Source organism: Platalea leucorodia (assembly GCF_965183815.1).
Source record: "Platalea leucorodia genome assembly, chromosome: 7".
In the NCBI taxonomy this organism is placed as follows: domain Eukaryota; kingdom Metazoa; phylum Chordata; class Aves; order Pelecaniformes; family Threskiornithidae; genus Platalea; species Platalea leucorodia.
Genome location: NC_138829.1, coordinates 20,509,263 through 20,637,477, shown reverse-complemented (window position 1 = coordinate 20,637,477; position 128,215 = coordinate 20,509,263). Strand labels below are relative to the sequence as shown.

The window sequence follows — 128,215 nt, the reverse complement described above, 5'->3', positions numbered from 1 at the left end:
GTCAGGGTGGCGGGGTCCCCGCTGCAGCCCGGCCCCTCTGCTGCGCCCACCTGAGGGGGCACCCGGGCTGGCGAGCCCGCAGGCTGGCGAGGATCGGGGCGTCAGCCAGCCCCCCACCCCCACCCCCAGGGACACCTCCCACACGCACACACACTCTCTAGCCTCAGCCACCCCCAAAAATGAGCCCACCTCAGTTCAGCCCCGGGCACTAGAGGGGTAACAAAAGTCAGCCTTGGGGGGCGAGCCGCAGCGGCATGGCTGGGGCGAGGCTGGGGACCACCCCGGCTGAATGCAGCAGCAGCCTGGCTCGCCGAGGAGAGCCGGAGCAGGAAGAGAAGGAGGAGGCGGAGGAGGAGGAGGAGGGAGCCACCCTATAGCTTTGGAGGGAATTCACGGAGCCCCTCTCGGCACTGGCTTAAAAAGGGGGTGGGGAGAGGAAGCGAGGGGAAGAGGCTGCGAGTCCCTTTGTAAGAGGCGGTGGCGGGGTGCCCCAGGGAGGGGGCAGGCTCCGGCTGGTACTCACTGGGTATCCTTCCTGGAGGAGGATGCAGGCTTGTTTGGCGGAGTTTGCAGCCGGAGACACGCTCGACTAAGCTACGAGCAGCAGCAGCGGCGGCGGCAGCACATGGCAGGAGTACGGCAGCATCCAGAGCCTCTGCAGCGCAGGGGGAGGGGAAGGGCAAGGGATCGTCCCAGCCCCCGCAGGCTCTGGGGGACCAGGACCGGGCACCCCGAAAGCCAGGGGACTCCTGCTCCCCCTTCTGTCCCCGCTCCTCTCCGCGCTGTGGACAGGGACAGACACCTGGCGCCAAGGGAAAGGCTGGCACGGCAGGGCTGAAAGATGTGGCCAGGCTGCGGGGAGGGGGCAGGAGGGCTGGGAGGGAGGCTGGAGGCCTCTCGGAGCCCCCCGAAGCTCTCAGGGGGCGGCGGGGAAATGGAGGGCACTTGGCTTTACCTTGAGCAATTAACAGACACTGGCTGCTTTCCAAGTCTGCATTCTCCCTCCTCTCCCTCCTGCTCCAGGCTTTCCCTTAAACCCAAAACGGGCTGGTAACACCAGAAAGGTCTCCAGTTCCAGTTACAATACATGCCCCAGCTCCCCTCCCTTAGCCAGGAAAACAAAACCCCAGCCCCTCTGGGGGCCTGAAGGAAGACTGTGCGAGGTTAACCCTGTCCTGCCTCCTCTCTTCCACAGTGGCAATCAACTCCTTGTGTGAAGGGGATCGTTGGCTGGGGATGGTTCGGGGGAGAGATCCACACATTCACGTGGGCCATGGGTCAAAGACAGAATCACTCCTGAGGTCCACAGCCAGGACCTCCTCAATTTTCAGGAAACATGGCTGTGATCTGAACTTGGTGCCTGAGACAATTTGTCCCCTGCTTTTTGCCCCGTACTTCTTTTTGCTCAACCGCCTTCTCTGTCTTGCCTTTCTATCTGTTGTTCAGACGTTAGTTAACCTTGTAAGACGAAAGGGAAAAATTTGCCCTGGTGAAAAAAAAAGCAGTCTGAAATGTCTGACTCTCCCTCAGGAAACTCTTACTGTGGAGGCTGGCACACTCTTTTCATATCCGCATTCAGAAGCTAAATAAATGCACACATCCATGCTTCTCCCCAGTCTTTGTTCAACCCTAAAGAGGAAGGGGAAATCAATATTTGTGAATCCACATCTTCATTTGGTGGTGGTGTGCGAGGTCCTGTAAAGCCGTATGTAGTTTGAAGGAACTAGATGGAAGTAGTGCAGCAAGTTTTCTTGGGGGGAGGTGCTGGGTGTCTCTCCTTTCCCTAATCCAAGCACCCCTGTGGCTCTTGTTTTGTGCTGTACAGGAGGAGGCGGGAGAGGCTGCTCTAAGAGAGGACACGGTGAGAATGATAATGAGCCTGCTCAGTCAGACTTGAATTTGAGATGATTGCAATGATGACATCAGGAGCACAAGGTATTTCCTTTGCAAGCAACCACGACGCATTCTGAATAGGCTTCGGGATTCCTGTTGACATTACTTCTGCAAACTGAATGGAAACAAAAGTGAGGGTAGGCTTTGCTAATTATGCTGTGTGATCACTTGAATCATGACTGGGAAATCTTTTCATTATTCTAATAACCACAAAGGCTTCAAAGAAGGCTTCTGAAGCCCCCAAAAGATCACTTATCAAATATGTAGCAATAAAGAACTACTTATATATTTATACACAGAAATATATCATCTATATATGCCTGTATATAACTTTTCCTCAGCATTCAAAACAGTTTTCCAGTTTACTGGCATTTTCCTTGTACATTGCTGGGAAAAACTAACACAGACATATATTACTCAATTGTGATTTGGAGCTCATTCACCCTAACCCAAGCACTACTTTGTCTTTGTGCCATAACTATCAGCAGTTAACTGACGAGGTGGGTATTGTGCTACAGACACCTGTCCACTCAGATCTCACCTAAGATCACCAAACTCAAACAGGCTACTGAAAGGCCAAGGGCGTTAAATTCCTACTAACATGTGCAGGAAGCCTATAGTCTAGAGATGAAATCTTTGGGTAGTTCATTACCAGAAAGAGATCCTGATTGTTACTGCCTAAAGAAGAGGAATTTTCATGCGGCCATATGAACCCTTTATTATTAAACTGAACTTAGAGAGACATCTCACATTTGTTTGACTTACACTAACACTAAGTAGATAATAATGACGCGATCCATATTCCTGTTTCTTGTATCGTCTTAATGTTCCCATATTACCAAAAAGTGTCTGTAAGCTCTACATAAACAGTTGCTCTAGCTATATGGTTTAAAAACCTTGTGGCAAATCAATTGTGATCTGTCAGGTACATAAATTCATGACATCATGTAATTGTTTTGCAATTTTTTACCATGTTATGATCATGGAAATCTTGCTCAATTATTTCAATGCCTCAGACCTGCAGTTTTATCTAGGGGGCCAATTTATTCTCAAAGTAACTCATTTAAAATCAGTGGGGTTACTCCAGAGATGGATTTGGCACAATGAGCGCATCTTCCACTGACAGCACAGCTGTTGCATAGAAACATAACTATTATCTTATGCAAATAAAAGGCCTTTCACCCCTCAGTGATGTCAAATTCTCATGATAGGGAGAACTGGTGCCTTGAAGCTATAGTGTTTCAAGCTGTTACTCTGTCAACTTTTATAAGCTAAGTGGATTCAGCAATGTTTAATATTTAAATGAAAGACCACCAAGACAAAAACCTAAATATAGCATGATCAATCTACTTTAGTACCTGCATAAGAATTTTCAGGACTCAACTTTATATCAGTAGTTTATCAAACTGGTCTGTCTTTTCATTCAGGGCTCATTGTTCAGACTTAATGCCCTCAGAGTTGGTGTTAGTTGAGAATCAGCGCCTTACAGGACTGGGCCTGTGACAGTCACAACACAATAGACAAGAGGCTGTCTATTACAAGCAGTCTCATTGAAAGAAAAATAAAATGCTAAGTGCCCTTTTACTGTTCATTAGTAATATGCCATGAGTGATTTAGAAGCTGTTCTAATGTAACTCAAAGAAAGCCATAGCAGAATAGATGAATAAATAGTTCTTATGCCTACTTAAATCCAGTAAGCAGGAACAGAAAAATGCATCAATAGTAGATAGAAATAATCTGTAACTTGTATGTTCCATTTCTTGGATGAACTGAACAATGAGACATGGTTAAATGGAAGTCTAGACAGTCTTTGTGTCATCACTTTGCAATATGCCCATTTGTGTATATAACTATTCAGTTTATGGTTAACTATACGGTCATTTGAAATCTGGTATTTCTGATTGTGAAGATCATTCTTCATTCAGCTTATCACCACAGGACTGCTGTTATTTACACTAAGACCAACAAAGGCAGAGAATAACCCAAGTGAAGTGCATCCTATTCTATATATACTATTGACCCATCCTTCAGTAGTATGAATTTGGACAGGATCCAGTGCAGAATCCTTTTATAACTTCTGTATTCTCTAGGAAGCCTTCTGTCTAGGAAGACATTTAAAGCCTTCTCTCTAGGATAACCTGAAGATCTTTTTTTCAGATGGTTTTCAGAAGCTTTAGTGTAGTTAGGAATCAAGAAGTTAACTAAGAATCAGGACTACTATGTACTGTGCAAGGAAAAGCAACTTACTATTTTTAGTCTTCTACTGCATACAGTTTCTTAGCACTTTTTAAGTCATAGCATGCAGTGCTGTGTCTTCATCCATTCAGGGATGAATCCACAGAACAGAACATTTACTTATTGGCAGAAATGGTTTCAATGAGATCAGTGAGTCTACCTGAGGCAACTACACCTTTGCCAGGATGGTATCTTCTCACATCCAACCTGTTTGAGTTACCACAGCCTGTCTGCAGGTTTCTTTGGCCAGTGACACTAAACAGAATACACTATGGATCCTTCCTCTCATCTACTAACACATCATTCATATCCTCAGACCTACTTTAAGCATCCACCCTCTAAATGACAGAACAGGAGAAGGGGTACCTGGTTCATACTTTGCAATCATCTTCTTCATCCTCGGTTCTTTTCTGTAACCTTTCCTCATTACCCAGAATCTAGCTTTCAGACACCTGTTATATCAATCCCTTTGTGTGGCCAGCAAGGACTACAGTGGAGTAGTTACCTCACATTTTTATTGTATCTGAAAAAGTACAATACATGCACATTATTAGTGTAATAGTAGAATGTTAACTTTTTTTTTTTCAGTAAAAGATCTGCCATGTAAAAAAGTATTAACTCAAGCTGCATAGTATTGAGTCTCTGTCTGAACCCACTTACATCTGTTTCACATTAGTTTAATTTGACTTCAGTACAATTACTCCTGAATCATAGTCATGGGAGAATTACAATCTGGCTCTCAGTTTTTCCATGATGTCCCTGAAGAATCCTCATAAGATCAAAGGCTGATATCTGACAAAAATAGCAAGCCTGATTAATAAAAACAAGCCACCAAATTCATTTTATAGCAGTACTATTCTCTTCCCTCGCGTCATTTTTTTAAGATTTCTTAGTAGATAGGTACATGATGCTTTACCTTAGCAGGCTGATAACTTTCCTCTATATTAAACAGGAAATTTGGGGGTTAGCTTTCGGAGATACCTATGTCTCTCCGACAGTCGCAGCGCTAACGGAGGGGCGGGCAGAGGCAGGAGCCCGCCCGGCCCGCGGCGGCTGTCAGGACCCTGGACAGCGCCGAGCCGGCGGGCCGCCCGCCGCCTCCCGGCCCTCCCGCCGCCGCCGCTGCCGCCCGCGGCCGGCCCGGGCGGGCCCTGGGCGGGCCCCGGCGGCCCCGCACGGCAGGGACACGCGGCGCAGGAAGCGGCGGAGAGGGGCCTCCCTGGCATCAGCCTCCTGGCCCCGTGTGGGAGCTCGGCCTGCCAAGGCAATGCAGTGGCAATGCAGTGGCAATGCAGACTTCGTAAAAGAACGGAGCGGCAGGCACAGGGGAAGAGTAGCACGCAAAATATCCGGAGAGGAAAAATGAGGGGCAGCGGATGAAGGGCAGTCAATATCAGGAACATACTGACAGAAGTATGGGCAACGTGCTAGTGATGAGGTAAAAAGGGAACGGAAGAACCCCAAAGCCTGTGATACGAATGAAGGACTGGAGAATAGGTGGCCTTGACATGAAAAGAGTAAGGATAAATGGGTGGGACACAGACTCTAGCTTAAAAGCAGAATGGGGGATAAATGAGTGGAAGTGTTTAATGCACTACAGAAATATATTGAATCACACCTGCACATATAGGAGTCATTCAAGTAGTAGTATAAAATTGCACTACTTGAGTAGACCAAGGAAAATAGAGCCAAATAACATGGTTTTACGTGCATGCTTGTTGCTCCAATGCTTTTTTGTTTAATGCCTCCAGGTGTAAGAAATACACTTACAAAGCTTTGTACTTAGAACACGCAGGGATCTTGGGCAAGACTTCAGATTATTTTCTGTATTGCTGCATAGCCTGACTATTTCCTTCTTGATCTGCAGGCCTAGTAGCACTAATTCAGCTACATGGAAGAGTGCTTATCCTGTAGTCTGACCTGACTTCCCGCAGACATGACAGCAGCCTTATCAGCCCGCAGGGCAGGGTCAGGGGCCATGCACCCCAAAGACGTTAATGCTGGTCTCCGAAGCATTGTCTTACCACCCCTTTTACTGAAAACTTTCATCATTTCTTAGAATCAAGTATGCTACTAACTGCAGCTGTTCCTTTCACTGTTTTTCAATGCAGTATATCGGCTCAGCAGCCTATTAAATGCAGGGATTAATGCAGCTATAGAATAGTTAAAGTAGGGAGGAACAGTCTGCACAGACACCATTCACCGTGACCAGTCCTCCTATAGCTTTCAGTCGTGCCTATTTCTTTTCTACTCTGAACAGCAGGGGAAGAAAGAAGCTATCTGGAGCGTTTAAAGGGCTGACTACAACTCTTGCATTAATCATCATCACTTTTACAGTACTTTAGAGAAGAGCTTTACTACTTTCTAAATTAGGTAACATATTTCTCACATGGCTCGTGTAGTAAGAAGCTGTTCCCAAAATATGAAAGCAATGGTATTTAGCATGGAGCTGTGGAACAAGGAATGAGATGAGGCTTCCTATTCAGTTTCACTCCCAGCACCCTCCCCCACCTTCCCTCAATTTTGTAGCCCAGGGCACGTGTCTTTTCAGCCACACAGATGTAGAACTTTTGCAACCAGTAGCTTAGCCATTGTTTGAAAGGCTAACACTCTGATTTGCCTGGTTCTCTGTATCTGCACACCACTGGCACCTTCAGTGCTGGATCTCTTGGGAGAAAATGACTTTGAAATAAGATGATATTTCAAGCAAAATAGAATCAATAAATTATTATTCTGTTGTAGGAAGGGTGGGGCTATGTTCTGAGTGTAAATTAGAAAACATTAATATTAATTATAGGAACAGTGTGCCAGGCGTTGTAATAACAATTAGGAAAACAGCTCATGACTGCATGTCTTAATAAACTAGCAAGGGAAAAGCTGTTTTTGCATTTCTGAAGTTGCATACCCTAACAGTAGGTGCATCCCAATTTGAGTTTCTACGCACGCACATATATAGTCATGAACAAGAAACACAAACACAAACCCATGAGTGGAATCTAGTGGACTTGGTAAAAAAGAAAGCAATTAAAAGATTAGATTCATCCTTATATATAACATCACAGTTTAGGAAGTTTAGGTTGGATATTAGGAAAAACTTTTTCACCGAAAAGGTAGTCAGGCACTGGAACAGGCTGCCCAGGGAAAGGGTTGAGTCCCCATCCCTGGAGGTATTTAAAAGAAGGGTAGACGTGGTGCTTGAGGACATGGTTTAGTGGTGGACTTGGCAGTGCTAGGTAAATGGTTGGACTCGATGATCTTAAGGGTCTTTTCCAACCTTAACGATTCTATGATTCTATGATTCTATCACCTTCTACATCAACTACCCTGAAGAACATATTCTCCATTTCATTAACTGTTTCATAGTATTTTGTGGGAGAAGATATAGTGGAATTACAACAGTTTAGATGCAACATGGCAAGAGACTGCAGTGTTATTCACACATGGCATACTCTCAGCAAAGTGAGAAGCTCACTGTGAAACAACCCATAGGCAGTGGCTTCTCACAGTCAGCAGATCCGCTACAGCCTACAGACCAACAGGTGACATGCATTTCATTCTGCTACCCATGAAAAGAAATGTGTCACCATATATAATTATAGTAAGCTTCTGGACTATAGGTAGTCTGGGAATATAAAGGCAATGAAGAGATTATGTGAGTTGGGAATTGTGCTGAGATAATATATCTTTATGTTGAAGAATGGAAAAATGTAATGTACATTAACTTCCTAAGCTAACAGTTGCAGGGTGTCTACGAGCAGCTTCCTTTATCCATTTACATTTTGAATGCACACATTCTTTAAGCCTTTTATGGAGTAATTCAGGAATGCATCCTTACAGCTCTAAAACAGCTGCAGTTACTTCTGTGTGTAACACATAGAAAAGTCTTGGGATCTTCTGTTTAAAAGGAACAATATAAACCACTATATATCTTTTACATGTTTACATTGTATTTGTCTATAAAGATCCCATTTAGTAGTTCTAATCTCTAGTTCTGAGAGACTTAACATCGTTGTTGAACAGTCAGATCAAAATTACTTGTATTACAAAATGCATGTGCAACTCAGATAAGCACTCTGGGGGTTTTTTCTTTTTTTTTTTTTTTTTATTGTCACAAAGAAATAGTTACACAAGGCTGTCTATTAAGGGAAAGACCTCCCCCTCATTTAGAACACTTCTTTGAAATACTAAAGAGTATTGGGGATGGGTGACTGTTTTATTACAGCAGCTGTCAACCAAAGCTTTCAAAAGTGCCAAGTAATTTCCATCCCCAGCTGAAGACACCTTGAAAAAAACAGTTTTCAGACAATGCTGAGTATTCACTCTGAGAAAAAGATGCCCCTTGAAAACATCTCCAGTTGACCACTGAAGACTTCAGGAATCCAAACCAATTAGTCCTTATCCATAGTTATAAATGACTATAGCACAAGTTCCCAAAGGTATTTAGGCAAGCAACTCTGATTGAGTCAATGGCAGTTAGGCATTTAAATATCTTGTGGATCTCATTTTAAGCCCACACCACCAAATCCATCAGTACTGTAATCACACTCATGGAATTAAAGAAGAAAAGAATTTAGCCCAGAACTACGTTGGTAAGCATATTGAGTAAAGGAAGGCGACGGAATGAATGAAGGCTGTCACCATCATAATTAGCTATCTGCACAGACAGTGGTAAAAATGGACTCCATTGTAGAGTTCAGAAGTAGTGCAAAAGTGTACATTATGGTGCAAGTTTTCTGAATGCCAAGTTGGAACTCAGAGAAGCTATGGTTATAAAAATGTTGACAGAAATTTGACTCTACTATCATTAGATGCCGCTAAATATATAAACAGGCAGGGAAGTTTGCTATTACAAGTCCTTGCTAGATAGATCAATAACTTGCCTTTGCCAATGCCTGTACTTGATATTTCAAGGAGAAACATAACACAGTTAATACTATTTTCTTTAGCATCTTCCAGCTGAGTATCTGAAAACACTCTACTAGCAAAAGTGAATCATGGAAACCTTTTATAATAAATATTATTATGGCCATTTACAGATGAGGTAATTGGTATATAGAATGGTCTGGCATCTCATCTAATTTCATGAGAATCCTGAATACAGTGAAAAATGAAAATAAGATTTTCCAAAGCCCAATCAGAAAAAAGAGTAATTTTATGACATAAGAACCCAGAATGGTATACTGAAAAATACTGTTGTTAAAGAAATAATATGAGAATCAAGATACATACATATCTGTTACTATAATTTTGCTTGGTAAAAATAGAGTAAAAATCCAGCAGTTTATTCCATACAAAATCTTTGCATAAAACCACCCTCCCTCTCAATTACCACAAACATCTATAAATTATACATGCTGGCTATTTGGGTTATAAATCAGCATTTCACATTACTTTCTGGCAATATAGCATCATCCTTTAATTATAATAAATAGCTCATTCTTGATTTCGTAACAGTCCAAAAAGAATAAATCACAAAGGCTATTTAATTTTTCATTTTGTGTAATCACAGAAGTCTATACCTGTCAACTTCTTTTTTCTCACTCCCATAATTCTCTTTGTCTTTTTGATCTTCATTCCACTGTCTCGAGAAGCAGTGGCCAAAACTGAATGAAACACAGATATGTTCATTAAAGATCTATTGCAAATTTATTTAATTACAAAGCAAACTTTTTTTTGCCTTATCTTTCATGCTTTTCAACACCATAATGCATTTTGTTTCTCTCATAACTGGGTAAAGACATACACTGGAGGCAAACTACAGAAAAGCTGGGATCCTATTGTTTCCTCATTTCTTGTAGGAAATTCACTGAAGCACTGAAATCAGTACTCGCTTAAACTGTGACAAACTAAAACAAATGAGGTGACATTTCGTATTTGACTCTTCAACAGTTTTTTTCTGCTTCAGAGGTGTGGCATCTTCATGGCAGGACTTGGCTTGGTTCTGCTTCACTCTGATCAGGGATGGATGTTTAAACAAGTGCGTTTTTTTTCTTTGTTTATGCAACGAACACAAAACAAGTTTTGAGATACAATGCACAGGTGCTTTGTGCATGAAAATTCTCTAGGATTGTGGCTGTTTGTCATAAAATTTTCCAAAATGAATAATATTTCAGTTTTGGCTTTAGGAATGATGTCCTTAAAACAAACATCTATTTTTGGCCTACTTTATCGTCTACCATGACATTCATTATTCATTAATCAGGGGTTAGTAATAAAAGGCAGTCAACTTGCTTTTGTTAGTCGTTGTTTCTGATTCACGCATAGTGGTAGGAAGGAATCCAGCTGTTGCAAACATTGGATACAGAACAGTCTGGCAGCCCATAGCATCTTTAGAACTGGAGAGGCTGCCATGGGAACTGACAAAAGTAAACCAATATAGCTACAGGTTTCGTTATTCTGGAGAAACAAGTTTTCAGATCAGTAACGCTGCAGCAGCCACAACACAGCAAACATGAGCTAGTTACCAGTAATGTAATCCTCAAAACTTAACGTGATCAAAAAGAACTGGCCAGTGAAATCTTCCAATGAAAAAAAAATTATCAGTAACCAAAAAGAAAAAAAAGGCAGTCTAGCTCTACTTTCAGCAAATGAAACGACAATCATTTTTTCTTACACACAAAGAAAAAGCAGCAGAATTGACATGGCTGAACTACCCCCATCCCCATTTGTACTTTCTAAATCAAAGATTTTTGCTACTGTCTCAACTTTTAATAAAAGAACCAATTTTTCTTCAGTCACTTCCAAAGCAACAAGGAAAACATATCTCTATATCTGCAAATCTAAAGATAACAGTCTTACAGGGAGCCTTGTGCTCACATCCATTTTGTTTTGATCATGAGTGCTTTGTTTTATATGTGTCATCTTCTTTCTCAGATGTTTTATACCACTGAAAAAATTGGTAATGTTGTTAAGGCCAAGATCAACTGAGGATATTTAAAACTTACATTAAGCTTTAATCAGTCAAGTAACTTATGTGTTAAATTGCTATTTCCTCAATCCCTTGACTTAGAGATACAATTAACAAACACCATTAAGAATCAAATTACTACACCTCCAGTAAAGTGAATAGAAAGTCTGCTGAGGTGGAAAGAACCTGCGAATATTTTCTAACTTATGGTATTAATGTATAGTTTACTGGGTACTTACTGAAGAGCGTGTTGCCTTATGGTTATCAGGTGTCTTAGCCCTTCATGGACGAAGGCGAGGATACTGGTCTTAATCAGACAGAGCGAACTTATGAAGTTTCACAACACAATGAAGTTTCTCCAGAAATCCTTGCATAGTTCTGAGAAAACTGAAAAAAAGAAAAAGAGAATCATATGGGGGAGAGGAACATGACTAGCCATAATCAAGCTACCAAGCTCAAGGTGATACCAAATTCCAATTGGAATTTCCAACTGAAAAATTGTGAACATAGTATCTGTAATCTAGAAAGAAAGAAAATGATCCAGGTAGTTACAGGCCTGCTAGTTTGACCTCAACACTCTTCAAGGATATATTTTAAAGAAAGCAGAAACCAACGGCATGTGGAAGTAATTAGTAAATGCAATAAAACCTAATAGGTTTCATTAACCAAATAGAACCTGAGAGGCTGTTGAGATGCACTTAGCTAAAAGGGAGACAAAACAGGTTTTCTTGATAGGTAAACTACAAGGATTGGAGAGAGGTTACTGGTGATGATCCTGGAAGACCAGTCTTGGAAGACTTTTGGTACTTTCACAGTACATTTTGTAAAATAGCTAATTCTGTATATTTATAATGTATAGGATGTGGGAATGACAGAAATTGGAAGGTATTGCCAACACTGAGAAGGAACAGATTATAAATTGGAAAGTATTTATTAATATTGCATATTTGTGTGGTACAGATTAGAACATAATTTGTATTAGTAGCACCAAATGCAAAGGCATGCATTGGAGGACAAAGAAGAATTGTTATTGTGAACAGCAGATAACATAGGAGGAAAGAGACATGGGAATATTAACTGAACATGAAGTCTTGGAAAATAAAATGCATATGAATCAGGTAATCAGGTTCTAGCACAGACCTTACTAGAACATACGAAGAAAAACATGAGCTGGGGGAACGGGAATCCTAACTTCTGAAAAGTGAATAGAAGAGCATAAGACTAATACTGGTACAACATTAACCGAGTATACACTGATCATGAATTTAAAGGTTTCTAGTCATCTAAGGAATTGAATTTTTGAGCAAACTTTTAAAGAGGGCTGCAAGAATGAAAGCATACAACTTTGAAGACAGAGATTGAACAGCTTATGGAAGAGATTTATAAGATGATGATATCTGTCATTAAAAAAAAAATTGTAACACATAAGACTTCTCCCTATCCTAGTCCTATTTTCCTTTATTTCTACATTGTATAATTGATTTGCTTACTCAAGAGTAAATTCAACCCCTTCTGTCTTGTGTGGAATCGCTATACTCCATTACAGACACTCATGTTTAATATTAAAAATCACTGGCCCTACTGGTTTCTGTGACATTAGATTAGGGATAAATATTATTCTACGTTTAGGTCTCATCCATATCATGTAATCTGCAGTTTTGATATTTATTATTCAAAGGATAGATGTAGTTTCTGTTTCTATTGATGACAGAAAGTGCACAAAGACTCATCCCAAAAATGCAGGCAAGTCACTAACTCTAAGTGTCTCCATTTTTACTACCAACTATGAATCACATTAAGGTGATTTAGACTGCAACCTACTCAGGCACCTGAATTGGTCTACGCAAGGTCACACAAGTCACTGACAAAGCTATAAACAGACCCTGAGCATCTGACTCTTGGGCCTGTGAAACATCCATCAAACTGAAGTCCCTTTCTTTTCTGATACATGTAACATGTTAATGGGAAGGGAAAGAAAAAAAAAAAAGGTTTTATACCAAGTTTTAAAACAGTAAAATTCAGGTTCTGTCTAAAGCTGAACATGGATATCCCTGAAGTCTTATGGTGTCAGTAACAACACACAAATTTAGTAAGTGGCAGATGCTTTCCTTGGAATATAACTTAGCTGAAGGGAAGTCCTAGACAATGTAACAGAAAGTAGTTCTGGCAATACTTCCTCAGATTTTTTTTTTTAGTATTAATGAAATGATTCCACAGAAAAATTACTATTAGAGAATTTCATTGCAACAGTTAGACTTCACACACTCCATTTTGATTCCTGCCGTTTTCTTGCACATTGCTTTCTTTCACACATAGTTACAAATGGTTAGCGTGACTGAAAATGCTATTACTTATGAAACACGGCATGCAAGAGATTTTCTCAGTCTGTTTTCTTCATCCTCCAGTATGCATAAACACACAGGCAATGTCATTCCAGTACCTTTTTAAAGCAAAATAAAACCCCCAAACTCTTCCACTTGGGAATTTCAGCCTCTTTCTAGTAAAACTGTATTTCACATTCATACAGATATTGAAAATGTATCAAAGTGCTGTGGAAAATCACAGTATATCTGTATTGTCTTTTGTAGGCATTTCTAAAGCTGCCCTCGAGAATTCCTCTTCTTGACCTTGGCAAAGCTGAAGGAACTCTCTTCAGCACATAGGATCCCATTTGTTCAAGCATGTGCATGGATTAATACACTGCTAGGCAAGCCTGAGCACGCTGTAGTAGCTGTGTAGAAGGTGGATGGGCCACACAAAATGCCACACTGACATTCTTCTGTCTGCCTGCCAAGGGCTGGGTAGACATGGGCAATCCATCTCAGCCTAAGTAGGAATAGCTTCACTGCATTTAATGGAGTGGTATCATTTATATATGTATAATCTGAGTCCTAATTTTCTGATATTGACTGAAATATTAAAAATATGTTTTCATCCTGTTTCTCATTAATTACTATGAGTAAGCATTTCCATGTAGCACAATAGGTAAATCTATTAGAAAATAAAGCATTTCTTATGGTCTAGACAACTGAGTTATGACATTTACATAGTTTTTTCCCTTTAAAATTCCAATTACTCCATTAGTTACTGCAGTCTGCATTCTTTAATACCTAATAGTTCAAGTAGAGTAATGAGAAAAGAACAGCCCTCAGCAGTCAGCCCTAATAAAGGACACTATTTCACATACAAGCCTCCTGTCTGCAAACTTTCATGGGAACAGTAGATAAACAGAAAATGACACAGTGTAAGAATAAATATAAGCAGATCTTGAGTCACTCCATCTACTAGGTTTAACATTACAGCTGAGAATAACATCTTATACAATTTATAGAGGTTTCTTTCTTGCCACATTTAAAAATACCCTTTTATCACAGGGATAGATGCATTATAAGACTCTGTATAGATCTGAAGAGAAAGAATAGTTGTACAGAGTATGTCTGCACAGCAGCTGCCTGAAGGGGTTTTGGTAGTAGTTACTCATACTGCAGGGGAGACTTTTTCTTCTAAGCCGATAAATAGTATGGCGGTTTAACATTGTGTTCATAGAAGCCTTGTATCATTATATATTCCTATCGTTCCCCTCATCTTCCTTATCACATTCCCTCTTACTTTAAGTTAGCTCCCTTATTGCATTCTAAATTACAGGGTATTAAAAACTGCAGTTTTTAAGACATGGATGTTTCTGCATCATCTTTCTCATTGGAGCCCTAGCTTTACAAAAATATCTGACTACTGCTGCCATACAGACAATAACAAAACAACTAAATGTGTTGCCATGAAGAAAAGGAAAGAGTCTCCAGCCCAGCCAGAACACATAACTTTCTATCATTTAGAAAGTTGTAATGATATTTCAAGACTGTACATGATTTTAAATAACTCAAAGAGCCATATGACCAAAGAACATGCAGCAAACATGAGGCAAAAAACCACCTACCATTTCTCCTGGAGAAGTATGCTTTTTTTTAAAAAAAAAAAAAAAACAAACCCAACCTATTTCAGTAGTTATTAAGTCTTTTTTCCCCTCACACTAGCTGCATGAGAGCTACTCCAATTGTTCAACACAAGAATTTCCTAAGTAGGTAGCAAAAAAACCTACTCAGACAGCCTGTTTAAATGCATTTAGAAAGCACTACATCCTCTGATCTTCCAGGGAAACGTTTTTCTTTCCAGATAGCTGTAGAGGAATGGATTGCCAGGTTAATGGCCTGAGTGTGCTGGCTGGGGATTGCTGCAAGTCATCAGCAGCCTGCTGCGAGCGGCAGCAAGGGGCTTGGAACACTGGCACCCCGAGCCACAGGCGGGTGACAAACCCACACTGAGAAAGGGCACTGATGCCAAATAAAAAATCAAGTAAACCCAGGAGATTCATTTCCATCATAAATTACACAGCGTGACGAATTTAGGTCTTTTCTAGAATACTCCGTGAATATGGTGTGCAGATCTGCTTGTTGGGATGACTTCTGCCTGCATATGTAGGCTTACTTTGATAGACAGCTGTAAGGAACAGCAAGCATGAAAGAAAATCAATGGCTTGAAATAAGGAAAGACTCTCCAAAAAACTGCAGATTTGAATTTTCCAGTGAACATACAAACTCTTTTTTCCAAGAAAGCCAAATCCCACAAATGCAGAATTCTAACTTTATGAATAGATCCCTGTCCCAAGCGAGCAGGTAACTGTTTGAGGTCCTGCCAGACATGCAGTCTTTTTCATAGGAAACTTGTCCTGTCTCTGGGCTAAGTATGCAAAAGAAAGTGGACATCATATGGGGTATTTCCTTTTTTTGAAATCTTTTTCTCTAACGACTTTGTTTCTTCTGCAAAAATAAACACTACCCTGGGCTTTAAAATGTTTTTTTGTTGCTGAATACTACTAACTGTACATTTTCGCAGCAGTTAGGTATCTACATTGGATGATACACAGGGCAGAGGCAGTAAACAAGAAGGCAATAGTTCTGTAAGTTCATGTCAGGGTAGGGACAGATGCCCATCTACACTTGCAAATGTGACTCTCATAATACATTCCTGCTGCTTTCGTTCCCTCCCAGTGTAGGTGCGTTTTAAAACCATGTTCTGTTGTAATGCATTGCAAGGAAAAGGGGAAAATGCCCTGCTGAAAAAGACAGCGAACAACATTCAGTGCTGTGTTTCCTCTTTTCACATTGGGAAAGGACAAATCTTGCGGGTTTTGTCATGTTTTTTCTTCTTTGACAATGGTAGGCTCTCTGCAGCGATCTGTGTTATTTATTTCTGTACTTGTTTGCATGGATCAAAGTCCAGCACTGATTCATTTTTTGTTAAGGCTTATTTAGTACATGTTACAGGACTTAATGTGTTAACACATTGCTATACACCCGGGTTACTTTTTAATTACACTTAAAATATATATGCTCTCACAGACTAAAGGGAGACAAAGGCCAAAGTGTCAGACCAATTAGAAATACATAAAGCTTTGGTATGTGTTGCCACTGGAGGTCCAAAATTTCAGAGCCAGGACATCTCTAGGATGCTGTGGCTGCTGATTTGAGAGGGAACTAGTGGAAATCGCTACATTCCCTCAGCGTTGCCTAGAAACCAGGGGAAGAGTTGTGATATGTTTCTAAAAATGCTCACTTACATTTGGGTGTTTTAATTATCTACATGGTGGAAAAAAGTGTAGGAACAATAGGGAGGAGACTATGAGAAATCCATCATTTGGGTCAGACAGAACAGCCTACTTACTGCATGTTGGGTACCGCACACTGAGAATTCAGGAACCTGAAATTCAGAATTCAGATAATGAAACAAAAGAAGTATTTAAAAAGTATAAAAATATTACTATGAGTAGCTCATTTAAAAAAAAAAAAAAAAAAAGAAAACAGAGAGAAGTGTTTTCTGTAGCATGATCTCTGCAGCCAATAGAGAGTATTACAGCTAACGGTTAGGATACCACATAGACGTGAGAATCTCATGCACTTATATTGCCTCTAGTATCTTCACATACCTGAAATGGAAACTGTTGTAAGACTCTCTCTACCTCTACAATCTACAAATTTAACTATTTGGATTATATCAAAGTCTAAACTTCAGACCCTGAAACACAAGAATTATGGGAACTAATTTGCTGAAGCCCTTTCCCCAAATCTCTAATTTCACACACAATCAAAGATCTGCTTCAGAGAAAAAAAAAAAAAAATCAAAACCAAAACCCAAACAACCTGTTGGATTTGGGGCTTTCTGGATTTGTACGTTTTGCATGGAGGAGTGAGGAGAACAGGTATTCTCCATAACATTGCCCTCACATCCAAGAGACATAAGAGAAAATGACAAAATGCTATCAAATTACTTTGTTTTGACAAAAAGGTAAGGTGTTTGTGGCATCATGGTTGACAGTAGTTGAAATGTCATGGGAATGGATGCTTTATAAAAAAAGCAGTCAGAAAGACAGAGGACCACCAGAGGACAGACGACCAATGGGTTTCCAAGGCACACATTCCCTCTCCTGACCTCTCCCAGACAAATTCAACACCAACTACATTTATAGATGATTTTACAGAAAACAGAATTGGACTGCCAAAATGATCGCTACAACGTGAAGCACAAGAACTAAGGCCATATCCAAAGAGTACTTCATATATAGCTAATGGGAGTATCTAAAATTATAAGGGAAGTCACAGGCTGACCACCAATGGCTAGGGGTTAGCAAGACATTTCCGTTAACATTCAATAGTCAACGACTGAAAAGTTTTCTGAAGTATTTGGTAGAGTCTACACAAAGTACTGTAGGTACTGTAGGTAGGTAAACTACAGGTTTCATCTCGCATGAGTGTTTGTGTGACTGACTGGGAGCTTTGAATGAGGCAGAAATATGGAAGAAAAATTGTTTTAAAATACCACCCCCTTGATTTTGCTATGATTTTAAACTACATTAAAACTATTTTTCCTAGCATGTAAGGAAGGGTAGCAAATCACATAAAAAAAGACTTGTATTTAACCTATAATTAATAATCATTTCTAGATGGTGAAGAGGAATGTCCTTCCAGCTGGGACAACACGTAGCCATTTTTGAGGTGTCTGGCTACGGAGGTGACTGCAGTACCCCTGGCCGATCAGTGAGAAAAACCTTCACACAAAATGTACACACAAAGGGTTATCTTGCGAAAATCCTTGGAGATTTCACGTTAAGGAAAATAGCAACCTGCCTGACAAAAAGTAAATACGAGCCTATCGCTTCTTCAAAAAGGTAAAATCCAACACATCAGCATGAATACATTCAGTGATGGAATCAAATGCTGCTTTTCAAAAGTTTACTTTTGTGGTTCATTTCTAAGGTGCTGTTTATTTGGAAAGCTATAGAGAATTAATTTCTTCAGTGTAACGCACGGGGAGTGCTCTGGGCTCTCGATTTGTCATTCGCTCCTCTGAAATATGAGCAATTTGCCTTAAATCACTCCCTGGCATCCATTATTCTTTGACTTCCTGTCAAGTTACAAGAAAAACGCTTAAATAATTAGGGCACCTTTCACTGACGAGGCAAAACTTTCGCTTGGCTGCAAGGCACCGCTCGAAGAGACATCTTGGGGCCGAGTCCGAGGGGTGAGGGGGCACCCGCAGCGCCCCGTACCTCCTCCACCCCGCCAACCCGGGGCTGGGGCTGCGAGAGCGGCCCCCCGTCACGGCGAGGCCCGCAGGCCGCAGGCCTCCCCGCCCGGCGCCGCGCTCCCGTGGCCATGGCAACGCCGGCGGCGGCCGAGGCAGGCCGCGGCGGGCCGGGCCCAGCCCCCGCCCCGCCCGCCCGCGGCGGGGGACGAACCGCCGTTGCCGCCGAGCCGAGCGCCGGCCTGCGCCGCCCCTCCGGGCCCGGCCGGGAGCATGGGGCTGAGGATGGAGAGCGGCAGCAGGCGGAGCCAAGGTGCGGGGGGCTCGGTGGCGGCTCCGCGGCCGAGCGGGGGGCGCGGGAGGCGGCGGGGCGGGGGCTGCCTGCCTGCCTGCCTGCCGGCGGGGCGCGCTGCCGCCCGGGCTCCCCCGTCCCTGCCGGGCGAGGGGGTGCCGGGCCTGGCCCGTCTCCATCCCGGGGCTGGGGGCAGGCGGCGCCTCCCGCTTCCCCGCCGGCTTGTGAGGGCGGGCATGGCGGCGCCGCTGCGCGGGGGGCCGGGCAGGGAGCCTGCCCCGGGGCTGCGTGGCTCTGGCAGCCGGCGCTGAGGGGGGTTGGGGGCTTGCTCCTCTCACACTCGGCCGCCCTGTTTGTCACGCGTGGGGAGCTGAGCCCGGGGCCGGGCTGTGGGGCAGCGCTGCTGTGCCACCCCTGCGGCGGTGAAAATAGCCCGAGTACCGGCGCTTGCCCTGAGTGAGGGAGGCTTGACAGCTGGGGCCGGGAAAGGTTGCACGCATAACCCCGGGAAGGTTCTGCTCCTCCTAGAAACGCGGCCGTAAACTGTCCGGCTTACAGCCTTCAGCACAAGCGTGCATGTGTGTTGTAACGGCGTTTAGTGCTGCTGTGGCGAACGGTTCGGGCTGCCCGTATCCGCGCTTTGTTTTCGAGGCCTAAATTTCTGTGCCCTTTGGAGTCAACTTTTTTCATCTCCAAAGCTGGTATTCGTGGATTATAGTAGATTTTACCCTGTGTGTAGAACATCACTTACATGGCGTTTGGATGTAGGTCCAAGTTTTTTGGTTTAGTGGGATTTTAATGCAAGTGTAGTTGAAAAATAAAAGACTCAAAAGCTTTTGAAGGTCTTATAAAGTGATTCCTTACCCAGATTTAACCAGCCGTGGGCTGCTCTTGTGCTCTCTTCCTATGAATAATCTTAGGGGCATTTGTCATTCATGATAAAAACAGGCATAAATGATAAAAACGTGCAAAAATGTTTGCACAAGCCAACTCTGGCTCTTGGAAAATAGCTGAAATATTTTTAGGTCTGAACTGGATGACACGCATAATATAAAACAATAGTAGGAATTATTCAGTGCTCCATTGTAATGTCAAAATCATACATAGCTGCATAAGGTCAGATCCTCTGAGATAACATGATGCTTTCATGTTGCATCTCGGTATCAGTTCCAGTCTTTGGCGATAGTGACAGATGTCACTCCAGAAGATATCTGATATCAAAGTAGAGTTTGAACATGAATTCTAATACTACATGGGAAATTCAGAGCAAAAACTAGTATCTTGTGCATCCAATTTCTATGCTCTCTCATGTAGCGTGGAGGCAGTTTTATTACAAATTTATCCTTTTTCTGACTATTCTTATTTTTTATTCTCAAAATATTTTTATAGACAATCAGAAAGCATGCTGTCTGTTGACCATAAAATGAGAATAAACAGGATGCAAGATCTAAATTTCATTCAGATTGCAGCGAGCTTTGTGTGAATGACTCCTGTTTTAAGAAAAAAATTAGTTCAAAAGTAGGAAAGAATGAATATGTGTCTGTTTACATGGGAAGCTATTGCTTGTCTGCATAGGAGGTTATCACAGAGTCAGTAATATGTGCATGGACAGCCCAATGTCTAGTTTCACAGACACGCAGGAAGAATCCTTACAGACAACGGGGATTAGCACAGGCAGAGATACTAATTCCTTACGGTGAGCTAACCTAGAAATCTGTCTGCCTGAGCAAACTTGGCAGAACAGCGATGGGATTGCTTGCAGACAGTTTATGAAAGAGGCAGAACACATAATATTTTTTGTTTCTCTAGAAGGCAGTTGTATCCACGCACCGTCTATCCAGAACATCAATACAGAAGAGGTGGGATACCTTATTTCATGTCCTAGTGTACTCCATGCAAAGTTTCTTGGTAAGACCTGGCCTTGTCATTGTAAAGAAAGAACCAAAATTTTATCCTTGTTTTGTGTCAGGGTTTCAGTTTTGTCTAGTGAGAATAATGAGCAAAAAGAAAAAATTGATTTTTTTTTTTTTTAAATATATTGGACTATATAGGATTTGCATGTAGGTCTTTTCAAAGTTCAGATAAGGCTGAGATTTTTCCCCCATAAAAATAATGAAGAATTAATCCTTTATAGTATTGCCTAATTCCAGGTATAAATCTCCTAGTTATTTACTGTAGTAATTTCAAGAGTCAGTTAATACAGTCACAGATTTATAGTATGACCTCAAATAATCTGAATACAGTAATTCTAAACCAGCTTTGTTGTTTAAATCCAGTCTTCTGCAGTGGGCTGTGTAATTCCCACAGGCAGTGATTGGCACATATCTGAACAGCAATGAAATCATATGCTTATTGTTAATCAGTGACACGTATTTGTGTCACTGTTAGGTTACAATGATGGGGAAGTCATCATAATTGCTGCATGGAGGCTGCTTTTAGGTTTAGACAGTTTGCGCAGGCTTCAAAGATTCTAAAATAAAATGAAAATGCTTTGCATATTTAGAGAGAACACCATCCTATTTAGATCTTTCCTGCATTGCAGGAAATCCTTGCGCTAATCTGACCAGAGCTGGAAGGGTGTTACAACACATCTGTGACTTGTGAGCTTCTTTCTTTTTCCTCTGTATTCCTTCATTTACCACTTGAACAAATGGGTTTTTAAACTCAAGCATTAGTTTGGTAATACCAATGCGATTTTTAAGAAGCCAAAGTTGACTTTGACCAGTTGGGAAGTTGAGAAAGAATCTATTTGTAACTTCAAGGAAGGGAGGTTGTTTGGAAGTTATACTTGAAACATAATAGTACATTTTAACTGAAATTAGGAAATGTTAATCACCATCCTTAACTTTTTACCAAATTAAAACCTTGGCTCAGCAAATCACTTAAACCTATCCTTAATTTGACCATTAGTCAAGTAGTGTATTAATTGAGTTTTAGTCACTTCATGTGCCTAATCCCATCTCCATTCAACAATTAATTTAAATTTGTAATAGGACTTAAGTACTTGATTGGTCCCATTTCACTGAAGATTTCTTGCATGCGTCACGTGAAATATATGCTAAAGTAAACAGGATTCAAATCATTAACCCTACTAGCTATTATGCTCCAGATTATACCCTACAACTTTCTCTGAAGCACAGTGGATCAAGGTTTCTCTGCTCTCCAGTCTGGGTGAGGCCGGCTGTGCATTAGAGTTTTGCTAATGTATTTTTAGTTAGAAGTATGAGAGGGTGGAAGTTAATAACACTAATGGGCAGGGGGTTCCTTGTAGGCACAAGTTATACTAACAAAAGAGATTTTTTTCAATATATATATGTAAGAATCTAAATATAGTGTGTCTATACATTTAGACATATACTTTATCTGTTGGTCTGTTTGACACTAGATATTGAAACACCTGCAAAATGCATGTTCATGGGATGACATAATGTTGAGTTTCTTGTAGCAGTAGAAGCCAGCACGTACATTTGTTGTGTAGGACGTGCTCGTGAGCTAGCGTTCGAGCACCCTTGAATAATAGCACCGTTCCCACAGGAGAGCTGTTAAAGGCACATGGTCGTGTATGCTCCTGGATCACTCTGTGCCGTCTTGCACAGCTATCCAGTGAACGCAGGTTAGTAACCTTTCAAGCCAGAAGTTTCTAAACTGTGATATGAGTATTGATAATTGTACACATATCACCTAAAAGTAGCATATGGACACTTCTGGAACGCCATCCCTCACACACCCTTTTAGAAAATGAGAAACTGCAGGTGCCAGTGCTAACTGTATAGAGGTGCTGCCCAAGCAAATGATGAAGGGACTGACTTAAGTTCACTTCCTTCTGCCTGCAATTTGTATCCCAAAATGTGCTGCCGACAGATACAGCTGTTTCTTTCTGCTTTTGGAGTATGAATACAGCAATAATCCACATCCAAAACTTCTCTTACTGGTCATGTGAAGCCTGTAGCTAGGAAAATTGTAACAAACATTCTTCAAGAATTACTTCATCAAATATGACTCAATTAGCATACTTTAAGGCTACTGTATACACCTATTTCTTTAGATTTCTTAAATTTATCAGAGGAGTTTTTGAATCTTGAAACTGAAATACAATTTTGATATTGAATGGTTTGCATTTATGCAGAATACTATTAGATGAGTAGTTGTAAAGGACTGAGAGACTGAACTCTTAGGCATTAGGAGTAAGTGTAAAGAAGAGCTTTTGTGTAATCCAGCATAGTAAGTGTATAAATAGCCCATCTAATTAATGGCTTAGAAGATTATGTATGATGCATATGTCAGGGAGTGGTACATTGTATCACTTTCATCATATATTGCTTTGACAGAAATGATCCCGTGCAAAATTCACATGGAGCATTTAGGACTTTAGTTCAAAACTGGGATATTGTAGCTTCTTGAGGCTTTGTTCATGAAGTGTTGCTTCAGAAAATTTAGGAAATAACAGCTATATTTTGTCCTCTGGTGGATTCTGCTATTTCTTAATAGATCTTAAATGTGATTCTGTTAAAGCCAGCTTCACATCTGAGACTTTGCACTCTCAGAACTGATGGGAGTCTTGTTATCAATGAAACCAGAAATAGGTCTAAGAGGCTTCTGTTTCGCTTGCGTGAACAAGAAAAAAAATACAGGTGTGATTATGAAGTGCTCAGTTTTACCCCACTGTAAATTTCAAATAAAATGAAACACTACCAGTGCATTCAGTAATCAGCTAAATATAAAGTCATGTTTGAAGTTCTCTTGTGATTGCATAGATGCTGCAGAAAAGCAGTGGAGACTTGCCATGTTTTAACCTCTTCTCCTAAAGAAGGAGTCTGCGGGTGGGTCGCTGCTCTCTGCCAGCTTTTTCCTCTTTCCACTTCTGCATCTAGTAGCCAGCTTCACCTAGCTGTGAGTAGTGGTACAAATGTCAGTGGCCGGGTAGGAGAAAACCCAAGAAATTAACATGCCTTTTTTAGAGAAAGTCATTCTGTTCTTTGTCCATTCCCACATATGCAACTAGAGCATGAGCAACTAGTCAGGCAAGGATAAGCAACCAGAGAAGTTTAAACTAGATGACCAATTATAACACCTGTAGCACCTCATCAGAGGAGCAAATGGGGATGTTAGAGTTAGGGAGGAGGACTGCAGGTAAGGAAAAGGCAGCAAATTGGGGAAATTCAAAGTAGTTCAGGGAGTATGGTAGGAAGATGTAAGCCACATCAGTAGGAAAGCAAGCCTTACTAGTAACACTACTAATAGAGCATCCTATTTTTTTTTTTTTTTAATAATGGAAGTATATCATCATGCAAATATAAAAGAAAGATAGTAATTACTTCTTATTTAAATGAAGTTTAAAACCAGTGTGGATTTTCATAACCAGGTTAATCTCTTAATTTACTTTGAGATGGCAGTGTTTACTGTGTATATTTCTGTGTTGTATTCATATGCACAATTATTTCTGTAGCATAAAGAGTTAATGGATACTTTTAGTTAAAAATTCTCATAGTATCAAAAAGGGAGGAACTTCTATTTCAGATCCTAATTTCATTCCTTTTAATATGACCTTTTTAGAAGTGTTAGATGCTTGAAGGAGTTTCCATCACTATTCCTAAGTTGCTTAGATTTTCACAGAGATTATTTAAACCATTTCTGTTCCCTCCTCAGCATGTGTACAGCATTAGTGCTGTAGTGTACTGTTAGTGTGTACAGAGTTAGAAGAATGAATTCATAGCAGGAAGCCCACTGAACAAATCACAAAACTAGTCAGTAGAACAGGGGTGGTAGTGATAGAGCATCCTTGACTTCTATTAAATTCACAGCACAAACCTTCTTCTGCATGTAATTGCCTGAATTACCCGCTTGGACAAAGGTGTCTCACTAAGTATTTTTGGTTTAGAGCATTGTGGGATTAGGGAAGAAGAAAAGAAGCTGGTGGTGGAAGGTGGAAGAGGCAAGAGCGCCAAACCTTCATAAATTAGTGCAGTGCCTAGAGTGTTTGCAAAGCATTTGTCAGCTTGGGTTGAGCGTCCTTACCAGCCTCAGGGAGATCAAATCCCCACATCTCATGCAGATGTTGCAATTCTAGTCCATTATAGGCAGAAGTGCTTCCTACATTTCCAGCTGAGAGCTAGCCACTGTGCAGCTGAGAATGCAAGATTCCTGGAGCCACCAACAAAAAAGTGCACAAAAGGGTTGGTGCCTTGGCTGAGCGATGAGCACATTCCTCTGGGATGGCTGGGGAGACCTGAGGTCTACACCCACCTGGGGCTGAGGGTTGTTTGAACCCAAGCTGAGATCTAGGAGCTGCTCTTAGGAAAATACAGTGTTCACATGTCTCTGTGCGGTGAAGTGGGGGTTTTGTGGCTGGTAGTGCTGGATTTAGATGTTTATATCCAATATCCCACCTAAGGTCTCTGTATTTTTTATGGATTCTCTTTTAAATAACAAGTCTTGGTTGGTAAGGGTAAGTTAAATGATTTCCGCCCCCCTCCCCAGTATTTTTGATTTGCAATGTCTGAAGTGCAGGTTTGTTGTAAAAATAGCAAGTCTAATACTTGTGTTTAAAATCCTTCCTATAAGAACATTGTAATGAAAGACTGGGCTTCTTTCCAGTGCATATTCACGTTCCAAATCTGAAATGGCTTTGTAGAAAAATAATTTCCGTAAATTCTGCATATCCACTAACAACTAGGAAACAAAGTAACAAATAGAAACCACCAATTTCCATCATTTTTAAGACTGTAAAATTAGAAATAAAGATAGGATGCGTTTTAAATGAAAATGAAAATATAATTTAAACAAAATATCTTAAAAATCTCTTTGGAATAATGTAATTATTACTTACCTCAGATACTAGCTGGAAAGAATTATAGGGAAAGGGTTTTTTAAAATTTTTTTCTCTTCTTTGTTGTGTAGTGTCACATGCTTGCAGGGAAAGCCTACAAGAAGCAAATAGAAGCATTAATAAGGAACTAAAAGATCTAATCAATGTTTAGAAATATTTAATTTGTTTGCTGCCTGTACTTTAGGAGAACACACTGCGTGAGAATCCTGATTTTATATTCTGTGTGGACAGTCCACTGACATCTATGAGGAAATGTATGTTTAGGTTGCATAGTTACATGTATAGTATATCGAAGATAGGAGTCTATTATATGTCTCAGTTTATGACATTTAAGTCTAAAAATTTAAATGAAATTAAATTATCTTGAAGAGTTTCCAGTCCAATTCTGGAAATATATTTACATAGACCTTAAATTTGGTGACTGGAAGTTTTTTATTGTAAGAAGTAGGAAGTGTGCATTTTAGTCAGGAAACTTAATTATTGCGAAAGCTGCTATAGTACTGCAAACACTGCGATCAGTTCTGCTAAGTCCAGTTCAGACAAGTGCCCCTATTCCCAAATAATTTATTATTTAAGAGCCATCAAAATCAGTAGAAAATTTTTCACTGAAAAAAATTCTTGCTCGCATGTATGGGTTTTGAAAAAAAAGAGGAGTAGCCAAAATGCATACTACTTTCATTCTGCTCACAGTCCTACATCAGTACAGCTTCCCGCACTCCCATAGCTATCCAGGTGCTCCAATTATTATGCTTTGTAGTTATCGTCCTTTTGTCAGGTTTACATTTGGTTACTATGTAATTTGCTGAAAATGCCCTTCTTTAAAATTCTCTTCACATATCTAAGCCTTCAGTTTAAGATTAGTTTCTGCTATTGTGCAAATAACTTCAAAAACACAGACTGAATCTGAAGAAATACCTGTTCAAGTCAGTAGACAATCTGAAATTATACTTGCGAAACATTTGAAGATTAACATTTTTTACCTCACTTCCGTTGTTTTGTAGAAACAGTAAAATACATCTGATACCCTCCACATACCAAATCCTCCAGTTTCTTCTCTGACATTAGCAACGTACATCTTCATTGTAAATATTTGACACTATAAAAAGTGGTTTTGAGTTTCAGACTGAAGATATAGGGAGGGTATTATAAGTTGAAGTCAGTGTAGAAATGATACATTTGATGGAACATCTATGTGAAACAGCCTAGGATCCTAAGAAACAAAGGTTTACTTATTATTCTTTGCCTCTTCTGTTTTCAATAGTGCTAAGTGTTATTTCAGCCAAATCAGTGTCTTTGACCTTTTTTCTGTGAAAAATTTTATACATGTTTTGTGAAAACATGTGGTTCACAGAGAGAGAGAGAGCCTCAAATGCTCTCACTGAGGAACAAAATACAAAAATATCTCAGTCCCTTTATTTGGCACGAGAGTCGGAGGTGTAGGAGCAAGAGCCATGGGATATCATGGGAGGCCCATAGGAAGCCTTCCTCACAAGTTCTGCTTTTCATGGAAATATTTTTAAGTTAAAGACTGTTCTATTCTTTAATTGAAGCTATAATAAAATATACAATTTGCTAGAACAGAGCCCCCAGAATCCAAATAGATATTAAAAAGTTGTTCGGCATAAACTTTTGCCCAGCAAGGAAACGTCATTTGTTGGTGGCATGAAAGCTTTCAGCAGGTCCAGGTGCTGGTGGGGCTGCAATCCTGACATTTCACGGGTATCCTAAAATCTGAGCCGTCAGAAACACTTTTATTCAAGGTCCTCCACTTCCCAGAAAATGGTGTTTTTCCAGTAGCTTTGGGACTTCTGCAAATTGGGGGTTTCTGCTTGGACCGTAGCTCTTTCGTTAGAGTTTATCCGTGTGCCATCTGCTGGTGATGCAAAGCAAGTGGACATTGCAAAATAGTCTGGTTTTCCTGCGGTGCTGAACAGTCGCATCTCCAGCTGAAGACAGTAAAAGCAACAGGTTTCTGAGCGTCTCTGATCATCTTTAACTCAGGGCAAAGGCATTTAGCTTCCCTGAAGAGAATCAACTGTAGTTATAACAATGTCTCTGCATTTTTGAGATGCCCACGCTTACCTATGATTCTGTCACATAAAAATGAGTTAGAGGTGGTCTTGTAAGCATTTATCTAACAGTATGTGTCTGCTTCTGGAATTATAAATTAGCTCTGAAATACAGAAAATACTGGAATATTTAGGTTATTTTGAGCAACTGTGAATGAAACGCTTCTGATTCTCAGGTGTCTGCTGTAATCTAGATTTCTGGTGTATAGGGGTTTTTTTGTGTTATTAGGACGAACCTGTATCTACTAAAATATTATAATCTAACATTCAAGTCCTCGCAAAGACTTGCATTCTTTAAACACATGGGCGTTGTAACTTCAGGACGTTGTGAGTCTCAGGGTGGGTATCCAGCTAGATACTGAATACTAACTGTGCAATAGTGTTTGGTAGAGAAGTATAATACTTAAACAAGAAAGAAGGCCATTATTGACAGAGTTTGAAAGCATTGCGGAGACAATCATTCTAAATCTAATAAATTCTTGCTGTATGTTTGGAATTTTACTGTTTTTAAAATAATTTAGCATTGTTTGTCCATATGTATGTTTAAATCACAAATAGCGATTAGGAAGAATTGTACCATGAGGGGAATTAAAATGAGCCATTTGAAATTGATACAGATGAGCAGGAATGTTGTCCTTTGGCTTTAAAGAAAGCAGTATAAAGATAAAACAATTGCAGGATGGGGTTGAAAAAATCTACAGTAGCATTTTCTTTTTTGTTGTTGGTTTTTGTTTCTTTTTTCTTTCCTACTGCCGGTCTGGCAACTTCACAGCAAAGAGTAGTGGGAGCAGTGTTATTGCAGACACCGCCTCTAACACTGTAAAGCTGCAGAAGCCCATCCTGTGTAAAGGCTGGCTTTTCTAAGTCTGAAATCCTCGTACTAATTCAAAATTGCCTTGATATTTGTCGGGCTTTGTAAGAGCGGGTATTGAGTTTATTGATCCAGATTTAGTGTAATTTCACAACAGGGTCCCAAGAAAGTAATCTGCAAATATCCACATATGCTAAAGATTTTAATTTTGTTTATTTTCTCAAGACATGTTTTGTTGCTTCCCCAACTAATTCTCGTCACTTGAAATTCAGAAAGTCTTTTTATAAGGCCTTTGGGGAAATTATATTAAAACATTATTAAAGGAATGATTTGTTTTGCTGCAATCTCTACTAATTAATAGTCTGACACTGTGTTAACCATCCTGTGCAACATGCTGTTGCTCTTAAAGTAGAGCTACAGTAATGCAGTAGTTACATACATAATTGCAATAGTACTCTAACAGTCATTATAGAACAGTGGGAAACTAAAAAAAACAAACAAACAAAAAAAAAAACCACAAAACCAACACAAAGCTGGAAAGCCAGGTGCTGGGCATGCAGGAGGCAAGAAGCCACGAGAGGTAGAATTAAGGGGGTTTTAACATGTGTGGCATGGTTTCTTGCACCCCCAGTCAGTTTGTAATTGTGTCTGCCTTTGTCGACCCATCTGAAGGCCCCTGAGAAGAGATGCCCACTCATCTTGGGTGGGTCCAGCTTGCTGTTGCTTCCGATGAAGGGTGGAAAACTGGAGGTGGCCAGTAAGTGTAGAGCAGCAGTTACTGCCCCACAGCTGTAGTGCCTCCAATTGCTAGGAAACGCTTACATGGCAATTGCAGACTCTTGAATTGACAGATAAGAAGTGGGATGGGAATTGGAAGACCATATGGACCTTGATAGTAATAATAAATTTGTAGAAATTGGCTATGGTTTTATAATTGATGTTAAGTGAGCGTGGTATATTTACTCTGTTAAAGAAACCTTCTTTGTTTTGCTTTACATTTTAAGCAGGGTCTTGGAAACCTTAAAGGAATGCTTTGTATACACAAGTATTTGTAGTAATAGGATATCTCCTGTTAAAATTTGCTTGAAAAATGGTGCAGATTCTTAATTAATTCAGGTGCAGATTTTTAAATCATAGGTTGCGTAACAGACAGCGGTTGTGAGCCTGACAGTACAGCATTTATTTTCAAGGAGCTTTTAATTCACATTCATTTTAATTCATTTTTTTGGAACAACTGGTTGTTTAAGTTTTGTCAGCATCTACACTTGTCTGTAGAGTTCCCGGTCTATCAAACTGCCAGAAGATTGAATGGGAAACCAAATTCCTCTTACATTAACAACAGATTTTTGAAATAGTGTGTTTTCATTGATAGGATGACTTTCACACAAGCATAATTCCTTCAGTCTATTAAACTTGCATTTTGGTATAATACTAACCACAATCATTGTCTACATACAGAGTGTTTTTCACATTAGTCATTTGACATAATGATAAAATTCAATCAATAAAACTTTAAAACAAATGGGAGGTTAGCATAGGTACAAAACTGTGGCCATATCTCTGTGCAGTTTAATGACCAGTGTAAAGTTCAGACTGAAGTCATCTAGTGGTTTCTTCCGCTGTTCAGCTCCCTGAACCAGTGAAAGTACAACTATAGTATCTTGGTGTTTAGATTAAGTTACTTAACCACACTGTTGTACTTCAGTAATAGTATAAGTTTTAAATACAATTTTTTTCCTCTGTGAAAAAGGTCCACTACAGTCATTCGTGAGTTCTTTTGGGAAAGATTCTGTGCTTTATCTTGTCTGTCAAAATACGCGTTTTCTTTTTTCTAACATTTATTTTGTTTTGTTTGACACTTTATTAAAGTGAGTGAATACCCAGCTGTTGGCATTCCCAGATGTGGTCCAGCAAGTCCATTTAAAGGACACTTGAGTACTAAGAGTAATGGTAAGTAACACAAGTGTTTTCATCAGAAGGCTGACATGGTTCCTTTTATGTGAATTAATTGATTTTATGATTAAAATGTTTTTATAATTAAAACCTTTGCATTAAGCTCGATTGGTGAAGTTTAATAGTACTTACATTTAGTATGCATTATTGAAAATACTTTTGAGGAGTGAGTTCTGCCTTGACTCTACTGCTAGCTAGAAACAGCAAGATATCCAAATATATATAGATGTCACATCTATATTAGCTGGAATATAGATATGGTTACTGCTTTGAAGAACCCTTGAGGTTAAACATATTCCTTTACAGTCAGTAGTTTACATGAGTTAGTATATGTTTCTGTGCCATACTGCCACCTCAGATGCTTTTTTCAAAAGAGCATAGAATGGAGAAACAGGGAGTTTCCATGCTGACGTTTTCATAGCCCAACTTCAGCCACTTCTGTAGCTATTTATTGAGTTAATGGCTCAGTGGGAGAAAAAAACCAAAGGAGACGGGATGATTTCATGTGATAGTAGCTGCTAAAAAAAAAAAGACTGCCATTGGGCAAAGAAGTTAAGCACACAGTAATTTAACGTTTGTGGCTTTGAATTGCAGATAATAACTGTTTAAAAGTTTAGTATTCTTGTGCCTGCCTTTATAATATTTAAATATATTTCAATCTTACAGCTTTCTGCATTGACTCCTCCCGAAGTCTAACTAGCCAGTACCTGATCAGAGATCACATGGTGTTTCATTATAACAAAATCCTTTCAGCCAAAGGTAAGCATATATGAATGAACTTTCTACCTCCAGATTTAGCTCATTCATTCAGAATAGGCTCATATCAAGGGGGAGTGAATTGGATTGTAGGAAGTGTACTTTTCTTCCTGTTTCATACTCAGACTGATGTCAGCAAGGAGCTATGGTTGCTACTTAATAATACTTTCGTACTATTGGAATGGGAAGTTTTGTATGAAAACATTTTCCTTAAGTGGTACCAAAAATACTATTTAAACTTTAGGGTACTTTGTGCTGTATTCTCTTCATTCTGTTTTTGATGAAATAATGAATTATGAAATAATATGCTGAACTGAAAATCATGGAGATAGTCACAATAGCAAGCATACAGAATTTATTTTAGGAATGAAGGCAGAACACTTTCACTTAAACTCAGACCACTGTGTCTTTTCTTTTTTTCCTTATTTAAAAATGTTCATTATCTTTTGTTCATATTTCAATCAATGGCACTAGGTAGTTTTAAGGACTTTGAAAATTGCCCCATGTGTTCGCAAATGAGAAAATCATGTTACTAATCTGTATTATTGAGCACTAAATATGTATGTGATTTTTTTCATGTATTTTAATGTTAGAAGGTACTTACATTTGTCAAAAGACAAATATTATGAAATCTGGAACCTAAAAGCCTAGTGAACTTGTACATGTTTGTATGTTTCTTAATTGTGAGATCTTGATCAAAAATTTTTCAGATTTAGAAATGTGTTTACTCCACTATGAACTGACAATTCTGCATTGTCAGTGCTGTAATTGAAAACAAACTGTATTACAGCCAAAGTTATTTTTTTAAGGTCATATAAGGAGTACGAAGTACTGTGTTTACAAAGTTAATACCATGTGCAGAGCTAAGGAAAGTCTATAGATAGTTGTTAATGTTGTTTACAGTTCACAGCCTATTTTCATTTTTCATGGCATAAACATGTCTTGGGGATCTCAGTCCTAGAGATATTAATGCTAGGGCTTGACAGGATGTCCTGAGTATTGAAATTAAATGCATAAAAGTTTGCAGGATATGAGTTATGAGAGAAATGTTTTTTGAATGCCTCCCAAAACATTGTACACTCTTTTTCCAGGTATTTTCAGAAATAGGGTTTTGGAGGTGGCTCTGCTGATTCTCTTCATCATCCCTCCATTTCTTAATGTCTGCTTTAAAGAGAGGTACACTGGGGCTTCGGATTCTGCCAGAGTCCATGCTCACAAATATACTGCCATCTCTCTACCATGTAACATTCTCAGTATCCTCAGGTGTGCAGTTAAATGCCATCAGCACAAAGTGTATAGAAACCTTTTGTAAGGAGTCTTCATTTAAATGATGATTCTTCCTTCAAATATATATTTTACTTTAATATCTTTATCTCAAAAATTCTCTGACTGTATTAATATCAGTCTAACACTTTAAACACACAGTAAATGGCATATTTTAAAATAGACAAAAAATACTGTGTTGTAATTAAATTAGCCTTTGTTCTGTGTTGTTTTATTGCTACTTTTTTCTAGCCACCAGAAATACTAAGTAAATATTGAATCACTCACATTTATTTTTTTTCTTATTTTCAGCAGCTGTAGACTGTTCAGTGCCCAAAAGTAGGTTGACCAGTATCAAATGTAAGTATTTGTGATATGTTAATTCTGAAACAGTGTCTGTAAAACTAACTTAACAAAACAAAAGAACCAGAGGAATAGAAGAGTAACAATAGAATATAACCCTTAATAAAGCATTCATGTATCTGCTTGTTTCTTCAGCTTTTCATATCCTGCTCCAGCTATTTGTAAGAATCTGCAGTGAATGTAATGCTAGTGAGATGGACCTAGTCTGTGAGTGATTAGTTGTGCTTAGGATCACAGTTAGTTTTGCTTAGGTTTCTTTTCATCTACACAGCTAATGGAGCATGTAAGGAGAATTTCAGATTTTTCTCTCTCCTTTCTTCTGATATGATGTGAGCTTGAATTTTCAAGAAGACAGCTTACTATTGCAAGGTCAAGAGGAATTTTGGGAACGTGGGCACATGGGTACCGGGACTGAAACTTCTTGTTCCATTTCGCAGAAAACAGAGCCAGTTACAAGTGCACAGCCCCACAGCCTGGATTAAACTGCAGTTACTTTTTCTGGGAGTTGTCTCATTTCTTAACACTGTTTAAAGATATCAGTACTGTAGCCTTACTTCATAGTGTGAGCTGAAGAGCAATACTTTCAAATCATTGATTGATGGAATAGTAAATGAAGTATGTTAGTCAAAGGGGATAAATAGCAGCAGTTTGTTAAAATAACAAAGGTATATTTCTGTTATCTGTCTGTCTTTTTCACTAATGCAATTAGAGAAAGTTCTTTTTTCTCCAATTCAATATTTAATTATAACTGCTGAGGTACTGGAAAAAATTAAAGTATTCTTTTAGGACGGAAAGATAAATCTTCTGAGGACAGAATACTTTGTGGTTAGTCTCAAACCCAGTCAAACCAGAATGCTATTGCCTTGTAAAATGATCAGAGTAACTAGAGCTGATGCAGGAAATCAGTCATCCTTTTGGCAGAAAGACTCAATTTCATTAGAAATTTTTTCAGTACTTCTGCATAATGGGCTGAGACTGAATTAAGCAAGCTGCACCAGGATCAAAGATGCTGTATGTGGGCTTGTCTTTTCCTGCTTTCAAAAGGTGCAGCACAAGCAGCAACAGTATTGCAGGGATATCTAGAGTCTGCAGATTGCAGTAGGAACTTCAGATCACCTGTTCTGCAGAGTCATCTGAAAAAAGTCTTCCTTCTCATGCTCCAGCTCTACCACGATTTGCTTTGAAACAAGCATGAAAATGCAGGGTTGATGTAAGAAGAAAATTTACACCTACGTGTTTTTGTAATAAAACCCTCATGTAGCTTTTCTTTCTGCATCTTCTAGAATCTTTCTTAGGTTCCCTAATTAACAGTTATTCTTCCATACCTTTTCAGGTCTTGGGTCTTTCTCAACACCAACAAATGCCCATTTATTTTAGAGTCTGCTGTCCTTACAGATAAAATGCTTCTGAGCTGATAGCTTGTGTGTTTCACACCAGAATGAGTTTCCCTGCCTAATGAGTTCATTTTGGGAGACAGCGGCAGTGCCTTAACCTTAACAGATAATTGTCATGACACTAGCAGGTGTGCTCTGTAGTGAGGAAATTTCCATTTCAGATAGCAAGGCTTTGTGCAATATTTTTCTCTTTCAGTTCATCTTACTCAGACCGGTGTCTGACTATGTAACTCTGTCCTGGTCACAGACAGAACATTAATCTCCTATACAGGGTGTGACGGAAACATTTCACCTTTGTTGCTGCTTTTGTTTTTACCCATCTGTTTGATAAAATTGGTACGCTAAATCCTCGCTAAATTGCTCTTTCACCTATTTCCAAACTCGGCTGGGAAAAGCTGCTGCTGTGTTTTATCTTATTAGAACATGCATACAACCAACACAGCCCTAGAAGATGTTTCATGTTCACAAAGTAAAAAGACTTAAAGCTAGGGGAAAAAAAATAAAGCCTTTGATTACAAAAACATTTCCTCAATTTACCTACTGTTATTCTAGCCTAAGACTCAGGAGTGCTAATTGTTACTTAGTTGAAATTTATTATATTCCCAAAATAGAGCTAGCTCATAAACTGAAGCTGAGCATCGTAGCTCAAGGATTGGGATCCTAGTGAGTAGCACAGGAGTCATTTGGAAGAAATGTTGGACTTACTTACTTCTCGGTCTTCAGAGCAGAGTATCCAGTGTGGTTAGAGCTTTTTATCCTTAAATTTAGCTGAGTTCTAAAATATAGTTTGTTTGCTTGATGTTCTGCCCTGAGAGGAATTGTGCAATTATAAAGTGACAATGAATTTACCATTTTTAAAAATCTGTTTAACAAAGCAATAAATAATGTTGGTTTTTTTTTTTCCTAAAAATGGCTTCTCAAGACAGTATTATGTCTCTGCCCAGTTTTCAGATTTTATTTTGTGAGGTGCTTCATGTTCTCTAATAAAAATGAGAGTGCTGAATGAAAGACAGAAAGCAAAGTAATAAAGCAAACTTATGTAAACAGTATCTTTTTATTAGCATATTCCTCAACGTAGTGTTTTACTTTGCAATGCTGAAAAATGTTCCCAATTACATTTTTATCTGAAGTTGTCTGCATAAAAGGCTACAAACACTTATTTTTCTTAAAGTAGAAGATTCCTACTTTTTTTTCTGCAAGAGAAATGTCTCAACATCTGATTTCACTGGAGTTCAGCACTTGCCCTAGACACAAGGCTAGAAGTTATGTAGCTTGCTTTCAGGTTGTGTTTACCATTTCAGAAGAGGGTCTTTGTACCCAACAGAGATGAGAGACATGGGTTCATAGATTTGCTGTCTAGTGATTTCTCTTCAACAGCTCAGTCTGTATGCATTGTCATTTCTCCTAATGTTTAGGAAGCTCAACTTCTGTCACGTACCTGCCTTCATGGAATCACAGAAGTGTTGGTTGTAAGGGACCTTTGGAGGTCATTTAGTCCTCCTTGAGCTTCCTGCTCAAGATAGGACTTGTGCCAACACTAGATCAGTTAGCCAAGTCTTGGAAACCTCCAGGGATGGAGATTCTGCAACCTGAGTAACCTGTTCCAATGTCGCACTTACCTACGTAGCTAAAAGATTTTTTCCAGATGTCCAATTCAAACACTGTCAGGATTAGAACTGAATTTACTTCAAAGCATTTATCCCGGTAATTATGATTTTAAAAGGCAAATTTTGGATGGTGGAATGTAAGGGTTTTAGATGCCATAGTTGAAATTGTTGTTTCGTGATGGTCAGCGGCAAAAGTTTCTCAACTGCAGTAGGTCCAGGATTTTCATATATGTGTTTGTACCAGATACTTAAAACTATCCTTTCTTATTAAAAATCTTTGAGGATTAGTATCTATACTCAATGTGTGCATGTAACTGATATTTTTTTCAGACCTGCTTTCTTCATATGTTTTGTCACCTGACTGAGATCACTTTATAAACAGATAAGAAACTCTGCTGCACAGGCTGAAATTTGTGCAGTTAGCAAAGGGATAATTCCACAGGGCACATTTACTTTCGCATTCTTCATTATTGGTCTCACTGCCTTCAAGGTATTTAAGATTAAGAGTACTCAGGCATCCCTTGTCCAGTATCTGCACTATTCTTATAAACTCTAGATGTTTAGAATGAAATTGAAAATTATTTCAATTTATTTCATACCTAAAATTAGAGTGGTTGGGGTTTTTTTCCTACTGTTCTATGCATTGTTCATCAAGAACTACAGATTTCTGTACTGTAATAATAGCACAACCAAGTGTTAACATGTTCGGGTATTAAGCTCAGTGCAAGGTATAATTTGTAGTGTCTCTGGCAAGCCAGCGGAGAATAGTTTTTCTTCCTCTGTCTTTTATGAAACATTACCTGGAGATGACAGCCAATAGCTGAGGCAGTACGAGTATTGAAAATGTACTGAGGAAGAAAGTAAGGGAAAAAGATTTTTAGAATATTTTCAAACTGATTTCTTTTTTCTTGCTGGAGATGAGACACACAGGTTGTCCAGATTGAGTGCTGGGGGAATCTCTATAATCAAGGGGTTTACAGCTTTATTCTTCTAGTAGTTCTGTGCCTGTCATTGCCTCAACTGAAGCATTTTATTGCTTTTTTCTTTTTGTATTCCTTGTCTTATTGCATCCCAAATAAGGTTTCCATTCCCCCTCTATTTCAAAAGAGGTTTGGGAAGGGGGGGTAAATTTTCAGTTTGAAATGCTAAGATTTATTAATAGCATAGAGTTACAAAACAGAATTCCTGCAGATAGTGTTAAAAAACATCCCCTGAAAATGTGCTTCATGTACTGCTAAAATAGCAGGTGAGTATTTCCCTTTGGGGTTGTTGCCATGAATCAGTCATTAGTGTTTAAGAATTAAACATGATACTGTAGTTGGCATTCTCCCTGGCCAACTGAATGTGTTCTGTCCTTAAAGTGGATTTAGTTTCCACTGTTCTTTTCCTGGTATCTTAGCTGGCAGCAAAGTAGGCAAGCTGCCATGCCACTGGGCTAGCAGTGAGCATGTTCTTGTGTATTAGATCAGCCTTATTGACTTAAAATAGTTGTTAAAATGTGAAACTTCTTGAAATGTGAAACTTCTATGTTCAGAATTAGTCCAAGCATGTTGATTGATACCAGTGGCCATTAGAAGTCTGTGGTTGTGGAATTTGTGCCAGAAAACTTGACAAAAGCTATGCCAAGTAAGACAGCTGCTGCTACACATGCCTGGTTTCTAGCAGTACTAACTTTTCAACCCATATGTTTAGAGGTTTTTCCACAGGGCATATTGATAGTACAGCCTGAACCCAGTGATTAGTGTGCTTGGGAATGCAGGTCTCTCTGATACCAAGGCGGGGGGAGAAGAAGAAAAAGGTATTCTGAGAAGTTACCCACCAGAAATCTATTTTAGCCTGAAGGAACTTGAATACTTGGGTGGGGGTTGAGAGATGGGGAGAGAAAACAATTCAGACTGATCAGTAATGTTGTTTTTCTACTTTTTGGGGGGTTAGGTTCAAGTAGAAATGTCAAGAAATATATATTCTTATATAATTCTGTATTTAAATTTTAATTTTTCATGTGATCACATATTTTACATTATATCTGTCTACCCTTTAGGCTATGAAAAGCAGAGAGCTATGAAAAGCTGTCTTACCTATTTTGTTGTTGCTGCTGTTTTACACGAACCTTTCACAAAATCTCCCATCTTTGATTCTTAACTTTTCTATTGAGTTTTGTCCTTATGTATGCATTTCTGAAAATGAAAGTTATAAGCAACTAATAGAAGGTCTTTAAAGTCAAACACTCAGCTAATTCTAACGTGTATGTTTTCAGAGTTCAAGTACGTCTTTGGAAAGATGTTCTAGTATATTTATCAAGTCTGAATTTTTGGAGAGCAGGAAAACTCACCGTGTAAAAAATCTTTATGAACCTGTACTTTTAACTGTAGTAATTTTACTTTCTTTTTTCAGAAGTTATTTACTTAAAGTTTCTTCTACAGAAAATTTTTCTTTCTTTATTTATGAGGTAATTCATTTTAGATATGTATTCAGTACATCAAAACTACATTTTTCACAGAGTTTGTAGTTGCGAAAAGATGTTAGATCATCTAGTCTGACATCATGAGTTAAGCAGAGAGTTAAGCAGACCAAAAATTTCATCCAATTGTGCTAATATGGAACTCAACAACCGTACTGAATATGGTAAATAAAGCACATAAACAAGAAAGGCCTGCAGTCTTGACCTGTAAAGGTCAAGAAATAGAGAAAACCTCATTTCCTTTTGTAGTTGTTGCAGTAGTTAATCACCATTGTTATTGAAAATGTGTCCCTGATTTTTAACTGAATTTACCTAGCTTTACCATCTGTCCGCTGCGGGGTGGTTGTTTTTATACCATTTTCCACTGTTACTGAGGATCACAAAATAGCTATAGCATACCAGAGAACACCAGTAAAATTATGCTTTCCACTTGTTCTCAGCATCAGTTCGGTATAATATGTCTAAATTGTCCATGGGGGCTGCCCCAGTGGCACTCTGAGACAAAATCCTCTGTCCAAGCCCACCTAGAAGCCAGATGGACCTCTCTCTAGGGTACACGAATGGAGGTTTACCTGAGCAGGCTCAGAAGTTTTCTTCAGCGTTGGTGCAGCGTTTCACAGTTTCCATGTAGCAGGCTGTGCACAGGCTGCTGCATTCTTTGTACAGCTGACAGAAGTATCTACGAGATGTCTGTTGGGTGAGGACCCCATACAAGGATAAGAGGTGGGTGGATTTGGGATAATCCTGCGTTTTTAGCCTATCCTGAAATTCCTCTGAAGGATTCATGTCTTACTGTTAGGCTTTGTTTCCAAGCTTTAGCAATGGCCAAATTTTGCCATTAGTAGCTTTGCCAAGCAGTATCACGTTTCTGAAGTACGTACCCTGATACAAACATTACTTTCTATTTGATACAAGGAAGGCTGTAGTATCAAGCCCTTAATAAATCCTTTGTCACCTTTTTTATGGTGATTCCTCCCTTATTTGATGAAACAGTGCTACTGATAATGGATGTGAAGAAGGACTGCAGAATCGTCTCTTGGAGTTATGAAAATTAAAATTTCTGTGTTAAGAAATTTAGATTTAGACTTAGGAGAAACCTGACCTTCACACCCAATGGCAAAATTCAGTTTGCATTTGATGAGCTCTCACCCCAGGTGCTTAAATCATGGTGTATTGGGGATTTGTGTAGAGCTAGGAAGCTGATAGCAGTAATGTCACCTACTGATATGCTGAACACTTTAATTATGGTCACTGCAGGCACTTCAAGCTCAGCAGAAATGAGATTGATGTTTGCATTGTTTATCTAAGAGAATTCATAATGGAAATAATAACCAGAAGTGTGTTACTGCAAAAATAGCTGATATAAAAACACAAAGGAGAAATGCTCAGTGTTGGACAATTCTTTTGAGATACATTGTTCTGCAAGCTGGACTCAAATCTAACTTAATGTTTCATTTTCTGCCATGGATTATTTACATCAAAAATTAAATAACTTCAAGGTTAACTGCCAATTGTACTGTGATGTGACATACGATAAATTTAGAGATTGGAAATTCAGAGCAAAGGACAAGCGCTGGCATTCCAAATTGTACTGTCCTTATAAGTGCAGAGCTTTCAAGCTGCTTAGGAGTGTGGTATGTATGATTATTTTGTTTCTTCTAGATTTATGACATTTGTTTTATAACTCTAAGCATGTGTCTAGAAATACTGCTGCAGCCTAGGCTTAAGGAAGAAAGAATCAAGCCTATAGGGGGAGAGTTCTAACAGGGAAATATAACAATGTGATCTCTGCTTTGGAAGTGTGGTGTACTCTTTGCGAAAAGGGCATTTTCCTAGGCAGACGTGTTACTTCTATGAGAGATTGATCAGCGGTTTATGGGTAGCTCTTCATGGAGAATGCTACAGTTTAACTTCTAAAATTTGTGGTGTTTCTTGTGCTTCCTCTCTTCCTAATTGAATTAAGAGAACAGATTCATAGCATGGGTGCAATAAGTTACAGAATTTAGTTTCACAGACTCTGAATTTATCTGATATACAAAAATCACTACTTTGTTTATATTCTAATACATTTTCTCTTTACTATACTATAAATCTTTGTGGTGGTTTTGAGCACAGCAGTTAATGAGATATAATTAATCTCAAAGTCTCTAATAAGGCTTTAAAAGGGACTCATGTTATTTGGATCTACAGACTGTATTTTTTTTCTTCCTAAACATTTAGTTTTCCCTTTTAAAAGGGATGAAAAAAAACCCAGTGATTTCTTTTTTTCTTGTATTTGTCATAAGATACTTATTGTCTTGAACTTTTCCCCTATTTAACTCTACAAATGTGGTATGTTTCTGGAGCCAATGTACAGTAAAATCTACTTGCAGTGAAATTATGAAGTGTCTGTTAACAAATGCAGTTGATGTTTATTTCCCACTAGTCTATGACAGTATGCCACCGGCACTCTTGTCAAATTCAGTGTATTAACCTCACTGAAAACTAAAGAAGCTATATCTGTGATTGATTCGAAGCAGAAGTTATCTTCAACAGTGAGCAACCTTTCCAATTAACAGATAGATCTCCCTTTTAAAACTGCATGTTTCCTCCTGAATGCTGGTCTCGTTCTTTCTGCATTTAATATATTCACAGCTACAGGACAAGTGGTTATGTATGTCAGCCTTAAGCATCTTTAGCTCCCATCAGTTGTAATTAGGGCCTCAAAGGTTCAGGCCATTTGTATGATACCATTTTCTGCCTGGCTAAAGTCAAAGGGAAAGACTGGATTCTCCAGTCCCTGCTTGAGGAAAGGACATGTGAAGTAAGGGGAGGTCGGCAGCATGCATGTTTTGTGTCTGTACTGGTAGCCTTGTCTGTGTTACTTGCTAACTCTCTCAGGGCTATCTTAACTTACATCTAGCTGTGCGTGTACATCTACATTAACTCTTTTCAAGAAGGATTTCTTTCTCTCTCGCTTTGCTGGTTTCACAGTTCTTAGCTTTTACAGCCAATCTAGCCTGAAAATTCCCTAATTTGGCAACAAGATGGGTACACTGCTGGGATTTTCTGCTGTTCTGTTTTGCATATGTCTGCTCTGCCTTTCAGTACGCATGTGACTTTATAGCTTTTAGAACGCACTTAATGGATTAGCTGAGCTAAGCTCGCTATATGACTGGTGCGAGGCAAAGACTACATTTCTCATGCAGGTGACAGTAGTCGCAATGGGTCAATCTGACATCCAAAGATAGCCTTAGCTGGCATACTTACTGTTTGTTCTTTCTTTACTCATGGGCCCAAGCCATGCTTTGGTTGAGAAGAGTGGTAGCACACAGTCCTGGAGGAGGTTTGTAGTCGTTGGCCTTTACAGCTTTGAACGCCAGTAGTAAAGGCAGAGTCTGACCATGTATGTGAAATCTCAGACTTTATCCTGTGAAGAGCAGAATAAGGACAACGCGAGAACTCAGTTTTGCAATAACATTCACACTGCTTTGCACTTTGCCCAGAAACTCCTGTTAAGCCGTGGTATGCAGGTAGAACATGCAGTAAAGTGATTAAGCCTGTCTTGTCTTAGACAAACCCGCTTTCCACCTAAGCACTTGAGTGTAAGGAAATTTCTGTTTCAGGCATCTACTCGCACTTACAAAATGAGACACCTGTACTTCTGTATGATTTGCATTTATGCTTTGTAGAGCTCTCATTCATTCATTGTTTCCCTAGATATTTATTCAACACTCATTTCAGCCATCACCGTTTTACCTGAGCAGTAGGCAAGACTTGAGTTTTTACGGCTTCCAGGCATGTGCACACACAGACACACTCTGTTGGCCCAGCATAATTATTTATCTCAAACATATAAAACTTCTGACCTGTAGCTAATTTTTGAGTGCTCATCTGTAACTTTTAAGACAAACACAACTAGAAATAATAGTAGTTTAGAATAGCTACATAATAATAATTTAGTGTAGGAAGAAAAATATTGAGTTTTAATTATTTAATGGTACAATATATTTTTTCCTTCTGTTACAAGGCATATTTTTAATTTGGAGTTGTAGAATTTAGCATATCTTAACTTCAGCTAATGTTTTTTCCAGTAATAAAAGCAACTTCATATTGTAAGTACTCTAATGGAATATGCTGAATAAATCAGCCATAAAAGAAATTACTCTGTATTTTACATAGCAATTGTAAGAATTGAAAGAAAAAGAAAGGGGGATTTCCCTGAGGAATGAGAGCAAGGATTTTGCATCTGAAAGAATAATTTCTAGTTTAAAAGGGGACTAAAATGTTTAATAAAATGAATACACGTACTTAAATAATTCCTAGAGATTAACATGTCTATAGGGTTAAGGCACACAGATGAATGTATTTTAAAGGTTGATTAAATGTCCTCAGATTGCTGTAGTTCTCAGCTGTCTAGAAGAATGTACCACACCAATCCACAAAGTTATTTGCATTTCCATGCGTTAAGTATAGTAGTGTGTGTGAAGATTGGGGTCTAGCAGAGTATGATATAAATACATTATGAAACCGAAGAAGAAATCCGCAAGGGCCTTTCTGTCTGTGTGTCTGTATCAAACAAACCATTCATACACTTGGGTCTGTGTTAAGTGACTGAGAAATGTAGTCAAGAGTTAAAACAGGTTTCATGTGTATACAGACTTCAAAAGTGTGCTTGCTTATATGAACCCTCTTCTTTCTCATTTGGAAATGAAATTATTAATGGTTTTCATCAGCCTCATGTGGATTTTTCAACTTCGCGAACTTCATCTGTGGCACCTGGGTGCTCACAGTATACAAAAACTTTGGGCTGTATTATGCAAGATATCAGATGCAGGTGACTGATAGCAAACTCTAACACAGAAAATTTACCCATCTTTTGAGCTCCTCTCTCTCTGATGGCATAGATACCTAACTCATGTTCTGTGCTGCATGGACACTGTGAACAAGCTCTTGGATTGCAGACAGATGTAGACTGATAACAATTTCCCTGTCTGATCTGTCAGTGGCCCTCTCACAGTGTTTGCCTTCATTTTTTTAATGTTCTTGACATGAATGTGCTTGTTTTGCCATGGATTTCTGTATTTGGGAGACTACTTGCTATTTTTCTACAGTGCGAGCATGGATTTTTTTTTTTTTTACATGTCAGATTTCCTAATAGTAAACATGTTTTTTTGCTGAAATACTGGATGAGAGTACAGTCAAAGGAGTTCTATCTGTAAAAAATTGAGAGCAAACTTGCCAGTTTTTGAGCGGAGTGCTCTGTTAGCAATACTGATCTTGGAATTCCTGCATAGTGGTGTATTAGTTGTGAGATGAGGGAAAGCTAAGGTACAGCTTCAGCTACCAGCATACTCTTAATACTTTTCTTCTAAGAATAGAGGCAATTTTTTATAATTGCTGTGTGTTGGAAGTGGAACATATCCCAGTAGTCTGACTTTGCTGAGCAATTGGAAACCCCTACGACGTTTTCAAATCACTTAGGACAAAAAAAGAATAATATTTCAGTTTGTATCTGACAAACTTTGTCTCTTCCCTAAGTTGCTGACCAGCAAAGAAGAGAGAAACTGAAAAAGAAGATAGCCAAGTGTGAAGAGGAAATAAGTGTGGGTAAAACTGCCTCCCGATCCAGCTCAAGACAGAGTGGAAGGCTGCTGCCATCCTCTTTTGGAAAGGTAGATATTTTAATTTTGTTTAGTAGATATCAGAGTCTACTCACCTCCCATAATAACAGCTGATCACTGCTGTGCAGCAGCTCTAGAGGGAGGGCTGGCATATTTCAAGCGGCAGAAAATAGACAAGGGTCTTCCTGGTGCGTGCCCAACAGCAAACGCACGTCTCGGCCTTCTGACAAAGATGGCAGGTATCTGGATGAAGAGTGCTTGTGGTAAATTCAAGTTCTAGTTACCCTTGAATTCTCTTGCGTTCATCTCAGCTGAAATTCCCATGTCCTCTCTGTTGCTCCAGAGCTTTCTACCATTTGCTAAGGCAGACCTCTAGTTACCACTAACCTTCCTAGCAGAAGAATCAAGAATCTTCTTTTTTTTTTTTTTTTTTTTTCTGTATCCAAAGTCCTACTTTGGAAATACATTTCGTATCTAACAGTATACTACATGCTCAAATTGCAGTTATTGAAAGTGAAAATAGTACTTAAGCCATCAAAATAAGTGCTTTTCTGTCTATACACATAGGTTCACTTATTTTGGCTGTCATTTCATTCAGATATGTGGTGTATATTTCCAAATAATAAATAAATAAATAGCCTAATAAATTACATTCTCTTGTTTGTCACTGTAAAGGAGCAATTGCAACTTAAAACAGAATGATGTTTTAACTCTGTTGATTTTAACAGCAAATGCTTCAAATGTTGTTTAAATATCCATAGAGCTGGAGAACATTTCCAAGTAGTACAGAAAACTCACCATTAGTTTCTTTCTGTGTGACTGGTTTTTGCAGCAGGCGGTCTGAGTGGGACCTTATTGCAGTGCAAAGAAATAATGCTTCGGTACATGGCTCTTAGTTATGGATGAAATGACAGGCATGCATAAGAAAACGGAGAAAATGTCATATTTAAAATCCAAATTGTATTTTTTATTAATACCATTTTTGTCCTTCCATGTTATTTTCTGCAAACTGGAGGCAGGAGAAGTTTCTTAAATTATTTCATCACGAAACCAAGTAAAGTGTGCTTAAAATGTATCTCTAATTACTGCATAAATTCTCAGTTTTAAAATGAAAAGATGCACTTGTGGTATTTAATATAGCATTATAACAGACTGTTGCTTTTCCCCTTTGTTTTAATGTTTTGCAAAACAAGGTCTTTCTAAAATAATATCTGTCCCAGTTCTTCTAATTACTTACAGGTGCCTTCCCACCAACATTTTTCTTGAAAGTGTAGTCTCTATCATGCCAACAGAAACTGCAGCTTTCCTTATGTTTGCTAGCCTCAGGGTATAGTTCAACAAACTGTCTGAGTCTGAATTTCAAGTTATAAATGTGTTTTCAGTGTACTGAAAAGTATATTTTAGAAAGTGATGTTGGGAGACTTGCCAAATTAATGTTTAACCACACATAAAAAGTAATTTTTGGATATAATACTTTTTTGCCTCTAGGGTTTTTTGGGGGGATTTGTTTGGGTTTTTTTGTTTGTTTGTTTGTTTTTAACTTTACAAATGAAAAGAGTAATCTTCACTAAAATACTATTTGGCACTTTGTTAATCAAATCATTCATTGCTGGACTTAGAAAATATGTTTCACTGTAGTATAAACAAGAGGACCAGTGAGTCAGTAAGAAGTGAAAATCTGTAAGTGAGCCCTATGGTAGAAGGGTAGGCAGTGGAAGTAACTGGGCTGTCATATTTTTGTGCTAAAAATGAAGCCCTATTTAAACTTCACTTCATTTGCCAAAATATACATTGATTTCCTATGCTTGTTTGTACACCGAGGGAAGATTCTTCTACTTCAGTGATTAGATGTCCTCTGATGCATTGTGAGGATGAGTTAGCCATTCTAATTGTATTTCTCTAGCATCAGGATGTATCGATAGGTGACAGTTGGAAAACAAATTCTAAGGATGCCTATTAAAGCATATGATGACGTGGAGGATTTTTGCCACACAGTAATCATATTATTGCTGTCACTGTTGCCATTAGGAAAAAGCTGATTATACATCCTCTGTTTGTGGAACTGCTCCAAAAATTGTTTTGTTGCATTAGGATATTCCTGGGTTGGAATGAGATTCGGCATAAATTTGAGGTAGTCAGCCTTGGAATGCTCCAGGTTTCCAGGGAGGTAATGGGAAGAGTAGAATGTGGTCCTGTGCTTAATAAGGCTCTTGCAACATTACAGGAGGAGTGTAAGAAAAAGAGCCAAGTAGAATTCTCCTGGCTTTGCCACTGTTACATTTAAATGTAAGAATACAAAAGTTAAAGAAATTACTTTCATAATGCATAATTTCTTGCCTAATAAAATGTGGCTCTTGTAAAATATATATCAACTTAAGAGTAACATACATACATATATATGTATATAAAAACATAATAACTCTTGTAACCTTGTAACTCTGACAAGGTCAATGTCTGACTAAATTATAGGCTAAATACATGCTAACCGGCTTTGATGTATATGCCTGACTTTCTATTTTCAAAAGGCTTCATTCATTAGCATTCACTTTTTATGCATTCTGATAAGTCTGATGCCTTTATTTCATCATTTTCATTTTTCACATAGCTGTATTTATTATTATTTAATGCGGCAGTGGAGCACAGAAACTGTTTTCAGTTGAGACCGTGCTTTTCTGCATGGTAAAACTAAAAAAGTAAAAATAATTCCTCTAAATTATATAATATATGTTATATATTTCTTAAAACCTCTGTGATTTAGTCAGTGTGGTTTATTATACACTGAGCCAACTGTGAAGCTGAATAGCTATAATGTGTCTTGAACCTGACTGGCCTGCCCTTTGACTGTTTTGTTCAAGGGTTTAAATGCACAAGAACAGTGAATTCTTTCTCTGTTATATCTAGTTATAAATGTAAAGTTACTGTAATGTGAGAATCTGCTATGATATGTAATGAACTGAGAAAGTTATTTCTGTTGTGGTTACCTAGATTTCATCACAGGCTTTTTGAAATAATCAGTGATTTTAATCAAAGAGAGCATTTTGATCACAGAGATAAAAATATTCCATCTAGAGCCGTGGGTTAAGATGTGATTGATAGATGTTTATGGTGCGTCATACATTTCTCTACTTTTGGCAGAAGACCGAAGTGAGAAGCTAAAGAGCAGGCTCATTTTCAAATGGCACGATGGAGCAGTCTTCGGATGGGATCACTAGCAGCTGAATTACTTCAAGGACAGTAGCTTATCTCTCACAGTCAAGTGGAGGGGCAGGGAAAGCATAAGATGTCCTGGGGACAGCCGTACTGCTCTTCTGCTCCTCCCTTCCCATGTGGTGTAATAATGATGGTTGACACCAAGTGTAAAAGTTAATCAAAACAGGATGATAAACTACAGATACGGATGCTGAAAGGGCTGCTAACTTTGTGCTTGTGTGTCTTTGTGAATATGTAATTTTTAAGCGAGTATTTAGAGACTTATTTAGATTGAAAAGCTTGAGGATGGATAAGCAGCACATTTGTGGGTATCCGCTCATTTATCTGTCAGCAAATTACTTATATATACTCCTTCTTTAATGAATTACTCTAAGTTTTCTCACAATAGAAAAGGCTGTTTGACACAATCTGGAAAATACCATGATGTCTGAGCATAGTATGCCACTTCCATGTAGGCTTTCCAACTGCTGCTGGGGATGGAAAGCTATATTCTAGTGAAAGCCGATGCTTAATTTTTATTTTTCTGTACAAAGCTGATCTGGGTTTTTAAACATTCATCTGAGTGATTCAGCAGGTCAAACTGCGTGAAGCTCAATATGACTTCCCTCTGAAGCAAGAAAACCTGTATTGAGCTGGCCATGAGTAAAATCTCTGATTTGAGCAAGACTTGGTATTTCATATCCCATGTTCAGATAATCCTATTAATAGGCATTTCTAGCTGCTAACGAAATTTTTTACAGAAATTAATCCATGCCAAAAGTCAGTTGGAGGAAGGCTACTCCAAAGGAGGGTAAATTTTCTCTTTTAACCATTTGAAGGGTGGTTGCCATTGCCTTGACGTTTCAAGATCCCTTTCAGCCTGTTTTTTGACACTTCTTTGATTTCTTAAGAATGGCAGTTATGACCATCTGCTTGTGCCTATGAAATATAGGTTAGGAAACACCATTAGCTGTTTCTAATCTCTCTTGTTAATTTTGTATGCAGCACACATATGTGGCTATGTGAACTGCCTACTCACATGCTTTATATTTAAAGATTTATTATACTGTTATGATATTAACAGTCTGAAGATGTACTGTGCTTGAATTAGTTCTGTCAGAATGAGAGATGTAAGTGACTAAAGAAAGCAGAAGAACCTTCTGAGCATCAAAGAAAGATGTTTTCATCAGGAATGTTCAGTACAGATTTCCTTTCAGGCTTCAGAGTGACAATCACCTCTCATGCTGGTTGTTTGAATTAATACATTTCCATATGCACATTCAGTAATACCCCTTATTAATAACATCACGGTATTTGATGAAAGTGGGAACGTACCACATTATACAATTGAATACCACACACACACACACACACACACACACACACACAAAGAATGTAACAGGAACATAGTTTTGAATAAGAAAAATGGTTATTACTGATGCCAGTATGCAAACTGATTCTATTCATAGAGGTCTTATTTGTTTACATATTTGTGTGAATTTTGTCTCTTGCCTTTCTCAATTCTTAACTAATTATGGAAGTGTGTAGTGAAACGAACAGATGACATGCAAGGGGGTTATGAGAGCAGCAACTGTAAAGGCAGCTTGTTGCCTACTCCAGGAGACCTTGGCTCTCTCCAGGCAGCGGAGAGCAGGCGCTCAGCCCACTTACAGCAATATTAAAGTGGCTTATAAATGGAGCTGTCTCAAGTTAAAAGATTCGGACGCTCATTTACTACAAAATTGCGGCTTCTGGATCTTGACAGTGCTGTTCATAAAGTGTCTCTCTGATCTCATTTTATGATAGTAGATGAACTATTCTATTGGAAAGCCTTTTCGTACAAGAACAAGTTAATTTCAAGACTTGAAATTCATCTTGTTGTAACTTCAGTGACCTTAGTGAGAGGTGCCTTTGGACCATTTATGTGAAAATAGATTTAACGAGCTTTCTTTTCAAAGGTTGGTTTTTTAATAAGGCAGCTGATGCCTCAGTGGCTTTTGAGTTGAGAAACTAAACTTCTTTTAGAAAGTAAAAGTAACTTAGAGAGAAATCGGGATTCTTTCTCTGTGCCACTTCTCTTGCCCATCAGATGACAGCGGTATGCTTTCATCTATTTTTATTGAATTTTCTCTTCCACAGAGTCTGTGAAGATTCAGGGGTCCTCTCTATACAAGCTTGCTGCAAGTAATATTGCATTTACCCCAGTTTTGTGACTAACAAAACTGAAGCATAAATATGTAATTTATTAAACCTTTCTAAGGGGGTTGTTATTGCTGAAATGTATCATTGAGTAAATTTGTGTCTTGCAAAACAAATTACAGTTGGTTGAATCAATAGAATAGGAACGTATATTGGTAAGCAGGATAGGTGTCAAGATTCTTGACTCCAGATTACCTTAGTTACAGTTCTTGATAGTGCTAATGTCCAAACCTATGATACTTCCATGGAATAATTTCTTTTTTTAATTGTATCTGAAAAACAGAGCTAACTACCTTTCAATCAGTGTGTTACTGCATATTTGCCTGCATGTTTTTGTCTTTTTTTTTTTCCTCCAGCTAAACATCTGATGTTTTTATAGATAGAAATTAGAGAAGAAAATGAACATACTTGCTTACAGTTAACTTGCCTATACTAACACAGGCATACAAATAATTTTCTGAAAGCTTGGTGACAAATTGCAGACAAACAGCATTCTCTGACATTCCCTAAAATATTTTTGAAGTCACCAACATAGTTCCTTGTTCCTGATATTGTTTCTTTGTGTATCCGAAGGCTGAACTGCCTACCTGTTTGGGCAGGAAAGGTTTACCACAGGATAAGGGCTTCAAAAGACATTCTTCTTTCTCAGTAGTTGAACAAGGACATCTCAAGACTGACACAAATACGGCTTGGGTTTCAGTTCTATCTCGTCACTACTTTAGCTACGTGGTCTGTTCTACTTATGGTACGTTTGAGGAGAAGAAAAGAACTGCCCTAAGCTTCTTCATAAATAAGGAACGCTTAAATTTAGGATATTGCCACATTTACTCTGTACCTTTGTCTTGTTTTAGGATCAGCTTAACTGCTTCCAAGGAATAGAACATGTGGCTTTCATGTAGTACAGTTGTATAATTGGCTAGTATCACTTACTATCTTTTTTTTTTATTATTATTTTGTATGTTGCAGGGCACCAGTCATGATATGTTCACAAATGCTTCTACAATTTGATTTATATTGCTGCTCAATGAACTGTTTTAATTACCGAGAGTAAAAAGTATACAAGAAAAATTAAGCTGTTTATAATACATACTGAAGGGTATGGAATTAGCTTTTCAAAACATCTATATAGGTGGATTCTGAAACTTTCCAGTCTTATCTGTTCTCTATAGTGCTGAGCTACCACTGCAAGTACTTTATATGCAAACAATCACGCTGGTAAGCCTTATTATACTGCTTGCTAACACAGGCGTTTGTTTGGCATTGTTACTGCATGTTAGCAGTTCAGCATTTAATTATGCTGTAGTAGTAAAATAAAGTTGCCTCACATGAGACACCATCAAGAAGGGCTTATTTTGGCTCAGCTAACGAAAAAAACCTCTTTGCATTAGGCATCAGCAACTATGGACATTTTGGGGTACTGGAATAGCACAGATAGGTCTCACTGATGGAGAGAATTGTTGTGTGGAATTGTTGTGAAGGAAATATATGGTATGACAGTGGTGTGATGTGTGACATTGATGGTAAACTATCTGCATTTTTTAACATTCGTCTAAATAACATTTACTACATGCCACAAAATGTAAATTCATCATCTTGAGTTTTAATTTAAAATATTAAGTAGTTCTGAAAGGGAAAAAATGGAATAGTGTAGATTCAAAGCAATAACAGTAGCAGTGTTATGAGAAAATGCAGCATTTATACAGTAAGAGTCATTGCTTAGGGTCATTAAGAACACCTTTTTTTGGATTTGAATGATAGAATAGAAAATCTGTGTATATTTATAAGCTATACATGCATTACATAGGTTAATATACTATACTATATATTACTAGTTTACAAGTAAAATGTTGCTATCCTATACTATATATTAGTAAATTACAGTGTCATGAATTTTCAACAAATGTATAAGGATTTCCAAGTTTGGCTGTTTGTTTTTTTTCTCCTCCCTACCTCCCCCAGTAGGGGACTTTAAAAGTCTCACAAGAAGTATTGATTATCTTGCAGAATTCACACAGGTACTTTCTTTTACAGTTGATTTTGTCGCTTTTGTTGGCATTCAGGCCATTGTCACTTACTGGTGGGGAAAATCACAGATCCAACCTTCAATCCACATCTTAATCATCTGATTATTTTCAAAAAGTTAAGTGTTCTTGAGGATTTTCTCCAGGTTTATTTGTGCTCAGGCAATGAAGCACCACTGGAAATCCACTGAATCCATGCTTCAGTGTTAGAATCTCAAAATTTCCACATGGATTAATTATAAAATCGGGGTGGGCTGCTGGGTGAATCTGTGAGTCTTCTCAACTGGCAGTTGGGGTTGTATGTCATAAATAAATGCATATCACAGCATATGCTTTAAGTTATACTGGATCCACTCTTTCTCAGGCTTTCTATAGGGAGCTATTCCTTCAGTGACTTCAGTAATGTAATGCTTCTACTTAATAGTTTTTGCTTGTTTGATAGAAGCATAGTAGAGATGAATAGAACACATATGGAAATCAACTTCCCTTTCTCCCTTTTTTCACTGCGGAGCTTTATGGCCGATGGTACAGATCTCTCCTTACCTTCCTGTTCTTTGTTCAGATGGTGGAGGTACATCAAGTTAATCTCTGTGTTAGCCTATCTGAACCTAAACTTCAGGTTTGTTAAAAATCTTAATTGGCCTTGGAAAATTAATTTTCTTCTTAGGAAATACCTCTACTTGTATACATTCTCTTAAATCTTGCAGCACTTAGTTGCTGTTGATGTTGAGGTATATGAACTGCCTGAGTGTAAGGAAAGTAAAATAATTATTTTTAAAAGTCTGGCTAGTTAGTTAAAACTGAATTAATTTGAGTTTGTTAGCTGTTGGTTTTGAATTGGGTTTTCTCAGATGTCGTTTTATTTTAGCTGTTATTTTGCCTTTTATTATACTGATTGCATGGTACGGCAATGCGATTTTCCAGAATAACGCTGTCCTCAGCTTGTCTCCCTCACTGTTGCAGAACCTAGGTGCAAGTACTGTCTCTGGAAGTTGTGCTGCTAGGTAGTCTGAGTACACACAATGTGAGTCATCTCTTCTCCATCATACAGTTGTGTCTAACAGAACTTGAATTGCAGAAATAGTTAGGCATGTGGATGAAATTATAGAATCATTAAGGTTGGAAAAGACCCTTAAGATCATCGAGTCCAACTGTTAACCTAGCACTGCCAAGTCCACCACTAAACCATGTCCTCAAGCACCACGTCTACCCTTCTTTTAAATACCTCCAGGGATGGAGACTCAACTACTTCCCTGGGCAGCCTGTTCCAATGCCTGACCACCCTTTCAGTGAAGAAGTTTTTCGTAATACCCAACCTAAACCTGCCCTGGCGCAACTTGAAGGCCATTTCCTCTTGTCCTATCACTTGCTACTTGGGAGAAGAGACCGACCCCCACCTCGCTACAGCCTCCTTTCAGGTAGTTGTAGGGAGCGATAAGGTCTCCCCTCAGCCTCCTCTTCTCCAGACTAAACAACCCCAGCTCCCTCTGCCTCTCCTCATAAGACTTGTTCTCTGGATGCTTCACCACCTTTGTTGCCCTTCTTTGGACACGCTCCAGCACCTCGATGTCTTTCTTGGAGTGAGGGGCCCAAAACGGAACACAGTACTCGAGGTGCAGCCTCACCAGGGCCGAGTACAGGGGCACTATCACCTCCCTGGTCCTGCTGGCCACACTATTCCTGATACAAGCCAGGATGCCATTGGCCCTCTTGGCCACCTGGGCACACTGCTGGCTCATGTTCAGGCGGCTGTCGACCAACACCCCCAGGTCCTTTTCCACCAGGCAGCTCTCCAGCCACTCCTCCCCAAGCCTGTAGCGTTGCATGGGGTTGTTGTGACCCAAGTGCAGGACCCGGCACTGAGCCTTGTTGAATCTCATACACTTGGCCCCGGCCCAACGATCCAGCCTGTCCAGGTCCCTCTGCAGGGCCTTCCTGCCCTCCAGCAGATCGACACTTCCACCCAGCTTGGTGCCATCTGCAACCTTACTGAGGGTGCACTCAATCCCCTCATCCAGATCATCAATGAAGACATTGAACAGGACCGGCCCCAACACTGAGCCCTGGGGAACACCACTTGTGACCAGCCGCCAACTGGATTTGAGTTCATTTATAAGTTCATTTATACAAAATTTTGTTTGCTGTTAGGTTTCTGGTTTAATTGTCTAATTCTGCAATCTGGCTGTCCTTGGGGACTGCAAAATGTTGTGCATGCTTTTCCCTGGCTGACAGAATATCCAGTGGGTGGCTGTATCCTAGGTAGGAAAACAATATACAACAGCTGTCTTGCTTTTCAGACTTTTGTAAAGTACGTTTATGAGTGCACATACCCTGTCCAGGTATTTATGCGTTGAAGTTGCAAATTTTTCAAAATTCTCTCTGACAGAAATAAAATTTCTATTGAATTGTTCTTTCTCATTTGATAAAAAAAGAAAAAAGCTTAAGGTGTCACTTAGGTTTAGTTCTATTCCTGTCTTACTTGTCTTTGCCAGAGTGTCATAATACATTTCAGGAATGATGTTGAATTTTTAAGCATTAAGTTTTGGTTTGTTTTTTGTTTTTTTTGTTTTTTTTTTTTTCCCGAAAGCAGAAAAAATAGAGTGGTCTTTCCAAATCATTCATTCTTTAGCCTTTCTCAATGACAGACTTAGTTTTCAAATTTTGATTTTAGGTTATCAACTGTTTTCTTATTCCTGGCATTAAAATGATGTTTCTGATAAGACTGAGCCCTTCTAAACTCAAATGTGTTGGAAGATTCCCTATCACCTTCCATAGGACAGATTTATGTTCATGGTCATCACTAGTCTCTGGTGTACTTGGTGTCCTCCTTATTAACTATTCTTAATATTTGCTGCAGTACTTCACTAACTTTTTAACTTACTCAAGACTTTAAAATAACCTTACAGATCTCAAGGAGAAAAAGAAGAGATGCATAGGTAAGCTTTTGCTGTAAGGTTTCCCATTTTGTTTTGAGTGTCCTCCGCATCAATGAGATTTGTTTGGCTAGATTCTATACAAAATAGATGGTTACTGAAAACTGCAGTTAAGCGTTTTTACTAACTAAAGTTGACACCTGGACTTCAACCTGCATAGAAAATAGACTTCTGGTGAGGAGTTAGCTGACCATAATTTTAGTCTGAACCAGACACTGCCCACATCTTCCCTTAGCCATACCACCATGTACTACTGATTTGTCTCTATTAGTTTGTTGTCTAACTAGTAGCCTTTTAACTGTATCCTTTTAAAGTGACATTGAATATGAGTTTGCTTCTGAGAATTGAAGTACATTTTTAAACTCTAATGTGTTGAACAGTTAAGAAGCAGGAGCAGTAATACCATTTCTCTACCATCGCCTGAAATCAAGTATATCTATTCATAAACTCAGCATGTTGTTATCTGTCCTGTTTAACTGTAGTAAGCTGACGGCTTGCACCGTTGGCTTTCTGTAGCGTTAGAGGGAAAGTTTCATAGCTGCCTATGTGCCTGCTGGGTTGAGAAACCCAAGGGAGAACAGGATAGAAAGTTGACTGTGCCTGCTGGAGGATATTATGGTTGTATTATCCTAGCAATCAGGACATTTCTCACGGAGCAGGATGTCATTACACAAGGTAACATCCTGTGTTTGTACAGCCCTACCAGAGATGTGTGTCTCCCACCTACGGGAAGAAAAGGGTCACACATGGAATAAACAGTTAGTTATACTTTTCTTATTCTGTCTTAAACCACATTACAGTATTTTCGATGTTGGTCTAAGTTGAATCAGTGAGCGGTGCCCCTTGCAGAACATACATCTTATAAAGATAGCCAAAGTGTGATATGCTTTGAAGCTAATAGGATTTGGAGAGAGAGGCAACAACTCCACACTTGAGGAGAATACGTAACTATGAACTAGCCAGTAGGATTATTATGGATAATGTCTACCTTACCTTGCCCAGGTGGTATGAACAGAGCATACCCAGATAAAATAATTTGCCTCAATGCAAAGATTCCTTGACTTTTAAAAATGTATTGAGCCTTTGGACTAAAATGATTACAACTCTTGGTTTGATGTAGCCATCAATATTCTGTAACAAAACACCAATGTTTTTCTACTGAAGCAAACCATTTTCTTATTACTCTTTTATTTCCAATTACTAGGTTTTAAAATCTGCTAGCACTGGGGCTGCTCTGAAACTGATTTCACAAAAATGGAAAGTTTTTACATGGAAAATACCTCCAAGTTGGTAATAATAATAGCTGGGAGTACCAACTTGAGCAAAGCTGGTAACTTGCAAAGCAATCAAATCTTGTTTTCATTTTTTTTAGAGTTTCTTGGAAGCCGAAGACAAAGACGGTCTCTTCCCCTGTGCTCGGCAGACACCGTACCTATCAAGAGCGCTGTCTCCTTACGGCCAGTGTGGCTTGGTTCGCTCCAGTCCAGTAAAACATGCCAAAAAAGATTCTCGGAATACGTCTAACGCATCTAACTCAAACTCAAGTGTCAGTACATTAAGTACACCAAGAAAACGCTCTGGACTTTCATGCAGTTGCTCCACTGATAGTTTTGTGAGCAGTAGTCATTCCCAGAGGTATCAAGGAAGCAACTCCAAAGTACGCAGTGGGGATCTTCTAGTCAGGCACTCTGAATTCTTTACTGATAGCCAAAAACCTTTTACTCCACGCACCTTAATATCAGATGCTAAATCTTTCCTGTCAGAGTACAGGTATTACACTCCTGCTCGAAGGAAAAGGACAAATCACTGCAAGCAGCATGTGGAAGCTCAAACGCAGACTGATGTGATCAGGTACGGAGATTAAAACTTTGTTTTGAAACTGTGGAATTTAAATGTTATCATAACAGTATCTTCATAAAAGCAACATGTTTTATTCTCATTTACATTTGTATAAAACCAAAATAATTACTCTGAAATTATTCTAGATATGCCTTAGCAAAAGCTAGAAGAGAATGTGATTTTGTTTTTCACTGGCGTATTTTGTTGCCGTCTCTCTGGAGCAACTGGTTTCACCTATACAAATTGGATACAAAGTGCCACTAAATCCAAACTGTGAGATCTCACATCTGCTGGGGATAGTTGTTCCCCCTCTCTTTTCTTTGCTCTCTCTGGTGTATAGTTGTGCTTTCTGTCTTCTAAAGAATTAACCACTATAAGCATGCAGGTAGGTCCCCACTGTTGCCCCTAGTCTCATATTTTCCAATTTGTTAATTAATACATCATGCAAAGATCCTTTTCTATAACTCTTGAATGCAGCTCTTCATTGTCTTTTTATCATTTTAATTTAAATGCCTTCAGATGTATCCTATATGAAATATTTTACACAAAATTAATGTCTTTCTCTTGCATTGAACTCCTTAGCAAATTAAACAGTTTTGATTTAGTTTTGGTTTTTACTGATACTACCGCATAAAGATAAATCTTCTCTTGTGTCCTCAGTGACTGCATGTCTAACTCTGGTTTTGTCCTAGAACAGAGTAGGAATTTCATAAGGCTGGAATTATGATAGCTTTGGCTCCATATTGCAACTACTGATTTTCTGGCTGTGGGACATATATTTTCCTGGTGCGCTTTTAATGTATAGGATCGTCTCCATACTCAATTCTGAACAATTATTTTGGATAATTTAGCTGTCCCCTGTAAATATACAGCCAAATAATGGATTTGGATCACCTATGTATGACTCTTGTCATCCTTCAAAATGAACTATAACTTAGTTTTATTATGTGAATGGAAGTCTGGCAAAAATTTTCTAAACTGTCTGAGACATTTTAGTACTAGCTCCCGTTCAGATTGATGGGAAATTTCTGCAGTGGCGCTGGTATTCTTATCCTGCATATTTTGCAAGTAGCCTTGGAAATCTAATACATCTCTAAATTTTGTAGCTTTCCATCTGCAGACAAAGCATCTGAGAGAAAAGTTACAACTGAACAGGAGAAGATCACATTGAAGGTAATACATCTATTAGTCATCCAGGTACTCTTACCACACCCTTCACCATCATTTTGGAGTATATACTTCATCTCTGACACAGCAATATACAACTGATTTAAGTTTCATTTTCTTTATTGTTGTGAGATGAATTAGTTCTGTAGAGGAGAGAGAGTTTCAGAAGAATGAGTGGAAACAATAAGAAAAAATATTAAGGCATGTGTAGAGATCTTAGGATATTACAAAATTTTATTTTTTTTTTCCAACAGTTTTTACAAGTGCACACTATCATTTCAATATCTGTTAAGGCCATAAATAATTAGTACATTATTTTTCAGCAGAAGAAGGTACCTCTTTTTCAAGGATTTTTTTTCTTCATTTTTACATTGGATAACATATTCCAGAAAGCCCTCAACAGAAGAATTGGAATCAAGGAGGCTCTTCCTGTGAGGAAGCACCCAAACCAGTGGGTGGTGAAGTTTTCCTTGATACTGTTTGCTTTCTGTCTTGCTGAATGTATCTGGAATGCTGTAATGAAAAATCACACCACTTCAGATTCTGCCAGCTCCTAGTATTTTTTGTCATAGTCACAGAAATGTTTGCATCCATCATTTTGATTTGAATTGCTAAGTGTTTGTGACAGTTGAACTTAGTTTTTCAATTACTTGGTCTTTCAGAAATTGCCTTAGTGTGTGGTGGTTTAAGATTCCTAAATTTTAAAGACGAAATGGAATAGCAGCGTCTTTGGGAGGCAGAGGGAAGCAGGCAAAAGACCTGAAATATTTCTTAAGACTTCAAATCTGAAGTTATTTTGTCTTAATTTGTACTAATATTTGGATGGAAGAGTTTGATCAGAAGTTAGGTTCCTACTTGGTGCTTTGTCTTGTAGCCGCTATATAGACAAGTCCTTAAACAAACAGCCCTGTCAAACGTAAGAGGAGTACTTGAATAACCGTGGGCTTTCTTCCTGAATAAAGGCTACAGGGTCAGACTCTTCCTGTCTCTAGCTTAATAAGTCAAATAATTATGCTTTATTCATTGGAGGAGAGGGCTGAGAGAGAATATGTATTTATAGCTTTACCAAAAATAGAAGAGAGACCACCTGAACTGATCTGCATCTGCAGCTGACCTCATTAAGACAAGGCTAAATGATTATTCAGAAGGCTTCGCTCCAGTTCCATGAAGAACTTCTGATTTCATTTCAAAACTGTTATATCTGACTTTTTCTTTGGCTGTTGTAAAAGTGACAGCAGTAAGTCATGTAGCTTTACAGTGGCCCTTTCAGAGTATTATCATTTAAAATGCAGGTAGTCAGCAACTGACTTTCCATCAGTTTTGTGCAAGCAGCCCAAGAGATGTGATTTAGAGTGCTGGTTCCTGGTTTTGCATGCCAAATATTACTCCTGTTGGTGACATCGACCCCCTCTGGCTTTTAGAGAATTTGTGTTTGATATACTTGTCAGGGGAGAAATGTTCCACATCTCCTATTACCCCTGACTAAAATTTTGGATGTCAAAGCTGATGACCCTTTGCTGCCGCATGTCTCAGTTTACCCAAAGTTTCTCAGAAAAGACACAAAAATTGTAGGGCTGCTTAGTCACAGATAGTTATTACGTTCATTTTAATGGTAAAATATGCTGTGTATTTGCACTGATAATACAGATTTTATCTCTGTGTTGTAGGCTGACGATAGAAGATATACTGTGGATGAGCCTGAGAAAGGAATAGCTGCTTTTCCGTACTCCTTCCTAAGGTACCTGATTTACAGCAGGAAGGAACAGTTGAAGCATTTCTCCTTGCTTTCTATACAGCTGCTCCTTAGGCCATAAGCCTTCGCTACCATTTCTCTTTATAAGTCTCTTCTCACAGGACTTTTGTTTGGTTGGGTTTTTTAGATCAATGGCCTTTCCCAACTTCAAAATTCATTATTTTCTTACGATAAAGTTCCACTGGGAAGCCAATTAAGGAAGAAAGCAAGCTCTGAAATATATGAGTATTTTTGTCAGGAGTGAGAGCGGTGACATGTTAATACAGCTGTTTGTTAGTTTTGTACATCCGAGCATACATCTGAGCTTATAGACTATGTATTTCTTACACAGTACTACAACTAAATAGTGGATTGGTATTCCAGTTGGTATTTCCTTTCAGGAAAAAGGGTCTCCAGACATCCGGCCTTTTGAATCTATGATCTGCAAGAATTGCAGACCAGAGGCATTTCCCACATCTTTTTCTGAAAATGTAACACTGAGATTCAGAATATTGTCTCCAATACATGAACAGTGTTGGAAATCAGGCCAGAACCCAAGGGCTCCCAGCTGATTCTCCTCATTGCTGACCTAAGTATCATTCATGACTTGCTGATTTGCTCTCTGGCCTTTTCATACAAAGGCATTTTTACCTGAGGGAAAAAATTGTACTCTGAGTGAAAAAAGCACTCTTACGGATAGCGGAGGTCTGTATAGCATCTGAAGCAACACAGAGGTCTTCTGAGGTATTAGAGCACTGCATCTAGTGAGGTGTTATAATACTGTTGAACCATAGGCTTTCAGGCTTCAATGTAAGCAGTGGATTTTGCTACTGGAGCAGGGTTTGGGGGTGTTCTGGTGGTCTTTTTTTCCAAGAGGAAATGGGATAATGGCACAGGATGGCTCTAGAAGAAAGTAAGATGCAAGGTAATACAAAGAGTTTTAGCATGTTGCTCTCTTTCTTACCCTCTGGTTTTCTGATTAGAGAGACATCGCTGTATTCTCAGCAGTCTTCAGCAAGGAGGACTATTGAGTCTGAGTAAGTATGCTTAAACCATTTTTCTGCTAGTTTGCGACATTAGACTAGAAACTTCCTCAAAACTGACGAACTTGAAACAGTAAATGAGGACTCAGAGTAAACTGTTGTTCACAATTTACAGTAGAATTGACATGACTATGAATTGTTATATAATACTTAAAAATTTCCATGTGAATCTAAAAATGAAGAAAATTCATTATAACTTCAGAAGAAAGATAGACCTCTCTTCTTGTCCAGTGGCTGTACTTTAAACATTTCCCGTTCTTTTTTGGTCTCTAATCTCTGAAGCAAATGTTGGCAAAATAAAATATCAAGTTGAAGGGCATTCTTACACATTTCTGCTCTGAAATTTGATGAGAATTAGAAGAGGTTTGAGTTATATTCAGAAACCCTGAGAATGCTTTATCATGTGACCTTGGGAAAGTCATTTAATTCTTTGTGCTTTAGAACAGGCTTGTTCTTGCCTAACTTTAAGGGCGTAATATAAATATCAAAAATCAGCTATAGATCTCTTTCTTGACTATAAAGGGAACCAAAATTACATTCTCCAGGCTGGATGACAAATTTTGCATCATGAAAGTCATGCAAGATGTATCTCATTTTTTATTTTCTGTTTATTAAGACTGGAGGATGATTCGATAGAGCTTGATTGGATACTTTGGGATATTTACAAAGATGCTATGAAAGAGAAACAGCACTGAAATCTTTTCTTTGGGGATTTTCTTTCTTGTGGTTTTCCAAACAGAACTCCAAACTTTTGGAGAGTCTCCCATTTAGAGCAATTGGCATCAACAAGGCTTTAAGAGGTATTAAAATAGAGAGAAATTTGATCAAAGAGGTGAAAGCCACATCTCACACTAACAAGGATTTTGTACATCAAAGAGTTGTTGTTTGAAAGGAATGGAGGCTGTCAAATAAGCACTTAGGTTTTTCTGAACTTCCACTGATGACTACCGATTTTCAGCTGCAGTCAGATTCTCTAGGAGCTCCTTTGGAAGCCTTTACTCAGAGCATCAGACTGCAATTTTACACTTTCTTCCCAGTTAGCGCCCCTTTCTTCTTGAGTGCGAAACAGGTTCTGAACACTTTCCAAGATTTGCTGGTTTCCTCACTCGGGATCTCTGTGCTAATTTATACCACAACAGAAAGTTAGCATAAACACGAAGCACCATAGTGACCTTTCTAACAGTCTGATATTTTACACAGGATTTTATATTATTATTCAAATTGAATGAAAGGCTTAGTTTGTCCTGATAGAATTACCCTTTTGAAACATAGCAGCTGGTACCAAGAACTATGCAATCATCCTAATGGCATTTCCCATAAAGATGATTGGACCTACTGCATTGTGTAATATGTGTCTCTATTTTAAAACATTTAACGTTGGGTTTTCTATTCTCCCTGCAGAGAAGAAGAGCTTTTATATTTAGCTTTTATTGAAGATGTAACAAATGAAATTCTTAGCCTTGGGCTATTTTCTAACAGGTAGGTTACGGTTGTTTTCAAATTTGTAATGCTGTGTCAGAAACACATGGACTCTGTAAGAAGGGGAAGTAGTGTTTAGTAATCATTTCTTTACCTTTAAGAATATAGGTACAAAGTTACCCCTTGCTTTTGTTTTGTTTCCTTTTCTTTTTTGCTTTATGTAAGAAAGGGGAACTAGGAAAGACCTGTGGGTCATATACTTTGATCCGCAATCATGAGGTAAAGCCTGTTAGAAACTGACCTGGAACCTTAGGGGGAGTAATGCTAAGAAGAAATCCTTTTACTCTGCAACATCTGTTTTGCTAAATAAACCAAGTTACTGATCTCTCACACAACAGATCCTCCATCTCCCTTCTGTCTTGTCCCTGTTCCAATATGAATTCAGTCTTCAACATGGGTTGTCAGGATTACATACTGTTTCAGATAAGGGTTCACCAGCTGCTAAATCGGAATTTTTTTCAATAATTAAACAATAAGTTGTGATACAATACATGTTTTTAAGTAGTACTCCCAAATTCTTTTCCAAACCAGTTCTTTCTGTTACAGAACTCTCAGTTCTGTTAAAGAACTCTTGGAATTTTAACCCATTTTTGTAATTCCATTTTCAAGGCAGTCTAATTTCAGCATAATATTCTGATCTTCCTATGGATTGATAATGTTCCCAGCTGTTTTGCAACTCTGTGCACTCTCATTTTTTTTCCTCATGTCAAGGCTATCAGTAATAATGTTAAATACACTAAATCAAAAAATTAATCTTTGAGAAATTTCAAGAGCAGTCTCCCTCTGGTTCTTTTTTACAGTAATGTTGTCTTCCCTTAACACCCTTCTTGCACTAACTTCTTTTTTTTTGATAATTTCTCATGTAAGCTAGATTAAATTCGCTTGACCTTCTGGAAATTTGTTCCAGTGACTCTTTACCTTAGCTGTCACAGAACACTTCCTCTGTGCTGAAATGTTTTCTCATCCTGCTTAAGCAATGGACTGCGGAGGTTTGTCTGGATTTTTTTTCTGAAGCTGGATTTTATTCCTTCCCTTTCTTTATACTTGTGTATATCAGCCACTATGGTGCACCTGAGAGATTTTGGATACTTGAGTGTGCCAGCAGAACCACCACTGGATTGTGGTTTCTTCCCCCGCATAGACTCAACAGGCCAAACACACCCAGAGCTGTGCTACAAATCGCCCCATGGTTACCCTCCGCTGCCCAAAGCTGGGTCTGCCTGCTGAGCCCCTGTCCGGTGGGATACCGACGCCAGGTAGCCCTCTTTGTGTCAGAGCCTAATTGAAACAGTCTTAGTGGTCCCGTTCAGCTAAGAAATGAAAAGAAAAAAACTAAGGTCATTAATGTATGTAGATCTGTTAAAAGTTGGTTTTCTTCCTGTGAAATCATTTAATTGTTCATTTGTAGAGTTCTGGAACAACTGTTCGAGTGTCATATACAAGAAAATAAGAACCGTTTGGATGAGGTAGGTGCTGCCCCTATAATATTCTCCCTCTCTGCATATGACTTCAGTGATGTGGAAATGCACTGGTGTATTTGTGGGTAAAGGCGAGCAGAATGCTCAGTGGGGAGCATCCCTCTCCAGAAATGGGATTTGCAGACTCATGGATCACGGTAGATCAGGTGTCGCAGGCACAAAAAAGGGACAGTAGTCACCTCAGTTTGGTGACGCTTGCTGTCTAATTTAGTCACTTGATTGCAAGCAGCCTCCCTTTCCTTGTGTCAGAATTAAGGCCTGGGTTCTGGGCAGATAGGAGCTGTGGGGCTGGAGAAGCGTCACCCCTTTCTTCTTCACCCCCTAGAACAAAATGCGCCGCTTGTTGGATGTTCTGAAAGCAGACCTCGGCTGCAGCCCGGGCAGCGGCGCGGAGCAAATCCACGCAAGCTGGGAAGCCTTGGACTCGCTGGATCTGCAAGAGTTTGATGCAATGGAAGACCTTGAGTTTACCGGTAAAAGTCAGAGACAAAGAAAAGCTACAAAAAGTGACGAATTCTTTAGGGCCATGGACTTATCCTTAAAGGAACCAAACAAATGTGAATCACCAGTATGCAGGGAAAGTTCAAAGGAGACCCAGAGCAAGGATGACTTTTCGGAAGATGTCGCTGAAATAATGGATGCTGGGCCAGAGTCTGATTCTTGTGTGAAATTTGAAGACGACTCAGACACTTCACCCCCATGTGAGGCAACTTTAAACTTGATTACTTGTGACAGTGATTTGGAAGCCAGCAAGGAACTTGATGATCTTGAGGAAAGCTTTGCAGAGGCCCTTCAAATCTCACATGACTATTCATAATAGTAGCCAAAACTTAGCTGTTGAATAGGGATAGGGCTAGTTCTGTGGAGAACTGCCATTTGTTAAACAGTCGTAAGTTATTTGGTTTATTTTCAGTTTATTTCTGTTTAAATACTGCTAAAATCTCTCTAGCAGGATATTGTTAACTGGGCATTAATTAATGTAGACTCTAAAGGGTAAAGTGTCAGTTATACAAAAAATTTTGTATATTTTGTCTATAATTATATAACTCAGAACTAACTTTTGAGATTATTAAAATTAGATGTGTATTTTTAGAAAGCTCTAAGTTATGAAATATTTATTGTTTTTTATTTATAATAAATAAATTCATTGCTAGTGCAGTTGCAGTCCTGCTATAAAGATCCAAGATTTTGTAGTCTGCAAGAATTCAGCTTATCCACATCAAAACATGGTATACTACATACCTACAGAGCAGAGATGAAACTGTTTGTCCATCCTGGAAGAGGGCATTGTTTGGTGTTAAATCTCATTGAGGCACAAAGTTCTTATAATCAACTTTTTTCCTATTACAGTAACTGTAAAACATAAGAAACATACCTCCTCCTTGCGTTACCTGGGGTGAAATAAGGAATGAGTGTGGACAGGCAACTTTCCGAACATAAGAATTTCTTTTGGTGCTGGTGGACGATCATTCCTTCATTGTACTGCCCCAGCTGAGCGATGTGTTGGCGTCTCACAGTTCCAGTCTGTACTATAGTCAGTGGTGCTGCCAGAGTCCCCTTCGCATGGCTGAGGTGCTCAAGAGATTCCTGCCCTCCACTGTTAGGCGGTACCCCTGGCAGCCAGCCAGCATCAATCACATTTCAAATATAGATTAGAAAGCTTTCTGCTAGGGAGGCCAGCATGAGTCTTGGCTTTGTTGTTGCCTCCCCCACTCGCTTGTCTTACCAGTAGGTTTCTGTCAATAAGAAAGTTCTTCCCTTTGTACACAGGCCTTCTTACGCTAAGTTGCAAGGCTTAGGTTTCCTCCACTGGTTGGTCTGACCGTGAACATAATTGTCTTATTCCTTGTACCAACAGGTACAAGGAGCCATTTTGGAGTATTAGCTGCTCTCCGTCTTTCCCTAACCCGCCAGCTTTCTCACCTGAAAAGGACATTATCTCTAGCTACTGCATATGGCAGCTCTTGAGCTGTTTAATCCTAGTTGTCCGTGATTCAGCTGATATTTGTGGAAAGTGAAGACTGCAACAATTTTCAAGCTGCACAACACAAAAATAAATGGTTCGATTTCGTGCATTAATGACAACCTTGGCATAGCATTCTGCATCAAGCTTTGGTTTTGAAAAAAGATTGAGCTGGGTACTGATTCATTAGTAGGACTGTCTAGTAGAAGACACGTCAGGCATCTTGTACAGCAAATGGAGAAGAGGTGGTCTATGTTATGATTGAAGTTTAAATTGAAGTTAGCGCACGCATTGCACAAAATCAGCCCAAATTTCTTTGTCTAACCAGAGTACAGCTATTACCTGGCATTCGCGTTACTGTGGGATGAGCTCACCAGGTTCTGAGGAAACGTGGGGAAGTTACGTTGTCTTGCTGTAGGTGAGGAATTACAAGAAGCCTTAGGAACCGGATAAAGCCTGTCCCCAAATACCTCTTAGCGTTGGTCTTTATCTGCTTCCTTCAAGGACAAACCCGAGTGGTTACAGTTCATACGTACAACTGCTACCACCTCCCTCCCCTGTGGCTCATGAGTGTCTACCAAAGACTATTGATTCTGTAAGCTAGATGACCAATTGCAGCTATAAGTAGCTCCAAGAGGCATAGACCACAGCTTCGCTTGTGAGAACTTTGGGGGAGCAGGGGGGAGAAATCTCAAAAAAACCCCAGAGAAAGCCAATCAAAGAAAGGCAACATTTCTGGCACAGTCGTCAGCATGGCAGCGCAGAACATAATTCCCCAAAAAAAGCAAAAGGCACTTTCCTGGCTGCCTTGGCCACAGTAATAAATTACACTTGTTGACAATGACAGCAGGCTAGGGTTTATTTTAGCCACGTACATGCGGCTGTGCAGATGGGCGCTAGCCTTTCATCTGCCGCGCTCAGCTGGCTGGCTTGTAAGTCTGGCCGGCAGCTTGAGTGCTCTGGCTCACTGAACAGTAGGTAAGGTAACGCGAGGATTTTGCATCCCTCCAGCAGAGCTTGTCTTGTTGAAAAGACACAGCCACAGGGCTGAGTCAGTACAGCGCAGGGGTGGTTTGGGCTCGATCCCAAGTGATCAAAGCCCTTCTCCCATCCCCAAGGAAACTCCCTCTCTATTCCTTACCCCACAGCTGAAGGGCAGGATGCACCTAGGGAACTACTGCTTCTACTGTGTGAACAATTTTAACAGAGAGACTGGTTAGAAAACTGGTTAGACATATCCAAGTATAAAGTCTCTTTGCTCCTCAGCCAGGAGTTCACCCACTCTTGGGGCCTCCCTTCTGAGTTCTCCAATCTTGGTCAATACTGGAATTCAGGTTTTTTTCCCCGCCTCTCACTACGCTGTATAACTCACACATCAAAAAAGATCACTCAGCAAACTTTGGCTTGTGGTCAACATGAGTTTGATTAAAGATTAGTAAGAATTTCACATTTAAATTCCACAAATAATGGAAAAAACTGAACACCACGGCAGTGAAAGCGGCCATGACATCACCTCACAGAAAGGTGCAAATAATGACACACTCATTTCCTGCAGTGTGAGCAGAACAAAAATAAACAAAACCAGTTCCTTGACCATATATCCTGGCAATGAGCAGTCTGAACATCAATGACATTTTTTTTCTGGGTAGAAAGAACTTAAAAGAGTAAATAAATTCATTAAAACAGACCTTTCACAAAGAAAGCATCTGTCTACCTAAACCATAACTGTGAACATTTCTTGGATCCAGAGTGAAATCTCTGGTGAAGAACCCGCAGATCGCGCACTCCAGTGTCGTAGCAGCTGGAGCAGTCAGCCCAGTCCAAGGAACTGGTTTCTCATTGTACAGCGACTCCCACCAGATAGTGGGGAAAAAACATTCTAGGTAAATGTTATCTGTATAAAAATCAATTTGTTTATCATCTACAGATCCAAAAGCAAATTCAGGCTATCCAGGGCTTAAAACTTTCTCCCTTTTATTCACATTTACTTTAAGGTGGTGCTTCAAACATAAGTAAGTTGTTTATACAGCTTGATATGCAAGCCTGACCCACATCACTGATAAAGTTAATCAATACTGCATGCTTTATTTTTTTTTCTGAGGTTTTTTTTTTTTTTTTGTCTCATCACCTTTTACTTGGTGATACACGCAGTTCTTGGCACAAGCAATAGCAGAACAAGGTAGTCATGGCACCATTGCAAATCTGAATGCTTCAGAAGTAACACGCTTAGGAGCAGCCGGCAGCTGTGATCTGCAATGTAAAGACTTACTTCTGCCCAGATTTATGTGGGCGATGAGCACACGCATAACGGCATCAATGTTTACTTCAACTGGACAAAATCTCGCTATTGTTACTTCACTCTCTAACAAACCGGTCTCTTATCTTTAAAGCCTACAGTTTTGTCATCACTGCTCTTGTTTTCAAAGGTAGGATTCTGTTTATTTACAAAGCAAAGTGGGGCTTTTGGTCATTTGAAGTAAAGATTAATGCGATGAAAGAAAAAGGTGCTTAGATGTCTTAGGGCTGACCAGAAAACAAAAACCTGCAAGCAAAACCCAAGCTCTCATTTTATCCCTGATCGACCCCGTGTCTAAGACACCTACACATTTTTCATTTAGGCTTAGCTGCAGAATGACTCTGGGGTCCTTTTTCTCTGCATTTCTGTACATTTTTACATCATTTATAGCTGTGCAACAGTAGTTGTAGAATGATGCAGCTCAACTGATGATAACATTTCATAATTCAAGTACAAATGGCTCCATCAGGCAGTGGGGAAAGAAGGGCTACATTTTCCTCTTGAATGATCCGTGCAAGGAGTATGAACAAGAGTACTGGAGCATCAGCATAAATAAAAATTAGGTCCAGGAGTTTCGTTCGTAGCACCTAATGCAGGCTGTTTCAGTGCAGCGGCAGCACAGCTTCTAACCAACGAGACGCCCCCAGCACCCTTCAGGGCACTGCTGCTGTTCCTCTGCCTGAGCACCAGGGCAGGGCAGCAGCGGTCCCAGGCCACAGCCGGGGGGACGGAGAAAGAGCAATGGAAAACGAATGTTAAAGGGTATGTAGGAAGAAAGGAAAGAGGAAAGGGAAATTGTTATTTATTCCATCTTTGAAAAAATGGTGAGACCTGTTATCAGGTAGAACACGGGTGCAGAGTAGAAATTTAGATGCCACTTGTTAACTTGTCTTCAAACATGTTTTAGAGCTCCCTCATTTTTCCACCTCTGTGTCTTAGCACTTGTATTTGAGTATTTGAGACCTAAAAATTAATGACAAAGGGAAAAAACACAAAATTGTAACTCAGGGTGTACTTTAGGGAGCTATAGGAAACTCCAGCACCCCACTTCAGTTTTTGACCACCCAAGGCAGGAGCATATGCTGATAAGCAAGTGCAGGGCCCTGCAGCTGCGTGATGTCTCCAGAGCCACCAAACCTCTCCCTCTGGCACTTCCCAGGCACTTAACCTGCTGTTCCCAGGAGCTGACACCTGGTGTGTACACAGATGACAAGGAACAGAACAGCAACCAGTGATTTTAATAAAAACAGTTTCTCACTCTCCGAAGCAACCGAACCAGATACTCACAAGCAGTCCAGTCTTCCTGTTCCCTGTATCAATAGGGAAATCCGCTTCATTCAGAAACAACCATCTTCACTTTCTATTCCAAGTAGCAAAGCAAGTGATACGCAAACAGGTGAGTGGTAAATTAATCTGCCACACCAGCCGTTGCACCAGCGTGGGTCACAACCAGTCAAGGGATCCAGTTTCAAAGCCTGTTGCGGGTCGTGGGCCAGCGGAAGCTGAGCATGTCGCAGGGATAAAGCATCGCTGGGAAGGGAAAGAAGAATCAGCAGTTATCACTGGCATGACAAATCATCAGTTGAGCTGCAGAGCACCTGTAGCTCATCTCCATCTCAGCCACCTTAAAGGCAACCTCAGGAGGGCTCCAGGATGTCAGGCAGTCCATGAGTAGCAACAAGAAGAGTTAATTCAAGTGAAGGGAACCCAAACTAAGAATGCAGTGTCTACTGTGCACGGGACTTTCTGTTCTCTGTAGAGAGCCTCCAGAGCAGCTGGGCTCTCTCTCTTCAGGCCTCCTAGAGGGACTGATCCTTTTAGCTCACCCACTGAGCTAATTTCAGCAGACAGCAAAGAGCAGGAGGTGTGCCTGACACCCAGGTGGCACCACACAAAAGTTACATTTGCATTCATCTTTTAAACTGTGAGACTGGCCCGCAATAGGTGTGGGCGCTCAACCCAGCACCACGTTTCAGGCTGGAGGAATGCCGGAGGCGCCCAACACCCATCCGCGCTGGGCACGGGCTGCTGCTGCGCCCTCGCTGCTCCTGTAGCTCACAGGCTTCGGCACACACAGTCTGCCCTGCAGTCCTTCCAGCCCTACCGCATCGGGGGGATGAAGTTAGACCTTGAGAAGGGCAAGTAAAGGCTACACAAATGGAGTAGGGAGGCATATGAAACTTGAGAGAGAGAAACTCGAACACAGCCTCCGCCTGGCAGGCCGCAGAGCTATGCTGTCCCATTTTCATAGAGGACAGGCAGCGTGATCTGTAGCACGAGGTGCAGAGCTCTCTGCAGTTATGCCAAGAATTCAGCAAGCCCGCAGGACTCCCCTTACAGTATCTGCGCGAGGGCTGCAGCATGCCTTACATCTCGCAGCAGCCAGAGCCCGATTCCAGAAGATGAGTAACAGAACTATGAGGTGACCCCAGCTCTTCCCAGCTATCTGTTTCACTCACAAGCATGCTCACATGCCAAATAAGAAGTGAAGCAACGTGTCAAAGGCCATCAGCTCTCCTGTCAGCCTGAGAATTCCTCGCAGGACCTCAGAGGTGTAGCCTCTCCAACCAGAAATTCAGCTCAGAGGCATTTGGCACCCTGCTTTTTCCCGACATTTGACACAAGCAAGACCAGAGATGATACAGATAGCATAGGTTTGGGAGCTGGCTATGAGGCTTCCCAAATGCTGGGCACAACCATCTCAGATAACAGTGGATTGTGAGAGAAAGATAGAAGAGCTCCTCGAGCTCTCATCCTGGTTTCCCTTTCCCCAGAAACAAGCTTGCATGATGCGTCCTCCCCTCCCACCGTGAGAGTCTTAAGCCTCACACGGGGGCTTTCAGCTTAAACGCAAGTCTTTCAAAGGCCTTCACTGTAGCTTTCCATAGCATGTGTTTCTTCCATGGCTGTTCCTCAATATCTGAACTGCTTAGAATCATAGAATCATAGAATCATTAAGGTTGGAAAAGACCCTGAAGATCATCGAGTCCTCTGTTCCGTTCACTTCATGGTGCAATCAGATCTCCACAAAGGGTTCTTGCGCACATCTCCACAACCAGCTCCTTGTTGTCCATCGCTTTACCCGAAGAAGCAACGGCCAGGAGAGAGCCCAGCCCTGCCGTAAAGCACCCATGCTGCAGCCTCGGCCATGCTCTGGTTACAAAGCCAGGTGAGCACGGGGACAGGCCAGCTCACGGCCAAAGTCAGCTTCACAGGTATCAGGACAATTCAGCCTGTAGCATTAGTGCAGTATTTCCAGTTTCTTTCAACAGAGAATGTAAATTAGCCTCAGTTCTGCTTATTTGTCATTATTTAAATACCAGTATTGTGCAGAGGGATAAGGCTGACCTTTTGTCCTGAAAACAGGCTCAAATGGAGCAATTCATTTCCACCTTGATGGCAGAAATGCACTGGAAGTGCTAAACTCACCTTGGCAGCCCTCCTAACCAACACCATGGCACTAAGGACGAATTTTGCTCTGACTGCAGGGAGTGCATACACTCAGCAATGGTCCTTATTTTAGGTAGACTGTGTTTTTCACAGTGCATTAAAGCTACTGCATCCAATACCTGTCGTTTGGTTTCCTATTGTTCTTCTGATTGAGGTGGCTGTGGAACAGCTCCTTCTGCCCTTTAAAACCTAAGAGGAACTTGGGGAAAAAACAAATCCTTCATCAGCCATCTACGTTTGTTTCTATTTTTGGTGAACAATTGCACTTTCCTCTTCTTTCCTAATTACATTTTGATCCTGCCTACTAACATAATGCAGTGTTTCCCCTCTCGTACAGAAGGAGAAAACAGACGTCCTCGTTTGGACAGGGCACTGCTACAGGAACCCGTGCACTCTAGCAAGAGTCAGAGTGCATCTACAGAAAGCGGTAGGGATCATTTTCAGGTAAGGCTGAGCGAGCCATCCGCCAGGACAGAGGAAGACAGACTCACCTACCAGCACCCTGGAAGGAACAAGTCCTTGGGCCCAGCGTCCCGGGGGATATTTCACCGTAACAAGTGGGATCAGCAGGCCAGCTGTCTCAGACTGGCTGAGCCATTGTGTTGCATGTGATTTGCTCCTTAATCCTTCTGGAGCTGCTGTCAGGAACTGAATCAAACCCCGAGTTTTGACAGCCTTCATTCTTGTCTATATACTTCTCTTTTACAGGCCAGAAGTCACCTCCAAAGAAAATTATTGGAGATTTACTGATTATCATAGCCGGCCTACCTCTGCAAGATAGCTTTCAGGACAACAAGAATCAGGAAATAATGTCATATTTTTAGTGTGTCACTGAAAGGATGGCTTAAACAGGAAAATTGAGGCAGTACAATTCCCTAAGATTTATAGTTTCAAATTAAATTGCTTCTCCTAATTCAGGGAGAGAAGTAAACATTCGGTGACTGATGGAATTTAAAGCGATGGAGACCTACAGCTCCTGGTCTTAAGGAGACAACTCAAATTTTTGAAACACAGAGTGAGCACTTCTTGCTATTTCTGGAGGCTTGGAGACAGTCACTTCAGAAAAAATGAATTTATTTCTATACTGCTCTGTTGCAGGAAACTCAATAAACCTTGATAAATCTGCTAAAATATCTTCCAGATTATCAAACTAAAACCAAACCATCTTCTAATTTCCTGAAGCCTTTTGCTAAAGATTTTGTCAATGGAAAGACATTTTCAGCTTCAATCAGTCATGAATAGCACAGCATGCAGACAGAAGAAATCAGATACACACATGCACACACAAAGTATGCAGTTCCTTCAAATCACTGATTATCAGTATTAGCCAGGCTTGACAGGGGCTTTCTTCATAGGTACTTAACACCAGTGAAAATTCTTCATTTGCCTCTGGGTATGGTAATTCGGGGTCTGTTCGTGGAAGGATTTTATGTCCTTCTAAATTTACGTAAGGCACGTGATCATCATTTTAGAAATGGCTAACAATAATAAGAATAATCTGAACCTCATCTGCAAGCCCTCCAAGTCTTTTCTTGTTGTTTTGTTTATTACAGCAGATAGATATCTTAAATCCATAGAATAAGTAGGGCAGCAAATAGTACTGGTTTGGTATGTTGGGGATGGCAGATGTTTGGTTTAAACTTAGGTGTCTGTCTGAAAGATTGTCATGCAGATCAGTTTGGGAGATGTGGTGATTGATCAGAAACGGGATAGAATTTTTCTAAGCTCTACCCCTTCTAGCTCCCACATCTATGTTGTGCCGTTCTGCAAGTGGAGAGCCCAAGAACATGCATGTGCCCTGAAGTCCTTGCTTCAGAAAAGCTCCCGAAGAATGGCATGAAGTCAAACGTTACAAAGTCTTCAACCCTGTGCACCTCTGAAAGATAAAGAAGTTTTGTGGTAAAACAGTCCCAGGCTTGCCCATATCCTACTTAGACTTGTTTTTTCTTTGAATTAATGAAGCTAGTTTAAAGCAATTTTAATAGTAACAGAACCAGCTTTTAAATATCAGAACCACCATTTCCCGAAGCACTATGTTCCACTGGAGCCACAGAACTGCAATCGCTCAAACACAAGTGCTGATGGCAGCTGGTCCAACGTGCCCAAGAGCCAGACTGAGCCAATGGGATATACAGCGATACAAACCAGCTCGCTCAGTTCAGCACTGATGGGCATTCACCTAGCCCTCACTCAGCTCCAACTCTCCTGCAACACCATTCTCCTGTCAGTACCTGTGTAAGTGGCATTCCCATCACGCTCACAAATTGTGATCATCCACAAGTAGGTCTCAGGCTGCAGGAGGTAAACGGGCAACGTTTCTGTGGCACTGGACAGCTTCTGTCTTCACGCAGAGTCCAGCCTTCCAGGGGATGCTCATAAAAACAGTGGAGAGAGAGAACACACATTTATATGCTGTCACTGATCCCTCAGGAAAAAGGAATGGGTGTAAAAAACCAAACAAACAAACAAACAAACAAAAAACCCAAAACAACAAAAAAAACATCAGATCCTAAACAGAGCAAGTGTCACATGTAAAACTTCCAGCTAGGTACCTAGCATTGCCAAGTGTCATGTAACCTTCATCTATCCACAGCCATTCCAGATTGAAACAACCCTAACAGCTGAACGAGGGCTACTTCAGTTCCCCTCCTCAAGGCACGAGGCTAGGAACCTCTCTCATCAGCTCCTCTAAGTTTCTCTTGTACCAATAACAGCGACAGTTTAAAGCAATTTGGATTTAGGGGAAATTTAGGTTTCTGAAGAGACCTTTGCCTCAGGTCTAAAATCAGTATAAATAATAAGTCTGATCAGAACTGCTGGGTGTTTTTGCCATGCGCTTAGGACCCCAAGAAGTCACATTGCCCTCTTCTGATTTTGAATCCATGTCAAATCGGAGAGCTTTGCCCGCACTGAACATCGCACAGGACATTCCCCAGGATCTGGGAACTGATCAGACAAGTACATAGATAGCTGGTATATTACTGTCTTACCTTACGTTGATGAATGCCACCAAATTGAGTATACTTAGAAGACAAATTTTAGTTAAAAGCCCGGTCGTTTCAGATATAGTTAAGTAGGCAGCACACTAGGCATGTAGCAAAGACAAGAAATTGCAACTTTTGCAACAATTGTGAAATTGCAAAGTCCAGCGTGCAACTCATTTATCGTGACATGATGAGGTCTTGTGCTGCACCAGGTGTTATACAGCAAGCCTGATGCACCACCTCCCTTTTTGACTAAATGTCAACTATAAAATGAAGAAAAACTTCAGTGTTAAGTTATTGGTAGCAGCTCCAATGATAGTAAGTAACTACACAATCAACTGTTTCCTCTCACATGATTCTGGAAAGGGTTTTTCAGCTTTCATAACCTTTTTATCCCTCCTCCACTTAAAGGTTACAGGGAAATTGAATGTTCAATACTAAAAATAGCTTTAGAAAATGCAAAACATTATAAACAATAATGACAGGGCAGCAGGCACAAGACTCTACTGCCACAAAGATGACAGCTATTAGTATTTGACAGTACAAGTTTTACATTTGTACTGAGATGCAGGACAGTACTTGCAGCGCTTTAGAAGAGGGATAGCACCTTTGCATACAGAAGGTAAAGTCCCAGCCTAGGACTACACATGAAACAACAGAACAATAAAAACCCATAGTTGCATCAAATATTTATTTCCATGGCAAAAATAGACTATAATATATTCATTTCACATATATTACATTCAGTAATACAAGGTTTTCTGTCTATGAAACACAATTTGTACATTGTTTTACAAACCAATTTCAGTTTTACAAGAATTAAAGCTGTTTTGATTATACATTTTTACAGTATTGGTGGCAAGACAGCAAAAATAGACATGTTAACAACTAGCTTAGTACTAGAAAATAATACTTCATGTTTGCTACTGTTTAAACAAAGTCCCATTTAAATCCTTGCATACTGGCTCAAATGAAAATGGAAGAAAATGGAGCCAGACCCTGCATTCCTCTGACATTAAGGACTCAGTCCTACAAAACTGCTGAAAGGGCTTCAAACACCCATTTGCTTTAACTGAATGAAGAGGTTTCAGCGACGTGCAGAAGCGTACGTACTGATTCGCCAGGTCAAGCTTCTAAAATTTCCATCCAAGTCCCCCTCGATCAGCCATAAAGAGGGCAGATACCTTGAGTATTTCAAAGCGATTTAAGCAAGTATCTTTGTAAAGAGCATATACACCTTGTCCGTCAGAATTATCCAGGATTAGCAAGGTGACAGACTGGAGGATTTTACATGGTTTTTCCCCATCAAGTTTCTTACCTTTCTAAAAATTAATGGCATTTGCAAAGTCTTTAAAGTATTTTAAAAGTCTCCTAATTTTACCTAAATATTTCCAAATGGAAAAACAGCATTTACATTCCCTTTATAAAAGTTAGGCACCTTCTGAAACTGTGCTCATAAAATTAATAATTTGGTAGTTTTGATTGCCGCATATCTGAATGAAAATAATGTTACGGTATCTACAGACTTGCTCTCTAACTTGCCACAGGCTGGATGTGTTATAAACTCTATTCATTAGATTCTTTGCATTTGATTTCTATCTTCTTTCCCTAATTAGAGCTGAAGAATAGACTTCTAAAGAACAAATACACCGGAGGTTACTCTTCACCACTGAACGCAGCATGATGTGGAAAATAACAAAGAATAGAACCAAAGACCATTTAGCAACTGTTTTTTGAAATGCTTATTGAAGTTAACAAATTCTTTTTTTTCAGCCCATGTAGACCTTAAAGTAACATATGTGATGCCAACAGAATGCACTGAGTTAGCTGGTCCCCAACAGGATCTTACTAAGAATTTTTTTTTTTTTTACAGACATGTTTGCAACAGCTGTTAAAAGATTAAGATTTTTTTCCCTTACCTTAGCACAGTATTATATTATTTTAGTAACACTGTATTGCAAATGCTGCACTGCAACATAATTGCTAAGCACATGTTAAATTCCACATTTCAAGGGCCTGCTTTTCAGCCCAGCCTTGACCTGGTGCAGTTCACACCTACTGTAAACACCTGGCTGCATTCATAAAGTATTTAGACTTTCAAATCTAACCTGCATCCATTAGAAATTATCACCGCAAAATTGCACGTATGACTATTCCCCCTGCATTTTGCATGTGTAAAACCAGAGACCATGGTTTGAAAAATCTGACCTTTAATAAGTAAACAGAAACCAAGCTGACAGATTGCATTAAATACATTTGGAAAGGAAGATACGTAAAAATAACAGAGCCTCTGAAAAAAATATTTGGAGTTTCAAAAATCATATTTTAAAAAGCCAGTAAAAATAACACCTATGACTACATATTCACTTACCCTACCACGCCATGAAAAACATACCATACGAATCAAACCTTTCTAGCAGCTCTACTATGGATACAAAATGTTCCAAATCCTCCTCCAAATGCCTTCAGCCATTCCTCAAATCCTCATTCTCTACTTCCAACATTTTGTACTTTCACAAGAGAATTTCTTCTGAATTATCTTGGGTACTTTTCCTTTGAATGCTGTAGCTTCGTGTATGCACATTCCTGCTGCATTCTTTTGGTTAATTGTTGTAATCTGTATTTAAATTTAAAGTAGACATGTGAGTATTCATGCTTCAAGGGCTCAAGCTTTCATTGGCAATAAGCCCATTTTAACTCCTACAATGTCAGGAAGAACTGCAGGAATTTTGCATCTTGCAGAACTGGACTCTGGCTTTGCATGACTTTGCAGTATTGAAAAAAAAAACAAACCCAAACCCTAAACTCTAAAGCACAGAGTTCTTAGGAACTGAAGTGTTGTTTCTTTTCAATTAATAATTTGAACTAACTATTGAAATATAGTAATGAGTTCACTCTTTTTAAGTCCAGGGTTTTAGTAACGCTACTGATTGATATTAAAACTGGGGTCTCGTAACACAGCTAGCTTGTATGATAAATGACCCTGCAGTTCCCAAGTTTGGTCCAAAGGCCACTGAAATCTATGAGCCACTCAACTTTAATAGCTGCTCCAACAAGAAAAATGTAGCAGCAACCTCAGGTAGTTTTACTTATTAAATTTAAGAAGCTATTTTTGGAGAAAATTGCTCCAAATGTCATCCACTTCAAAAAAAGATACACAGGATTACAGAGAAGCCAAAAATACATTTCTCCAAATGCCAAGAATTTTTTCCATTTTAGTACACATTTATTTTACTTTTATTTGTTATTATTTTACTTTTTTCCCTAAATGCTGATGATTACTTAGAGCAGCTTCTCATCCACAGAAATTATAGGAACTCTGCCTTGCTCACCTGCTTTGAATTAAATGTATTTCTAGATATAAACCACAGCACTCTGCACTTCTACTTTTTACCGTTCACTTGTGCAAAAGGTATCACAATGAGAGCAATAGTAAGGCATAAAACTTTTCCTGCTCCTCACGGGGGACAGCAGAAAAAGGAGAGCACTGCTGCGCAGGCTGCAGAAAAGCTATGCAAAACTCCCCTGTGTACCACGGAGCTTCTCCCTCGCACAACGGGGCGAGGAGTGATTTGCAGCCTACGGCTAAGCCTGCTAAGTCAGTGACATCTTTGCAACGAACAGGGCTCTGACTTTTGTTCTTAGAGAAGACCTGCTAGCCCAAGACTACAAAGATTCACTGGCCAAAAAAATCTCTCATCAGAGCAACCAAGAAAGAAATCGAATGTGCAGAAGCCCTTACTACAATTTGTGGGTTCTTCTCCTGACTCTTCATAGAATTTGATCCTAAAAGCATTTTCCACCTAGCCCACAAAAGACAGCCAGATCTGTCTCTTGACAGTATATAGCACCTTTATTTATCCCTGAGAGCTCCGACATCCCTAGAGGTCAGCATCATCTTTGCCATTTACTGCAAGAATGTCTTCATACAACTTCTCTTACTAAAAAAAGTCAGCTCAAATCTTGCATAATAATCTGGTTTCATCCCCATAAAAACAGAAGCACATTTGGCAAATGGACAGGCTTATAGTGGAACTCTAAGCTTTTGACAAATAAATCCACCTCCGACTCACACTGCGATTGGATTTGGACAGTGGATGTTCTTATAACGTCCAACACTTCATGAAGCACTCAGCGCAACTACATGTAAAAAAGCATCCCTTTTCAAGGCTCAGAACAAAGTGCTAAAAACTGATTTTCTTTTAAAAGTTAACTGAAAATCTAAACAATGGTTTTAAAATTAATTTTGTTACAGGCGGTTGTGAAGTTTATTTTCATCTGGTATCTTTAGAAGAGAAACTTCTTATTTTCAGTGCTCACTTGGAGCCATATGCTTACATACAAAAGCAATCCTGCTATCTTCAGTAGGAAAACTCACATAAAATCAAGTCTATTAAGGTCAAGTCTATCAATGCACAAACTGCTGATGGACAGAACTGAAAGCCGAAGTGGAGGAGGTAGCAGTGTTATGCTTAAAAAAAATAAATCAAGACTGTAACTACCAGATTAGAGAGCAACAGCCTCTAAAAGTGAACACAACTTCTTTCAGCAAAATAGAAAAGAAAGCCAAAAGACACACATTTCCTCACCCACCTCAGATAATCCCGTAAATTTTGGACTAAATTGCTTGTTTTAACTGCTCCTTTTAATGCCTGACAGCTGAGGTTCTGTCCCAGTAACTGTTGAACAGCTAAAAATTGTTGCTTGAAGTCGTGGTTGTATATAATTTCATTAAAAGCTGCATGTGTCGGGTTATGAAGATCACAGTCTAAAGTTTAGAAATGGAAATGGTACAACCCACAGCATACCTTCCCATTCAAAAATATTTCTGAAGATAGAAGCAAACTGTGGCAAAAAGTAGCAATGTTTTTAAAACACAGCATGATACAAACAGCTGAGTATGTTTGTTTCTTTCAATACTTCTGTTAACACCAATAGGTCAAATTGGTTTGTTTGCAAGATTTATATATAAAGAATCAAGTCTTCAGTAACGGGTTTCCTCTGGACTTCCAGTTTTACATTTGGCAGTTAATACTTCCTAGGCATCTTATAGTTACAAAAAGAACATTTTTTTTCCCCCATCTGAAATATTCTATCTGATTTTTACTGAGAGTAGAACAATTCAGACTGCCTGAAAGCAGACCAAATGCACTAGATTAATACAGTGTACTTTAAAGTAATACATTTTGTACAGAATGACATATTAGCACAATGTCATTTGGACCGTGTGTTTTTCTTTGTGGAAGTAGCTTATTACAGAGGAAATTGAGGCAACCTATTTAATTTTTCTTAATTGATGTTTTGGGAGACAATTATTGTTTTGAAGGGGTTTTAATCATTCATAATAGTTTCCAAACCCTTTGTTACAGGTCAGAGAATAACATAATTTCATCAGTGATAAAAATGACTTTCAGTCTCATTTCATTTCGCTAAGCAGGTAGCAAGGGAAATGGACACTTAAACATGCCTGCAGACTGGTCTACCATAGGGTTTTTTTGAAATTAAACCAGGTATCTACTAACTAATAGCTCACTTTTGAACAGGGATTTTCAACTCTGCATCTCAAAACACTTGAAAAGGCAGGTAAAACCACACTGTCCCCATTTGAAAACCACAGACAGAGGATTATTTAGGGATACCATCATTAGACCAGACCCATGGGACAAAATGGAAACTACCAAAAATGCGACTCATCTTCAGGTCCCTGCCACAGCCATTGACTCAGCCACCTACAGAGCTACCAAAATACCCACATCTCCAGTGTTACCTCTAAGAGCTCTTACATTCTGTAGGTGTTCTCAAAGGGCTTCTGTGGATATTCTTCATTGCAACACTGCACAGCACTAGCAAAAATCTGTTCTAGTACTGACAAAATAATCTGGAGGATTCTACAGAAACTTCCAGTGCTTTAAAGGCTTTCTTGACTGGGAACATAAACATTTTTAATGGTCATCTTTGCACTGTGTAAACCAGCAATCACAGCTGCCACACCTCCTCCATTACATTTCATACGATCATTTCCGCTTCGCCACTATGCACCTTCTTACTCCAATTTTGGTTCTCTCACTTCATCAACTTAAAAGGCTCTTCCTAAAATAACAGGTTAGTAGTAATGGTATATTACCATATGAAACAATGCATGATTATAGTTTCTATGTTTAACTACATAAATAACAGAGCAAAAAAAGTGCTTAAAACATTTGCATCCACTTTGATTTCAGCCAGTAAAATCAAACTGTCTTCTAAATATATGAATAATACTGAATATGTACTTTCTCTCAGCCATTTGTTTCCAATAACCTTGTAGATAATTAGAATATTTTTCCCCTGTTTGTTGCAGGTAAACATGCCTCCACTCAAATGGAAGTTATCAACAGTTAACATCATCATCTTTCATTTGTCATTTCTATTACACAGCACTACCACTACCTACCCATAGCTTCCCCTAGTACTTTCTGCATGATTTTTGGAAAGTTAGTTCAAACATTGTCAGTCTTCTCCTCTGAAAATATTATGCTGTTTAAAACGTTTTAGGTTGTGGTGTTTTGGTTTTTTTTTAATTAAAAAATGCTGAATATAAAAATAGCTGTCCTTAAAGCAACAGCTTAAAATATCTAAGAGCTGCTAATTTTGCTGAGTAAACCAGAGGAAACCAAAAGTTCATTTTAAAAAATATAGATGTATTGTTCTAAATATAAAATTGAAAGCAGAATGAAACTGCATAAGACCTTGACATTCCCAAGGAGCAGGTTTCTCACCCCATGTGCATCTACAGATTTTAGCTTTTGCACAGTTAACAATTATGTTTTAAAACATAACGTTAGTAAAATCGTGCCATGTACTTCCATTCCATAAGATACTTATTTTGCCCAGAGTAACACCACTCTAAAGAATGTATGCAAGTACTACAGACCAGTACAAGTAAAATCATTCTCTAATATAACTGCAGCTGAACATGGGAAGAATTTAGTCCAGCGAAGATCCTGCTTTACAGGGACTGTTACACTGACTCACATTTAACAGTCACATACCAGCCCTAAAAGGTAACTGTGTGATTCATCATATGAAGAAAACACCAGTGAGAGCAGGTCTGCCTGGACAACTGTAATTTTCTTTCTGTAAACTCTTGCAGTGTCCCTTAGGAAGTGACAGGGATTATATAAGTCTAGAACTTTTGAGAAACTGAATGAGAACTCCATAGACGAAAGTGTACTGCGAAAGAGTCTGCACCATCATCATCCTCTGCTGCCTCAACATGTCCAGCACTCGTGGGATGTCCAGCATCTGGAGGAAGAGAACAGACCATTACAAGTGACTGGTGAGCAAGGAGAGTGGCTTGCACTTTCTTAGCAGGAGGTTCAGAGCAGTACCAGTGATCTAAGGGCAGAATTGGCTGCTCTAATTTCAGCTCTGACAATTCATTGCCCATGCCACCACTCACTATGCCTACCTCCTCATCTGTGGAATACGCATACTGTTAAACTTGCCTATCTCATAGGGTATGGGTCTTCACAAATCTAATGGCTGCAAATTCTGTCACAGTGTTAGGATGGGGATGCACAATGAAACAATCAGTTTGTTGAGTCTGAGCTGGCATATTATATTATTAATAAACACTTTACAGCTGTTCACTTCTGGCTAAAAGCTACTGATAGGACCAGGTTTTATTCTATTAAGGTATCGCTTTGTCCTCTGCTGAGACTGATACTGCAAATACACTACACTTAGGAACAAAATATTTAGTAACAAGCACAGAGACTGGCTACAAAGCATGTTCTTGAACATTATCCATTAAAACTAAGGCATGAAGTAAAAGTGGTAACGTCAGGGTGAAATCCTGAAATATGCTTAGTAGCCTAGGGTGTACCTTGTTCCACTCAGTGACTCAACATCTTATGGAGTCAAGAATCCAAATGAGCGTTCCAGTACCCAGTGTGTAAGTGGGCAACTCTAGAAGATTATTAACTTCTGTTGAATTGCCAAGAGCTCTTTCAAACAAACATAGTTGTAAGGGCTCTTCCAAAGGCTGCATCTTGGGAAAGCTCAGACGAACAGCCGTAAAATATTTATTAGGCAGGTCATTTACTCTCCCACTACCTAACATTATTTAAAGCACAAGAAAGAAAAAAAAAGATCACCTCATTGTGTTCCAAGCAAGCAATCATGATCTCCGACAGTATGACCACTCCTGTTCGTCCTACACCTGCACTGCAATGTACCAGTACAGGAGGATTAGAGTTTTTAGGATCTGCAGTGCTGTTCGTATGGCGCCGTACTGACTGTATCTCTTCCAAGTATGCTATTAAGTTCAACAAGATAAGAATAATAAATTTAGGAGATGAAGCCCCATAAGCCATGCTATTACACTGTATGAGCACAGAAAAGTAGTAATTTAACAAATTACATCCCACAGAAAAATTACACACTGTATAAAACACAAGTCATATCCCAACCAAAGCAATACGGATCTATAAAGATCATCTAACATCTTTAAGGCTTTCCTTGCCTTGTTCCCCTGTTCTCCACCAAAGGCGGCTTGTGGCCATCTTGCTACTGCTGAAACATACTCAAATGTGTAGTATGTGATGCAATTTCTTTTAATCTATATGAACTTTTAGTAAATTATATATTTGGCTTTAGACATAAACAGTCACTTCAACAAACTGGCGGGTATATTCCTGCCAAAAATATAATTCAGTATCTCTTGCTGGTATGAAGAAGCCTTTTAAAGCAGAATGCTTGGCATACTTATCAAAAGCTAATTCACATATAGCAGCCATTTTAGGAGGTATTAAAAAAACAAAAACAAAACACAAACCAAAAACAAACCCCAAAACAACACTATTAAATACAACTTACAGAGAAATCCCTTTAAATCCTCTGGACAGCCATGCTCTGGCCAGTCAGTATACTGCAGATGCCAAACTGTTCTCTCCTGTCCTGTGAGAAGATGTTTAATCTTCAAACCCGTAGTTGCATAGCAGCCTGAGTCAGTACGGAACCGCGTGGTAATCTTAAATCTTCCATATGTAACAGTGTTGTGTCTTGAACCAAGACGTGGCCAATATCTGAAGCTTTTTTCTCGCCCACTTTCCTTAAAAGTAAAACACTTGCTTATCAAGAAACATAAGAACTTTCATATAACTAATGCTCCTGTAACAACTGTACCTCTCCTCTATTGAGTATTACTACAGTGTTACGGTTTCTCACTGAGTAAACCAACTTTCCAGTGGAAAGAATTTGCATATTTACATCTTTCTACCAAGGAAAGCAAGACAGAATGGCAAAGGGGTCACTAGAAATTTATCTTTGATTGGTCTTCTTGTTGGCACAAAGATCTCCTTCCTCTAACAGATCATAACAAAATCATGGCGGAATTTCTGGGAGAAACCTGACTCAGTTTATACTCACTTCCTCTGCCGTCACCATAGCTATGATGGCAATCCCTTGTTCCCAGATCATCTGCCAGAAATCCTGACATGTATTCTGCAAAGGGCCCTGCGTAGCAATGTAATCCCACTCTATGCCGCCAACAGAGATCTGCAAGAAGAAAGACATTAGATTAGTAATTATTGAAAACTCCCTTTCCCCGATTCTTGAGTCAGCCATTTGAAGATGCACAAACTGAAAAAAGACAGCAACACTGAAGTAGGAGCCCATTGTGAGTTATGTCTCTCTGCCTCCCATTTTTTAGCTGCATCTTGTCATACTACATGCAGAGGAGGAGACACAATGTTTAAAACTGTATAGGCACATAGCTAAATAAATGTATTTTACATCATAAGCATAATGTAAAAGTGAGTAAATGGAATTGTATTTCTCTTTTGTGAACTTAAGGTATTCTAGCCAATTCAGATTTAGAGAAGCTTTCATACCCTGGACCTGTAAATGCTATTATATGCACTGAAAAGTCAGAATTAGCTGATGTTTCCTCAAAAAATATCGTCTTGTTTGAGAAAGGTCAGAAGAGTTACTCAACATTTGTGAGTGAGTTGAACTATAGAAACTATGGTACCACGTCAGTGTACAAACACATTTATTAAAAAAAGACAGCAACACAAGTACAACTGCTGCTTTGATGATCTCAAGTCTTTTCAGAGAAAGCATGAAGCCAATTGTACTTTCACTTTAAGTAGGTAAATGCATTGAAAATGAACGAACTGCCCTGAAGGTTCTTGAGGTCACCCTGCAACTTCTTCACTTTTTTCAACAGAGTTTAAAGAGCTAAGGCTGGGGAAAGGGGGCAACTGAAAATTATGAAAGAGCAGATTTCCTCCTGGCTCCATCTGTTCCTCTAACCATCCAAAAAAGCTTAAGCTGGCAGCCAGCTTACTGCCTGTTGTGGATCTAGTCTGAAAGTACAGAAGAGGAAGAAATAATAAGGATTGTTACTGTAGTTCAAAAATGTCATAATCGTTGAAAAGGATCCCAGTTTGTTATAAAGCTATTTGGCTTCTTAACTGTGGGAAGAATGGGCATGCCTTCTGTTAGCACCAATCTACAGAGAGACAAGACAGAGAGAGAAAGGAGACAGTAAGATCAATACAGAAGCAAAACGCAGAAGACCTCTCCAATAATGAACTCTCCATTATTCTAGGTAACGAGGAAAAACAGGTTCCTCCTTTCCGCAAAGAAACCTCTGCAGAAGGAGGGAAAAAGAGAGGCAAAGGGATTCTCACTCATCTGACCAAACCAAAATTGACAGCCAAATCCATTTTTAGTTACCACATGAACTAGAAAATATTTCTCCAACAGTATTTCACTCACCTTGATATGAGATGCATTGATGTAACCCGTGTTATTTTCTTTGGTTGGAACTAGCTCTACTCTGGTATCATCATATGGAAGGACATCCTGGAACCGGTTTCTTTCAGCATTTTCAGGAAGCCGAGCTATTGAGCACTCACCATCTATAAGTCTTTTTTTCTGAATGCGCTCATATTCAGTAAACACCATCCCCTGCTCTAACCGTTGTTCCAGAACTTTACACTGAAAGACAGAACACAGATAACCATACAAAGTCACATTCTAAGGCGAGAGTCTATTTTAACAGAGAATTCATGAAGGATAAAATGAATGTATTTTCCTCTCTTACACACTTTTTCAATGCTTTTCCAGCTATTAATGTTTTCACAAACATACCAGAATAAATTAGAAGCAACCCTAATCAGCAGGAATTTTGTTCAAGTGAAAACTAAGAAGCCTGTTATATTTCATTAGGTCACAAAGACTGTGGATAACACTGGTGAAAGAAAAATTACTTCATGGTTTCTATAAAGACAACCCTGTTGGGCAAAAAAATATTTGGCCAAACCAGATAGTTATGCTATACTACAAACCACCTCAAATACCTTTGAGCAAGAAACACTCCTTAATCCTCCTGCTCAATATAGCATGTTAGATTACATCATTTGAAAAGTTCTCTTTTAACCTTGTAATCAAAAAAAAAAACCAAAAAAACCCAAAAAAAAACCACCACCAAAAAAATTAAGTCAACTTTGTCATTTGGATGGAGAAAACCTCTAAAAATGTAAAACAAAGCACTTGCCTCAGTCAATGAGCTAATAATTCACTACCAATATTCCACATTTTCTTAGGCTGAAGATACTAAACCTTGCATACAGCAGCAAAGCCTTCTTAGAACCTCTTGCTGCAGCTGAGATATAAACCCAGGATTTTTTCTACTAGTATAATTCAATCTGTTCTATTTAATAAGCTGCTCCCTCCCCACCTCCCCCTCAATGTATCCTTTCGAAACCAAGTTCTTTCTAAATCATAAGACACTTCTGGAATTTCAGCATCTCTTTGCCAACAATAATTAGAGGAATAATATGTAAGATTTCAGCCAGAAAATTTCATCTATGTCACATGTCCCCAGCCTCTCACAGCAACTGCTCCGTGGTATCAGGTCAGAAAAGTGTCTTGTATCAAATAACCGTAATGCCAAATGTTGCAGAGGAAGGTGTAAAAGCTCAATCATACGCAATTTGCAAATCAATACATCAACTGTACAAACTCCTTTATTATCTTTAGGCTAAATTTCCTCATTTAAACTGATAATAACATGAAGCTGAGCAACAAAACAGGTATTAAATCAACTTTAAAGTCATCTTCTAAAATACTGCAGTCTGGACTTCCTTTCATGTCACATGTCTGCTTTGCATTGCCTCTTCTCAACTGTTTTAGGAATTACTCCCATTTCATGGTATCTATTCTTCCTCTACATGTCTGCCTGAACAGAAAGTGTAGTGACATGTCTTTTTCATAACTTGACTTTATGGATTCTTCTTTTACCTCAACACTTTGGGCAGAACTAGCTGAATAATAATATGGCTGAATTCAATAAAGGTCAATCCAGGAAGAGATGATGGCTGTAAGTAAGAGGAAATAACCAACACAGGTACTAAATGTAGAACTGTATCTCAATAACATAATATTAATTTTTGTCCCTTAGCATCTTTAAGAAGCGTATATATAGTTCAAAAAGAACTTCGACTGTGTTGAAATGGAATAGTCAAATCTCCCTCTTATGGATCTCACTCCAAGCCTTCACACTCCAAGACTGAATTTCTACTGTGTGACTTGCAATTAAGTTTCTTGGCCTGTTCCTTAAAACTGCAGCTGGTGAGAGCAGGACTGTTCCTTCAGGTTCTAATCCCTGCCCAGCGACTGTCAACAAATTGAGCTAGATGGTGTCTGCAGCTGAGGATGCTCAACCATGCTCAGAACCAGATTCTAAAGAGACCACTGGTCGCAGAATGTACAATAATCACTGTAGACCTGGGTGTATCTAGTTGCTCCCTGGTCAGATGTGTGATGGCAGCACTGTTCTACATAGCCCTTCACAGGCTGGCTATTGACTGTATTTCACTTTCCTGCACCTATTTAATGACATACGAGGCAAGCTGAAGTATATTTACTGATGATGTTTACCCTGACACAAGCAGATGGAGTCTTGTATTTCTCAAAGAATGATCCTTAAATTCTAGAACCTGATGTCCTCTCAGTGATCTGAGATCTTTTACTGAATTTAAAATTTCTGCAGATCACACAAGTTCCATCTATATTTTCAGGGATCCACCTGAGGAAAACAGATAAATACAATCTGCACAAACTGTACCTTGGGGATGTAATTTAACTACAAAATTTATTGCAAAATTGTATGAATTACTAATAATTACAAGTAAGTTCAATCTCACACTCAGAATTTTAATTTTCATATGTTCTCTGTCTGGAAAACCCCCAAATTAAGAGAGAAAACAGAAAGACTAGGAACAAAAATGTATCAGTAGATACTAGTTAATTTGCTTCTTATATGTTCAAAGGGTAAACTATAATCTGAATCACTGTCATGTTAAATCTTAAAGAAAAAATCTGAGTTACACTCAATACTTCTAGCAATGACTTACCAATCAGAAGTCTCATTCTTCATTTTGTTTCTATTCTCAGTATTTGAGTTGCTTTGAATCTGAAGCATTTTAAAGTCAACACAAAGCACCACTCATATGCATTTCATTTTGAAAAATCACTAGTGTAAAAGAAAAATCAAGCATTAAAAAAAACCTTCAACATACCCGTTCATCATTTGTTGCTCTTGTTGATTCTTCCTTCCCCTCATCTGGCAGAGGCATTCTAGTCAAAGCTAGTCCATTTAGGGCTGCTAGCTTTAGAGGCCCTATTTTTTTTGCATCATTTTTATTCTTTTTCATACCCTGCAAAAAAAAAGCTAAAAGTTGTAAATATTCTTAAATATCCGATAAAGTTATAAAGCAAAAACCAGATGAGTTCAATTAAGCAAAGGATACTTCTTTGACCCCTTCTGCAAACAGCTCTGACCTTTTTTTCTTGATAAGCACTGCAGTGAGAGATTAGGGTGGTGGGACTACATTCCTCCAAAGACACAACACAAGTCTGTCTTCATTCCAAACAGGTTAATGAAACTGCATGAGAATGACAAATATTGTTCCCTACAAAGCTTACAACTGAGGGTGTGAGGTGACAACTCTGGATAATTAACATTCTTGGACAGAATTGAAATCACTTTCCAACCCCTAAAAAAGCCATAAAAATGATTCCTTAACTAGACAATTCAGTTTGTAGGCACTTTTCTTCCCTACAAGCAGGCATAACAATGAGCATATACCTTTAAGATATCTGGATATAGTTAAATGTTTGACTAAGTTTGCAACAAACTTCACCCAGAAAACATGAACACAAAACTGCAGACAGATCTGAGCCCTGAACCAGGCCATGAATCTAAATTATTGAAGTCACCATTCATTATTTGAGAAAAATACCAAAGGGGGATTTTTATGAAAGAATAAATTAAAATGATTCTTTTAAGAAGTGTAAGAGAAAACTTAATCATTCTTGCAGTTGCTAAGTTTGGTTGTTGACAAAAATACACTGAAAATGTGAGTGTATATGCTGCCCGAATGATAATCAATGCTTTCAAAAGCTAAATGGTAGTAAGGAATAGGAAGACAAAGCTAAGAAGATGAGACCACATTTAAAAGTGAAGTGAACACAAACGCAACAGCAAGAGCTCATTGAAAAGCATAACGTGCAAGCATTGGTAGGGGCCAGCTTTGTTACCAGGATATTCATCTCAATATTGAATACAGAAAGGTAATATTCTCTATTATGCAATGGCACTTTTAAACTCTACTGAACTAGAATACTTTCTATATTTTACTGAACAGTTCCAGTGAAAAAGTTTTAATATCAATTTAATTTCAAAGGTTGACTTGAACATTCACATAGCTATCAGAAGGAAAAGGCAGGGTATGATTTTGGTAGACACTTCAGTGCCTGAAAATATATCTTTTGGAGAACAAAATACTAAGTGACTATCGTGAACACAAGGAGAAAGGTAACTCCTTTTTTTCCTACATCCACATAACAAAACAGGAGATTTAGAAAAACATACACAATTACAAAATGAATTGAAGCTGATGAAGGTTCATTTCATTGTGTTCAGCTCCATGCGTAGCAAGTCTGACAAGACAAAAAATTGTGAGAGCAGTAGCTATTTAAATACATAGCTTTTGCATAGGTTAGCTTTTGCAGCATCAACTGTAACAGTTAGTACAGCAGTAGAAGTTATATGGTAGTTCCACTGCAGTCCAATTTGTGCAGAAAACTATTTGACACTAACTCTGGCAGGCAAAGTTAACAACAATCAATTTTAAAAGGCAAAATAATAGTAAAAATAGTCTTCCTCCAATAGCACCTGAAATATGCCACATACTACATAAAACTGAACAAAAGTTTAAAACAAAATGAGTGGTAAGGACTGCCAGTGAAATTGTACAGTCCCACACAGACCTGAATGTTTCTATGAGGTGGGAATTACAGGGAAGGTGAAACTTGCAGTTGTTCACTATTTATGGCTTCGTAAGATTGGAGTAGAAGAAAGAAACACGGCAAGCAAGAAATACCTTTAGTGGGATAAAAACAGCTTGAAGAGAAGGCAAAAGGGAAAGGATATGAAAAGGGGAAGGGATGGAGGAAAGAAGAGAATGCAAGGAACGAATTTATTGCCTAATGCATCAGGTCCCCCTCTTAGGTCAGAAGAAGAAAGCAAACAAATCAATAAAAGTAAACATTCAGCTACATCCGATTTTTCAGCGAGAGGAACATTAGAAAGCTGATAGTGGAATGGAAAGAGTTGTTTCTGTTCCAGATAAGGATAGGTAGGGCAGAATTTGGGATCTAGAACTGATGTTAAATTAGCTCATTCTACAGTTGCTAGCCAGGTTAGGTGTATCAGATGGAGGGAAGCTGCACAGCTGGATTTGTGTGGGAGGACTATGCAAACAGAACTCAGACATGGCAGAGAAGGGGATAAAAGCAAAGTTAATCAGGGAAAAACAGAAAAATAAAGGTCAAGCTTAAGGTAGCTTTTAATTCACGTTTTAAAAGCATCTCAGGTTGATTAAAAAACCCCAAACCTCAAACAAAAACCCCACGCAGCTCCCGCTACAGAACAACCCGAAACAAGAGGAATAGTATCCACTTACACCTAGGGGGGGAAGGCCTTCCACAATATTCTTCTTCCCAGACAAAAGATCTGACACAGGTCTCTTCTTTACTGAATCTTTCCTTACTCTGTATCTCCCTGATGTTGTAAGATCAGATTCCGACATAGATGGAGTAAGCAGTCCTTCTCCTCTTCTCTGTACTTGGCTTTCTACTAGCAAATGAACGGGGCTCATATCTTTCATTCTCTTTTCTGTCTCTGTAATATGTAATTTAGGCTCAAGAATATGCAAAGGGCCAGCAGATGAAGCAACAGAGCTGTAAGGGTAGTTCAGTACTGAATCATGAGAATAACCACCCATAACAGATGAAAGTTGGGTTTGATCTTCAGGGAGAGGAGAAAGATTTGTACTAGCCTTGTTTTCTTCTTCAAATTCTTCTTCCTCACTACTGTGAATCAGCATAGTGGCATCTGAAAGGGTTTTCTTATGATCACAGTTCACACCTTCTTCTTGCTCACTTTCGTTTTGCTTTGTTCTCTCCATCAGAATGTTGGGCTGTGACCCTTCTGAGATAACTCTTGGAAGAGCCACATCTGCTGCAGAAGCTGACATGGTCCTCTCTTTAATTCTCATTCCTTCAAAACTGGGAGTCAAGCCTGCTATTTCAATACTGTTCCTTTTCTGCAGCTGAGCATGGCGTGCCGATGTCAGAGGTTCACTGACTTCCTGAAGAGAATGTGCCACAGGCAGGCTGTCTTCCTGAAATGTCTGGACAGAATGGTGCACTCGCCTTGTGATAAGATCTGGATTGCTGCTGCTAATGTAGATATGTCGTGAAAGGTCTGGAGTACTATTTGCAGGTCTTGGATATGGGTATGGGGGAGGTGGTCGATAGACTTGGGTCTTCATTATATTTGGTGCTGGATAGTCCTGAGCCTGGAGCTGCACATTTGTCAACTCAGGCACACTGACTGCCCCAACAACTGGGCGCTTTTCAGCAGTATAGGGATAGGGGGATTGGCTATGAAAACTGTAGTTCAGGTTAAATGGATAATGGTTAGATTGCGGGGAAGTGAAGTGAGCGTGTTCTCGTATTTCAGGCTGACTGTAAACTAAGGCATCAGGCCTGCTGTAAGCATATGAATTGCTGATGTTAAGATTTCTCATTGAATGACTCTGCCTATCTGTGTGCACCATTCCCCTGTTGAGCTGTCTCATCACAGTTTCATAGTCTGGCGTGGGACGATAAGAAGGTGGTATTAGTGCACTATGTCTGTGTGATGGGACATAATCGGTTCTGAGGACATCACTTCCAGTAATGCTTGGGTTAGAGGACATAGGGGATGGCTGCAAGTAATGCTGTGGATTGTTCAGGGAGTTTGTGCTATGCGCACTATAGACACTACCATTGCGGATCCGACCACTGTAGTCATGAGGGGCTCTGTCCAAGCTAGTCTGAGAGTGACAGTAGTATCCATTCTGATTGCTCACAAAGAGGTTATCTGAAAGTGAAGTTTAAGAACAATCTTTATGGCCAAGACATCAAACAAATATATCCTCTATTAAGACATAGCTAACCAATGTTTGGGATTTTCACAATCTCAATTATTCTTAGCTATGTATTGAAATGGGAAGGAAAAAAAAAACAACCTCAGGTTTTTTGTTGTTGTTGATACCTAAGGTATGTATACCAGAATAACCTATTACGTTCATTTAGATGATGCAAATTCCTATCAGAAAACATTGTCTCAGTTTAAGAATGACTTTCTTCTGTTTAGGATAGGTTTGCTAAGTTTCAGTCCAAGTTAAACAAAATCCATATCAATCTTAAACTGCACCAATTGAAAGAAAGAACGTCTACACCAGGGTTTGCACTAATCTAATGAGATCAGTTTAAGCAGCAAGAAAGAAAAAGCAAACAAAAAAAGCACCAAACCCCTAAAAACACCCCCACAACAACCAAACAAAAACCCCCTCACTCCTCTCCCTGCCCCAGGCCATAAGTAGGTACAGTACCACAAGACCTTCAAAAAAAAAAAAAAAAAAAACAAAACCAAAACAAACAAATTAACTTTTCTCCAGAAATTTTAGAGACAATTAAACCACCACCATATATTGCCTGCATATTACCATATACCCACTCTGATGGGTAAAGAAAATGATCTAACAGTTCATAGCATCATAGAATGTCCTGAGTTGGAAGGGCCCCACAAGGATCATCGAGTCCAACTCCTGTCCCTGCACAGGAAAACCCCAAAATTCACACCATATGTCTGAGGGCGTTGTCCAAATGCTTCTTGAATGTTGTCAGGCTTGGCACCGTGACTACCTCCCGGGGGAGCCTGTTCCAATGCTCCACCACCCTCTGGGTGAAGAACCTTTTCCTAATGCCCAACCTACACCTCCCCTGGCATATCTTCCTGCCGTTCCCTCGGGTTCTATCATTGGTCGCCAGGGAGAAGAGGTCAGCGCCTGCCCCTCCTCTTCCCCTTGCGAGGAAGCTGTAGACCGCAATGAGGTCTCCCCTCAGTCTCCTCTTCTCCAGGCTGAACAGACCAAGTGACTTCAGCCGCTCCTTGTACGGCTTCCCCTCTAAACCCTTCACCATCTTTGTGGCTCTCCTCTGGACACTCCCTAGTAGCTTCGTATCCTTTTTATACTGTGGCGCCCAAAACTGCACACAGTCCTCAAGATGAGGCCGCACCAATGCAGAGTAGAGTGGGACAATCACCTCCCTCAACCGGCTGTCCATACAGTGCTTGATGCACCCCAGAACATGGCTGGCCCTCCTGGCTGCCAGGGCACACCATTGGCTCATGTTCAACTTGCCGTCAACCAGAACCCCCAGATCCCTCTCCATGGGGCTGCTCTCCAGCCTCTCGTTCCCCAGATGTATGTACATCCAGGGTTGCCATGTCCCAGGTGCAAATCCTGGCACTTGCCCTTGTTAAACTTCACACGGTTGGTGATTGCCCAGCTCTCTAATTTGTCCAGATCTCTCTGCAGGGCCTCTCTGCCCTCGAGAGTGTCAACAGCTCCTCCCGATTTTGTGTCATCAGCAAACTTAGACAGTAGTCCTTCAAGTCCTGCATCCAAGTCATTTATGAAGACATTAAAGAGCGCTGGCCCTAAGATGTATCTCTGCAGAACCCCGGTAGTGACTGGTCGCCAGCCCAACGTAACCCCATTTACTATAACCCTTTGAGCTCAACCCGTCAGCCGATTGCTCACCCATTGCATGATGTGTTTATCCAGCTGTATGCTGGACATTTTGTCCAGGGGGATACTGTGAGAGACAGTATCGAAAGCTTTACTGAAATCCAAAAAGATTACATCGACTGGCTTCCCTTGGTCAACTAGGTGGGTAACCTTGTCATAGAAAGAAATTAAGTTTGTTAAGCAGGACTTTCCCCTCGTGAACCCGTGCTGGCTGGGACCAATGACTGCGTTGTCTTTCAGGTATTTTTCAATAACTTCCAGAATAATCTTCTCCATAATTTTGCCAGGCACAGAGGTGAGACTGACGGGCCTGGAGTTACCAGGGTCATCCCTGTTGCCCTTCTTGAAGATTGGAACAACGTTTGCCAGCTTCCAGTCAACTGGGACCAACTGTTTATACATTCAATATACATCAATATACATTTAATGATTTAACCATTACTTCATTAGATGTACAATTTGCCAAGCTCCAGAAGAGAACAATTCAGTCATAGCTTAGATGACTTTCATGATTTAACTCTTCAGGTTCACCAAAATAATTGCCACACTTATGTTAATAAATTCGCTGACAATCAAAAATTCTTTGGTTTGTGAAAAAATTTTTCAAAAATAGGACGTGTGCAGTAGCAAGTATACAGCAATAACTCCAACACTGTATTCGAAAGAATTCAGCTACATTCTGAATTTATATACCTGTACCTTCATGAATACTTGTGTAATTCTATTTAGATAGAAAATGTGCTTATTCCCTTACCAGTGAGTTGTTAGACTATTTTTTTTTTATACAGCTGACTTGTAGGACTGAAAGGTCCCTATCAAAACTGAGGCAACTTTGCAAAAGATTAGATTAAGCCCTTAAGGGCAGCAACTTTGTCTTAAAGACACAATGTGTTAACAATCAAAAAAAAAAAAAGAGAGAAAGCATCCATGACTCCACCGTAAACCGCTTAGATTAGGAGTGTGCATCCCTTGAGAATTCTAATTAGGGTTTGCCTGGGGTTTTTTTCTTTCTTTTTTTCTAATCAAATGTGTACCAACTCCATAACTTGCAGACTTCCTTAGCCTTTGAATTCCCCACCACCTTGTAGTCTAGTGAACTCTGAAAGAAACTTCTCTCTTCCTGCATCCTGGTTTAATAATTATTTTTTTTTTTATTTTTGAATTGTGTGAATTGTCTAGGGGCTCAGTTACTCTTTGCAGCTATTAAGATCAACATTGACAAGGATCTCACAATGCCATAATGCACCAGTTTGGTACAGGAACCAAAAAATTGACAGTCAGCTTAAACTCACACAAGGGACCAGTCTATAGTTGCTGTATATGCTACCATAACTAACTTTGCTCATATCCTATAGGAGAGGATATGGAGGAGGAGCAGCTGAGGGAACTGAGGTGGTTTAGCTTGCAGAAAAGGAGGCTGAGGGGAGACCTTATTGCTCCCTAGAACTACCTGAAAGGGGGCTGTAGCAAGGTGGGGGTCGGTCTCTTGTCCCAAGGACAAGAGGAAATGGGCTCAAGTTGTGCCAGAGGAGGTTTAGGCTGGATATTAGGAAAAACTTCTTCACTGAAAGGGTGGTCAAGCATTGCAACAGGCTGCCCAGGGAAGTGGTTGAGTCCCCATCCCTGGAGGTATTTAAAAGATGTGTAGATGTGGTGCTTAGGGACAAGGTTTAGTGGTAGACTTGGCAGTGCCAGGTAAACGGTTGGACTTGATGATCTTAAAGGTCTTTTCCAACCTAAACGATTCTATGATTCTATTTCACATTAGCCTATATGCCTAGAGTAGCAGCAAGCACTTCAATGAGTGTTACAGTACAAACCTATCCCATGTTCACCCTATGAATTTTTTCAGCTCTAGCTAAAGTAGCTATAAATGCAAATTACAGCTTTTACCTTCTAAAGCTGTGTAGTGTCGCCTTGGATTTAATGAACCTACCTTGAGAGGATGCATATGGTTCAGCATAATGACCATTGTAATGCAGCTGAGGTGGTGGAGGCATCATATAAGGTTGAGGCTTGGGCTAAGAAAGCAAGCATCTTATTGTTAGTAAAAAACTCATCATTTCTTTTAAAAATAAGTCTTGGAATATTTTTTTATATATAATGTATACTATTTTATATATAATATATAATGTATAACACACACACAAAGCCTTAGTCTTAAACCATTTCTCTAAATCTGCCATATAAGTTTCTCCTGTGAGGTCATACAAGAAACAATTAAAAAAAAGGAAACAAAACCAAAACCACACACCAACAACCCAAGACTGTATCTTGCCATTTGACATCTAGGAGAGTCTCCCAGATGAGTCTCCTAGAAACACAGCAATCAAACTAAAAATAGAAGTGTTTAAAATATTTTTCATTGCAATTATTTTAATTCCATTTCAGATACTATATAGCAGCTTTTTCTACAAGCCAGAAACAGATCCTCACATACTGGACTCATCTTTTTTACTGGTCATTTTCTTTCACTGAAAGAAACTAATGTTTGAATCAAAGTCAATTGAAATCCATAAAAATGCAAATATAAAACTATTTGCTCTCCTTACCATAGACATCCTGGACGAAGACCGCCTTCTAACAGGATTCACTGTAACAGGCTGGGTTTGTCTACAGAAGAAATTTTATGGTGAGAAATGATTCTTAACAACACCAAGATCCATTTCAAACCTTAGAAAGTGCTCCCAAGTTCAGTTAAAAAATCACTCTATGTTTCTTGGAGCCAGGCCCTGTGTTAAATAGTCCTCCCTAACAGTCTCAAAAGGAAAGAGCTCTGTGCATAAACCACCATCGCAGACAGTATGAGCAGAATCACAAAACCAGGATCAAAATATCTCAGTTATTTCTTTGCCTCTTTTCTGTGAAGCATAAAAAGGAGGCATCCCTGAAGCACTGCAGCAGGGCAGAAAAAGCACTGGAGTAACTAGGGACTAGTTCCAAATTTGAACCCCATGTAAAATCTCATACTGTAAAATTACCTGTTCTACAAGACCAGATATAAAATTGTTTACAGAATGTAATGTTACAGATGTTAAAGGGACTGGAAAGTGCAACTATACTGCATGAGCACTTGTATGTTCTAGCATTCAAGCTAATGGTAATAAATTTTCATAATTTGCTGGATTGCCTCCAGGATGTAAGGCTCGGAAACCTTAAGCTCCTTTTTCCCCACCCTACACTGCACCTGTACTCCGCATCTTGCAGCAAGACAGAGGTCAAAAGACAGCAGAATAATACAAATGTAGGAACTGCCAGATTTCAGAAAGGAAGATGATTCTTCAGCTCACCCTTTGGGAAGTGAAGGACGAGAAAGGATTGGAAAGCGTGGAAGGGAAAGAATGAGGGAAGATTTCTGAGAGCCCTCCTCAGGTGGAGAGTCCAAGGAGTCTCTAAAGACAAGGTACGTACAGATAAAGAAAAAAAAAAACCTGAACTTAATACAGGCACGCATAAGAGTTTTCAGCAGCAGGACCAGATGACAGGGAATCTTGCGTAGAGATAATCAGAAAAGTTTTTTTGAGGACTTTACCTATTAATAAAACCATGTTGTGGTGAAAGCGTTAAAATAAGTAAACCTAGAGACTGACATTCAATGCAGAACTATAGAACTGACGTTATTCAGATAGCAATGCACAAGTCCCACAAATGCACTACTTCTACCCATATTTCTTATCCCTCTTAAAAGACAGCCAGGTTTACAAGCTTAGAGGTATGAGGTCTACTCTATTCCAAATTAATCTTACTCTTCTAAAATAAATTATCATTAAACACACTAGCGAGTCATCTGTGGTACAAAATATTCCATTATCTTTCCACTGGTCCCAGCAAATTTTGGACCAACCCCTCCATAGCTATCTTCTCATGTACAAAGAAAAGGAATAGAACATTCGGGAATCATGCTTTTTTATGACAGACTATTCACTGGCTCTCATTCTCCATTCTTTGACTGAAGTAACTTAACTGAAGGAAAGCTGTATCAGTGGAGTAGCTCAAATTCCAGCCCTTGATTTACAAGTTGGAGACCAGCCCATTTAAATTTAATTTGATGAATTGTATTAAATTTACTTTGCACTGGTGCTACTTGAGCTATACGGATTCCATGGATATCGAAAGGACCACATACCTCTCAGCTGTCAATCCAGCACATTTCAGGAGTGCTTCACATATACTTCCCGCCCTTTTAAAGGCCTCTAGAGTGTCCTTTCAGAGCAGTTCACCCAAACCCAGGCCAAAATCCCAGTGATTCCAATAGCTCACAAACATTCTAGCAATAGTAGCCCCCAAAGGAACTGACGTCTGTCACAGCATTGAGATCCAGCAGCAGGGGCCAAACACTATTACTTTTGGTAAGATTTCAGTATTTAATATTGTCATAAAGCAGAATATGTTTGAGAAACTGGTGATAAATATCTTCTCAAAAAAGATTAAGAGAAAACCCCCAAGTCATTAATTACCACCACCTAAAAAGGACAGTAAAGACATTACAGAAGTTACAAAAGATTTCACTTCCCAATGGAAGCTTCAAGGGCACCAAGAGTTCTGCTAATGTATTCTACTTACAGGCTGCATTTATTTAGTCTGTAAAATTTGTGTCTAGCCACACACATCCTCCACACATATTTTGCTGTTTCCATATCTTCCTGCCAAAAAACAAAACCAAAATTTGCATATTAGGCCAAATATGCATACCCTTCACTTGCTTTCCAAAAAGCCCCTGCAATTTTTAAGATTAAATTAGGATTGACCAATTTCGTTTTAATATAACTTCATTACTGTCACCAGGTTTTCCCCAAAAGTTGCTAAATATATAAAAAGTAGTTTTTATCCTTCCAGTTAAATCAGTAGTCTTAATTTGTGTTTTTATTTACTGATGCCTTAGTGAAAAAATAAAAGTAAAAATCTACTCACAGTTTGGAACTGGATTGTCTCTTCTTTGTTTGCCAGCTCTAATGCGAAAAAGGATTTGTTGTGGGACATGTTGGCAATATCATGCCACCTGCAGACAAAAGGGACAGAACATAACTGGCAAGCTCTGCTTTTCAAACCACAGAAAATGCAAGTGAAGAACAGAGCCACCACCAAGAATATGGATAAATAAAAAGTTCATCAATCTATCTGAACAAGTTGCAGACCATCACTTCCATATCCATTAAATGACTGCTGAAAGGAAAATATGTATGACTAACTCTTTTGAAGATGCACAATATGCGCAGTAATAAGTTTATTACTTGTCTTCCACTTGACATTCTTTCAAGTGTTGTTTTTTTGTTTTTTTTTTTTTTTCTTAAAAGCAAACCATACATTCTAGGAAACAAAAAAAATCTACACTAAAAAAAGCCATTGAGGCATTATTATAGATATTTTCTAGAACTCTCTTGCATATTGACAAATGAGAAAGTTAGATTGCAAGAAATATAATACCATATATTTATTCAACTTCTTGTTAAATATAAATGTAGTTTGATCAATTAGTATTATGTTAGTGTAAATAAAGCCTGTATCATTGATTTATTAAAAGAATATTCTTCAGTGCACAAACACAGGGAAAAAGCATGATCTACATACAGGACTCTCTCTAAAGGTATTTATACGACTTCCATTTTCATTATATAGATGTGGCTGGTAGCATTTTCTATAGCTACTCACCATCATATGCATGAGGTAGAGAAACATTAATGTCCCCATTTTGATGGAGAACAAAGACCCCTCAAACTTAAGGCGTTTGTCCATAGGCATTTATTGATGCAATCACAGAATCATTAAGGTTGGAAAAGACCTTTAAGATCATGGAGTCCAACCGTTAACCTAACACTGCCAAGTCCACCACTAAGCCATGTCCTCGAGCACCACGTCTACCCGTCTTTTAAATACCTCCAGGGATGAGGTATGATGATGCCCACTTCCCTGGGCAGCCTGTTCCAGTGCCTGACTACCCTTTCAGTGAAGACATTTTTCCTAATATCCAACCTAAACCTCCCCTGAGACAACTTGAGGCCATTTCCTCTCGTCCTATCGCTTGTTACTTGGGAGAAGAGACCGACCCCCACCGCACTACAACCTCCTTTCAATTATGAAATTACTTGAACCAATCTGAAGCATAACCCAGCCTTTGTAAATTGTACTAGTGGGTCATTTGTCTACGCTTTTTTGCCACTCAAATACCATGATATATCTATCCCCAGTAGAACTGCCCGTAGTCATACAACAAATAAGTAATAGAGCAGAAAACTGGATCCTGAAATTGGAATATGAATATTTTCTGATGCTCTCCAATGTGCAACTTTTTTCTTATGTTTACACAGACACTGCATCCACAATTCTTTGGGAAATGAAGCTAAATGCATCAACAAAGCTTTATTTCTCTCCCCTATGTGCTTGGAAAGTCAGACAGCAGAACTGTTGTTGCTTCATTCTGCAAGGAAGCAGAGTAGGGCAATTCTACCACTCTATAGAATTAAAAAGATCTTGGTATCAGCTCTCCTATCAGCAGTAGAGATAGAGATTTTTGTGAAGGACAGTTAACAGTACTGAATTTATAAATTCTATTAAACAAAACCACTAACAGAAAGAAGCACAGTTGCTACTTTCTCTAACCCCAGAAATTCACCATGAGTTCCAGTAACTGTTGGACCACAGGATTTCAAGATTCTGTTCATAGTCAGCCAAAAATTCAACTCTAGAAGATTAAAATTCACTAAGAATAAAGCCTTTCTTGCTCTAGCGATAACTACAGATTACTAAGATTCATTAAAAAAAAAAAATCTTGATATTTATTTTTTTAAATTTATTCCAATTTCTGTCCAAAGATGCCCAGGCAACCCCTCCTGAAGTCAGTGGGAACCAGGCCATTTCACATGAAGACTGAATTTTAACTGTTAGGTAAGTTGCAGACACACCTATGTCTACAATTTAACTATTAGAACATTAAATAATAAACTAAAATAATGTATGAATCAAAAATAATGAAACATGTTATCATGTGACTCTCCTCTATTTGTTTTATATATAATATATGAAAGGAACTCCTGGATAATTTTACAATTGAATATTTCTAAGTAAATTGATGTGCCCATCTCAGGACCTAAGATGTTCTATTTGCAGAGAATCGCTCCTTTTTGACTCAATAGATGTTTTTCAATGGAATGTATATTAAATGTTCATCTTTTAGAATTAATCTGGCTTAAAGAGATTCATCCTGCAGTCAATACATTGAAAAACTCCCATGGACTTCAGTATTCACTGTAGCGTGACAACTACAAGACTATATGTAAAGTTTATCAAATGAATAAATAGACATCATATCTAGGAGGCATTCAAGCTAGTGAGGAACACACATAAAATGTGAAGTGCACGAAGATATTTTAAGAAAGAACAGTACTAACCTAAATACAACAGGCGGACGACCGTTTTTGTGTTTCACAAAGATACCATCAAGACATGCTCCAATGAATATGTCACTTCCTTGGCTGTCCTGTAAGAAGTTGCAAAAAATTATGCAAATACAGAAAAAAGTCTTTGAAAGCAAACTTACATGAGAAGCAACTACTTTTACAATTCTGGGTGAGAAAAGGGGTGGTGTGGTTTTTGGGTTTTATTTATTTTTGGCAGGAAATAACCCTTTTACACAGGGGGAAAAAAGCAACCGAGACAAAGACCAAAGCCCTGTTTACCTTTGCAGGATAGGTCTCTTCACCATAGCCCTCCATTCTCTCTACTTCTTGCATATATAACATTTCTGCGTCAGGAGGAGTAAGGCCTCTACAAATGAAAACAATGATCAGCTAGTACCGTGAATAAGAAAAAAATCATCTTTGTTTTACCCTGACTGACACTGTCAAAGCTTGAAAAGTATCACCAAGACATCCAGGCAACCCTCAAAATATGCTGTTTTCATCTGTACCAATGGCCGATATACTTGTCTTAGCCATTACACTTCGATTCTAGTAACTTATTTCCCTCAGGCATCTCTAGGGGTAAATGGCAACAAAGACCAGTTAAAATTATCATCTCTGATAATGGCAGACAATTATCACATTCTTCTTCAAATCCATCATTGTCACCATATTTTCTCACTTTACCAGAATGATTATTCTGGCACACATGTTCAATATCTGAATTTCCCCCCTATTGCAGTATACATGTTTAGGACCAATATGAAGTTTGATGCTTCACATTTCAGGAAAGAGAGTCTCGTTTTCTAAATGCTGACAGAGTTTTAACTGTAATTGTTTGAAAACATGAGAAGGACAAGATCTGTAAGTAAAGGTAATATTTTTTTTTAATTAGACCAACTGACAAAGACAGTTTTCTCACAGACTTGCAGTAGTGTCACAGGGATTAAAACTCTGTGTTTCCCTACCTACCTCAGCTGATCTCATAAAAGATACTATCTCTACCTGCAAAATCCTGTCATGCTCATTCTTATGTCTCTCAAAACATCTTCAATCATCAATCTCTCTTTTTTTTCACTTTTTCCTAATGTCATGCAGATTAAGTTTTCTTTGCTGAACATTAACCGTGCAATCTTATTATGAAAACATTTCAAAGACAAATGGATTTGAAATTTACAAACTGCAAAACAATACAGGAAAAAATAATCAGTATTAGTCACAGTCACATTTTTCACTGATGAACTGACAACAGAGAACTTAACTTTCCTTTGTCTTGGACTACTGCATCTTAGCTACCTTTTACTTAAGATCATAAGCACAGTGACTGTCTCTACATTTCTACTGCCCTTAGTATCTGCCAATGTTGTTTATCAAGAAACATCCTTACTGGGGTCACAGCATCACATAAACAAGTTTCAGAAACATTATACAGGTGAAGCCACACTAATTGTGTCCTGCATTCTTAATTTTTAAGCAGAATCCTCTCATTTATTTTAACTGTCGTTCTGTTCTCTTTTCACTTTCATTCAGCAAAAATTCTTGTAATTTTAATGCAGATGTATCAGTGAAAAAATCATTTAAATGGGAGGTGAAATTAGTCCAACTGTCTTCTGAGATTCCCAACTTCCTGAGCTACTGAAGCAATCACATCAAAATTAAGCAACAAAGAATTTTAGAAATGTTACCTGTACTTCTGATGTAGCAAGGCAACTTTCTGTGTCGCTTCTTCCAATATTTTTTCTTCTTGTAGCCAACCCTTAAGGTAAGATAGCATTTACAGAATGAAATACAAAAAATTCTACAAAATTAAATGGTTATAGTTTCTTTACGCAGGCGAATCAACCCTCCACTCTAGTCTTGGAGCTCAGATGCTGTAATATGCACACAAAGAAAAACAAAAAGCACAAATGCTGTTTTGAAGTGGTTTTACTTGCTTTCCCATCTCCACCTCAACTTTCTTTTCAGTGTAATATACAATAAAACTGAAAAGATCTTGCAACATCTTTGCTTCTGTGTAATATAAGGTATCATATCTCACTCCAGTCTCAAAGAAAACCTTTACTGAATTTGACAATCTGGGGAACAGTAAGCTAGATGGATCACGGAGTCTTTAATAATGATTTGCATTTACCAATCCAAAGAAAGATTTAAACTTAAATTTATCAATTTAAAGTTAAGTACTTACCACTGGAAACAAAGCAAATCTTTGTAGAAACTCCTGAGATTCATACTGATCATAGTCTCCAAAATCAGCTACAAAATAAAAAATTTCTTGGAATCAAATATTTGTAACGAAATGATTCAATACGTGATTAATTGCAGCAGGATCTCCCCAAGTAGCAAATCTCCATCCTATTGAACTATGATCTGAAAGTAAAACAATGGAACAAACTAACCAGTAATGTTTATGAAGAGGAAAAGTAAAAACACATCCCATCTTTTTACCTTGTTCAGAAAAATTGATAACACTCCCTGTGGAGAGGAAAGGAGAAGAAATGATAAAACAATCAGAGTGCTGCTCCAAGTTCCTTGGGCTTTTATTTGTTTGGTTTTTTAATCACAGAATGGTTGAGGTTGGAAGGGGCCTCTGGAGTTCTAGCCCTAAGCAGGGTCAGCTACAGCAGGTTGTCTCAGAGCCTTCTCTGGTCATATTTTGAATACAGAGGATGGAGACTTTACAACTTCTCTGGGCAACCTGTTCCAGTGTCTCACCACTCTCACAACAGAAAACTTTCATTATGTTTAGATGAAATTTCCTGTATTTCAACTTGTGCCCACTGGCTGAGAAGAGTCTGGCTCCACCGTCTTTACTCCCTCCTGTCAGATACCTAATTACTCGCAGTACAGCGCCGGCAGACTGCTGTAACTTGCAGCTGGACTCAAGCACTGCACAGAGCAGCTGGAGCGCCCTTCTGCTCTCAAGCCTTCTAGAGCTCCCTGCACCCAGACATGCAGAAAGCATGACCCAGAAGCCTTCCCAGACTCGGGGGCATGCTCAGAAGGGACTTAATAACTCTTCTGATTTTAATCACAGTTTTGATTTTACATCATGCAACAGGCATCCCAAGGAATTTGCCTCTTTTCCTGTTTCCAGGAAAAAAATTAGCCAACGTTTCAAAGAAGAGAAATAAAACAGTCTAAATTGGAAAAGTTATGCACCAGTCTCACAGGAGAAACTGTGGAACAGCAGCCTGTACGGAACGGCTGCTCCCAGAAATATAAACAAAATCCCCAAGCATACAGATCCTATTTACATTACCACAGATTCTCATCCATAGTAGTATAATTTTAGAGACATTTAGGAACCAAATTTGTGTTAAGCATTAACAATTAATATGCAAGTTATTTATGATGAAAGGGGAGAATTTGTGACATGCTACACCAACCACAGCACTTGAGATAAAGCAGTGTTTAGAATTAGCCTATTGTAATTATTTCAAATACAGATCGTTCTTGAAACCAGTTCATTCAAAACAGCAAACAACTGCTTCTGTTTGCTCACCAGCTAAAATTAACTAACCTACCTGGTATAAGCTACTTCAGTCATCGGAGCACATTAATTTAGAACCTGTGTTTTTTCTGAGTTGTTTTTTCACTGTGTTATCAACACATACAGTTTCTGTCTTATACAAGACTGAAAAAGGAATGTGAAAGCTAAAAGGATAAATATTTTCCATCTGGAAAGAGGATTATATTGAAAGATTTCTATAAACAACTCACTGAGCAGAGAGACATTTACACTGTCCAAAGATATGAAAATAACAAAGCAAGATTTTGTCAGTTGAAGACCATTAAATCCTGGCTTGTATTAAACAGATTCACTGTTATATAAGCAAGGCACTAATATAATTCACCCTACTCCACTGCTAACCACATTTTCAAAAAGCGTAATCATCATCTTTAATGTGATACTACCAACACATATAATCAAAAAAAGACAAAAAACCTTAAGTTGTATGTACTGCCAATGATTTTAAGTCCCTTTCAATTTTGGCAGATTTACAATTGCTGTTAGATATACTGAGTGGCATTCAGTGTGAAGCAATATAAAAACACACTAAACAAAGCTGTTGCCATGAAAAACTTTTATTTTGAGAGATTTATGATTGAACAAGCATGTTAGCAGGGAACACCAGACATGATCAGGACAGACAGACTTAGAACTGGTGGTTCTCTGATGTATACTCTATCCCGTCTAACCCCAGTTAGGAAAAATAAAGCAGCCATTTTTATGTAGGTATCACAGAAACGGGTCTTCAGGAGCAATTTGAACATAGGGATTGTTAACAGTCTTGCACACTAACTTGAAATAATCTTAGGTGTTAGGATATTTGGGAGAAAAAGTGAAGATACAAGTACTACTGTACGTTCAAATTTGCTTATTTATTAAAACATGTATCTTTCTCTTGTTACCATCCCAGAATAAAGAGTCTTAATTAACAGAAACAGATGAAACATCTGTCGATGTAAGCAGACGACTACAGGCTTTGCCCTCAAAGGAACTCCGATGTCTAGTTCAAGCCCAACTCCTGAAACTATATGCTAGATAACCAGGTACACCTCTGAGGACTGCACAGAAATACCAGCAAGTTTGGGGCCACTGATCCCACTGTCCCCCCTCCTCAGCCCATATGACAAAGTTCTAAGGAGCAAGCCTTTCATAACTTACTGAATTGGGTCTTTGAGTGACAAATAGAAAATATGCAATAGAAAATATATCACCAAAGTTTCTAATGCAACATTAGCTAATTGGCACAATTGCCTTACTTACCCTGAACAGCTAAACCAGCCAGATGTATTGCTTGTTCCAGTGTGCAAGGAATGTTGCCCTCCAAGATATCTTTCTTTAATTGCAAATAATACTGATACCTACATGGGAAAAAAAGAAAAAGCTAACATGGGCTTCTTAATTTAAAGAGTGCAGATTAACATGCCTGCGTTTCCTATTCCTCTCTGCATTCCCCAGTTTGTGTGGAGGGTAGTCTTCCTCATCATTCGGACCCACTATTTCACCGTCTTTGTTAACTCCTCCCTTAGCTTTCACGTAACACGGCAGAATCAAATACTGCTACCTCTTAAAACAAAATCTCCACCATTTCTATCTACTACCATACCCTCATAAATTTTTAATTTTTACCTCTTCCTTCTTTAATATTCTTATTATCTGCTCTTTACAATGTTCAGTACACTGCTACTGTCTTGCTGCATTCTCTTCCAATACATCTAACATCGCACATCCCTTCAATCACAATAGTGACTTTCATTTCTGCATTACAACTTCTGAGTACATTTTGTTCTCACTTTCAAGGCATCATTTTTTTTCCTTTAATTTGACCTTTCCCTGGGACATCTCTTGTACATGCAACCACTACTAGCTGTACCATTTGTCCACAGTCTGAACCACTATTTTCTTGAATTCTTCTACCCCTTTCAGCCATCTATGGAACGCCCTATCTTGAGCCCAAAACACCTCAAAACTCAAAAATGCCATTATAGCTACACAGACTTTGCCAAGAAGGACATTCGTCTTCTGTAAGTCTAGTTTTAAAAGGTTCTTAACGTCCTCATATCGTATGTTAACTCTCATGAAGTAAGGCTTTAATAATGAGAACATGGAAGCATGTGCTACAATTCATTCAGTGAAAGAAGAAAGAAAGGTCAGGAAATCTCCACAAAAATTTGCATCAGGCTAAAAGATGGCTCATCCTTACACAACACACACAAGAACAGCTGGGACTAAACCCAGGCCTTAAAAAAAAGGAAAGGAAAAAGCCACCACATATCAAGGCATTTGGGGAAATAAATCTTCCCAGTCAAGCAGTAGAATGTAAGCTCTTTCCATAGAGCTGCTATTAAAAGTAAACATACAGATGAAGAATCTTGACACTATGTCGTGATAGTACAAATACCATCTCTTGTCTATGAAATTTCCATTTCCTGGTATACATTAAACGTGCAAATTGTTTAAACATGCTCAATCTCATCTATATTGAAAAGCCATGAAAAAAATCCACAGATTTCTGAAACTAATTCAGACTCTGACTATGGTACAACAAAGCAAGTACCATCCTCTAGGACCTGAGTATAAGTTCGTCACATAAATTCCTGCTTTCTACGTGGCAGCACACTGCAAAATTGCTGTTAAAGCTCCAGCATAAACATCATATTCTTTAAATAAATGCCAGAGAAGAATATTCAAGGTTTTTCAGGCAATTTAGCTATCAATGCAACACCATGACATTTATCTTACTCTAATGCATCCTACTACACCAACAAGCGCAGAATCTGAACCAAAGATTTATTAAGAAAAAAGGACAGAAGAAAAAGGAAAGACCACTAGAATGACTTTTTAAGCCAGTAAAATTACTGAGAAAAACCCCAAAACTTCAGAGTTTTCCGAAAGAAAACAATCTTACAGAAATTACACAAAAAACAAAAACTAAAGCTGCCAGGCATTGAGCAATACATTACAGCACCAGCGTCTGCACCAAGAGGCTTATCTCCCTGGAAAGCTATCATACCAGAATTACTGGGAAAGGCCTCTGGCAAGGTATTTTAGCACCAGAGTTTATATAAAGACAGTTTCATGTAAAAATGAAACTCACATAAAAATTCCACTCAAAGCAGGGCCAACTTGAAGTTACCAGCTTAAATGGGTTAATTAATGCAAGCACATATTTCTGAAATAACCAATATATGTTTGTAATCCAGTAGCTGGTTTTGTACTCATTTGCCTGTTAAAAATAATAATTAAATCAGAACAACTATACGCATTAAGACACTAGAAGTCTAGTATAGGCCCATAGGAATAACTGGCCAGTATATACGCTCAATTTTACTTTTACCCTGCAGTCAGTACAACTTATGTGATGTTCCCCAGATTCACAGTAGAAATGGATATATGATATCAAAGCTAACATCCATCTTCATTGCCCAGTGACACACAAAAAAAAAAAAATCACAAGCTGAAGCTTAGCCTCTAGGTTGCCAATGCATTGTACTGAAAGTACAAAAAGTACTGAAAGCAAAATAAACAAAACCATCGCTCAATAAAATATGCATGTGCTTTGTGCAGGATGGACATCCCTGAAAGCAAACTATGTCTCTTCAAAAGAAAAATAAAAAAAAAGAGACAAAAACATGAAGGGACTAAAATAATTAAAAATCTGACCATGCAAGTATGCCTATTACTGAAAACAGGTTTGAATAGGTTCCTAAAAACATCAGAAAGTTTGTTGTTTGCTTAGTTTATCACATATTTTAAATATTCAAAAGGGAAATAAATACACAGTTTTACCATAAATTCTGCCTGAAATAATTTCCATTTCTATAGAGGTGGGGGAGGGGAAAGCAGATGATTTTTAAATAAACCATACATTTCCGAATGCTGAAAGCAGAATTACAGACACATGTATGAAGTTTACCTGGTAATCTCCTGCTGAAGCTGAGAAACAGTAGGCACATAGAACACTACTCCAAAATACACAGTTGGCTCCAAGGCATATTTGTCCAGCTGCTTTTTCAGAGGCTTGTCCAAATCTACCCATCTGCGCTGATTCTGCTTATTATAATACCACAGACTGAAATATGTAATCTGAAAAAGAGGCATTTCAATGATGAAAAAACTTAATATTGTGATATTAGATAAAATATATTGTATGAAAGTCTTGCTACTTAGAAGTAAAGGTTTTAAAACTCTGACTGAGGCTATGGGTTATTGGAAACTGGAGAGATGTTTAATATCAAAAGCAGACATTACTTCCAGATAAGCAATCCACATACATAAGGTCCCTCACCTAAAACATTACCAAACCTACTCTTTATTTGCAAACAGTCCCTGACCCTGTTGTGGCAACTCACAGATGTTAATAGCAAGCATTTATGTGTGACAGGAAAACTACGGGAAATGAGGAAGGCAAATAGAAAATGCCACTGAACAGAAGGAGAGCAAAGTACGGCTTCTCTGGGGAACCGGCAGGCTGAAGGACATGGGATGCTGAAGGACAAAAGAGTGCAGGACAGCTGGTCAATCAAAGACAAGCTCATTAAAGCACATGTATGGCTCATCCCACGAGCAAGAAAATGACCAGGTACAGCAGCAAGCTACCTTGCCTGAGCAGGCACCTCTTGACCAAGCCAAAACACAAAACACAGTGTGCACTGGAACAGATTGCCCCAAGAGGCTGAGGGATGTCCATATCCAGAATGTCAAAATCCCACTGGACAATACCTTGAGCAACACAATCTAACTTTGCTTAGATCTCCTCTGAGCAGGAGTTTGGACCAGAATATTTTTCTGCCACTCCACAGTATAGTTCTAAATCCACACTGCAGAGCCATTCATTCAAATTTAAATTTCTCCACTATGTTTAAACTGATTAAAATCTGCTTCTGCAGTACTTACTTGATTCAGTTCTGGACCAGCAAATGGACACGGACTGGAAAATGTTCATGTCATTATCATAGCAAAGCTAGCAATCATAATTACAAGTTTTTTAATTGAGGGAGGGAGATAAGGGAATGCTACGAATTACCAATTACGTCTGCAGGCATCTACATGGAAATTCTCCATGTGTAGAAATGGTGGAAATACCAACACCTTTAATCCAACACTTTTCTTTACATATTTTTAGATGTTTTTAACTTAGACAAAATAAAGCTATTAAGGATGAAGTTTTATAAAACAAAGGACTATTTATCATAATGATTTTTTTTTTTACATCAATAATTTCTGTGAATTAGACTTGGAAAAACTGTCTACCTAGCAAACAAAGTATTTACTGTTGTCTTCTCAGAAGCTCTAGCATTTTGATGCTTTGGAGCACAGATTTGAAATTCATTGAGGAGCAACAGCTGGTAGTAGAGAAAGGCCACTTGAGTACTTCCCTGTGAAAACGCGTGTATGTGCATGTCTGAAAATGCATATACACACATCTTCTTGGTTTATAGTCTAAACAGGATGAAGGGTCTGTCTTTATGGGATTCTGGCTATCCCTTACAGCTCTGACAGGCTGACTATGCATGTGACAACCACAGCGTGGGCAGGTATGCCACCTCCCAAACTTCAAGGACAGCAGTGAAGTCAATGCTCCATATCGGCACCGATCATTAAGTAATTTTGGGCACAAAAATCAAGGTGTAGCATTAAATTAATAAAACCATCTATTCCATAAAAGCATTTTCTCTGGGAAATTAGCAAAACTGGGAAATCAGAGCCAATTCTAAGGCATAATGTTCCTCTGACCTTGCATACTGGCAAAATGTACTTCTTTGCCCCCCTCTAAATTAGCATCAACACAGTTTTAAGTGATTGTTCGTGGGGTTTGGTGGTTTTTTTTCCCAATGTTTAAAAAAAAAATCCTCTAAATTAAAATTACTGTTGCCATGTAATTGCAAAATCAGTATTCAGAAGAGAAAAAAATGTTAGGATGAAGTCTACCCATTTAACCTTAATTAAGATCCCTTCTGCAAAACCTAAGACAACTCTGGTCCTATTTGATAAAAAGGCAGGCTGTAATACAAAAATCAAATTGAATTAGAACTGTCCATAGAAGAAAAAAGCAGTTCTTCAGTATAGTGGAAAATATCTGGAGAAAAGGCAGAATGCTGATATATATATATAATAGTTTCATGGTTGGGAAAGTTTAAAAATCACCATACAGAAACAGACTGTATTCCCACATCAGAAACAGAGTTCTCTTGTAAAGCAAATCCTACAAAACAAATTTTTCACAGGTGGACTCTGAACTCTGAAAACCAAGAGTCAAATTTAAGTAGTCATAAATACTTCCAGTTTCAAGAGGACAAAAGGAATATGGCTCTGAATACAAGTACTATAAACAACACTGTTTTCTAAATTTCTCAGTCCAGGCACACAAAGTTTGTTGATACCTTGGACAACACTTGCTTTTATTTCTGCGCCTCAATCCCCCAACCATAAGATATAGTGTGTGGTAACCTCCATCACCCATCACCCCACAAGGATACTGAGAAGACAGTACCTTAAGATTCCATAAGATGTTAGGCATTATAACAGTAGTACCACACAAACTCCATTAAGAAAGAAATGTTATGATGTTCACTGCAACATCACACACTGAAAACGATAAAATGTACCAAATGACTACTCCTCAATCCTTCCTGCAGACCGAACGAGGAAAGGAATGCATGTAAAAGGCTGTATTTCTCTTTCATTACAAGACTGTTAGCACCATGCACACAGTCACAGGAGCCAAAGTCAGTCTGTGATGCTGACATCCTGTAACTTCCAAGTGTTATAAATATACTGTATATATAATGCAAGACGGTAAGTAAACTAGAGGACCAAAAAATAAAAATAACTGTTAAAGTTGAACTATATGCTATGAGCTACTTGATTTCACTTGCTAGGAAGAGCTCAAAAAAGAAAGGCTACTGTGCTGGCGTAGCCCACCTGCCCAGCAGGTCGACCACATCAGCCCCGGGCTGAGTGCGATCTGAAATGTCAAACCACAGCCTTCTGGGTGAGAGCAGAGGCCAAGGCAGAGACTGAAACCTAAGGGTAACAGCTACAGAACCACAAAAGCACACCAACAAAGTTGAAAGACTTCTATAAAAGATACCACACAAACACTTTTGGAAACCAACTAAAACTATATGCAAAAATTTCTACGCAACTGTTTAAATAACTTTCATCTGCAGCCTTGGTGCACTTAAGCTGCAAAGAAGCACAGATGTGTAACAGAAGGGTAAGGACAGAAAGAACACAAACTTCTGCTAACACCACCACTGTTTGAAACCCTCTGATGTAAGACACTCCTGGTTCTACACCCTGAAGTCTAAACTGAATGCATAGCCTATTTTTAAGGCATGATTATCTCTTGCACTGCTCTGTCTGTTTAAATCACTGACCACTTTTTCTTGCCTACGCACAGAACCGAGTAGGTACTGGCACAACTGACTAACAAAAATGTTTCTGTGTTTTAAAATATTCTCTGGAATCCAGCATATCTTTAAACAAGATTTTTCTGCCACAGTATTTTCCCTTACAAACTCCTCCAACCTGGACTATCAAAAATAAAATGAAAGCCAAGCAAAACACTATGAACCAAAGCCTGTCTTCTGACTTGTATGCAAACCTTTCACTTGACTTCAAGGGCAGAATTTGATCCTGTGAGTTTTCAGAGGAGCTTATGCACCCTGGAATATTCGCACTGATTAAAATAGAATCCATTTTTATTCATTGCTAAACCATTTTATTATTAGCAGCTCAGGACAACACCCAATTCTAAAAAGAATGTCATGACATAATTCTTAAAATATGTTAAGCTGTTAAGATTAACACCACTTTGAGGTTCATTTATTTTAGTGACTTATTCATGACCCAACCCCTTTGAAGAAAATCAAACAGAAATAAAAAGAACATATAATTTCTGCACAGTTACTTTCTACCTAGCTGCTTTCTGTCACTACAGACAGGAGTAGTAAGCATTTCTGCATACAAGTTCAAGAGTTATCAAGAACGCAAAAGTACCAAAAGCCCAACGCAGTATTGCAGCTCACAAGCTGGTGGGAGGGGAGTGACTTCGTCTATGAAGTCAAACAGACTTCCTAAGCTAAGCAGAGGAGCTTTGTCAGGGATGAGGGCCACAAAACTACATTACTGTAGGTGACCATATTATATCTTTTGGCATGAAATATGATGAGAGTCAGAGGAGTGGGGCTGATCAGTCTTAAGAAGAGACAAAAGTAAAATCTTACTGTGGACTTCAATTGCCTAAGAGCGAGGTATGGAGAAGACAGAGCCAGACACTTTTTGGAAGTGCTCACTGCAAGTATGAGAAGCACTGGGCACAAGCTGCAACGTGGGAAATTCCAATTAGATCAGGAAAAAAATTTCACAACAAGACTAGCCAAAAACTGGAACAGGTAGCCCAAAAAGGTGCCAAATCTCTATCCTTGGAGGCACCCGAACTCCCCCAGGCAATCCCTGAGCCACCTGATCCAGGCTGGCCTTCCTGAGCAGAGGGTGGGATCACGCAGCCCTCAGAGGTCCCTTCCAGCTCAAACTATTATGTGATTCTATGTCATTATAGAATTGGTGCTGACAAAAAGAAACAGCTTACTGAGAAATTCTTGGATGTAAATTAAATAACACCCTTTTTTTTTTTAAAAAAAAAGTGTTATATTTTACAAACCGAATAAAAACTGAGCTTTAAATCTTAAAATTCTCATCAGTTTCCACATCTATTGAGCATACTTTGCTGTTCCTCATCTGTGTTATAATTTGAAATGGAATCAATGAGATAGTCCTTCTTCCCTGTACCAGCTGCCTGATATTAGTTAGCTACAACTAACTGCTGCATTTCATTTTATTTTCCTTAATATTAATCAGCCTCATCCCTAATATAATTCCGCTTTGGCTCTAATCTAAACATCATTTGTATATATCAGTTATTCGGATTAGCAGTATAAAAAAAAAATGTTTTAATATAGAATCTCAGGGTCTATTTTGGTCACAGTTTACACTACCTAGGAAAGAAATAAATATGACAAATGTATATGCCAGATATCAAATGTGTGTAATCTTCTCACTTGAGCTTAACAGCACCTGTTATGATCCCCAAACTCAACTGTGCCTTCCATTTTTGGCAATATAATACAAAGAAAAAGTTATGTTTCCTAGGATTTTGAGACAACACTATTACTGCCATCTTTAAAAAAAAAACCAAACAAAAAAACCTCAAAAAACAAACCCAATTCTCTATAAAATCTCAAACTAAAGGAAAAAATCAACCACTTTTTGTGGATGGAAGCAGGGAGGACAAATAGACTCTACCACACATTCCCTGAGGCATAGCAGTGTTCAAAGTTTACTTCAAACTTACGTATTTAATTATATATTTCCCAGCTCATTTCCATATCCTATATTATAAATCTTAAAGAATATCTCACAAGTTACAAACAGACTGGAAAAGAGACTTGTTTTCTAATTGTTAATACAGTACCTTCTAATTAATGCAATCTGCTACCTGCCTCAAGGGTACAGTGACCTGAGGAATCACCACTCTAAGATGTGAGGCAAGAAATTTCAAAAAAAGAAAACAATAACAGGGTTTACAGAAGAATGCTATCAAAATATATTTTCAGGCTTTTCCTTTTTCACACTGGTACATAGAAATAAAACAAGCCATAAGACTTTCCTGAAGGGACTGCTGAAAAAACCTCATTATTGAAGGATAAGCACTGCAGTCGGATTTATAAAATCCCAGTTAGCCCAAGGGCTCCACCACATCTAGCTTTATTATATGCTAGGATACAAAACAGCTCTGGCTATCAGGATATTACAGTTTAAATGAACTGCATGCAGGAGAACTGGGTCAATAATCTTGTACTACGCACGACTGCCAGATACCAAGTGAAAGCTTTACCCTACGCCCAATGTTAAGGACTACAGAAGGAGACAAGAGGCCCTGAAAATTCTCCAGAAACTCCACTCTTATCACAGCAGACAACCTCCTCCACAAATCTTCCCAATCTCTAGGGTAGAAAGGATCTGGAGCAGCCTGGACTGGCCAGTGTACAAGATCCAAGACTTCCTGGAAGTGGTAGAGAAAAAAAACCTGTGAGTCTTGCCACGTACCAGCCACCGAGTGGAAAGCTGCACTCCTCCACGTATTACCGCGACCAATTCTTCTTGCAGAAAAAGGAGGACCGCTGGCAAGCCTCATAAAAATCCCTCCCTTTTCCCCATCTTGAAGCTACTTGCTTTAGGGTACTTTTGCTCATACTACTTCTGTTGTTCTAGTACTGACAAGATCTTCAACTGTAGCTGCGGGAGGGAGTATTTAGCAGGGTAGCTATACAAATACAGAGAGAAGTCAGTCTGAAGTCTTCGTTCTATCATCATGGAAAGCTTTTTTCCAACACCCCCCCCAATTATTTTCTGCTAACTACTCCAATATAGGTTTCACAAATGCTATTTAAACAAAGCAGTTGCCAACTACAGCCTAAAGCAAAACAGCAGAGATAAGAAATAAACAAACAAAATCAATATTTTGCAAGGTAATCTGACATATTCTAATTTCTTCAAATTAAAACATTGCAGGCATCACAATATACTGTGTTTCACACCCTTCAAATATCTTGAATAAATGGTCTTCTGACAGGCAAGGCAGATTCTACTCATCAGTACATTAGACAAAGGTAAACTGGCTAATTTACAAGCTAAAGAGCAATACCTTCATAGTGCACAGAAGACATTATATCCAAGACGTATTTTAACCTCTTGCAGAAAGAGGTCAGTTATCAACATGACAAGAAATGTAGAAACATACTTTTTTTTTTTTTTTTTTAAATCATGTTACTTTTTTCCCAGCACTGTCCAAGGCTCTGAGAAGGATGGACTCAGGTATCTGCTTTTGACTCATACCTTACACAGCATTGACATTAAAAGGAGTATCATGTTCCCGTTCATCAGAGGCTTAAATTCTGATTGCTTTACAACAGGGAAAAGCAAAATTTCAAAGTAGTCTAAAAATACTAAACAATAAACTAATGTCTTTGCTTCAGAAGTAAAGAAAATCTCTTCTGTCAAAATTAGTATAAAACTGTACAGCAATTCACAAACATTGTGACAGTGAAAAAATACAATTAAGTGGTATATCCAAATTTTGACTTAACTTTATAAAAAAGCTAAAGAAATCAGGGGGATGGCTTCCTAATTGCCACTATTGTTTTCATGGAAAAACTTTAATTTTGTGCTGCTCAGTCTAATAAGACTGAGTGCAAATCCTATACCTGGACGTATAGCTTTTTTCCTTCAGAAAAAGGAAGAAGTACAATAATTGCACTGAGGCAATTACTGATTTTTGGCTGACTGCTCTGTTCTTCAATTTATCTTAGTTCCTAAATTACAATTACAGCACACGTAATTAATACATGTTTTAGATGGAATCAAGTTTGTTTCTCAATAAAGTAGCATCTTTTAAATTAATTAGATTACACACTGAAGGTCTGCATGTTTATATACATTCCTCCATGACAATTTCTCCTTTCCTAATTTTAAGGAAATTCGCTTCAGAGGCAACCATAGCAGTTCAGCTATGAGCACTGCTTCTCCTCTTATTTCTGCAAGCCTTAACTAAAATTTTGTCAGACTTTGACACAAGGTATAAGCATAATACGTTAGTGACCCCTCTGTCATGACTTGGCCCAACTTTTATTTGCCAGTCAGTATGTTTACTGATACACATACATGTAAGAATATTTATGGTTGCACTTGGTCTTATTTTAAAAACACTCTTTACATACGCAAAACACACATTTAAGAAACCACCACACTGAATTAAAGGGGATTTTTTGTGTTTTCTCTAAACAAGAGCCGATATTTTGGAATTCAGAGCAAAGTTTTACAGCATAGCCAAGCATTTCTGAAGCACTATTTCAGAGCTTCGAAGTTATTCAGGATCCGGATAACCTTGATTCCTTCTTTCCTATTCATGTCCAAAACAAACACAGGAACTTGCATATGCACAACACATACTCTCTACAGAAGTTCCCTACCATTAGTTCTTGTATTGGGCCCCAAATCTCTACCACATATCTGCAGTTAAGTCAGACTCTGCTTGTACACAGTAGCAGAATTTGCCCCTTCATTCTGGTTTAGAAGTGTTATTAGAAAACAGAAATAAAAGAAGCTCCAGCAAGAGAGGTAAATCAGTTGTAACATCTCCTGCCAAACATCCTATAGATACCTAGCTGTATTAACATTTAAAAAAAAATTTCTATATTTTCAAGTATTTAATTTGTATACTCATGCCCTAAATGCAAGATGAATAGTGTTGCACATACTTTTAAGGTAGTTAACAATCAGAGCTCTCAGCAGTTTTCCAAAACTTGTAATTCCAGAACAGTTTTCTGCAACAAATACAGCTTTTGCATAAATCAAGTTTGGCTATAGTCCTCTCACAGGATAAAAGACAGGCTGTGCTACAAAAGGTAAGTATGTTCCCTGTTCCCTTTGGCTTCTTTCCCCAGTTCCTCAGTTTAAGAGAGCTGGATTACATACCCATTGCTGATGAGTCACATTCTGGGAATACCAGAAGATGATGTTCTTAGTTTAATGCATTCATTTTACTTTTCTGTAAAGTCTACCATTTAGTAAAAAAATAAAATTGTCAACATATTTAAGACTTCCTAAACCTTAACTATGTGTCCATACTAGTATACAACTTGGAAATTGAGAAGTAGTAATTGGAAAATCAAAAGAAAACCAGTGTTTAGCCACACAAACCATATTTTGAAGACTACTCATTTACATAAAGATCTGTTAAAACAAGTATCTTAAAAGATGGCACAGCATTAAAAACAAGCCATTCAATTCACTGTCCAAATTCAGTAATTGCAGATTACACCGGAGAGAAAGAGACATTTACAAATTTTACCATTCGATGTGTAAATACGTAGAGATGCCCCTCATACCTCCTGCAATAAACTGTTTTGAAGGTGCATGGGAACCGCACATCGTAACTGTGTAGCCCATATACAGTAATCTGAAACTGATGCCTCAGATTTCATAACTGAAGTAAGTCTCAGCATTCAAATAAACAGTCATACTTTCATGTTTAAAACTTTGAATTCACATTCATGCTTTAAGGGTGCTTAGTGCATTAATAATATCCAACACCTTACAGAAAGTACTTAGTATTTTACAGTATAAAGGACTAATGTTGTTTTTGCAGATTTAAGCAAAGTGCTAAGCAAATTTTTCTTTCTGAAAACTTTCTACTAAGCAAGCAGTCAGGAATGATCCAGTATCTGCTTGGCAAATCTGACTATTTAAAGGCAGAACAACATTTTTTGAATGCAAGCTCTGGAAAGTAATTTATATCCCTATTTTCCATTCCCTTTTATTGCAACACATTTTCCTGCCAAAATAATCCATGCAAGAATGCATGACTGAAGGAATCTGCTCAGAGTTCAATAGTGTACTGTCAACTCCCTTAGTCTGATATATGACTCTTAATTGAGGGAATTGCCATCTTTCTCTTTTTTTTTTTAAAGCAGATTTTTAGGAGGAGCTCCAAACAAAGAGATAATGAAGAATAGCTGAAAAAACCTGCATCTCCAACGCTCTGTGACTAGTTCAATAAAGCCAGCAGTCATCATTCAGGAAGACAAAGCCTTTGCGTTTTGCAAACCAAATATAGTTAAAATTCTTCATCTTCTGTTGACTTAGCAGTGACATCTGAAAGTGCGTAGATAAAATTGACAAACTCCATTCACACAACAATAACTTAATTCTAAATATATGATATCTGATGTGTTCTAAGTAAACACTAAGGCTACGAGAACAGTTAGATTCTCCCTTTGCTAGAAGAAGCAAGATAAAAAAAGAAGAAGTCATGTTGTTGCACAGAATTGCATTTTTCCAAAATAACTCTACACTAAAAAAAAAATATTTGGAGAATCTACAAGAATGCATATAGGGATTGAAAACAACCACAGTAAACAAACACTTAGAGATTAATGCATTCACATCTATTTAATTTAATTATTATTCTCCAAACAGGAAAAAAAAAAAATCTGAAAATAACTGACTATATATAGGATTTCCTACTAAGAAATCCTACAGTAAGGCATGCTGTGTACAGTAATAAAAGTTTGCAGGATTGAGCCCTAAATTTATTTGCTCAATATTTGGGCAAAGTTGCAAGCAGTTGCCATTACTTGACAATGAAAACATAACATTTCAAAAAATCATAGTTATTAGACAACAATTATTTTCACTATTACTCTTATTTTGGTTACCTAAGTCTAGGGTTTTCATCCTGTATTTGAATCCAGTAATCCAAACACCATTATATGGCAGACCACATAACAGAGCAAAAGCGTCTTTTACAGAACAATGTTAGCAACACTAAACTTTTATTACAAGTTTTCTCTCTCCTGCCCCCCAAAAGTGCATGTGGTGTCACAGTTTAATGACTACAAAATTAACTAAACCTTTTGAGACTCTAGTGGGAAATGTCAGTTTATACAGGATCAAAAGCATTCAACTACTGCAATCAAATCTACCTGTATTCAACAAAATTATAAACCAATATGACATTGGTTCGTATGTCGGTAATCTACACAGATTTCGATAAACAACATTTCATAGCTCCGCATTTCAGAAGTAATTCACTCAATACAGCAGATGTATGAATAATCATTAAATGTGTCGGAGAAGAGTAAATTTCAGTTGCAAAAGGATCCTTCAAAATATCAAGTAAGGAATTTTGGGGGAAAAAGGCAGGTTACACAGATATACAGATTCAACTATCAGGAATAGTGTGGCCAGCAGGACCAGGGAGGTGATAGTGCCCCTGTACTCGGCCCTGGTGAGGCCGCACCTCGAGTACTGGGTTCAGTTTTGGGCCCCTCACTACAAGAAGGACATGGAGGTGCTGGAGCGTGTCCAGAGAAGGGCAACAAAGCTGGTGAAGGGTCTAGAGCACAAGTCTTATGAGGAGAGGCTGAGGGAACTGGGGTTGTTTAGCCTGGAGAAGAGGAGGCTGAGGGGAGACCTTATCGCTCTCTACAACTACCTGAAAGGAGGCTGTAGCGAGGTGGGGGTCGGTCTCTTTTCCCAAGTAGCAAGTGATAGGACAAGATGAAACGGCCTCAAGCTGCGCCAGGGGAGGTTTAGGTTGGGTATTAGGAAAAACTTCCTCACCAAAAGGGTAGCCAGGCACTGGAACAGGCTGCCCAGGGAAGTAGTTGAGTCTCCATCCCTGGAGGTATTTAAAAGAAGGGTAGACGTGGTGCTTGAGGACATGGTATAGTGATGGACTTGGCAGTGCTAGGTTAACGGTTGGACTCGATGATCTTAAGGGTCTTTTCCAACCCTAACAATTCTATGATTCTATGATTCTAACTAGTTCAAACCATGCTTCCTCATGAGGCCAGCACTTGATCTAAATGACTATATGCTTGCTCCAAGACAGCGTCTGCAAACATGTTTGTGGTATTTGAACAAGCAATACAAATAGCTGGTCGCTGGTACACTTATCACATTTTGTGCTTTAGGTTCTTTTCACAGCACTAATCCATCAGAAAAAAAATACATGCACACAAATAACACTCTCTTTCACATCCTTAGCCAAAAGTTGTCTCAAGTCTTGCCGTAATTCTTAACCACATTGCTTAGGCAGAAAATTTTTTATGTTGCTTTATAGAGTTTTTTTTAAACAGCATTTTCAGCATTGTTGCTTTGTTTATCGCTCTAAGCTTCTATTCACTGCCACTTCTCACATGTCTTCCCCTTGGGCATTCCCTAGCTCTGCAACCTAAGTTTTGTAACTGTTTTGGAGCAATCCAAGTCCCCATAAAGACCAGAAGGTGAAGAAACAAGGGAAACACAGGATAGCCATTCCAGTAAATAAACTGATTGCCCCAAATGGTAAGGATTCACCACATAGGTCATCTAGCACCAGAGACAAAAATGATGCCTTCACTCGACAGTTCGCTTACCTCTCGCAATTCAAGCCTCTGAGCCACTGCTTCCAGACTTTCCTGGCCCGTGCTTTCCACCGACAGCGTGAACTCCACAAATTCACTGTTGAGCAGCTGGATACGAGCCACCAAGCAACTCTTGCTGGATACTGTGTAACGTCGAGTTCGTTTCAATTTTAACCCAAAAGGTAAAGGCATCTTCTTTCTCCCCCACAGATGGTTACTGATAAAAAGCTACTACCACCAGGACCTTGAGAGGGGACAAGTAGCTATCTCCTCTCAAAAGGTAAGGAGCTGTAAAGTCTCCAGAGATCAACCAGCAGCAGCAGTATCCATTAAAAACAAGCAAGTTTTCCAGCAAGAGACAAGTAGAAGGGGCATCCACTGGAATCCTAGTAAGGAGCAAAAGAGAAAGAGAATAAATAAAAGAATCAGAAATACTTTGACTGAAAAGGGAATGGTAACATGGGAAAAATAACATGTATATTTTTTCTAAATATAAATAATCAGTCTACTTTTCCAAAATGCAGAGCTGTTATGCATTCAAATAACGACATAAGCACCAGAGTTTCTGGTTTTCCCACAGACAACGCCAGTCTTTGTCAAGTTGATTTTTTTTTTTTAACTCACGAGTGAATAATGAGTCTTAATCAAATGTGGCTGCAGTGTCTTAAGTATTTCTAAGCTGAATCAGTATTTAAATGAAATACCTCTACGAAGTCCGAGTTGCCTAACGTATTTCTGATACCGAACAAAGCCATTTTCTGTAACAGCAAAACCAGCAATCTGGCTTGTTTTTCAGAGTGGCATGCAGCCTCAGCCGCTGTCTGCGGCATTAAACACAAAACCAAGCCCTACAAACAATTAAGGAAAAAAAAGAAAGGCAGGAAGAGAGAGGCATTAAAACTCACACCTTAGCCATTTCCTACCAGACAATTAAAATTCAATTCCTCTAATTTCCCTGAATTACAGCTAGCTGTACCAGTATTTTTTAGGCTGAACTGCTGGATGATGTTTCTGCTTACACTTTGCCTCACTGAGAGAGTACGTGAATTCTGAGAACTATTTGTTTTCCAATTTTTCCTTCAAAAACATACTTATTTCCAGTCTAAAGGTAGCCACCCATTTCCCCACCTTTTGCAAACACCTTCACGCCTGCTCTCCTGTCAACCCCGTAACATACAACCTGCGCCTTTCTCCTCTTTCAAGTGTTTTTTTACCACATGCCCCCTAGCCTGAGAAGTTCGTCACTCTTAATAGCGCTGGTTTTCAGTAGGACATGCAAAATAAAACCACCCACTAAATAAAGTGTTTTTTTCTGCAGAAGTACGCGTGCTGAGGGCAGTCGCTACAGCCAGGCCGGGCGCCGGGGCTGCCCCTGCAGGGACAGCGCTTCACACGCGCCAGGTGAAGCCGCCGCCACCGCCGCGTCCAGGAGGGCGCGGGGGCTGCGCCGCCTCCCTCACAGCGACGCGCCCCAGGGCGGGGGGCAAGGCGCGTCCCCGGCCCCGCGTACCGCCCCGGGCCGGGAGCCCCCCGGCCCCGCGTACCGCCCCGGGCCGGGAGTCGCCCGCCCCGCAGCGCCAGCAGCGCGGGGCGAGGCCGGGCTGGGGCGAGGCGGCGGCCCCCGGGCCACCCCGGGCCACCCCGGGCCAGCCGGGGCCGGAGCAAGCGCCCTGCGCCGGGCGGCCGTTGCGCTGCCCGCGCCTGAGGGAGGGCCGCGCCGCCCGGGGGCAAGCGCGGCTCCTTCCCCTCCCTATTGGCCTGGGGACCTCTAGTGGCAGCGCCGCACCGCCTGAAAGGGAAAAGAAAACAACCACCTACGGGTTTTTTTTCAGGCTGGTATGTATTAGTAGCGCATTTTAAAAGGCATATTTTGATTTCTGAAGACTCTTAGAATTATCAGACAGGAAAAACACGACGACATCCATTTATTTGGAGCGGGGGGATCAGAAGGAGTAGTCTTCCTAGCGCACCTGTTTTTAAACTCAAAGGTATAGCTATAAACAAATAGATAGCCACGCGCTACTTGTACATTTATATACATACCTAGAAATTTAATGTTACTCAACACAACCCCAAACTCCTTAGGTTGAAAACCTCCTGTCAGACTCCCTGCTCCCTCGTAAGCAGCACGGCAAAGAAGAAAGGGAGGCAGAAAGACGCTAAAGGCCTAAAACGGAGAAAGAGGAGGTAGAGCAGCATTTTTCCTCTGACGTCTTTGCAACCCTACTCCAAAGAATGACCACAAGCATATTTCATGACCATGTTTCTAAGAATCTGGAAGCAGTTCTACCATCCTACGCAATCCCCATCCTCAACAGATACCACCTAAAATCTTAATTGAATCAAAAAAACCCTGACCCAAATACCAACTAATTTATTTTTGGGTGCGGCTGCAGAATAACAACTGATGGCAACAGGTTTCCCCTGAAAAAATTAGGAATACACGGGGACTCCTCACTTTATTACTTACTCTGCACTTTGATCCTCCAAATCCTGCCCCCCTGGAGCAGCATGCAGGGAATGCTCTCAGACAGAAGCTTTTAGTTTCCTGCCCACTGCCAGCAGAATCTCGCACTGGGTTTATTCCTGGCAGAGTAACTTTTGGCTGACTGACCTCAGCTCACGTCCCCAGGGCCCGTTCTCCAATACATTCTTTGCACAGTTACGCACTTTCTTCAGTGTTACAGCAATGAGAGAAAACAATTTACTCATCTTTTTGAAAGCTGCAGTCAGAAGTGTAGTGCTGTTTTAATCTCAGTTTTTATGTAGTACCACTGAATATGAAAGACTTTCAAACTTTCATGCCCCCATCAGGCCCTTAGAAAAGTATTCTAAGGGCATGGGGAAAAAAAAATTTAAAAAAATCACTAACCAGAAGCTGACCTGGCAGGTGAAATTTCCAAACCATCTAATGCTGACATTAGGCAATCTTAGACTCAGTTATTTCGCTGTGCAGACAGGCCACAGTGCAAGCGCAAGAAGGAAGTTTAGAGCAGAATTTTCAGAATGTGCCAGGAGTGCTCTTCAGGTTATGATCTGTTGTTTGCATTTATCGTTCTACTGAGCATTTACCCTAAATTATTTCATTTTAATTCAGTATGTCTGACATAATCTTCATTAGTTCTGAAACACATTTATAACAAAGAAAACTTAAATAACTAACTTCCGGTCCATGTCACAAAAGACCAACTGAAAAAAAAAAAATCCTGACATATAATAAGTATTATAGAATAAAGGGAAGTTTGATGAATAACGCTGAGGTATCATTCAGTAACTTCTACTGCTAGCCATGTGTACTTCTTGCAAACACAGCTGTGCTGTTTCTGTTCCGCAGCTGTGCATTCTGCAATACTAGGTGCTCTCATATTTGCCTTCTGCATTACTTTAAATTCGGAGACATCTTCATTGTTATAAAGCTACTTTAGCAAAAAGGAACTACGTACCACCAGGAGTTACAAATCCAATTGACGACCTCTACAATAACAAGCCTTTATTTAGCAAGCCCAGAATTTTCATGCAACAGCTAAAAATGTCCTTAGTGGCCAAACTTTGTACATTTATATTTCAACACAAACATGTAGTTTCAAAAATGTTATATTAGAATTTCAGCAACATAGCCTTGACTGACACACGATTACTGATCACTGTGGTATCTTTCCCCTTTACCTACCCTGCCCGCTCCCCCCTCAATAATTAGCGTTTTACTTTACAAAGATTTTTTAAACAGCCTGCATGAATGACAGCGTGTGAAATAAAACTGCAATACATGATGGTGAAAAAGGGTTTCTATTATTTCAAATGCTTAAAATGCATATATTTATTTCAGAAATATTTGGGGAGCCAAAAATATCAAAATACTCCACCCTCCCCTTGTTTTACCAGTTAATCTTTGACATGACTCTTGGACTAAAAGAGCAGCAATAAGCGCACATCCCAAACCTCCCCCACCTCCAGAAGCACAATTCTACAGCCTTTACTTTTCAAAAAGTAAATGCTTGAAACTGCTCGGTCTTACGGTACACAGCGGGGAAGATCACCTGCTATTTTTTCACTGTGCCTGCTATTTTCCCCTTACCTTGTGCAGCGATCCAAAGACACCGAGTCTCCTTTCACATACGTGTAGCCGAAAACACCCCACAGCGCTCCAAGACTTTTTCTCCCGGAGCCATCTCATCTGTATTCCTCGGGAACTGACTTACTGTGTTCCTCTTGTCCGAAGCAGCTGCTATCTCGGCTAACCCACCTTCTTCTCAGATCACTCATAGTGAAAACATTCCTCACTTCCTGTCTCAAAAAACTTGGTCTGGATATCATTCCACTGGGTAAAGAGCTGGGGGTGGAAGAAAATATTACAGCAAAATAAACCTGTGCCAGCCAGCTCTTCAGGCAGCCTCTTTCATGTGACGCTGCGCTGCATGAGCGCAAATTGCGTTCTCGGGAATATTTTCAAATCGCCCGTCTCTGTGTGCCTCTCTGTGTGTGCATTTAATTTCTTTTCCTGGAGGCGTTCCCCTCGCTCTATCCATGCGGAAGGATACGCTGAAAGAATTAAAGCGAAGGCCCGTATGCTTGTAGCCCATTACCTCAGAGAGTTGGAATGCCTGGCAGGGAGAATGTCAGCAATGAACAGCTGCTTCTCTGGCTACAGGGGCATTAGAGAAATAGGGGTTACAACAAATACCAGGCAATCCTTGCTTTTTTTAATCATATGATCATTTATTTTAAGCCTTTCCAGTTAAGGCAAATCTCTTACCAAAACTTCTGTTGCTTTTATTTTCATGCAGCTTGGAAATATTTTCAAGGTTTAATCCGTGTCGTACCAAATGACCTATGCACATACATTTATGTCTGCAGCTAAAAACAAAAGTCCTTGAAAAGCTTCAGCTGTTGGTAATACACACAGCAAGAAAATACAGAGTACAGACTGATCTTTCAGCCCTTGTCTGGGCTTAAAACTCACAAAAGTGTCAGTAGAAATGATGCCCTTAATAACAACTGTCTTAGCAAGCATTAAATGCATATCAATTAAGTAATCTTTATAGTGTTTAACCAATGCAAACATCATATAAGGGGCTGCACTCCAGTCCCACAAATATATGGGGGGGTGGGGGGGGTGGGGGGGTGGGTGGGTGTGGGTGTGTGTGTGTGTGTGTGAAATCAGCAATTGTTCTAAGCAATTTGGAATTTTATGGCTCTCCACAATGCATGAGCCAGGCAAAAGTATATACAAACTTGAAACAGGTCAGGGATGAGGAAAAAGGTAAAGTGAGTATGTGAACGCTGACTCATAACTGTAAAACTTAGAAAGTGTTTTGGTAATGTAAAGTGCACAAACATGCTACTGTCTGAGCAGGTCTAACCTGCAGATCTACTACGCAAATAGCATGCTACTCAGGAGGACACTAATCTCAGCTGAAATATGTAGGTAATTTTGTACTATGATGAATTCTTCTGAGTTATTTCTCTTAGACACAATGGTCTTTCCTCAGATCAGGAGAATATCCCTTTTTTTCCCCTCCATACACCATCCATAGTTATGATGAGCAGTCCATAAGCCAAAAGAACAACTCATTCAGGGGAATTTTGTATTGAGTAAAATAAACTAACTTTGAACTAACCTAAATGGATACCCTTTTCTAATGGTATCTGCTACAGGCCAGAACTACAGTTACTAAAGAAAAGTGACTGATACAATGCACGACAAATCTAAGCCATAAAAATTCAGGGTAACAGAGGCAACTCCTCCTATTTCTAAAGAATTCATACTGGAAACAAGGTCTCAATTCTCTTATCTGTCACATTTCCTATTCTAAATCTTGATCACACCCATTTCCTGCCTGATTCCCTGCCTAGAAATTGCATTTATTAGAGTTTTCTTACTTTCCATAGTTAGCCCTTGATGCATTTTCTTTCTTTGCATTTACATTAAAAACAACACCGCATCTTAAAAGAGACAGCTAGGTCATTGTCAATATGCTCCTCTGCAGCCTACATTTTCTCCTTTGGAAGCTCATCACACTTTTATTCCTGATTTTTTTTTTTTTCTTCTGCTTCCTATAACCCCAGTTTGTATCCTAACTTTGTGTTTTGCTGCACTTTCTCCATTTTGTCCTATCTCTTTCTTTGCGTCATCAGCTCTCCATTACCTGCTTTGCTTCAACTATCAACTCTAATAAAAAGGACAAAGAGACAAAGGCATCCATGAACATGTGATGAACTCTGATAAAGACACATCAAGAAGGCATAGAGTGATTGCCTCAGGGCACTATACTGTGCTTCTGCTTCTCCCCTTTAACCCCTGGTCATCACTCACGACGTGCATGGATAGAAAAACACGCATCTTTTGCTGTACTCTTTACTCTCTTGTTGAAGATTATGGGAGGAAAAGACTAAAATCCTACAGCTGAATGTTGCAGGCCTTGTCCTCTAAGTACAAAGGAAAGTTTCTGCCCATTGGGTTGAATACTGCCTGCCCATCGTGGAACAGGAATAAACCTATTTTGTTCTTATTGACAACTTCCCTTCTGGGACAGTTTTGATTTTTTTTTCCATCCTGGTCCAAATACGTGATTGCAGTTGAGTGCATCAGCCAACAGGGTGAAGGCTGACGCAAGTATTCACCTTCTTCCAATTCTGGGAACTCTGTCCAGCGTCAGGTCTTTGCATTGACTAATGGTAAGACAGAAAGTTGGAAGTGAGCCGAACGGGAAGCAGAATCAGTCACCCTCCAGGCAGAAAAGTGGTATGCATGTATATACTCCTCAGTCTAGCAGAGAGTTTTCCATTTGTGATAAAAACACAGGCAGGATAATCCAGAAACTACTAGTTAAAGGGGCATTCCCAGGATGCTGAAACAATGAAGAAGTCATGTGGAAAAATATCCTGATTTCCTCACTACCCATGCAAAATAGCGACTTCACGAATTGAAAAGTCAGAATACCTCTGGTTCTACATGTGATTCTTAAAGCTGTTCTCGAACAAATTCACTTTGTTCATCATGTCTGTGTTTTGGCTCTGCGTCTGAAGCCTCCCTGTTTTTTCATCATTCCATTTCTTATTTGTGAAAAAGAAAGAGATAGCTGGGTCTTTATGAATCATTACGTATTTCTTGATGGTAATGGAGAGAATGGAAGGTGCTAGAAAAATGAGCGTACAGTATTTCTATTACATGCTTAAAGCCTGAAATTTCATGTTTGCAAGATTCATTTTTTACTGATAAGGCACTGTAAAATGTTGAACCATGTTCTACTAAGTAACTAATGAAGGTTACAGAATTTTCCTGTTAGCAGAAAACAGGCACTTTTCCTACACATAATGCAGTGCTGAAGTTGAAGCAATGAGCTCCCGTTGTTATTCACAAAGGATACATTTTTTTAAACACAATATTTCTTTCTAAAGTAAATCTACTATTTAGTTATGAAATAAACTCAATTTCTCTTTCTGTCCTTCAGTAAATATTTTTCTTGTTCCAGTAATAAAGTAATACAACTTCTTTGAAATCTTAAGAGAGCAAAATGTGTCTCTTGAAGGTTAAAACGGAATGCTGTAACTAATCTGTTACTAGTTGTATCTCACTGTAACACCAGTATATTTTAAGTATAGTCAGGCAAACAGCTCAGTTCATTAGCAATAATTAGTCTAGGCTATCTCTGTATGATGTTTGGTTTATATTAGGAGCAGTGATGCAGAAAGAGATTAATACAGCTGTTAACTACAACGCCTGGAGTTTATTTTACCCAGTGGCATTACTTGTAAAAGAGCCTTCATCTGCAGGCTGGGCTTTCTGTAATGTTACTACTCACTGAATCAGCTGAAGTGAAGCTGGGACATCGGTGCAAAAGATAAACGGTATGCCTCAGACATGACTTCTTTTCTGCTTACTGTTATCTGCCCTGCAGGGTTTTCTCCACATAGTTCTTCCTCCCTCTGCAGCTGATCCCCTGTAGCAGTAAGACTAGTAGGTGCTCTTTCTTCGGGAAGAAAAAAAAGCATGTTGTTTTAAGGCTTCTCGTAAGTCTAACGTGGGGTCACAGAACTAAAGTTCAATACTAAAATACTTTCGTAGTGTAGCTGTAGTAGGGCATTAAAAGTTACTTTGGTACTTTGTGTATTGCTATACTGTAATTTATTTGTTTTTTAACAAACAGATATTTACATCTTCCATTTTTGTACTTTTTAAGAAAGAGCATTAATATTAAAGTAACCATAATCTTATGATATTCATACTTATCCTAAGCCATGTGGCAGGACTTTATAAACCAGTTTTATAGAAACCGGGAATGAAGAAAGAGGCAACTTAAAAAAAGCTGAATGTGGCCCTTGAGCAATCAAGAGTAGACCCTCTGACACGCAACCG

General features: G+C 39.2%; 2 protein-coding genes across 2 annotated transcripts; one reads left to right on the top strand and one right to left on the bottom strand.

Moving 5' to 3' along the window:
- Positions 1 to 18,883: 18,883 nt before the first annotated feature.
- Positions 18,884 to 63,905, top strand: SPATA7 (spermatogenesis associated 7; the record flags this gene model as incomplete). Its single annotated transcript, XM_082318859.1, has 12 exons — positions 18,884 to 18,923; positions 30,478 to 30,558; positions 31,228 to 31,320; positions 32,893 to 32,940; positions 43,926 to 44,059; positions 55,723 to 56,201; positions 57,296 to 57,362; positions 59,024 to 59,094; positions 60,072 to 60,125; positions 61,533 to 61,610; positions 63,019 to 63,076; positions 63,414 to 63,905. The coding sequence occupies 12 exons, from the start codon at positions 18,884 to 18,886 to the stop codon at positions 63,903 to 63,905; spliced, it is 1,695 nt and encodes a 564-aa protein (XP_082174985.1).
- Positions 63,906 to 80,062: 16,157 nt separating this feature from the next.
- PTPN21 (protein tyrosine phosphatase non-receptor type 21) lies at positions 80,063 to 124,024 on the bottom strand. The gene is made up of 19 exons (XM_082317702.1): positions 123,935 to 124,024; positions 119,872 to 120,245; positions 107,802 to 107,971; positions 105,149 to 105,246; positions 102,563 to 102,630; positions 102,063 to 102,133; positions 100,657 to 100,744; positions 100,369 to 100,457; positions 97,895 to 97,982; positions 97,547 to 97,626; positions 95,536 to 95,596; positions 94,920 to 95,004; positions 89,804 to 91,266; positions 87,356 to 87,493; positions 84,549 to 84,770; positions 83,193 to 83,321; positions 82,641 to 82,875; positions 81,920 to 82,080; positions 80,063 to 81,065 (listed from the first exon to the last, which is right to left on the bottom strand). The coding sequence occupies exons 2-19, from the start codon at positions 120,049 to 120,051 to the stop codon at positions 80,937 to 80,939; spliced, it is 3,555 nt and encodes a 1,184-aa protein (XP_082173828.1). The 5' UTR covers positions 120,052 to 120,245; positions 123,935 to 124,024; the 3' UTR covers positions 80,063 to 80,936.
- Between the last annotated feature and the right edge of the window lie 4,191 nt (positions 124,025 to 128,215).

Excerpts from the sequence above, each read along its gene's own strand:
- PTPN21 (XM_082317702.1), bottom strand. The coding sequence starts at position 120,051 with ATGCCTTTACCTTTTGGGTTAAAATTGAAACGAACTCGACGTTACACA. Across the intron at positions 100,745-102,062 it reads TTGCTACATCAGAAGTACAG|AGGCCTTACTCCTCCTGACG; the intron begins GTAACATTTCTA and ends TTTCATTTGTAG. Across the intron at positions 82,081-82,640 it reads GGATTTAAAGGGATTTCTCT|CATACTTGGAAGAGATACAG; the intron begins GTAAGTTGTATT and ends TGAACTTAATAG.